Genomic DNA, 144,179 nt, shown 5'->3' with positions numbered 1-144,179 from the left:
TGGTAAGAGAGAAAGAGAGAGAGAGAGAGAGAGTTAGAGAGAAAGAAAGAACTACAGATAGATAGACAAATATCTGACTTCGATACGTCTTTCCTTCTTAGTCTCATCAACCAAGACACGGAAAATCTCTAATCAGTGGTTAATGTAGCTTTCTTGAAGCATTATCTAATGTATATATGAAGGTAATTTATGGAAGGCAATATAATTCATAGGTCTAACGGATCGACACAAGCTTAATCACATTAAAACATATAAAGGAGAAACAAGCTTTTATTCATATATGTACGTATTTTTATGCTGTTAACATTATGTGCTTACTTGCGTCAGTATGGTTTGATTTCCGTATCATAGGTCATTTTAGGAAAATTTCCCTTCCGCAGACATGTATTCGACTTTTGTCCAAACCTACATACGAAGTCTATTTTAAACGTGATGATTTTCACAGTAATTGAAATTGACTTGAAATTTATTTCATCTGGATATACCGGTTTCAATCCTACCCAAAGCAGGCGAGAGGTTTAGTTGGCCAAAACGTGGCGAAATAACAATAACTATGGAAGCCAGTAATTACTGGGAATACAGTTACGAGATTCAGCATTCCTATCCCATCGCAGTACACCACCTGAAGAAGGTCAAAGGATGAGTTAATCGAACCGTCGTGGAACAATAACAACCATAAAGACGGGGATAACAGTCTGCAAAGAAATAAATAATTTTACTTTGATTTTAAAATTTAGTGCATTTCTTTAAACTTAATAATATAGGGCTTGTGTTCTTGTAGTCACGTAGTTTCGGTAGCATGCGTTCTAAAGCCCCCGCTAACTTGAATATTACAAGGACTTTATTCATGCAACATTTATTTATTCATTTCCTTTTTAAATTGTTCTTTTATTTTCTTTCATTCTTATGTGGTATATTCGATCTATCTTCAGTTTTTGCTTTCATTTTTTTAATGATTTTTATTAAGTTTTGCATTAGCTATTCCGTCATTCATCCTTTCATGTGTTTTATGTGTTTTGACTTTCTTTCTGATTTATTTTAACTGTTTATTTCTTTTTGCATTCTCGTCTTCTTCCAAAATCATTTCTTTCTTAAAGAGTGAATCGACTATAAAATACCAAAATTCTAATCCCCATCATTGAGAATCTAGACTAGCCATACACAAACCTGCATCTGGCCTACATCTTTTTATCTATGAAAATTGAGTATACCATGTCGTATCCTAATATAATAAATAATAAATAAACTGATTTCTGAACTTAAAAGCCTAATCGAAACTTTAAAAACACACCAAGAACAGATTAATAAAAATCGAACAGCAACTTTTATTTATATTAAAATAAGTGAAAAAAATCCAGAACAAATCGTTGAGCAAGCGAAATCAATCCAAAAATGCAAATAAGTCAACTAATTCCTCATCATCCAGCTACAACAGGTTAGGAACGGAAGATCCTGAAGAACCAAGCACCGACTTTAATGCAAGTTTCTTAACCCACCATCAAAGTAAAAACGTATGAATATGTAATAACAACAAATACAAAAACAAAGATACCACAATTCATCGTCTGAACAAACAAAACAACAAACGAAAAGAATTCTCCAACAAAAGGTGAACCCCATACAAACCAAACCACAACCTGTCAAAATAGAGATGAATCAAGTACAAAATCAAGCATCAATTGAAATGAATAGTGCTTGTGGAGGCTCCATGTTTTAACAAGCTTTTGAGCTTATTCTTGGCTCCTGATCTGAGATGGAACACGTACATGTAACATGTACGTTGTCGCTGGAAAAATGGTGGGATCTTCTAGCGCTCCAGTAGATATCTCACTGCTGATACAATGCTCTACTTATATAAAAGCCAAGTACGTCCAAGGATGGAGTACTGTTGTCACATCTAGGCAGGAGCTGCTAGACGCAGCTTATCTTGCCTTGGCAGAGTTCAAAATAGACTTCATAGCTCAGTGGGGTCCCTTTTCTCTTCCCTGCATCATCTTTTCTACAAAAGAGACGTTGCGAGCCTTTCTCTGCTTTATTGATATTTCCATGGTATATGCTCGTTTGTAAGTCCAATCTATGGTCCCCTCTAGTCAAATTTTCAAGAAAAATACTCGTCTATCTGAAAACACTGTCAATAATTTTCTCTGCTATTTATCTGTGCCTAAACCAAAACGTATATTCCATGAACAATGCTTTTTTTTCTTAGAACTGCACGTTTGTTGAACTCTCTTCCGTCTGTTTGTTTTCCAGCTGATTTAATAGTCTTAAAGTCCAACGTAAACAAATTCTTGATGAACCGTCCCCTTAAGTAATCCAATTACTAAAATTTCCACTACTAATGATTATTAAGATATTATCCCATTGACTACAGTACACTCAATAACCCTTGTGCTCAAGTGGCTTCTGGGCCTTGATAAGTGGTGACACTTATTTTAAAAATCTAACAACAGAAGTGAAAGACATTGAATTAGAAACCAAACTTACCAGCGAACACAACCGAGCAATAATAAACCTAAAAAAAAAATAATAATCAAATTCTACCTAATTTTCACCACTAACGATCATTAAGCTGTTGTCTCAGTGGCATGTTACACTCATTAATCCTTAGCCTCGAGTGGCCTTGATGAATAGCAACTCCCTTGTGAATTGTAATTAGTTCTTACTTCTTTCCTTCATTTTTCTGTATTCTTATATCCGATTTTCATTCGCTCATTCCTGTTTTTTTATTCATTCCTTTCTTCCCTATTCTGCTTTTCTCCCTGTCTTAAATTACCCTTTAATCCTTAACTTCTATTTCTTAGAACATATAATCTTTTTTCTTGCATTTCATCAATAACGACGTGACCTTTTTGATAATTGTCCATATCAAATTAACCACATCCGGTGACTATTCATCCAATCAACGTCTTTCTACTTAAACTCACGTTTAACTTCAAAGCATTTTATTTTTGCCTCACAGAATTCATCGGCATCTATTTAATGCTTTTGCCCACACATATATTGGTAAGAAACCACTCCTATGAAACCTAGAAAATACACTGAAATCTCCGGAAAGGTTTGCCTATCTGCAAGGAAATTTAAATGGCACAGTAGGGCACATACCTCCGTCAAAATACACTACACACAATATCAACTTAATTATGCTTCTGATTTTTTTTAGATAAGGATTCATAATTCGTATTATTTGGATAATTTGGACTACTGTTCTCATCTTGAGTCTTATTCACACAACGTTTTCATCGATTTAACCGCCGATCTCCTTCAGATATATAATGTCTAACTCGAAAATCGACACATAATTTCGAACAGAGTCTTTTCTTTAATCTACATGGGTATCATTGTCTCATCCTGTCTGACTGGGTAGAAATCCCAAGTAATTGGCAGTCGTATTCTAGGTGTCGCTCGCAAAGAGGATTAAACATTTACCCTTCAGAAGAATGTAACTAACAACTGAATTTTACAAAGCATTATATCCACTATGCCACGGGTCTTTGCGCGGCGTTATGTATAAAGCACACTCAACATACAATTATGAATTATTTACGACTTCAACTTGGTTATGAAATGAGATCATGCAACCCTCGTGAATTAAACAAAAGGCTTTGTCTAAAATTCTATACAAATTCCCGATTATGTCACGATGGACCTGAAGAAGTTCAGAGGTTACATTGACCGAAATAGTGTGGCAATACCAATCAAAATGCAAATAATAGTCCGAATAATCAAAACAATACGAATTAGGTTAGTATTATTCCATCAAAAAGCATGTATAATTCTTCGAGAGATGAGCGTTAATATCTTAAACTGTTAAACATTTTCACTTCTCTGCAACGTCTTTAACACAGATTAGACGTTCCGAGTTTGTATCTGCTCTATCGTTATTTCCATGGCAAGTGTTCGATGAGCAATCCATGTTCCTCTCCCTCGCCAATCTTTCACAAAAAGCATAGGTCTAGCACAAATTACTATCAATAAATTTCCCCACTCATCGGTGCCTAAACCTAAACGTGGATTCCATCAACAAAGCTTCTTTCCTAGAACTTGTGGAACTCACTCCCATAGGTCTGCTTTCCAGCCGACTACAATATTGCTGTTTTCAAGCTCAACGTAAACAAGTACTTATTGGATCGTCCTTGTAAATAACCAGATTATACCAATTTTTCACCACAAGCAATTAGTACACTACTGACCCAATGACGACAATACACACGTTGACGTTATCCTCAAGTGGGTTCCGGGCCTTTGTATGTGGTGAAACCTTTATAAAAAAAATTGTATTTGTGAAAAGCGGCTGCATACACAATGAACGTTTTATATACATGCAGGACGCATTAAACATTTTACATACATACGAAAATAGAACATCTTATACCACTAGACGGTACACGAATTAAGACACGTAAATATACAAGACACATGTATACAACCACCGGCTACGTGACACTAGTTGTAGATACACTAACCCAGATGTGCCAACAAGATGCCAGGCATGGGCAAATTGCGTCGCGGATTTTTTAGTGGTGTTGAAATTGCTGTATTTGTGTTGAAAGCCCGTAGTGATAAAAGTCATGTCTTTGATTCAGTTCATTCAGTTTAAATAGAACAATATATATATTAATATGATAGCGTGTGTGTAATTTTCTGTGCCACGTTTACATCCAGGTCGTTTAATTGTTACGTACTGTCATTTAGACGATTTTCAACTACATTTGAGAGATTGAAAAGACAAAATAACTTGATAAATTGGTGCCTCGCGAATTGAATGACAACCAAAAGAAACGCTTCCCTTCTTTTACGCGACAAGAACGACCCATTCCTCGGCCGGGTTTGATTTGCCATGAAAATGGAACACATACACTAAAAAACGCAAAGAAAAAAGTAAGTCAAAAATGCAATCGGTTCTTCTCCCCCAGTTCATTCGTAGACAAATAAACTAATCCATGCTAGAAAATCGGCGCTATATTATCGTCAGATGTTTCTTTACAACATCGACCGGTGACGGGAAGAATCGATCAGAGAAAACAAAAAAAAAGCAGAAATAGGGTATGGTGACTTTATTATCGTATATATATATATATATATATATATATATATATATATATATATATATATATATATATATATATATATACGCACGTTAGAAGGATCATAACCACGTACATAGACATACATAGACACGTAATAAGAGACACACGCATTAAAAATAATAATGAGACATAATCACAAAATAAAAATGTTCTCTTCCCTCCGTAGCATTACAATAAGACAAAGAGAACATTTAATAATACAGCAATGGAAAAGCACTGTTTAACGTTATGACTGCAAGTGATTTTATACGGTTGCTTCGTTTTGTCTGCAATTTCAAAGAGATTAGTGCAATTTTGTTTTAGTTGAGTCCTTTATGGTGTTAACAAACGTTTAATAGTCGCATCGCTGATGCACTATCTTGGAAACCAAGTGTGCAAGTGAGTCTGTGCAGTTATCGGAGCATGTGAATGAATCCTCAGATTGAGATAGACAAGTATAACTTTATTGTACGGATGTTGGGACACGTTGTTCGAGTCGTTCGGTTCTGTTTTTGTTTTTGTGTTTTTCTTTTTCATTTTCTTAGTTAAAATGGAAAGTTCCCTTTTGTAAGTTTGGAAGGCTTTCCGTATAGAATTTAGGTCATTTAGTTCAGTCTTTGATTCTTGCAACTCGTTGTAAATCATCGATGTGGTCAGAGAAAAATAAAGTTTCGTGATGTTTTTTTTGTTTTACTTAACACACTGCTTACACATAAAAGGAAATTACGTCGTGTATTTTTGTTTGTTGCCTTTCTCTTTTCATTTAAAAAAATTGAGTTTTATTTTCATTTTTCTCATTTGAACGAAATTGTAACTTTGTCTCATGGGAATAACTTATGTACCACTACTACTTCGATATATTTATGAACCCAAAAAACAAAAATGCATGATATAAAAACAAAGTACCAACATGGAGACAATGTAGAATTCGAAAAAGCATATATTGTTCTGAGAACCGCGATTATAAATTTGTATCAGTGTGGATTTGTACAAAGAGAATCAGTAGACATTGTGTGTACGTAGAGAGGGAAATGCGAACTTAACGGGCCGTCATTTCTAATTGATTGTTTGGCATTTCATGTATACGACTGCACTAGCAATAAATTAGTGCTTTTAATGTTTTATTCTTTAAAGACGTTTTACTTTTTGAGTGAATTATTGTTTATTTTGCTTTGAAAGTTTACTCAAGTTGTGTAGGAGTAAGGTTGGAAACGCACTCGTTCTCCGTTTACACGTGACTCAAACAGACGGGACTCAAACAGACATGACTCAAACAGACGTGACTCAAACAGACGTGACTCAAACAGGCGTTAACGAATTTAGCTTCTCTTCTAATTGACATTTATTCGTATTCACCATAAGTGTATGTAACAAGAAATTCTTTTATACACCAAATAGATATTGTTTAAGTTAGCCACTATTTAAGAGCACGCTACCCTCGTGAAGTAAATAATGGGTTCCGCCCTTCAAAAGAGTTTCTCTTTCATTACATATCCTAGTTGACAATATAATGGAGATGTTGACCTTCTGTGTAGAAACTACATACTTCGCGATGGGATCTGATATATATCGTCAGCCAGAAAGTCTGGCGATGGAATCACCATTGTCCTCGGTACTGGTCAATGCATACATGGAATACTTTGAGGAAATGGAATTAGGATCAACACCACTAAAGCAAACAATGTGGTTGCGATATGCAGATGACATATTCATACTCTGGCCCCAACAGAAAGATGTCCAAACGTGATATTTTCCTGGAGGTTGAAGGTTCAATCCTCAGTGTGGGCGACCGAAAACTACAAGTGCAAATTACTTAGAACCTCTATCCAGTCATAGCTGACGGAACAAGACCACGCTACCCCCGTGAAGTAAATAAAGGGTTCCGCTCGAAATTTCGTCCAAATTCCCGAATTCGACAGAACTGTTCCCGAGTTCAACAATATACACCTGGAGAAGGTCGGGGTTATATCGACCGAAACGTTGTGAAAATCACACTCATAAGAACAATACTCCGATGAATTAAAAAAAAATACGAAGAAAGATGGGCTGAATCGTAAAATTGGGGGCAGATTTTTTCCAGTTTTCTAGGGTATATCATGACAACATGTAGGGGAATGACAAAAAATAGACATTTTATTTTTGTCTTGTTATCTAGAAAATTTACGGCCATTATGTGTCAAGGAAATTATTTTTCGGAAGAATACTCTCTTCGAGGTGTTATACTCTATAGTGTGCCAATGTGTCAATGACCCTCGCCAACGCCTCTTTCATCTCCTCAATTGTCCCATAAAAACAGCCTCTAATGTTTTCCTTGAGCTTATGGAATAACTAAAAGTTACAGGAAGCAAGGTCTGGAATATAGTAAGAAACTGTCTTGATGTCCATTTTTGCATGATAACATCTTTCTTTCTGATCTTTTCTGAGCACACTTAGGACAAAATTTGCGCAAATCGTCCGCATCCTCAGTTTCTCGCGAATAGTTGTTTGTACATTCTAACACTGACATCAAACTGTGGACTTATTGTCTCTATTGACACATGACGGTTCTTATCCATGAAATTGTTTATTTGCTTAATCAACTTTGGTGTGATCCCTCCCTACCTTTTCTGAATCTTTTATGAAACTCAAAAACTGATACTCAATTCATACAAGATGGTCCAAAAGCAGTCTAAAGTATTCCATATGTTTTGTGGCATTTTTTTTCAAGTTAAAACAGAATTTTATGGCACATCTTTTTTCTAAAGTGTCCTCACGCCCAAATTGCATTTTTGAAATTCACCAGCTGTGACAATTAGGCCTTGGTAGGGTGTATTCCAATTCCTGCTGTAGCCGTTTATTTGAACCTGAAATTATAAAAATTGTCTAATGATCTCACGAGATGTATAGCAATAACATACTGAATTTTAAAGAGTGTACGATAATTATAAATTCCAGTAAAAAAAGTCTGGAAAATTATTGAAGCACCTTGTAATACCGTGACCGGAAAAGCTGGAAGCTATAAAAGAGATTGATCGAAAATAAAGTGTATTTTACAGATGTTGTGCTATGGCTATATATTACTCATCGAAATACAAGAAACACGCATAGAGAAAGTTGTGTCGCCTCGACGTACATATCCCCGACAAACCTGCTTAGCAACAAAATCACACCCCTTCACTGTTGAGGTCACTAAATGCCAGAGAGTTTTCTACTCAAATAGCTTATACTCTCGAACAGCTAGACTTTGGAATTCCATTCCTGCTACCTGCTTCCCTAAGTGTACTGATATGCAGAAGTTCAAATGTAGCGTAAACCAACATCTTGTTAATATTTCTTAAGCATGGTCCCAATTAGTAGTCTCTTACGTACAAGTAATGATATGCCTTGGTTGCGGTGAATGTGAGTAAAAAACCATTATGAAACAACATGACTGTTTAGAGCATTAAAACAGATAAAAGTTATAGCCCTTTGACTTAAAATGGGTGCTTTATGGCAAATTGATTGTTAAATATGGTAAAATGTGTGCTCATTTTTCATTAAATCCAAACTAATATTAATCTCTATTAATTCTTAATTGTGCATCCAATGAATATTATAATATTTAGTTCGCAAAATTTACTCCAGATCGGCCCAGTAGATCGAGAAAAAGTTGAATGAAAAGACGGCAATCAAGCTACGCTGAAGAGGGGCAGGGCCCCGAAACATAGATTACTATTTTTTAAAAATAATAAATAAATAATACGCCCAAATAAAAAATGGGCGACTTTCTAAGAAAACACCGTAACTTTAAGGTGGAGACGATAACCTTAATGTCGTTTAAAAATCAATAATAAAACTACGTAAATAGATAAACGATAAAAACTAAGACTACTGTTTTAAAAAATAATAATAAATAAATATAGAATACGTTGATATTGCAAATTATATAAAGATAAATGATAAACAAAATTAAATTGCAAAAACTACATCTAAAATGAAGTAGAAAGAAAAATAATCAGAAAACGTTTGCACACATCAAATACTCTTATGCATTTATAAATGTTTGCAATAAAAACTTTATTTGGATTTTTTAGCCATGTGTTTTTATTTAGCTTATTGTTCTTCAACGTTCGATGAATGTTACTTTTTCTCATGTTCAGGTGAGTGTTGTCAAACGGGAATACATATATATATATATTTATAACTAACTCGAGAATTTGTCCACAAAGAACCATAGCGCAACGGATAAAAGTACCAATACCAGCTCTAAATAACAGTCATCTGAGGGTTGAAAATTAAATGCAAAATACTTAAGATGTCTACCTGGTCATTGTTAACAGAACGAGATCAAGCTATTCCCGCAGATTTAATAAAGGATTCCGTTTTAAATTCCCCACAAATCGCCGAATTTGACAAAATGCACCTAGAAAAGGTCAGATATTAGCGACAGAAACGTTGTGAAAATAACACTTAAGTCCGAATAATTCAAATAATAGAAATTACCAACCCTTATTTAAAAACAAAATCCGAAACACACCAAGGAAGCAGTTTATAAGTATTTTCGAAGATCACCATATTGTATGAATCCAAAGATTCTATTGTTGGCATTATTTGTTTTTAAAAAGACATAGAGTACTTTCGGGAGGGACCACGAAAAGATTGCCAACATCCTAAGCGAAAGTGATTTCCGTGGAATGAAATTGATTCGAACTTCAAACACCCAGGTCGTCAGTTCGTATCTTTAACCACTATAACTTCATCAACTTCCTTATCTAAGATGAATTTATATGATAATATATATGAGAGAGAGAGAGACAGACAGACAGACAGAGACAGAGAGATAGGGATAGGGAGAGACTTTAATAAACAAAACCTAAACAAGTATAATAAAATAAAGCAAAATATGCACGTTAATATATTTATTTCCAAGATATATGCTGGCAAAAAATACCAAGTGCTGCTTGTGGGCACATCTGTTGTTGCTACAGAGCTTAAAGTTGATTCGTGGAAGACACGTTGTAGTTTACTGAAAATTTCTGGGAAATCAAATTTGTTAAATCTTGTTAACAACTTTGGAATACGTTTGTCTTTTGCAACGCTGAAAGAACTTCATGTCAAATTCCAATTTTCTCATATTTTAAGCGTATTTCTTTTATATCGTATATATATACGGCACAATCACGTTGACATGTTGCCAAATCACCGAAGTTGAGCAACGATAAGCTTGTTCAGTACCATGTAGGTGACGATTTGGGAAGGCTAGGCGTTGTATTACCGCATCGAGTCGTAAGAATTCTAGGTTGATATCTGGGGGTGTATTTAACTCACTGCATGAGATACTACCACAAATTAAGACGGAAAGCAACGGGAAACTGCGTCTTTACTCGTCTTCCCGAAATTACTATGGCTCTACAATTAGGGGAGTTGTGGCTGCCGACGCTGTTATAAACAGCAAGACCGCTAATGATGATGATAATGTATGTTAGAACAAAATATTTGAATTCCCAGAGAAAAAAAAATAAAATTCCTATAGAACTAGCGTGTTACAAAGTTTTTGCTCGGCTTTATAAAGTTCTCGGCATTGGTTCTCTGATTATTTATGGAATAAAGTTCTTACACGAGCATTATCAAAATACGGTAGGTTAAAAATTTTTGTGGCAAGTGTTGCGCAATCTCCAATTACACCTCTCCTGGGTCAGCCTTGTTAAATACTAGTGGCGAGTGGGGGTTCAGGAAGACTGTAAACAAAGCCGAGATAAGCAGTGAGCATATACGGCGCCTAGAATTCCTAAACAGTCACCCATCTGGTAACTAGCCAGGCTCGTCGTTGCTTAACTTTGCTGACCTGATGTGAACCGGTGCGTCGACATGATTATGCGATATATATATATATATATATATATATATATATATATATAGTCATCAACATACAGTACTGTTTCGCTGTTTCACAGCTCATCATTGCGGCTAGACAGGCAACTACCTCAAGCCAGGATTGAAACCCGACATATGTATGTATGTATGTATATATATATATATATATATATATATATATATATATATATATATATATATATATGGGTATGTGGGTATGTGTGTATACATGTACATACATGCATGTATATGTGCATATATACATATATATACATATATATGCATACACACACATGCATATATATATATATATATATATATATATATATATATATATATATATATATATATATATATACAGTGATGATCATATTTATTGGCACGGTAAAATAAAAGTTAAATTTTGTCTAATAAATTCTAAAAAAGGGATTAAATTAAAGAAAATAACAAAGTATATTATGTATTTTTAACTGGCCTTTCCGATGCAGCAATCGGATTTTAGAAAAAATAAATAACGAAGGAACAACAAACATAATTGCAAAAAACCCTTGTTCAAAATTATTGGCACGATTTATTTAATAATCAATTGTATAGCCTTTGGCCTTGATTACCTTCCTCAGTAGCTTTTCATAGTTTACAACCAAGTTGTTGCACTCTTCAGTAGTAATTTTAGCCCACTCTTCCTGACAATAATCCTCCAATTGAATAAGATTCTTAGGCTTCCTTTGCATTACCCTCAATTTTAATGTTCTCCATAAATTTTCAATTGGATTAAGGTCTGGGCTTTGTAATGGCCACTCCAAAACATTAATATGATTGTCCTCAAGCCATTTCTTAGTCAGTTTAGCCGAATGCTTTGGGTCATTATCTTGCATGAACCACCAACGACGACCAAGTGAGAGCTCTTTAGCAGAGTCTTTCAGGTTTTCATCCAATATTTTAACATAATCTTCCTTTTTTATGCTACCTGTGACCTTAACAAGTCGCCCTGGTCCAGAGGCAGCAAAGGATCCCCAAAACATCAAACTGCCTCCACCGTGCTTCACTGTGGGTATGGTGTTCATAGGCAGGAAAGCTTCGCCAGATTTTCTGTAAATATAAGACACTTTATTATGGCCAAATAACTCTATTTTCGTTTCGTCAGTCCATAGAACACGTTTCCAGAATGCAACATCTTTATCAATATGACGTTTTGCAAAGGCTAGCCTTGCTTTCAGGTGCATAGGCTTCAATAAGGGAGTCTTTCTCGGACGACATGCTTTTAAACCAGCTCTCTTCAAAACTCTACCAACTGTATGTCGAGATACATTCACTCCAGAGGTGCTCTGTTCATCAACAATCTCCCCAACAGAGATCCTTGGGTTTTGTTTTACTTGTCGAACAATTTTCCGTTCATCTCTTGGGGAAAGAATCCTTTTTCTCCCTCTACCCTCTAAACTCATAACGTGGCCTTGCGATTTGAACTTGTTTATTATGGCTCTAACAGTGGATTTGGGAAGGTTTAGCTTCTTTGAAATCTTATCATAGCCCTCCCCATTGGTATGGCATGCTACAACAAGCTTCCTGACGTCTTCGCTGTGTTCCTTAGTTTTAACCATGGCGATTGAAAATTATAATTTAGTCACTTATAATAGTTTAAATAAATCGCTATCTAAAAATTATCTGAAAAAAATTATTCACTGAATTAGCGTTAAACAAGCATAATATGGCTATAAAAAAGTTCAGAAAGCACGTAAACCGGAAATTGATTGATATTATACTGATACTAAAAGAAAAACAAAGCCGTGCCAATAATTTTGAACAAGGGTTTTTTGCAATTATGTTTGTTGTTCCTTTGTTATTTATTTTTTCTAAAATCCGATTGCTGCATCGGAAAGGCCAGTTAAAAATACATAATATACTTTGTTATTTTCTTTAATTTAATCCGTTTTTTAGAATTTATTAGACAAAATTTAACTTTTATTTTACCGTGCCAATAAATATGATCATCACTGTATATATATATATACCTCCTCTACCACCAACGCAGTCATTATAAACTCGGCTGGGTGCCCTGCGTTGCCTGGGTGTTTGGAGGTGTGGGCTGAGTAAAAAAAAAATGTGTGTTAGGCAGGCTCGAACCCATACTGCGAAGGAGGAAAAGAAATTTAAACAAAACGTGACGTTTTTGTTATTGTGCCCATCGTCAAGCCGGGAGTGATGTAAATTTAAATTATAACTAGACCACCGATAAGAGGTGATGACTTTCGAAAATATCCGTGAAAAAGGTAGAAAAGTGCCCAGTTAGAGTGAAGGAATTAACGTTTTTGGCCATTTTTTCAGTATTTGTCGTCCGAAAGGTTGGCTTCAAAATGATACCGATCTCCTGAAATCTGTCGCCTTTGTTGAAAGTTTTAGGCAGACATACATACATACATACATACATACATATATGATGGCAGCAAATTCGTTTTCGAACATTGGCATTACTTCATATAGCACATATAAAAATATATATATACAGAAACATGGAAACAAATCAGTGATTGGGCCGCACGAAGATGGCTTTTAAGCCCTGCCAAACTCTGGCATTCTTTGGCACACATTGTGCAGACATGTGTGCCACTAGCAGCACGTTCTTGATGGTCAATTCTATGTATATTCAAATGCCGCTTCAAACCGCATGCTGTTTTGTACGTCCACTCACAGTTGACACAGGTTAGATCTGGCAACACAAGACTGTTTTGTGGCCCACTGCGCTGATGAGTAGTCTGGTGGCTTATCAGCCCAGCTCTGCTCAGACATAATCTCTCGCAGACCTCACACTCCAGACCAATTCAGCGCCCCAGCCTATCCACTGCTTCTTGCCCCTTCCCTTTCCGGATATCACGTTTCAGTCGCTCATACTGGGTTCGATCAACCTCTAACTTGCCCACACCTCCCTGCAAGGTCGTTCTCCACTCTCCACGATCAACGATCCAAAGCAAGACTCTCCCAGATTATCTCATCCATCTTACATTTTTTTTCAAGGTGGACCTCAAACAATCCTTGTATCTCATTTTAGGCTTTTGAGCCAGACGTCTTCCCTCGGCGAGCTTGCCATAAAGGAGTTGTTTGGGAAGTCGACTATCATCCTCACCTCATGACCACTCCATCTCAGTCTATGTTAGATAATGAGAGCTTCGATGCTTAGACATTGGGTCGGTTCAAGAACCTCATTATCACTGACATATATTTGCCAGCCCACACCTAAGATTCGCCGTAGGCACATCTGGTAAAACCGCTCGAGACGTCTCAAATGCATACATACATACACACATACATACACACATACACACATACATACATACATACACACATACATACACACATACATACATACATACATACATTTAAACAGACAGGTAAGATTTATATCATAGATGATATTAACTATGAATTAAATATTTAATGATTACACAAAATTTGACATGAGGCAACTTTTATGGAAATCGCACTAGACAATGCATGAAACCACTTGATCTAAGAAACTAATATAAACAAAATATGATTATCGCAAAGAAAGCTAATGTCTATTGGCCATTATCTTGAAAAGGCCAAGGCTGTAGGTCGTAGAAAAACATTCAAAAGAAGGGAGATTCACAACCCATTGCTTGAAAATAAGCTACAAAGCTCAATTACAATAAGGTACCAAATTTTTGCTCATGTTTAATTTGAATATAATCCCTATTAATCTCTATATTAATCTCTATTCGTGTGCTGAACAGATACCAAAATACTTAGTTCGCTGGCCCTTATCATCTGCCTGTTCTACAAGTACTTTAATGGTGAATGCGCTGACGAACTGCAGACACTTGTGCCCCCACGACGTAGACACCCTCGACAAACCCGACAGGCAGCTAAATCTCACCCCCACACAGTAGAGATTCCTAGGTTCAAAAGATCTTTCTACTCCAGTAGTTTCTTCCCCAGAACCGCTAGACTCTGGAATTCCATTCCAAGTTCCTGCTTCCCCAACTGTACTGACGTGCAGAAGTTCAAGAGCAACGCGAACCGACATCTTGCTGCCCGAATCCCAACATAGTGCCCCAGTAGTTGCTGCCCCTGATAGTACCTCCCTACACTAAAGTGGCAATGCGCCTTGTTTGGGGTGAAAATGTAATAAAAAAAAATAAAAATAAAAAAAAAATGATCCATTGAAAATGTGAGTCAGATCGGCCAGAAGTTTCTGAGAAACAGTGAAACTTCAATACTAATCTGTTAATCTTTATTGATCCCTAACTAGGAATCGAACGGATGTTATAATATTTTTATTGCACCTTAATATAACAAAGTCTTTACAAAATTTCAGCCAGATCAGCCCGGTAGTTTTCGATAAAAAGTAAAATAGGCAGAGAGACAAAGAGATAGACTTTCAGACTTAAATATAACAAACATCACTTCTTTTTCACAGAAAAATGACACGAATATATTTGACAAACTTTTTGCGACATTTTTCTGTTGATGTAAATGTGAAATGCTAAAGGAAAACTGCAAGACGGAATCACGTAATCTTTTTTCGCAAAAAAAACAAACTTTTTTATTGTATTCGTTTCCTTGCAACGGATTCAAATGATTCAAATGATTCAATTCAGAATTATTTAAGCTATTTACTGCTTCCTTTGTATCAGCTCTTTTACATCGCTAATCTAATGATTTCCATCCATTCGTTGTTTTGAAAACTCTTTGTTATTCCAGTAGTTCCTAAGAAGTGCAAGGTTGTGCACTTCTCTTCTGCTGATTGTTTTCCTCTTTCTTAGAACTGCACGCCAGTGGAACTCTATGCCGCTTGCCTGTTTCCCACCTGACTAAAATTTGGACGTCTTCAAGTCCAACATAAACAAACTCCTGACAAACTGCCCCCTTAAGTAAGACACTATATCAAACCACCAATACTAATGATTACTGTACACGCAATAACCCTTATCCCTGAGTGGCCTTCGGGCCTTGATAAGTGGTGACCCCCATGTAAAAAAAAAAATAGAACCTTGCTCTTTTCAAAACAGAGGCCAATAGGCATCTTCTCTCTTGGCGATAATTTCCGTCCTTGTTAGTTCCTTGCATCAAGTGACTACGTATTGTGTGGAACGATTTTCGTAGTATTATATATATATATATATATATATATATATATATATGGGGTATTTTTCTTACCATTTTTCTGGCTTGAGATAGGGAATAATACAAGATACTAGATATCTACCCGCTATATCATACATTAAAACCGACAAATCGTCTTATGGTCCTAACAGCCCCTTTAAGTGCACTTCTTTGTATCTATTTTCACCTAGTATATTTGCCTGGTGAGTTTCTTCCATATCGCGTATAAGGCATTGGTAATATATATATATATATATATATATATATATATATATACAGTTTTGAAAATAATAAGCGGAAGTTTCTCAAGAGCTCTTTCGGCTGTCATCTCATCAGGAGAAAATCGATAGCGTACAAAATAATATTATGTCGAAAATAGAGAGTTCTAATGGGGAACTTATTAAATGTGCCAAAAATACGGGGACACTAAAATGAATTTATTAACGTTTAAAAAACGATTAAAATATTGGCACAACGAGGGAAAAAAAAAGAAAAAAACGGGAGAAAAGATTCAAAGTTCCCCAAAGAGAACCAATGCGTTGGATGTTTCCTTTTGCCGGCACAAAGAAGGTTGACGCACCGCAATAGAGACAGACTCCAAAATCTTTTAATGGTTTTTGGAGTCCGCTCTATGTAGCACCTCGAACCATTCTATTTTATATCTATCGGCACAGCTGGGTTGTCAACCAAATGCTGGCCAATAGCAGAGTCCAAGGCTGCAGAAGGAGGGAGACCACCAGACCCCATCCTCCCTCGTCTGATCTTCGATGGAACATGCTGGTTTATACGAGTCAAAAGGTGCAAGGGATGTTCGCCCAACATAGCCAGCATCGTACTGGCATTTAAATTGATATACAATATTGCTATTTTGGATGTAAGGCAAACTATCCTTTCGAAAAGACGGAAAAGCAGGTCTCGTAGTATATACCAAACGCAAGGACACCGAATAAAAGCAGTCGTAAATACTTCTGCGAATCTGTTTGAGAAGTCTATTACTCTTTTCCCCAATCCACGGAAATTTTAAATAAACCGGGCATTTCAAGCGTCCAAACTTTTTAGGGGAAGATCAGACAAGGGAGGATGGGGTCTGGTTGTCTCCCTTCTTCTGCAGCCTTGGACTTTGCTATTGGCCAGTATTTGGTTGACAACCCGTGCTGTGCCGATAGATATAAAATAGAATGGTTCGAGGTGCTACATAGAGCGGACTCCAAAAACCATTAAAAGATTTTGGAGTCTGTCTCTATTGCGGTGCGTCAACCTTCTTTGTGCCGGCAAAAGGAAACATCCAACGCATTGGTTCTCTTTGGGGAACTTTGAATCTTTTCTCCCGTTTTTTTTTTCTCCCTGGTTGTGCTAATATTTTAATCGTTTTTTAAACGTTAATAAATTCATTTTAGAGTCCCCGTACTTTTGGCACATTAATAAGTTCCCCATTAGAACTCTATTTTCGACACAATATTATTTTGTACGCTATCGATTTTCTCCTGATGAGATGATAGCCGAAAGAGTTTTTGAGAAACTTCCGCATTATTTTACAAAACTGTATATAAATTCTGTACCTTTAAACATTTATATATATATATATATATATATATATATATATATAAAGCAAAGTCGTCTGCCTGTCTGCGTACATTTCTCTAGCAAATTACTCTTTCAAGTTCAGTTTACAGACTCGAGATTTGACATAAGAGGTATTGAGATTTGAGAAAATCTTTTTAATCGGTTTTCGACCAGAAATATGGCTGTAAAGGGGTCAAAGTTCAACGATTTGACCTTTGAAAACTCTACCAAACTCCTCCGCCAATTTTGGGTTTAACCGCGTGAAATTTTAGATGCACGTTCCTTGGACATAGGTTTCTAGCAAACTATTCAGCAAATTTTGGGATTAAACATTTGAAATATTACGTAAATTGTATTCAGACATGCAAGTTTTTTCATCAGTTTCTGAGCGAATATTTGTCTGTCCTGAGGTCAAAGTTGAAAGAGCCGACCTTTGCAAACTCTACCAAACTCCACTGCTAATTTTGGGTCTGAACATTTCAAATTTTAGATGTAGGTTACCTGAACAGGAGTCAAACATTTTAATATATATATATATGTTCCTTCTTATGAAACTGATTTTTAATTTAATTAAAATTTGATTTTTAAATTTAAAAGATTTTTTTTTAATTTTTAAATCATAAATCACATTACTTTATATATATATATATATATATATATTATATATATATAGTCTTGGGCAAAATGATAAGACCACTCAAGAAAGTAAGTGTTTACGCATATTATCGAATTTTTAATCAAACAAATGGATGAAACCATTGCCAAAAGGGAAATGTGATGGAAAAAATTAAATCTGCTTCATTCGAAACCTTAACTCTTATCTAATAATTATTTAAAAAAAAAAAAAAAAAAAAAAAAACATTTTCACCTGGTCAAAATGATAAGACCACTGATAATTTATGTAACAAAAGGCAATTATAAATTACTAAAAAGTGTCTCAGTATTTAGTATAGCCTCCATTATTACGAATTACTTCAAAAATTCTCTTCGGCATGCTTGAGACTAAGTGTTTTATCAGTTGCGAAGGAATTTTATTCCATGTACTGAAAACTGAATCCGAAAGTTCCTTTATCGAATCATACTGGGTTCCATCCTTGAACACTTCTTTTGCCATCCATCCTCAAAGATTTTCAATGGGATTGAGGTTCGGAGAACATGCTGGATGATCTAACAATTCTATATTATTTGAAGAAAAGTATTCTCGTGCTTGTCGATAAGTGTGTATCGCAGCGTTGTCTTGCTGGAAAATCCAATTTATCCCACTCAGACGTGGACCTTCAATCCTGATAGAAGCATTTTCAAGTATTGAAATGTACTTCAATGATGTTTGCCGGCCTTTCACTACTTGCAACTTTAGGGTCCCAGCTGACGAGGAAGCTCCCCAGATCATTAAAGACCCTCCTCCACTATGCCAAGTTGAAAAAGTCTTTTGGGGCAAATTTTTATCATGCCAATAGTGTTGAAATCCATCTGGATCATCTAGATCCAATTTTTTCTCATCGGAGATTATATTTTCCCACTTCTCTTCATCCAAAGCCTGGTATTTGGCGGCATATTTAAATCGGTTAGTTTTGCGCTGTTCAAGAAATGTGGTTTCTGCAGTCGCTTTAAATGATTGAACCCCTTCATTTTCAGATGCCTTCTGATGGTTTTAGGACTAAATTCTGCTGCTGTTTGGTTTTTCAATCGACTTGAGCTTATACTGGAGTTTTTTTTTTACTTTTTCTGATACGGCGATCCAGTGATGGGGTTATTTTTTTTTCTGTCGACCTGGACTCTTTTTTGTGCACATATTGATCTGAATTTCTTTTAAAAAATTGTGATGACCGTTTTGCTACGATTCACTTCGTTTGTAGTAGATCTATGGGAGATTCCACCCCTATTAAGCTCAAAGATCCATCCTCTCTCAAACTCTGATAATGGTTTCCTTTTTGCCATTTATAATTTAGTAAAATGGTTTTATCCACTAACAAGTTGCTTTTAGTAACATAGAAAGCTTTTCGTATTCATTTTTTCAAAACTAGCCGGTTTTATTAAAGTGGTCTTATCATTTTGACCAGGTGAAAATGTTTGTTTTTTAAAAAATAATTATTAGATCAGGGTTAAGGTTTCGAATGAAGCAGATTTCATTTTTTTCCATCATATTTCCCCTTTTGGCAATAATTTCAACCATTTGATTGATTACAAATTCGATATTATGCGTAAACGCTTACTTTCTTAAGTGGTCTTATCATTTTGTCCAGGACTGTATATATCATGCGTAGATACTTGACGCCTGTTGAGAGTAATTCTAAAATTAAATTTATTATCTACTACAAGAAGTTTAGAACACAAAACCTTGTGGTTAGAAACAACTACTTACCGGCTATAAAAACGTTGGAACAAACCAATGTAGTGTATAAATTTAAATACTCTATGAGATAATGTAAGTCCGAAAATAATGCATACATTGGGCATAAAACGACAACATTGTCCCGGCGAATAACCATACATCTGACTAGTTCTATATATAAACATTTGATAAAAGAACATAACTGTCCCCACCTCCAATCTTAGAACGGTCCTCGTTGACAACATAAAAATTATGCAACATGAAAATAATATTAAAAAATTAACAATTCTTGAAGCGTCATATATTAGAATCCTTCAACCCACTATAAATGATATCGCATTCGAGAAAAGAAGTAACGTTCTAAAATGTCTTGCGTAATTTGTATTCGACGGACTTTGTTTACAATGTCCACGAACTTGCTGGTTTTAATACTCGAATTTTTAATCGACCTATATTTTTAATCGACTTTTCATCGACTCTATATATTTTAACTTATCGCCATTTACTGTATATTTTAGTTTTCACTTTTAATTATCATTTAAAAAGAAAATACAACTTTGTTGTATATGCGCTGTGGAATCGCATTCACATGCAAAAGATCAAGCTTCAGTTTTAATTAATTCCTTATTAGTTATTTTCGGTTTTCTTATGGGATGATCATCTTTAGTTAACTATTACGTGCAATTATATTCATGCAGATATTCTACACGATTTATACTTGCGTAATATTTGTGTCAAAAGGTTATTGTAAGCATAAACTTTTGCTATATATACGTATGTATGTGTATATATATTTGTTTGAAAAATTTTGCCTACCAAACTACTCTGACAGTTTTTTGTCTACAGACATGAAACTTAATATATAGGGTAATTGAACCCATACGAAACTTTATATTTCAGTTTTAGCCGCGGAAAATCAGTGCAAAGGTGTGAAAATTTTAAAATGGTATTTATCAGGTGAAGATCGAACGATGGCATTACGAATATGCATGCGTAACGTAATAACTATTGGTTCATGCTTTAATGTTATGCCTTGCAGAAAACATGTTTTTAAAGCTTTGGAATGAACGTCTAAGGAAAAAGTAATTGTAAGGTAAACGTTTTGGCGCACGAGTCATTTTTTTTTTAATCCTTACTATATATTGGTTCCAATATAATCTTTACAGTTATATAAATGCAACTTTGTCCTTGTGTGAGTTCGTTCCTTATAGAATCCGAAATGGCTGAACAGATTTTTTTTTAAAATTACAGAACTTCTGTGTATAAGTCTGGGAATGATCTTAGTTAAGTTTTGTCTCAGAGTGCCAACGATAATTACCGATAATCGATAATCGAACGTTATATAAATTTATCATCGGTAAAGCCAGTTTTCTATGTCTTTGTTTAGCAATAATGATAGAACAACGGGCTTTGAAAAATCTACTGTGGATAAGTTGATAGCGTGTGTTTTTGTTTGTATTTTTTTGTTTGTTTTTTTCATGGCGTGGTCTGTAGGTTCAAACTCCGCACGTAAATTTCTTAATTTTTTCATTAACTCCAAAGACTTTTATAAGACTCGAAAATGTACGTGTTTTTAGCAGTGCAAACGTAAATTATGTTTCTATTTTTGAACGTCCATTGAAGAAACACCTGATCCTGAAGCAATTTCAAAACCGTCTACACACATATTTAGTGAAAATGTGATTTAGAAGTGTTTTTATATATAGGTTTAAAAAAAACATAGGCCCCAACAACCAAACACAAGTTGTATGCCGGCCAAAATAAGGTAAGGAATTTTTCGACACAATTGACTAATTGTAGAACTATACAGTGACAACCACATAAATTCTTACAACGAATAGATAGTCGATGTTGATCCTGTTTTCTTTCGCATACGGTTCATGAAATTATAGCCTCCAAAACCTCGCCAATGTAGTTGGTTTTGAGCTAAAATAATAGCTGCCAAGAGGACAAATCAGAGAAATTGGATTGTTGCTGGCACGTTGTATCCACTTTGCAGAGACTACGTTGAACAGAAAGGTATCAATATAATCGAAATTTACTAAAATAATTTTAGGATTACAAAAATAAATAAATAAATAAAGGAATTACCAAAGATACAAATCGAAATAAGCATAAAAAGGGTATCAAAACAAACCCCAAGCAAGGCCGGGTAATACTACTAGTATATATATAACTATATATAACTATATATATATATATATATATATATATATATATATATATATATATATATATATATGTATAGTTAAATACATTTATATACTTCTTTTTCATTTAAACAATTAAACTTGTAATGTTTTTCTTTTCTATATGAAATATTTTCTAAAAGGACCGTTAGATATATTATTCAATATACGTCAAATTTGACATTTCAGTTTTTCTTTGTTTGTTTTGTTTTTTTGTTTTGTTTTGTTTTGTTTTGTTTTCTTTGTTTGGTTTTCGCGTGTCTTTGAATTAATTATTATACCGTCAACGAAATTACTCAACTGAGTGACGAAGAGAGTCAACTTTTCGATTATAAAGTCGGTATTTCTAGGGCTAAAGGTAACCTACAATATGATTCAAAGGGCATTGGTCGTTTACATCAGAAAAGATGTATAAATGCTTTGCAGTATTTTTATCATGCGTTATATGCATATCATTCATTGACACTTGAATTCTATCAGCAATTTTATATGGCTATTAGTGTTATATAGTAGAAATGTTAATCAGAAATGTTTATAGGTCAGGATTAGAAAGCGGGTATAATACTATGAACAACTCTCCTAAAGTGTTGGGACGTAAAAAAGGGGAAAAAAACTATTAAAAAAATAAAAAGGTTGGGAAGTGAGGTAAGTAGAAGAAAATTTCATTAAGGAACACAAAAGCCATATGAAATAGGATGGTTAATCAAGATGTCGCTGTGACTAGAACCAAAGACCAGATATAGAGGTTAATAAATTTAGAGATAGTTTAAGGACAGTTTTGAGTTAGCGGCAGTTGATGATAGGTTGTGATTCGGAGCAGATGAGGAGATGAATTCTTCAATCAACTGACGAACATATCCTCCGTAGATAACTAAGATGTGAATGTTAACGTTTATCTCTCACACACACACATACACAAACACACACGCGCGTGCACGCACACAGAGTACAACTGATATCAACAAAGTGTTCCCAAGTTTTGTTATATTTTGTTATATCCATGAGCCACTGTGGGCACTCTCGACATTGCCAATGTGAGAAAAAAACGAGACGGCCAGTACGAGAGCCAGGAGATGATTGGTCTGTGGTTGGCGGTTGTCGAGGGAGAGAAAGCGTGTAGTTTCACAGGACAATGAACGGAAGTTACGTAAATTGCGTGATTTTCGGGCGAAATCTTTTTTTTTGTCTTGACCGGAGATACTTTAATGAGGATATTGCATATTCTCTCAAAAACCGAAGACGGCAAGTGAAGGGCGGCTAGATCTAATTGTATCTAATAACACATCTATATCATCTCTTTCCCACCCTTTCTTTCTCTTTTTCACACACACATGCGTGCGCGTACACACACAACTACACACACACACATGAACATGCGAAGGTTATGTTCTATTCTTTACAATAAAACTTTTAATAAATAAATCAACAAGGGTCGAAGTGGATTAATGGCCTGATTTCACAACGATGCTGGTGGCGATAAGGATGGCACGAGACGATCAACCTTTGTGCGTAAACGACTTTATATACCCATCGGTGTATATAAATAGTAGTGGACAATAAACTTTTGCCTGTAACTGTAGAATATTGAAAATCCCACAAAAAATTCTGAGTTCGACATAATAATATCCGAGACCGACAAGACACACCTGAAAGTCAGAGATTACATCGGACAAAATGCTGTGAGAATAACATGCAAGTATTCTTTTGAATAATCTAAATGATAAAAATTTTTTAACCCTCATATAAACAATTCCGAAACATACTAGTCGGAGTCTTGTTCAGAAAGAAAAATCCCCAAAGGGAAACAAGAACAAAATTCCATATACATCTCTATGGCATCAAAATACGATATACTGACAAATATAAATAGAACATGTAGTTATTTTGATATTCATTTGTGTAGTTTGTTTCTATTCAACCACTTTTAAACGATGTACTTGTATTTGAGCACGGGAAAAACGTGATGTCGAAAACAACACAAGCATAAGGAGTATGAAATGAACATGTGTACAAAAAAGATATCCTATACATATTCATAACTGATGAATTACGTAAGTAAGAAACAAAAGAATGTGTGCTCAAAGTTCATATCATGTTTGATAAACATCAGGGATTCATTAGTTGTAGAAAAGATTTTAGTCGATGAATCAAATGCTGTGAAATATCAAGAAGACAGAAAAGTCGTAAGCAAAATCGTTTGACTTTTACGTCTCCCAAGCCATCAAGGTGTTTCTTAAATGAAACTTATTCCTAAATGATTCAGCCTTGATTTCTGAATCACGCCATTGTTGGAAGACCAACCTGAGATATTCTGCAAAAAGAGCTGCATTAAACGTTCGGAGAAATAATATTATTATTATTATTATTATTATTATTATTATTATTATTATTATTATTATTATTGTTGTTGTTGTTGTTGTTGTTGTTGTTGTTATTGTTATTGTTATTGTTATTATTATTATTATTATTATTATTATTATTGTTGTTGTTGTTGTTGTTGTTATTGTTATTATTATTATTATTATTATTATTATTATTATTATTATTCTCCACAGTGTAGGGTGGGATTTTCTGCGTGTCGGGTTTGTTGAGGTAGTACTAGTGCCATTGTAAATACTTGTAAAACAGGACCAACGGTGCCATATTTCAGCGATGAGACAGAGGTTGGAGTTTAGTTGATAGTTCAGAACCTATTAGGTTGCCGACTCTTTTTTGAATCCTATCTGGGAGCGAGAAACTAGTAGCAGATGAATCAGCCAAGATAGAGAAAAACTAATAACTGATCAAACTTTCATTGTCCAACTGCTATCAGGGGAATTGTTTAGTGAACTTCTCTTGTATCTGCTGTATAAAAAAGTAGTAACCAAAATTTATCTCCCAACGACAAAATGATGTTTTAAATAGTTACATTTTCAGTTAACTGTATACAAAAAAAAATGTCATACGAGGTGCCTTTAATAAGTTTCCAGACTTTTTCGTATGGATACATTTATTGATAGTGCACAGACTTTTTCGTATGGACACATTTATTGATAGTGCACAGTCTTTCAATGTTTTATTTATTTCTATTTTACATTTTCATATACATGCCCGTATATATTCTTCATTTTCTTTCTTCCCTAAAACATAACATTTTTATCTAATTTATATTAAACCTACATGTGGTTTTTGGTCATTCTCAAAGATGCTGGCGTCGTCTAAAATGACCTTTGCCCAAATCAGAGACCACAGCATAAACTACTGGAAATATTATCAATATGATAATAATTGTGCTTAGCTATTCAACTTTGTAGAAACAGAATATGTTTGAACGATAATGTGGTGATTTTTAATCGATTTCAATTTGCTTAACATTTTTTTCTTGACATATTCCGCTTGAAAACGTTTATACCAAACAGATGCAATTTGACAACATGCACTATTGATAGCACATGCGTTTCCAAAAAAAAGACATATTGTCGAAAACGTGTATAACCCAACTGAAACCTGCTCAGTACTATGCCGTAAGTTGACCATTATTAATCGAAGGCATCATTGAAGCATAAGAATTGGCGTGGGAATAATGGCTATTTTAAGAAGAAACTGAACACATGCTAAAGTAGCAAATAAACATGGCGGAATAACGAAGTAAACGTTTTGTACTCAATAAGACTAGAAAGGGACTAGATACCACTTCAAGGAGTTTCGCTATCAAAGACGCCGTTAGGAAGAAAGCCTAGTTGAGTGTTTTTACAAACTTTACCATTAACTTTCACAAAGAAATCTACATACTAAACTTATAATTGTTATTTTTACTGACAACATTAGTTTTTCGGTTATAGACCATAAATATAAGAATATATGAATATTTCAAATCAAAAGGATATAATCTTAATCTATGTGTATGTATATAGATGTATAGATATATAATATTTTGAAATATATATTAACAATTATATACTAGTGTTTCATGCTTACGAAATAATCAGTGTAGAAGGTAACAATTAATACAAGTCGGGAGATTTGAACGCAGTCACAAAGTCACGCTTGAAACCGTAAGTTGGTATTCTACCTCCAGGCTCCCAGAAATTAGCACATGAATTGAGGGAAATTAAGGGCATATAAATGCGTTGTTATTGAGTGTGAACATGTGACATCCTTCGCAGGTCAGCAAGGTGTCTTAGTGTAGCAGAGGCCGTCAATCGATTTGGTTGGCCTTAATTTCGCGATTGGGTTGATATGTCACCACTTTGTCGATCTGTCGGCTAGGAGAAAAGCAATTTCATGCACACAAAAGAAAAACAACTCGGTGCTCTATTCTACTGTTTAAATTCAAGATAAGATATACAAATGTATAGTTATATACAATTGTCCATAGTTCAATGTTGATTTTGACAGACCTCGCTGAGTCAATGGGTGGATTTCTCTCGGTATTGCGATGGAGATGATGCGGGAAGCGAGGGGTGTGGCGAGTCCTACAAGTTGAGATACAGTCTCAGACTCAACAACTTGGTTTCAATTTCAACTCGAACTCTGCTCCAACTGACTGTTCATATACTCAGGGAAGGGGTGAGACCGGAGTGGTCCCTGGACCAATCGTATCCAGCTACGTCACCCCAGTAGAGGTCCTTTCCTCCTTGAGTGCACCTGTGGATCTGCAAGCGTTCTCATGCCCCGAAAGGTTACTCACTCGACCGCATTGTACTCAAACTATAAAAATCCTTGGTCTTGCACCTTGAGTCATTCCATTTTCGAGGTACAATTTACAAAGAAAAAATGATATTATCGTCGATTTTCGTAACAATGAAAATCACAGTCCAATCTTTCTCTCAGCAAGGTCTTTTGCCGTCACCCGGGCACACCAATGATAATTAAAGAATAAAACAAATCATATCGGCCCGGCTTCTCCAGCATTCCAGGAGGCTTGACCCCCTGTGGGCAGCCCAATAGCCCCCCTAGGACGGTCACGTCACAAACAGTAACTAGTTAGAGAATATTCAACGACATGCAGTTATAGTATTTCACTTACGGTTAGATTGTCAGTTTTTTTATTCCCTAAAGACGGTTAAACTTTATTTTCTGAAAGGCTTTTTTTATAAGATAATATTTACAAATGAACACTAGTGTATCATGCTTATACAATCATCAGTGTATGAATTAGTGCTGGGACGATTAATCGAAATTGAGAATCCGAAAAATCGAAACATTTAAGGTATCGGAATCGGAAAAATTTAACTTAATTTCCGATTCAAAAACGATTCTTTTTTTTTCTTAATAATAAAAAATTAACCAAACATAGATTTATTAAAATTACTTGTAATTCGATAATTACAAGTAATTTTAATAAATTTATGTTTGGTTAATTTTTTATTATTAAGAAAAAAAAAGAATCGTTTTTGAATCGGAAATTAAGTTATTGTTCTTATCTTGAGTGATATTTGTGAAATATTTCGGTCGGATTGTCCTTCGGCCATCTTCGGGCATGTTGGTTGTGTTCAGAAAAGAAAAGAGAAAAATTATTGGATTTTCTTTTCCAAATAAAACCAATAAAACTATGATGATGATGATGATGATGATGATGATGATGATGATGTGACTTTAGTTTTTCTCAAAATTAATTCCTCTATGCCGACTAATATACCTGGTTATCTGTGTATGTATGTTCCTTGAGTTGTTTGTTTGTATGTGTGTGTGTGTGTGTGTGTTGCCCTGGTTGTCTGTGTGTGTAAGAGAAAAATAAATACTTTACACTTTTGCTCTGAACAGAACTCATGATGGTAAGTTAATTAGTTTAGAGGTAAATCCGTAAACCAAATATGTAAAGATATAATTACGATGTACCTTAAAGAGGTTCCAGAATTTTTCATATGGACATTTTTATTGATACACACATAGAACTCTGGTCCTCTTCGGCGTAATCTCCTCTGACTGCAATGTAATTTTTATACCGTTCTAACAACTTCTGGAAGGCCCTATGGAAGTCCTTTTGTGTGATCGTGCCAATGGTCCTTATTCACCTCCTCAATTGTTTCATAACAACAGCCTCTAAGGAGTGTTTTAACTTGAAGGAAATAACTAAAAGCCACAGGAAGCAAGGTCTGGACTATAAGGAGGGCGAGGAACAATTTTGATACACATCCTGACCAACTTAGTCATTTTGGTCAAAATGGAGTTGTGGACTGATACATTCGTATAAATCTTCCACATCTTCACTTCCTCGTAAATAATTGTATGTACAGTTCCCACACTGACATCAAAATTTTCCCTTATTGTCTCTATAGACACACGTGGGTACCTATCTATGAAATTCTTTATTTGGCCAATCAACTCACTCTGGTTGTCTGACTTTATTACTCCTAACACACCTCTCATCATCTTTTACAGACTCCCTAATTTCCTTGAATCTTTTATACCACTCAAAACCTGATGCTTGATTCATGCAAGATGGTCCAAAAACAGTCTGAATCATTACATACGTTTCTGTGGCCGTTTTTTGAAGTTTGGAAACATTATTTTATTGCATATCGTTCTTCTTAAGGTTCCTGACGTCCAAATTACATTTTTGAAATTCACCAGCTGTGATAATCAGACTTAAGTAGGGACTGTTCTAATCCCTGCTGTAGTTGTTCATTTTAACCATTAAATCATAAAAATTGGTCGGTCAATTTATATGATAATATACTGAATTTTCAAGCATCTACAACAATTTTTAATGTCTGTACAAAACAAGTCTGAAAACTTATTGAATGCACCTGTTAGACCCAAATTTATAAGAATGAATGAGTTTGTTTGTTTTTTTAAGTATTCTCGGAGTTAGAATTGATTAAGATATCTTATTTGTGCCAAATGTTATCTGAAAATCAACGCGGGAAACAAATAAAAAATAAAATCTGTTGTTGGTTGTTTATTTTATATTTTCGTGCTTCCAATTATACTGAACGTTCCAATTATTTTTCAGCACGTACATCCATTGTGTAAAATACATTGATTTTACTGAGGCAAAAACACATTAAACTGAGTTTAAGATAATAGATTCGTGGATGGTTTCCTCGACATAAAAGGATCTTCCGAAAGCGCGGATCACTAAGTCATCTGTTTTACACAAAGTACTATGACGAAGCACGTATCTACAAAATAAAGAAAATAACATGATTTCAACATGGAGGTGTAAACTCCAGTGAAAATGGTTCCCGCTTGTTTTAAACCCAAAGTGTCACAAATGAAAAACAAGTATTATAAAACAGAAATGATTCTCTCATACGAGCCCATATGTGCCCTATAACATACCTTCTCTTCCGAAAGATGTTTTTGCAAGAATTTTTATTAAACTAGCCTAAGGTAATTAATGAAACAAAGAAAAGAAAACGCAAACATTCACACAATCAGACACGAGTAATTATATCCAAATAAAAATGTCTTAGTGCGTACTCTGGTCGATATTTTTATACTGTTTTTTGTTTTCGTTAGAAGATCCTTTATTTATTCTTTTTTATCTGTAAAAATAAGAGAATTCCAACGTATTTTTTCGAAATATTTTAAGGATCGTTTTAATAGGTTGAAAAGAGAAAAAATCTATTTAAATGTTTAAATGTATGTTTTGTATGTTTCGAAATTTCATAGAAGCAAAGTTTATGCTTGGTTATGGAAGAATACAGTTTCAAATGTTAAATATATTTTACAAAGCAAGTTAAACAAATTAAACTTTGGATAGTTTTTGATGATTGTTAGTCCTCAGTTTATAAATTTGCCAAACTGAAACAGCATATTTTTATTTTAATAATACATTTAGTTTATTCTTCTTGGCAGTCTTCATATCATATATGTTATACTGTTAATTGTGTTGCAACATACATTTATATACATTTTTTCTACCTTTTTCTTATTCTCTCTCAGTCATAACAATTAGATCTCTTCTTGCACGTTTGATAGATATTTCCGCCAACTATCTAAATGGTTTTCTTTTGGTTAAAACTTTCTCTTTGACTAAATTAATTAGCTAAGTCCTGTGATGCATTTTCTCTTTATTGCTCAGTTACTTTTAACGAGATTATTTGAGAAACCACAAGTTACCTAACTCTTTGTTTCGTCTTCGAAGCTTTTTATCTCTTAATAGCCCAGCCCTTGTTTAGCTAGATTATTCGAAACAATTTCAGCCTATTTTTGTCTCTTAAGTGCCACCTCCTTGTTGATGAGATTATTCGAGACAGCTGCCGTTGACACCTGACCCCGCAGATAAGAGGCATTATCTGTGTCTCAGACTTAATCGACTATCAATATCATGCGCAACAATTATCACATTTTCCATTTTTATCACAATACAATTCGACCTATCATTTAACATTGGCAGTTCTGCTATGTAACGCGAGCACCGTTTATTTACTTAATATTTCTCTAATTTCTGCTATCCTCTATACTATTTTTTTTTTGCAAACCGAATCCTCTGAACCTTCGTTATAAACTGCCATATCTCATAGCTGGATGTCGTCCTATCACTGGAATATCTGATTCGTTGTCCGAATTCTCTCGACAGCGTTCATATCGCTTACGGATAAAATCATCGTTATCGACCTCATCAATTTCTATATCCGAGGAGACCGATCTTACTGGGGCCGCTAACGTCGTCCTTCATATATTGAATCTCAGAGATGAAATCTACTTGTTCACATCAGCTGCAAGGAGATGCTCAGCATGAGCCTTTGTGATTATATTCGCAAGCTGATTCTTGATTTCATAAGTTACGGGGGTCGTTTTTTTCCAATACCACATAAAACGGCAGCCATCCCTTATCTAAACTGACGTTGGTAATTTTTTGTAAGATACAAAATCACCAACTTCAAATTCTCTCGACATTGTTTTACTTTCTTGTCTTTTTCTCGCTTTCTTCACGGTCTTTCTATCGGAAGTGAAAGTTCTATGTTGTTCCTGGAGATGTATTTCATGATAATCCATTCAATGGTACTTTCTGCGATACCTTAGTAAATTATCTAATGGGAAACTACATAATGATGGTAAAATAAAAAAAAGGGGCAGAACTTTATAGATTCACTACCGTTAAATATAATTTATATATAGATCACATTAATATTGGTTGTTATCTATTCTTTCCGCTGATTTATCATTCCCTGTTCTATGTAACCATTCTAACTTACTGTCGTAATTATATTACTATCTACTTGGCCTTTTGGTAGATGCTGCACTTCGATTTCTTGTTCTCTTTCGGTGGAGGAGAAATCCTTCACGACTGAGACAATTTTTATTTTTGTACCTTTTCTCCACGTTAAAAAACGACCCTGGTGTCTAACTTTGTCCCGTGGGGAGGCATAGTAAATAGGTACTGTCGTAAATGAAATAAAAAATAAAACAGGAAAGAAATCTGACTCAGCATGTTTTAAATAGCAAATGAAATAAATCTCACATGCAGATATAGTTCTGAGTAAAAATCTAGGGAGAGATTAGAATAAATTAATGCCTAAATTTCATTTTTATGCCAAACAAATGTATAACCTACAAAGCGAACATTCTGTTATATAGCTGGTTACTTCAGGACAAGTGACATGGAAATCAAGGTAATATGTGAATAGATAGCTTCAAAAGTTTAACCTAATTATTCAGCTTGTGAGTCAATATCAATGAATGAAAAACTACGAATATTGCACTAAGGTTTATCGCATGTGATGAGTTAAATGTAAGATACTTTCAATTTACGATAATTGTAGAATACAGAATTGCATACAGACGGACAAAATCTCATCTTTTCTATTTAACAAATAAATTTTGTGTTTTATTAAGTTTTACTTTCATTCAGAAAGATTTTGTTAAATAGCACGGAGTGTTTTTGCGTAATGATATTTCTTGTAATTTTTCAAATCGTCAATCTTATGTCTCAGTCGAATTTGTGTAGAAAAGTTCAGTAGTCGTTTTAGTCCATCTATTTTTGGGGGGTTTGTTTTTTTTTTTCAAATAATTTCAACTAATTTTCTTCAGTCGTCTTTAGACAGTTATTTTATTACTGTTTTGTTTAGATTATGGACGATTTTATATTCTTTAGTCCAAGTTACATTAAAATTACTTATATTTTCTACGGTCTACTGTATGTTCTGTCTTGTGCTAGTAATCTGCACCGACAATGGTTAGCAGTAATACAAAAAAGTGTGGTTGGTTCTTCACAACGCCTTCACAACTATAAAAAAATCATCATTATTATTTTATGCTTTTTTTTCTTTTTGCAAATTAGTCCATCGGACAAATTATTTCTCGTAATATATAATAATCCACAGAGGATTGCTTCTATAATACATACGCAATCCGCATAAAATAAGATATCATGTTTAAGCATATTGTACGACGGGGCAACGCCAGGCTTTCAGTTAGTGTTTTATAATTTTGTTTCAATCAAGACAGTAATGAACAACTCTTGTCCAGCATACACACACATACACACGCATCAAGGAAGATAATAGGTGTTTATGCAAATTAGAAATTCTTTCTGCAAAAACCTATTAAAAAAATCCTAATGATTTTTATCTCTACGACGATATCAGTTCATCGTATCACTATTCATAGTTCAGTAGATGTAGGCACTTGGAATGTGGCCAAGACTTCTGAAAAATCCTGTATATCGTAATTTATGTAGAGCATTACATGTAGATAGAAAATAAAACCTCACGTAAGAAATCCACTACCTAATAAGACAAGATAAATAAGTCAATCACCCCCTTTACTTAGATGTCTGATATATCCTCAGCATAAGTAGGATCACCACAATTTCTTTATAGTAGTAGTAGTAGTAGTAAATCGCATATAAGCAAACAATCATATAATCACAGCAAAAACTTAACATATTATTTCTGAGCATTCTATACACGTTCTATGCGATATTATTGTATCCCTTTTGCTTAAACTGTAAAAATATTTATCTAAGTAATCTGGTTAATATAGTGTCAGAATATATCTGGTTCTACGGTTTATCTCCAATATGCTTATAGAAGTATGTGACATATTTCCATTGTATGGACGTCCAGTGCGAACAGAAAGTCAACGATATCATTATATCATCTTTAGACAGAAGGCATACTACCTTTGGTTACTAGCCATAAAACCAATGAGGTATAATTTAGCTTAACATAAAGCCTCAAAGCAAAATCATTTAGTTTATTTATTTATTGAATCTACTCTGATCGGGAGATCCTATTTTTTTAAAAAGGAGAATACAGCGTGATATAATAGTACGAATATTAAATACTCGTGTATATATATATATATATATATATATATATATATATATATATATATATATATATATATATATATATTGATTCCAGTAAAGCAACTGGCCCTGATGGCATTCCAGTTATACTGCTGAAAAAGCTCCAACCAGAACTTTCCCCCATACTTAAGAAACTGTTTAAGCGTTGCCTTAAGAAGTAGTTCTTTCCAACACCCTGGAAAACCTCATCAGTATGCCCTGTATTTAAGAATTCAGGTGAAAAGTCATCTCCGTCTCAGTACAGACCAATAAGTCTCCTATGTATCATGAATAAGTTGTTGGAATCCATATTAAATAAAGAAGTAGTCAACCACCTCAACAGAAACAACCTTCTTAGTGACACGCAATATGGTTTCCGCTCTGCAAGATCTACTGCAGATGTGCTAACGGTTATATCACACAGGATTAGTGAATCTCTTGACAAAGGTTTACTTTCCAGGGCAATTGCTCTTGACATATCGAAGGCCTTCGATAAGGTATGGCATAAGGGCCTACTTCACAAGATTTTCAGCTACGGTATTACTGGAAATGTTTTCTCAATCATTAAATCATTTCTCTCCGATAGGTTCATAAGAGTAGTGGTTGATGGGCAGAAATCAGAGGCCCACAATATCAATGCTGGAGTATCTCAGGGGTCCATCCTGGGTCCAACTCTCTTCCTGATCTACACTAATGATCTACCAAAACATATACTGAAATCATTCGTTGACATCTATGCTGATGACACGACGATCTATGGCAACACATCAAAGGCCGTAAATGACAAAGTTCTCTCTAATTCTCTCTCCTCTGATCTTGAGCACATGGTACAGTGGGGGAAGAGGTGACTGGTCACTTTTAATGCATCCAAAACTTCTATCTTTACATCATCAACGCTCTGATCCCCATCTGGCATTAATGTAAATGGATGGCTCTCATCTTGGAGAGGCTCCATGTTTTGACAAGCTTCTGGGTTTGACCTTTACTCCTGATCTGAAATGGAACACGTACATCAAATCTGTTGCCAGGGTCGCTGGAAAGATGGTGGGATCCTTCTACCGCTCCAGAAGATATCTCACTACTGATGCAATTCTCTATCTTTATAAAAGCCAAGTACGTCCAAGGATGGAGTACTGCTGCCACATCTGGGCAGGAGCTGCTAAAAACAGCCTATCCTGCCTTGACAAAGTACAAAATAGACTTCGTGGCTAAGTGGGGGATGCCCTTTTCTTTACCCCGCAACCTCTCTCCCACAGAAGAGACGTTGGAAGCCTATCTTTGTTTTATCGCTATAACCATGGCAGGTGGTCCTCTAAACTCCAATTCCTCGTCCCCCTTCTGTCTAAATCCAAACGTAGATTCCATGAGCAAAGCTTCTTTCTTAGAACTGCACGCCAGTGGAACTCTCTGCCGCTTGCCTGTTTCCCACCTGACTAGAACTTGGACGTCTTCAAGTCCAACATAAACAAACTCCTGACAAACCGCCTCCTTAAGTAAGACACTCTATCAAAACCCCCAACACTAATTATTACTACAATACTATCTCATTGATTACTGTACACGCAATAACCCTTATCCTTGAGTGGCCTTCGGGCTTTGATAAGTGGTGACCCCCATGTAATATATATATATATATATATATATATATATATATATATATAATACTAATAATTTAATGTCTGTAGTAAGTTGTTGTCTTCGATCCTCCTAGTTACGTAATTGAATCTTCCGATGGAATAATTTATAATCTGGAAACCGTGACACACTTTTGTACGTACGTGCGTTAAAAATACTACAGTATTAATATATAGATACTTAATGTGACAAGATAAATACTTCAGTTTCCTTTCCTCTTAGATACCCGCAATATATTCAGCAATACCTACTAAACTTATCCTAATTATTTTAAATTCGAAAATTCTCACCGGAAGTTGTCAATTTTATATATATATATATATATATATATATATATATATATATATATATATATATGAGTGAAATTTCCTCTGCGTGTTTCTGTCTGTGTGTGTACATTTCCATACCAAATTACTTTGTCAATTTTCAGTCTACAGACTCGAGAATTGACATAGGGGTATTGAGATTTGGAAAAATCATTCAATTGATTTAACTGTCAACGATTTTGACCTTATAAACTCTAACAAACTCCTCCGTCGGTTTGGGTTTAAACACATGAGATTTTACATGTAAATTCCTTGGACATGGATCAAACCTTTTAACTTAATTTGAGCCCAAAACAATAAATGTTAAGGAGTCAAAATTAGGACCAAAGTTGAAAAAATTGACCTCTCAGCCAATTTTTAATCTAAATATGTAAAATTTTGCATAAAGTGCATTCAGACATAGGGCAAGCTTTTTAATCGTTTTTTGGCCGAAATTTTGGCTACCAAGAGGTCAAAGTTCAATAGATTTGACCTAGCAAACTATTCAGAAGATTTTGGGTTTAAACATTTGAAATTTTACATAAAGGGTATTTAGAACTACAGAATGCTTTTTAATCAGTTTTTGCGCAAAAATTTGGCTGCCAAGAGGAAAAACTTGAAAGGGTTTACCTTTGCAGACTCTATCAAACTCCTCCGCGAATTTTGCACTAAACACATGAAATTTTAGATGTAGATTACCTGGACATGGGTAAAACTTTTAATATATATATATATATATATATATATATATATATATATATATATATATATATATATACTAGCAAAAGTACCCGTCGTTTACTGGGTTCAAAAACAGCATACATAAAATGGACTCTGATTTATGAAAGTATGATAGGTTATGAAAAGGAAGGGTTGTAAAGAGATAGATTCGAATTTGGGAGTATCAAAACCAAAGCAAAATATGATGAAAGTAAAAATAAAATAGATAAAGACCATAATTTATTATACTATACCTAAACAATTATCACAACATTCTGTGGATCTATATTAAAAAAAACTTGTTAAACTTTGTGACATATTTCCATTCTATGGAGGTCAGGCGTCAACGAACACCCCATAATTTTATTATATCATATTTCTTCAAACTGAAACATAATTATCACAGTGTACTTACGCAGATAGATATGAAAAGTCTTTATAAATGTTTGTGCCTATTTCCATTCCATGGAGGCCAGGCGCGAAAGCAGACTCCACAATTTTCTTATATCATCCCTATTTAAGTTAAAACATGCTTATCAAAGTATTATGTACATCTATATCAAAAACACTTGTAAACGTTTTTGCTTTGAATTTTTTAATTGTTTATTTCCATACTTTGTGAACAAGGCACGAAGGCAGACCCCACAATTTTAATGAATCATTATTATGCCAGATCAAACATACCCATTTCTGTGTCTCGATACATCTTCTGTCAGTATATTTGATAAGTTTTCTATAATAGTCAACCATATAAGAGCCTATTCGTGACCAGACACACACAGACATCCAGCTATACATTATATTATATTATATATATATACATATATATATATGTGTGTGTGTGTGTGTGTGTGTGTGTGTGTGTGTGTGTGTGTGTGTGTGTGTGTGTGTGTGTGTGTGCACATAAAGTTATGAACAGTACATAGTTACTTTTCACCTGTCCGTACTTTTATTTTTTCCAGAATCATTAGAGATACTATTCCCAATCTAAACAATACTTTCTTTTGCTCGTTTGATATTTCCAGTTTACTTACTAACGTGCTTATTGATGAGACTATTACTATTTGCTACGATGCACTTTATCGTTGTGAACGTGTTCCTCCTTCTTTACAGGAAAAACTATTTTATTGAACTCCTTTCTCTTTGCACAAAATCCGCCGAGTTAATTTCGACAACATGATGTACCAACAAATTGATGAGGTGTCCATGGGCACCGCCTTAGGTCATATCGTTGCCGACGTTTTCGTTGTGTTTTATGAATTAAAACTTTTCAAACCACCACATAACACTCCTGCTTTATATTTTCGTTATATGTCTGATACTTTTGCGGCTTTTCCTTCTCAGGATCTGGCTTTAGAATTCTTCAAACGTCTTAATTCCTTACATCACGCTTTGTCTTTTACTATGGAGATAGAAAAGGATAACTCTCTCCCGTTTCTCAACGTGATGGTTACCTCTTAAATATAGAAAACCTACCTTTACCGGTCGATACACTAAATGGCGTTCTTTTGATTTATATGCTGCTGGTTATTTGTTCCCTCTGTCGGCAAGATATTGAAATTACTAAAATTAAGGAAATCCTGATCGAAAATTCTTAATTAATAAATGTATAAAATTCAAAATAAACCAATTTAATAACTTTTAGCCCTTCAAAAGTGTCCTGTATACCTTAAATTGCCATGGATTAAAGAAAAATAGGTCCCTATCATTAATTAAGTTAAAGAGACTATTAACAATCGTTTTCCGTCTGCTCTCCCTCGGTTTTTGTTTTCAATTCGATATCTGCATTTTCAAAACGGATGGTTTACCTCGCACTAAACTTAGCAATTGGACAAAATTTAATGGATATAAAGACGACTTCTTTTCAATTCTATTCTGAGGCCGAATAACAAGAAATATTACGTAGGCTTGACTTTCTTACATTTCAAAACCCGATACTATGACCACAAAAGTACATTCAAAAATAAAAAACACCGTATAAAAACAACACTAGCGAATAAATACTGGGAACTCAAAGAAAGCGGATATTCGCCGCTAGTCGAATGGAAAATAATAAGACAAGCTACCACGTGCAGACATTTAGATGACCCATGTAAATTATGCCTCCATGAAAAAATTGCTATCCTGTACTTTAAAGAACCCCAAAATCTATTAAACTGTAGACGAGAAATAGCAAACAATTGTGTTCACAAAATAAAACTTACTCTAGGATAGCGATACAAAATAGCTTTAAAACTAACAAAAACAATAGAAAACAAACAAATAAATAAATTAAATAAACATGAATATATATAAACGACCACACACACACATATATATATATATATGTATGTATGTGTGCATGTATGTGTGTACACATATGTATATTTATATATAAAAAAGAGCAGAAATGAGGAAAATCGTCTGCCTTAAACAACTAACCTAGTTCTAAAACAGATCCTTTGTTCGATAAAATGCATGCCCATTGGCTGGTAGGAAGGGGCGCGGTGGATACTAGAAAGCTGATTGGCTAACTAAAATCCTCAACATATATAAAAACGAGAAACAACCACAGAATTCGTGCATAAGCCTGACGAATCCTATAGTGGATGAAACGCCGAATATTCAGTGTAGCTTAATCGCCATATATATTTTATAAATTACTAACTAGCTCTACCTACGTATTGAGCACTTTTGAAGTAAATACTTAAAGTTTACGCATAAATCTATACTTTCGTATATTAATTTTATGTGAGTAAATGAAGTATATATATATATATATATATATATATATATATATATATATATATATATATATATATATATAAGCGAGATAAGACACTGACAAAATTCAGATGAACAATCCTGATAGATATTACTTAAAGTAATATTTTCAAGGAGATCCTAGCCAAAAAGGAAAAGTTCAATATTTAAAAATAGAACAATATATAAATTTCGTGGATCAATTTTAAATTCTTAAAAAACAACACATAGAGACATATATTCGATTTAAGAATTTATTGTTTGACAAAGGTATATATAGAAGATAACCCCTTCTATATATTCCTTTGTCAAACAATAAATTCTTAAATCGAATATATGTCTCTATATGTTGTTTTTACAGAACTTAAAATTGAACCACGAAATTTATATATATATATATATATAAATAAATATATATATATATATATATATATATATATATATATATATAATCCACATTTTGTTTTTTCTCTTCTCCCCTTCTTTCCTCCATGTACACATATTATACGATAATTGTAAATATGTCATTCTCATTTTATGCTTAATTTTTATTTCTTCCCCCTATTTTCTTTTTTAAATGATCAAAATGCAATCTTTTGCCCCTGACGAGGAAAGCGAAAGACGCCTAAGTTTCAAAAGAAACTCTCTTATGCGTCATATGTAAATGCTGTACTCTAAATAAACTTTTCATATATATATATATATATATATATATATATATATATATATATATATATATATATATATATACAAGGTAATTTAATAAGTTTCTAGACTTTTTTATACAAGATTTTAAAATTAGCGTGATTTTTTGAAAATTCAGTATTTTATTGCTATACATATGAGATGACTGAAGAATTTTTTATGATTTCAGTTTCAGCAACAATTGGGATACACTCTCCTAAAGCCTGATTGGTACAGATGGTGAATTTCAAAAATGCAATATGGCCGTGAGGAAACTTTAGAATAACGATATGCAATAAAATTCTGTTTTGAACTTGGAAAAATGCCACAGAAACGTATAGAATGCTTCAGACTGCTTTTGGACTATCTTTATATGAATCGAACGTCAGTTTTTGAGTGGCATGAGAGATCCAAGGAAAAATAAGGTCAAGGTATCTTAGAGGCTGTCGTTATGAGACAACTGAGGAGATGAATGAGGCTGTAACGAGGGTCATTGACACGCTCTTACAAAAATATTTCCCTGGGCTATCCAGAAGTTTTTGGACCGTTACAAGTGCATTGCAGCCGGGGGAGATTACTATAAAGTTGACTAGAGTTTCATGCGTGTACTATCAATAAAAGTGTTCACACAAAAAGTCTGGAAACATATTTACGATACATAGTGTATATATATATATATATATATATATATATATATATATATATATATATGTCAGGTCATGTCATATGCTTACTGGTACCATGTAACTCAGTACTACCTGCCTCATGGTCGGTTCACTGGCGACTAAACAGCAATTTCCTGTAAACATTTCCAAATACATTCACTGAAAAAATTATAAGAATATTAACGAATTAATCATACCATCGATTATATATTGTAATATGCTTTATTATTTATTTAAGGATTTTAAACGCTAAATCTTATTTACTTATTTATTTTAAACGCCAAATCTATTTTAAACGCTAAATTTATGTAAAAAGTGAAATTAATTTTTAACGAAGAATCTATTAATTTTATAAAAATAATTTTTAGTGAAATTTTTACCGTGAATAATATAATTAGACTTAGTTACTAATATTCTTCACCATATTATAAGAGTAATTTGTATATAAATAATTTTTCACGTTTGTTTGTATATATGTCGGTACTTTTGTATTATATAGAGAAATAGCGCTAAATTTATAATTTAGTAATATATGTATATTTTTATATCTCGATTTTAAGTGGAAAAAAAACTTAGTTAAATTTATTGATTGCTCTGATATTGGAGTAATAGTTCTAAAAATCCGTATTAACAAAATAAACGAAAAACAATTATAATTATAATGGTTGGAGCTAGAAAATTTTAAACTTATAATAAATCTGCTTCAGAATTATACCTTTAAAAACCTAACATTATTTTGTGAATAGGTTATATTTGTTTTGATATAGGTTTTTAGTACCCCCTCTTTCTTTTTAGAATGGTTCAACCCTATAAAGTTGACTTTAATATAAAGGGATGGTCTTTATTGAAAGTTTCGTGGATGGTTTCTGGCCTGATGAGGTGATTTTCCCTGCTAGGGGGTCATTGAAACACGTTTGCTAATGTGTAGCCAATAACTCTCCAACAATCAATATATTGCTCTGTTTCATGCATTTAGCACTCTTTGGAATGACAGATTGTGTTGTTATGAGTTACTGAAAAATTCTTACCAACAGTATAATAATATATATATATATATATATATATATATAAACATATATATATATATATATATATATATATATATATATATGCAAATCCATGCATATATATATATATATATATATATATATAAGAATAGAGATGGGATATATATATAAATAAATATAAGTAAATATAATTAACTAGACGGGTTTAGTTCCAAATGCAAGACATATACATCCATTGTAAACAGAAGCAAACATATATATATGCATGCGAACACACGTACACACACATGTATACACAAGCATATACACATACATACATATACGCATACATATACAAACATATACATGCACTTAGAGAAATATGAATACATGAATACGTTGTATAGCTATGTGGTTTATATTGGGGAGAGACAATGATGAGGGAGAGATAGAGAAGAGAGACATTTATATAGTTTTGGGATGTTTCTTCTTAGCACATATATAAGAGAGGAGAGATGGTGATCAGTTCTTATAACACAGAAGGGGAGAGGAGAGTTACATTTCTTGTTAGAGTTACATAAGATTCATAATAACGACGAGGGAGACAAAGTTAATTTTAAGGATGTTTCACACATTACCTTTTGCTGTTGAATGATGACACGACACAGTTTTACAAAAACATGATAACTTCTTTATTATCAGATCGACCGGTCGAATGATGATGACGTCAAGGAATTCAAAGTCGTTTCTATATGATTAAACGTTCTCCCTTCGCTTCTAAAGGGACCCTCTTCTGATCATGTCAGCTCTGTCCGACCGACTCTGCTTTCTGTTCGATCCGGACTCGATTGCCTCTCTGATCTTAGACTCTAGCTCCTATATTAAAAATTCATTTTTCTATGACGTCAGATGTGTGGTCTAAAATGTGATCGACTCACGTGGCTTAACCATACATTTCAAAAACACACTTCTGCAACAAAGAATTCTCACTAACCTATTTTTCAACCTAACTTATTTTTCAATATGTTTTTAAATTGTATTGTTCATTATTTTTTATCTGACCTTTTTAATTCACTTTCCATAAAAGAATGCACAATTAAATTCTTTTTACAATACAAAGATATCTAAACTATTTATATAAACTTTAACAATGCGAAGTTCTAATATTCCATTTTTTTAATCTATTCCTGAACCTTGCTTACAAAGTTCGAATCTCGGTCTATCCCAATCTCTTTTTCCACTTATCTAATGTTCCTCTTGCTTACAGGAAAAGGGGACAGCCCGCTTTCCTCTAACATACACAGATCTTAAAAAAGATATAAAAATATAGGGAAAAAAAATATATATATACATAAATATAGGAAAAAATAAAATAAAAATGAATAAATATATAATAATAATAATAATAATAATAATAATAATAAGGGTAAGATAAAAGTGAGATATATAAGTATGTATGAGTAATTAGGTGAGGTTAGTACCAAATATATCACATATATCCATGTGTACACAAGCACATATATGTACGTATACATAAATACACATCTGTACAGTGGTCAAGGTCTGGTGTGGACGTATGTTAAAAGCACACAGATGTCTTAGAGTAATACTTTCTGCCAGACAAATCAACCCCACGTGCACGTCGTGACCACTGCCACGCAGACGGGGCTCTGATGAACGGCGAGTATCATGCGCCGTATAACTGGGCCTCCACTGCCTTGTAGGCTAAGGGTGACGTAATCCTGACAGAAACCTCCAGAGGCCCTGTAAGCTGCGGCATACATGACCCCGGCGTGTGGAGTATGCTCTGGTGCTCAGCAATCTAAGTTCCAGTCATGGATCCAATGGCCTGGTGAGTGGAGAGGGTTCCCGTAAACCGTGGTGAAGGCAACCTTTCTAGGAGGAGGAAACCCCTGATATAAAACCTGCGGTGACTGCTTCTTCCAATGATGTTGACTTGCTCTTCTTTTTGGTTCAATGTGGCAGTTGTTTAGAGGGTGGGATTGTCTTAGTGCAAAGTCTTTCCTCGCTATAAAAAGCTTCAAACACAGGCATTACTTGAGATTCAAGCTGTGGTGCCCTGAACACCTATCAGCCCAGACCCTGTAATAAATAAATAGGTGAATTGGTAGTATAATTAATTTATGAATATTCATGAGTATTTTAGGCTATATTCCTAGCAAGTAGGGAGGGAGTGTTGGTTCTAGATGCTTATGTAGTTAATAGTTAGGTGGAATGGTGGTCCCGGGAATGTATGATTAGAAAGTTTGGAGAGAGGTCTATGGTAGTTTTATGGAGGTTAAATATTTCACTTATGGCTCTAGGTTCATGTATTTGATTTTAACTATACTATAAAATACATTATAAACTATTCCATGTTCGTACTTATATGGGGATATCTATATAAGATATATACACATGTATATAAATGCAATATTGTCCAACAAACTGGGGGAATTGTTTTTGGGAATATGTGTATAAATTTAACTCAAAGGGTAATGGACGTAGATTACTAGGTAATTGTATGGTAAAAAGTTAAGTGAGGTTTAAATTGATAATATTCGGAGGGATAGGTTATTTTGTTGGATTTAGGAGGGTAGGATGAAAGTGTAGCGTAGGATCTGTATATAGGTAGAATGGGGTAAGAGGGTTTAAGTGTGTAAATGTTACAGTAATTAGTTGTATGTGGTAGGTGGTTGTACCAGGTGTATGGTTTGGAAGATTAAAAACCTTGTCTGAGGGATGTGTCAGAAATGTGTAGAATTGCTAAGGAGGTGGGATTTGTAATGAGGACAGTTTATGGTAGTTTCGTGCTTCATATTAAGTAATTTATTTCTATTTTTAAAATTAGAGATAAAAGTTTTTTTCATTTGGGCAAAGGAGGCATGGAGAATTTAAGATTTACATATGCTAGATCTGTCTTTAAAAGAGATGCCGGCCAGGCCAATATAGTATTTTTGTCGTTTGGGTTTTCTATGGAAGCAATTTTAGTTTTATATACTACTTCTGTTAGTAAACATTTTTGATTAATTGGGCATTCCGAGTTGTTGGTGAAATTACAATTAGTATTGTTAGTGTTGTTTGTATTTTATCTATGTTAAGTATCTTCCTATTATGTTTCTTTCTTGATTATTTTTTTCAACTTATCAGTACAGCTGTAGCTAAGTTTAATTGTGCTTTTATTAAGGATGTTGTGTAGTGTGTGATTGGGTGGGAAGTTGGTGTTTATAAGTTGAAAAAATGTTTTGCCTGGTTTGGTTTTGACCATTATATTGAAAGGGGGTTGATCCAAATGACTTTTCTAGATCTATTTTTCTTTTTTAAGGTATTTGAGGAGTTCGGTTTAGTGTAATTAATATTGGGATTTTGGGTATCCACTTTTCCTAAGAGCATTTTCATAGAATAGTTTATGTTTGTAGAATATTTCAGGTTTAGAGGAATTGGTGCTAAGTCTTTTTTCAACAGAATTGGGGATATGTTTAATGATATGTTTTGGGTGGTTTGATAGTGGGTGTATATAAAGTGAATATGTATTATCTTTGGCGTATGGTTCGTATGAGTTATTTGAGAGGTTGAGAGTTACATAAATACATACATAAACAAATCTCTTTTATATAACATATAATTTGTAATAATACTCTTTTCCTGTGGTATTCGGCCATCTGTGGGCATTCCATGTGGACATTTTAGGACACCAACATTCACATGAGGTCTCAGTAAATAGGGGATTAAATTTTTCAAAATATAATTTTATCTTCGACAATTGGTGTTCTAATTTAAAAAGAACGGCGCGAAAAATGATAACCTACGTACGAACATGAAAGTTAACACAAAAGTCTTTGCTGAACAAACAATTACATTAATAGAATCGATTTAATTTTGTTTTTCATTGTTGTTATAAAAATAGAAAACTCGTGTAGATTTACTATTCAAGGTACTTTAGCAGTTGAATATCGATCTTCGATTTTATGGGCAATCAATTAGCATGACGTCACGTCTCGCACTGAATCGCTTTTGTTATTTTCGCTTGACCATTATTCGGAAAAGAATAAATGCAAAGCAGCCACATCATTGATATCAGTGGTTGGCCGGAGTATGGATATTGGGCAATTGGCCTTGGTTGATGGCTATTTCCAATGATGAGTCCATCCTTTTGTAAAGGACAACGACAGGCAGCCTGAACAATTGTATTTCATCTATTTCCTGGTTTGTCCACTTCCTATAATCACGACAGTGACACAGAGAGAAAATCTAATCTTTTGTTATGCCTTAGTATTCCGGAAATTATTGGGAGGAAGCAGACAACGAATGTAGTGTTCACTATTTCTTTTTTTTTTCTTTTTCCTCGCATACGCATAAGTACACATAACAGGTCGTTATATTTTTTGTAGATTAAAATATGTTGTTTTACGAGTGTATTTTTTTACACAGTGATCACCATTTATCAAGGCCCGGAAGCCACTCATGGATTAGGGTTATTGCAAGTACACTACGTTAGTGTGGAGATTTGATGAAGTGTTTACTTAAGGGGGCGGTTCATTAGGAATTTGTTAACATTGGACTTGAAGACATCCAAGTTGTAGTCCGGAGGGAAGCAGGCAGACGGAACAGAGTTCCACAGGCGTGCAGTTCTAAGAAAGAAGCTTTGTTCATGGAATCCGCGTTTTGATTTAGGCACAGATATAGAGTGGGGGAAATTTTTCACAGTGGATTCAGCTAGACGGGTGCTTTTCGTGAAAGATTGGCGAGGGGGGACCAGAGATTGGAGCTCAGACGAGTACCTGCCATGAAAATAACGATAAAACAAGGATAGGCTCGCAACGTCTCTTCTGTGGGAGAGAAAAGGGCATCCCCCACTAAACCACGAAGTCTATTTTGTACTCTGTCAAGGCATGATAGGCTGTTTTTGGAAGCTCCTGCCCAGATATGGCAACAGTATTCCATCCTTGGACGTACTTGGCTTTTATATAGATAGAGAATTGCATCAGTAGTGAGATATCTTCTGGAGCGGTAGAAGGATCCCACCATCTTTCCAGCGACCTTGGCAACAGACTTGATGTACGTGTTCCATTTCAGATCAGGAGTAAAGGTCAAACCCAGAAGCTTGTCAAAACACGGGGCCTCACCCAGACGAGAGCCATCCATCACAATTGATGCAAGCTGGGGATCAGAGCGATGATGATGGAAGGATAGGAGTTTGGTTTTGGATGCATTAAAGGTAACCAGCCACATCTTCCCCCACTGAACCACGCGCTCGAGATCAGAGGAGATCTACACAGCAATCAACCTCACACAACTAATGTCTCTCTCTCTCTTTTGATGAACAAGAAGCTTGTTGTAATATGCATTGCATGTGTTCGACGACAAAAATTAATGAAAATACATACTGAGGTAATTTATTTACAACCGTAGACTTTATTTTAAACAAGTAAAAAAATATTTATACATTTTTTATACACACAGTACATTTGGTGTAAAATGTATAAGACAATGTGTGTGTGCGTTGTTGATCTTTGCGATCATGAGTAAATTGAGGTCAACATGTATTGTTTAATGCGGTCACAAAGTTTATTCAGTGATTGTGTAGCAGCCGAAATTCGCTACAATAACCGGCAGGATTCGATACAATCACCGGCAGGAGCTAATTCTCGCGGCTCGACATTTGAAATCCATTTTCTCCCTGGCTTGTACAATCACAAGCCAGCTCTCAATCACGTGACCGAGTATATAAAAGGTGAAATCTGAAACTCTTAGCTCTTACTCCCTGGATTCAGCTGTACCCAAACGAACTTTATTTATTAAGCTAAGAATGGCTCTCTTCAAACTCACATTTATTTCCATGTGCGGTACCCTAACGAACTTCTATAGAACTGCTCTCGTCGATACACCGACACACACGCACACCCACGACAACACGTAACCACACAGAATAACTTTCTTTTTCTTTCTCCTTTAACCAGTCCTTTCCTCCCGATGACTGCTGACGGCACGTGTGGACTGAGCTGTTCTCTACTCAATAAGCCGGCAATATATTAAATCAAGGCGTGGATGTCGAGAAAAGTGTGAATAAACGAACGGACGAAAGATTTTGATGCAATATTACCCTATAATGGCTACTAGGGGGAGCAACCAGAGTTATCTCGAAAAATTTGTTCTGGCAAAAATTTACTTTCACCATGGCTACTGTTTGTGTAAAATTTTTTAAAAATCCAAGGCGCAGTTATTAAGAAAAGTGTGGACAGATAAACAGACGAACGGACGAACGGGGGTGAATTACTAGATCCAATCTATCCTTTGCCAGGGGACCAAAAAAGAGCCATTTTCAATATTCACCTGAAAAAAGGCAGAGGGTACATCAACTGCGATGTTGTGCGATTAACGTCGACGCTGAAAATAGTAGCCCGAATAATCGAAAACATACATAATATTACTCCTCATATTAAAAATTCTGTAACGCTTATTGTTATTGTAGATGTAAAGTTTAGAATTAAATAGTCGTGTTATATGCTATGAAATTCCATATCCCATTTTAGAAAGTTAGTTAAACTTACAGAAGATCTGAAAAACAAGCTTTTTGAATGGCAGCGTTTACAGTAAATGTTGGAGCTTGTCCAGAATTAACCCTATATTGAAAGACTAAAATAAAGAATGATCTTTATTGACGGACATTTACACTGACGAAGAGAAAATATTGTATTACAAAAATCACCTTAATAGATCAAATAGTTGTATTTTTAAACTCGCAGTTCAGCCCGGCTTTGCTCTCGCCCTATTTACTGTTCATAACTTTACGTGCATATGTATATATTTAAAGGTGTGCATATGTATATATTTAAAGGTGTTTATATGTACGGTAATGCCTTTCTATATCATACATTTCTTTAACTACTATAAAGAAAATTTAGTAGAAACTGCAGAGGTAAAATTTTTAAACTTTGACCCAATTTTGACCCCTTAACATTTATTGTTTGGGGCTCAAATTAAATTAAAATGTATGGCGTATGTCCAGGTAACCTACACCTAAAATTTCAAGTGTTAGACCGAAAATCGGTGGAGGAGTTGGTTAGAGTCTGCAAAGGTCAACTATTTCAACCATGACCTCTTGGCAACAAAACTTTTGTACAAAAACTAATTTTCAAATGTTTAGACCCAAAATTGGTTTAATAGTTTGCTAGAGACCGCACACGTAAAATCTTTTGAACTTTGACCCCTCTGGAAGTCAAATTTTCGGCCAAAAACTGAGTAATAAGCTTGCTCTTTGTCTGAATACATTGTATGTAAAATTTCAAATGTTTGGACTAAAAATTCGCTGAATAATTTGATAGAGACCGCAGAGGTCAATTTTTTTAAATTCGACCCCAATTATGACCCTTTAGCATTTCTTGTTTTGGGCTCAAATCAAATAAAGTTTTATCTATGTCCGAAGAACCTATATCTAAAATTTCAATTGTTTTGACCCAAAATTAGCGGAGGAATTTAGTAGAGTTCTCAAAGGTCAAATCGTTCAACTTTGACCCCTTAGCAAAATTTCTGGCCGAAACCCGATTAAAAAGATTTTTTCCAAATTTCAATATCCCTTATGTCAAATCTTGAGTCTGTAGACCTAAAATTGATAGAGTTATTGTGTAGGGAAATGTACACCCACAGACAGACAGACACACACACACACACACAGACATTTTCATTTTTATAGATATATAGATAAGAAAACCATTTGGGGGCGAAACAAACAGTATCGCGACGCCATATTGAAAATACTCTGAAGATAAAAGAGAGATAACTTCAAATATAGATTTTAGAAAGCCATTTTAACATGTACATTGGGAAAAACTCAAGTTCGCTTAGAAATGATTTTATTTATAGAAATAAAACTACTTTCGATTTACGTGATTGTTTTGGAATACGATATTATCTTTCGTCATGTGTAGGTACATTATACAGATTGTTCTTTATTTTTGTTTTATTTAATATAAGGGTAATTCTAGACAAACACCTAGGTTTTCGTCGGTAACTATTGACAGTGGGAAACATTCCAGTTGTCTGTTTAGTTAGATCATCGTTGGCTGTAACTGCATAGGTCGATGCGAAATTCACAGTCTCTGTGACAGAGGTATCATAGGGTTTTTTTTCTCTGTATAACTAGAGCCGTAACTTTAATTTCTTTGCACTCGCCTCTAGTTGGACTTGTAATACTAGCAGGAGCCGTTGACTGGCTTTGCCCGGTTGACGCAGCCCCCCCCTCTTCGTAAAAAAAATAAAGTACGGTTGTTGGTGGTGGCCAAACCCCAACCTTCCTATGTTAAGAACGGTTACTAAATTTAAATGAGAGTTTCGTAATCAAGCATAGTCAAAAACAAAATAGAAGTCGTTATGTGAAGGAACATTATGGAGGTGAAACTGATGTAAAAATTTACTCCCTCAAAAAAGAACAAAAAAACAAACAAAGGTATTATCTTCTGTATAGAGCTACGCTAATCGGTTAATAGGTTTAATTTTGTTTGTATGTTGCTTTTTTCAGAACGATTGTAATATGTAGAGTGTGACGACAATCGTTTATATGTTTAATTTTGTTTTAGTGGCGACAACTGCTTAATATGTTTTATTTTGTTTTTTTAGCACGAGTGTAATCTGTACAGCGCGACAACAATCGGTTAATATGTTTAATTTTGTTGTTGTTTTTTTTAGCGACGTCAATCTGTTAATATGTTTAATTTAGTTTTTTTTTTCAGCACGATTGAAATCTGTAGATATTTAATTTTTTTTAGTGCCGACAATCGGTTAATATGTTTACTTTTGTTGTTTTTTTTAGCGATGACAATCGGTTAATATGTTGTTTTTTTTTTCAGCATTGAATTGGTCAACTTTTCACTGTGTTACCGATTCATATATAATGGCTAAGACTATTCGTTCTGTATAAGCAACGCCTTCATAACAAGTAATTACAACATATAATATAGGTGCTATACTGCAGTGAACATCATAGTGAAACCGTCTGCATGCAGAGGGGACTGATGAACCATAATCATCGATGTGTGAGAAAAACAGATCTAATATATAAAGAAGAAACAGATTATGAGTGATTTGAAAAGAATTTCCGTTTGGTACTAGATACAGAGAGGAAGAAAAGAAAGTTCTTTGTATTGATGGTAAATACACGGCTACTTGCTTTGAAGGTATTACAGAATAGAAGCATATAGTGCAGTTCAGCAGAGCATCTACCTCTTCGATGTATTTTTGAAATGTATTATCTCTAAATAATGTCTAAATGAATTTATTAGGTTTCAATATAAAATTGCATCTTTTAAAAGATATATTTGATTTCGGCATTCAATTACTTCAAAGTTTGATAATAGACAATACCCTTTTTCTTTTATTTTTTTTCCATGAAATAAAAATATTATTTGATGAAAACACTCTTTAACACTCTAGAAAAGTTTATAGAGGGTAAAAACAAGTTCTTTTCAAGTTTTGAAGCCATGTGAGTGGATGATGGAAAATAAGTATGAATAGAAATATTTTTTCAATCAATTGAATAGATAATCGGATTGAATGAAGATGATAAAAATATGTGTACGTCTTTCTGTTTTCTTGCGCCAACTGCCGCTTGATAGAAATGAAGTGTTTGCTTTTGGATTATAACGCTTATACCATGATGTGGAGTCGATGTATTGGGGTCAGTGCTATTTCTGCTACTCATTAAGTCGGTTCTCCTAATCGACATAAACACTTTCTCACATGTTAAGCTATTCACTTCCAATATGTTATTAGCCCTGTATGGAGAGTTGTTGTAATTTTGGGTCTGGTAAATCCCTGGCCCATTTGAAAGGGTCTGATGAGGTAGAGAAACGTATCTGTGATTTGATTGGCTCCACTCTCTCACACATACACACACACACACACAAACACACACACACACACAAACACACACACATACTTCATGTTGCTAGTCTTAGTTTTTGTCTATAAATATAATTGAATTGTCTGGTCTATTTGCTGCTTACTTTGTTCCTGCTCATCTGACTGGATAGTTTAGTGGTTTTCATCAAATCGCTCTTTTGATAAAAGTCTAAAGTAATTTATAATTATATTTTAAGTGTCGCCTGCACTGAGGATTAAACCTTCAACCTCTAGAAAAGTGTAACTTACAACTGAATTTACCAAATACTTCATCCGCTACACCACGGACTCCTGTCATTCTTATCTGGTATTTCTATTACTGAACGTCGTTTGGAGTGTTTCAAATGAATGATTTCTTTATGCAAATCTTCATTTAGACATGTTTCCTTAAATAAGCAACGTGACACTATTTCTAATACCAATGGTTGTGTGGTTCCCCACTGCCATAACCGGGGTGTGAATTAGTCGCGCAGAGCGATACAGTTAAACGGGAACCACAATGCAATTCCCTTTCTGTTTTCGATTTTGACAGCCATGGCGTAAGGACACATATTTTTGGCTCTCTGTAAATAAGAGGAGGGCGCCACGCCCTCCTTCAGCACTAGTTAGGACTTAGTTACTTTCGATTGTTTTTTTAAAAACATTGTAAAATATTTTTATATATTTATGTATAAAAATAAAATAGTTAAGGTTTCTCATATATATTACAATTGTGTTGCGCGTTGTTTTGTTCTGTCTTAAATCTCGAAATGGTACCTGAAGACAATTCCAGTCAAAGGAACTCCAACCTGTAGAAAACCACCAGAATGAGACATCATCCTGAGAGAAGGAAGGAGCCAGCCACGCCCCAAATCCTAACGTATGCCTTTACTTTCAACTCTGATAAAAGACGTCTAACCGACTGATCCTCATATCCTTAATCCTATTGACCGAGCCATCGTGTTGGAATCTGATACCATTTCCAGGACATTTACGTAACACGCGGGTCGGCCATGCCATTGACCGGCCAGTAAGGTTAGAGCAGTACTAGAATTAATTTAACGCAAACGTTAGAATGACTTCTATTACTGTTGCTATTGTTATTGTAGTTATTGAAAATTGCTATTAAGCTATTATTTCTTGGAAATTGTACGAGAAATATCCGAAAGCGCTATGACAAATTGAAATTAAAATATTGAAACATTTAATAGATGTTGTTTCACGAGAGCAAATGAAAACCTGTTGAAAAAAAATCAAGGGTCCTAAAATACATATTTTCTCTCTCGTCAAGAGAAGCTGTCGACACCTAACTTTAAATGTTATGTGTTATTTTTTTCATCGATTTCTGGTTTCATTGAATACTTTGTAATTCTTAGAATTACATATGGTTTTGTCATGACGAAGTCACAGAAGAACCGACGTAATAAAATATTATGAAGTTAATTTAATATAATGCCAATTAACGCTGACAATTCAAACAAGAGTAATATTTAGAACACTAATAATATTTGCTACTTGGCCAATATGAAATATGTTTTGCTATTTAACTGCGTGTAGGCCTGAAGTCTTTTCATAAATCACATTGTTAGACGAAAAAATATGTTCCATGAAAAAGCGTTCTATGGACAGTTAAATCCAATAAACTTACGTCGTTTTGACTTCCATTTTCTGTTTAGCGGAAGTCGTGTCGGTGTATCCCAATTAAATGTTCCTGGTGATTAATATTTATGTAATGGTCTCCAATTTTGTTATAAATAAAAATTTAACAACGTTAATTGGTTATTACTTTTTTTTATTCAATTTTCACCCCAAACAAGGCACAGTGCCACTTTGAAGCAGGGGGCTACTATTAGGGACTTAATTAGCGGGGTCATTATGAAGGGAGATGCTATGAAGACATTTTGACTTCCATTTTCTATTTGGCGGAAGTCGTGCCAGTGTATACCAATGAAATGTTCCTTCTGATAATGGTCTTCAATTTCCTTATATTTGAGAATTACAACAACATTAATTGGTCAATTCGACCAGATTATTTACTGAAATATAGCAGTTTAGATGTGAAATATTTTATAAAGTTCATTTTATTTTACAAATACACTGTCGTATCGGGGTTCAGAATTGTTTTCAATTGTCAAGCAAAGCAATGGAAACTTTCGTAATAATCTGCAGGAATTTCTATAGCATCAACGAATAAAATCATTTTTTTTCTACAATATTCTTTATCAGACTCATTTTATACGATGTGCAATAAAAACATTTAAAAGTAAAGACTAAAAAATAGTTTGGGTTATAACGTTTTATTTTTTAAATCCGCAAAAACAACATTCCCTAGTAAAACTGAGTTTTTATAAAAAGTTTAAAAATATAAAACTCACGTAAACATTAATCAGAAGGAATTTTTCTAGTATATATATATATATATATATATATATATATATATATATATATATATATATATATATATATATATATATTGTGGCGAAAATTGAGGGAATTCAGGCTTAACTCTTGAACGGCCTCGGTGTGCGCTTTGCCGACGCAGTGTCATGATGCTGAAAAGGGTCTAAAATGGCGCCTACGGCCTTATAAACAATTCAGTCTCGCAGAATCTTGTATGCTCTCACGAACATATACAAATTTGGAGGACTCTGTCTTTTATAAAAACAGGCCACTGAAGCAGATGGGGACAGACGTGAAAAGGAGTCTACGGAAAGTACCTGGACGTACAATGTGAGTGATAAAGACAGGCTTAGTTTAGATGAAGATAAAATCTGGAAATTATAAGGATACTTCAGTTGTATAGATAGTATAGCGATGTTGAAAGAATCAGCGAGTTTTTACTTCGATAGATTTAGAAGAGTTAAGGTGGCAGATCCAGATACAAAGAAAAACATTAGGGAAAGTGAAAAATGACTTGAGAGAAATAGTGATAAATAAAGACCTGGGTAGAGATAGGTTAATTTGAAAGTTAATTTCTTAATGATATCCAAGACATACCAGCTTGTAAAACGAATGCTGAATTGATGATTATGATGATGCTGATACTGCTGCTGTTGATGATAAGTTTATGTGATGAGCCATTAAACATTGAATAATCTTTTGCCATTCAAATGGTGGTCATATAATTTTCCTTAATAGCTGCATTCTCAATATGCACGCTCTTGTAGCGAGTATAAAATTTATTAGATCTTGAACTATCAGTTAAACTCCAACCACTGCCCCATCGCCGTAGTTGGCTCATTGTGCCTGTTTTACAAGTACTTTAATAGAATGTGCTCTTATGAACTCATAGTACGTGCCTCCCTCGAGGTAAATACTCCTGATTATCCCCACAAGTAGCATAATTCCATCCTTTTACTGTTGAGGTCCTTAGATGCCGGAAAATCTTCTACTCTATTAGTTTCCTTCCTTCAGATTGCTGGACTTTGAAATTCCATCCCTGTTTCCTGCTTCCTCTGTATTAAGATACAGAAGTTTAAATGTAATGTGAGCAGATATTCCGTTGCTCAAATCCCCACATTTCCCTGTTATATACAATCCCAAATAATAGTTGCTTGTGTTCCAAATGTCAATATGACTTGTTTAGTATAAAAAAGAGTAAAAAACACTTAGTAAGATAACGTATCAACTACTTAAAATAAAAAACCTTTTTTTTTCTTTGCAATGTTACTTGTCATCAGATTTTGTTTTCGTCAGTATCACAGAGTATATGTTAAATTATCGTACTTCCAGCCTTTCTTCGTTCTGGACTAAGTTCAGCTTATAGCTAGAAGACGGATTGGAGACTTTAAAACGAAACAAAATTAAAATTTCAAAATAGCTTTAACATAAAATCGAAATAACTTTGGCAAAAAAATTAAATATTTCTAAGTCACCAAAATATATCTTGTTATACACAGACACATATATCCAAACTCGTTTTTTTTGTGTATTGATATTCATAGTACAAACTCATTTTTTCTATTGATTTAAAATATATATATATATATATATATATATATATATATATATATAACTTTGTTATATATGATCGTGGAATTGCATTCATCTACAAAAGATCAAGCTAATTTGCATATTATTTTAAACGTCCATTTTAATTAATTCCCTATGTTTTCCTCCGTTTTCTTATGGGACGATCATCTTTACTTAACTATTTATTACATGTAATTATATTCATGCAGATATTCTCCATGATTTATACTTGTGTAATATTTGCGTAAAAAAGTTTATAGTCAACACAAACCTCTTTCTATATATATTTATGTATGCGTATATATATATATTTATTTTCAAAATTTTGCCTACCAAACTCCTCTGTCGGTTTTTGGTCTACAGATAGGAAAATTAACATGTAGGGTATTTGAACCAATGCGAAACTTTATATTTGGGGTTTAGCCGGGGGGGGCGGACCGGTGCAAAAGTGTGAAAATTAAAGGAATAGAATTTGCCAGGTGAAGATTGAACGACGGCATTAAAAATATGCATGCGTAACGTAATAGCTATTTTTCATGCTTTAATTTTTAGCCTTGCAGCAAACATGTTTTCATAGGTCAGGTATTAACCTCAAAGGAAAAAGTAAATTGTAAACTAAACGTTTTGGCTTCGATTCTCGGTGGTGGCGCACGAGTCATTTTTTTTTTAACTTTTTAAATCATTGCCATATATTGGGTCCAATATAATATGATAATAAATACGAAATCTGCATTAATCAAAATATCATATTTAAGCGTATTTTACGACCGGGCAATGCCAGGCGAGCTGCTAGTATATATACACAGACACACACACAGACACAGACACACACACACATACATATATATATATATATATATATATATATATATATATATATACACACACACACACACACACTTTCTAATACAGAGACTTAAGCCATCAATGGCTCAAAAGTCTAATCATCTATGACGGTGAGATATATTTTCTTTAACATATCTATCTTTGCAGTTGTCATGAATTGAGGATCAAATTTATCGACCGTTCAGCTGAGAGTAGGCAAAAAGGAGAGATGAGTTCATATATTTCCAATAATATCAATGAATTCGTACAAAATCTCCGCTAGGAATTGAAAAAGCTGAGATACTTTTGAACGTTTTTAGCATTCAAAATAATTTTAACCTAATAATCAAGTAATTTTGGCAAAAGTTAAAATGCCTTTGATTCACGAAAATGTGATTTTTTTTGTCATCAAGCTAGGTCGCAGGTGGCGACTGCCGTCTTAACTAAGTCGGTCACTCTTCTGGTGCTTCCTCAAATATAGGTCGATCACTTCTTAGTTTCTTGGACAACATGAAAGGTTTCAACTGAGTTTTCTCAAAATCTTATTATCCCGAAGAATTTCCACAGGATCTTTCTCAGGACCTACTTTATTCTTAATGCAATCTTAGACAATCAATAAATATAAGTGAATTACACTTCAGTATTTCCTCTATGTATTATAGGCTCCAAAACTGTTCGACAAAATTGAAAAATATCTATGTGACAATCCTTTAGAGTATGTGAAACATGATAAAAAGGTAGACATTTGCTGCTGCTGCTGCTACTACTACTACTACTACTACTACTACTACTACTACTACTGCTGCTGCTATATATCTATAGGTTCCAAACGATCAGAAATAACCAAGTTAAGGATGAAACATCATGATGTGCAATAGAGAGGTATAATTATAAGACTGTTTGCATTACATCAAACATTTCTTCTGATCTTCTAACTAGTACTATTACTAATAATAATAATGATGTTGCAACTAATGATAATAAATATTTGCGTGTTTCTAGAGATTTCTAATTGTTGAGGAGTGTTCGTGAAATGACGGACCTGTCACTTTTACCTACTACTACTACTACTACTACTACTACTACTGCTGCTGCTACTGTTTCTATAATAATAATAATAATAATAATAATAATAATAATAATAATAATAATAAATAAATAAATAAATAAATATACCGGCTTGTTGGTTGCCATATTGCTGGGTGTGAAAGTGCTATTACTTGGGAATATTTTACAGAATCTGTAAAGTATCTCCAACGCATGCTCAAAATTATAGCCTCTGACATTTTATGCTTTCTCCTGGCCTACTCGTGTAGCTTCGTCATTAAACCAGGCGAACCTGTTTTACTGGCAGAATGGGGTGCATCAAGCGAGAAACTGGCGCCTTAAAACCAGTAGCTCTGAATAGGTGATGTTCGAAAGTCCTTCTGGAAGAAGGAAAACTCCGATTTCAAACCACTAAAGATAGTTACTAGAAAAATATCTAAAATTCACTAAACTAATGAAATATCGAATCAAGGTATTGCGCATAACAGTGAAACTAAAACTGAAGAACCTACGTTTGACATGTGTATGTTAGATCAGCAGTGAGAACCTGGTCGTTATCCTGCAACTTCTAGGAGGAAGTAGAGTAAAAAGCTTAAGAAGATAATCATGGAGTGTTTCCTTATGATGAAAATCGAAAGGGAGTGTACAGAAAGCGTATGTTTAGAGAATGGGGATGACAGGAAAAGTTTGAATCAATAGAACAACGTGTGTGTCATCAGACAAGAGTCAGTGAACACAGAAGAAATGAGGGATCGTACGAGAACAGAAAGAGATGTGCAAATTGATGAGGAAAAGACAGAGAATGAAGTGGAAGATGTGGATGAAGCGGTAAAAATAGAGAAGAAACAAGGGACAATATAATTGGTAATAATAGGGAAACTGATGTTAAAGTGCTTGAAGAAACTGAAGAAGTGGAAGGAAGAAATGATGGAATTATGTTAAAGAAACTAGATAGAAAACTCTGAAGATGAAGGTAGACAGAGCAAAAAAAGCAATTAAAGACACAAAAACAAATAATTTGATCGTAATAGAAAATGGTTGGGTTGCAGAAAATTTCAGATTGAAAAGAAGTGGACGCCTAAATAGAAATGAACCAAGGTGGAAAAGAAGAATAAAAGATTACACAAAAACATTAAGAAAGGATGGAATTTGCTTGAAAGAGGGTTGAGAGGACAATTGGATATGGAGAAAACAGAGAAATGCAAACAACTGAATGAAAAGCACAGAGTGAAAAATGGAATTAAAACTAGAGGAAATCAAACAAATAATGCGAAAGAAAGGCGAAGAGAGAAGTAAACAGTTCAAAGTTTGTTTAATCTACACTAGAAGTTCTGCAAAGGACTTAATAGACAATCAAATCCAAAATCAGAAGAATGCGCAAAATTTTGGAATATAAAAAAGTAAAATAATGAAAATGTTTTGTGGATGAATGAAGAATGAAATATAAAATAAAGGAGTAAACAGCAAGTGAGACGACAATGTAGGATAATTAGTCTCCCGGCCCAAATGATGTACAGCAGTATTAGTTTAAAAACTTACTAACTTGCATGGAAGGATTGCATCTCCAGCTGACATAATGTTAACAGGAGATATACGTCTTGTATGGAGCACGTGTGGACGAAAGGTGCTCTGCGAGAAGAATACATCCAAGAGCATTTTGGTTGATAACTATCGGCCCATCACCTGCTTTCTAGTGATGTGAAAACTGCAAGCATTTGGACAGATGAGATTTAAAAATATTTGGAACAGCAACAGATCTTACTAGAGGAACAAAATGGTAAACAAAGTAGTAGAAGGACCAATGATCGATTGCTTATTAATAGGAGAATAATTCAGGATTGTAAGAGAATAGCCACAAATCTACACTTTTCGTGTATGAGATTTCCTGGGAAGATGTATGAAACTATAAAAAATGTCATCAGAGAAGATCTGTGGAAAGTTCATGTGAAGCAAGGGATTTTTCAGAGGGACAGCTAGTAACCATTATTGTTTGTTTTGAGTATAGTACTCTTGTCGTTTATATTATGAAAGGTAAATACATGTTACGAGTGGAGAAGGAAAGAATACTGAGTACTCATGCTGGGTATATTTCCTGATGGCATCACGCTATATAACAGGCTTGAGAGGAAACAAATGAGCACACATATCTAAGGAAATAACTAAAAACTTAGAGGGAGATCTCTAGTCTGTAGTTGAATGGGGCCATAAATAGATGGTAACATTCAATACTGCCAAGACTAAGCTTATTTCCTTTAATAATTACAAGAAACTTTCTCAACCACTCGTAGCTATCTGGTTAATGATATACGAGATTCTCGGCTTAATATTAACATAGAACATGAATTTGAACAAATACACTGAGGTCATTGGCAAGGCTGCTGCAAAGAAAGTGGGCTCTGTCTGAAGGTTACTGACACCTGAGAGTATTCAGTACCTCTAGAAAGCCACTATTCGCCCATGCATGGAGTTTGTTGCCACATCTGGACTGGTGCACTTGTTACGAGTTTCTGACTCTTTAAAAAATCTAATAGGTCCCATACTAGCAACTGAGCTCCAACCGCTGTCCCATCGCTGAAATGTTGCATATCAATGCATTTTTACAAGTACTTTAATGGAATGTGCTCTGACAAACTCAAAACACTTTTACCCCCTCGACGTAGATATTTCTGACTAACCCAACAAGCAGCAAAATCCCACTTCAACATTGTAGAGATCCCCAGATGCCGGAAAAGCTTCTATGCAAATAGTTTCTTTCTTCTCTCGAACTGCTAGACTTTGGAATCCCCTCCTGCATTCCTAATACTCTTATTGTACTGACATGCAGAAATTCAAGTGTTATATGAACAAATATCCTGCTGCTCAACTTCCTACATAATATCTCCTGTAAATTTGTCAAATTTGTCAGGGGTACCCTGTTTGGGGTTAAATAGCAGCAAAAATATTATTATGGATGACTTAAAGTTGTACGCAAAGAACGAAGAAAAAAGGAACAAAAGTTGAAAGTAAAAGAGTAAAACTTTTGAATGGGGAAATGATAAAATGGGTTGGAGAAGAAGGATACAACTACTAAGATATTAGATAAAAGAAGGGAAAATATGAAAAGAATACAAGAGAACCCTACGAATGGGTGTTAAGTCGACATTGTATGGGAAAAACAAAATATCCGCAATTAAACACATGGGACTTAGTATTTCGACACAGGGAAGAGTATTACAAGCTGAAAGATATGGACAGGAAGACAAGGAAAACGACGAACATGATTGGAACTCATCATCCTTTAGTGATGTCGATATATGTTATATGTGAAAATTAAAGAATGAGCACGAAGACTAATAGTTGTACAACGATGCGTGAAAGAAGAAAATAGTTTGAAAGTTTACATCTCTGACTGTAAGGAAAAGCTAATAAAAAAGTCAAGGGTGAGAACTAGTACAAAGCAAGGAATTTAAAGCAAAAAATGAACGAAAAGCAAAAGACAAATGGATTGATAAGAAAATGCATGTTCAATCCAATAGAGCTAATCTACTAGAGACAGTGAACAAGCAAAACACCTGGCAATCTTTGTTACAATGAAAATTGGGACAGAACCTCTAATACAGAGTACACGGAAGCACTCAGAACCAATTATGTAAAATATCACATTGATAAAACGGCTGAAAGTCATCTGTGTCAATTGTGTGGACAGAAAGGTGAGAATGAACAAGACTTTGTCACTAGTTGTGAAAAGTCAGCTTAAAAGGAGTACAAGAGGTGGCATAACAATATTACAAGAAAAGGGTTGGAATGCAGTGAAAAATGGTATGAGCATGTTCTAGAAGAGGTGGTGGAGAGTTTCAATGTGAAATTATTGTGGGATATGCATATCCAATGTGATAATGTGATTGAAGCAAGGAGACCAGAGTTAGTCTTGTTGTAAAAAAAAGAACACAAGGCCATAGTCATTGATATAGCAGTGCCAGTTGATGTGAATGTGAGGGGCAAAGGAAAGAAGAAGGTCAAAAAGTAGCAACACTTGAAAAGGGAGATAAAAAGATTGTAGGAGGTGAAAAAGTAGAAGTTATACCTATTGTGAAGGGAGCTCTTGGGAGTGTAACAAAAGGATCTGACAAGTGGATTTAGAAAATTGGGATCCATGCAATGTTGGAGTACTTCAAAAGACTGCCTTGTAGGGAACCGCCAGAATCTTGCGGAAAGTGCTGAAAGACTAAGACAGAAAATTCTAATAGCCTATGGTCATTTAATCTGATCCGCCTATCAGCATATCCGCCTATCAGCATATAATCGGCAATAACAACAGCCGGACACAAAATGTGATGAGAGAAATGATACCAATAATAATAACCTATATCATATTTCTCTTAGATTGTTTGTCTGTCTGTCTGTTCCACTTTTTTCGGAAATTACTCAGTCAATCTGACTGAAATTTTGTATGGACTTTTGATATGATAAGGTGCAGTAAACTATTATAGTATCCGTTTGATGCACAGTTAGGGATTAATACGGATTAATATGCGATACAAAATTAGCACAAATCTAATCACATTCCATCATCAATTTGGCATAAAACATAATTCTAAGTCAACGCGATACAACTTAAAATAAGAAAAAATGATGAAGAAAATAACAATTGAATAAATTACAGTAATTATTATTCCATCATGAATTCAAATAAGGATTTAAAGAAAGTCTTTAATGCATGGATTTGGATAAACTATTTTCATCAGAGAATTAATATTCTTACGCCGATTAGCATAATTTGGAAAACAAAACTAAACTGAACTAAAAGGTGTTTTCAATAGAACAGAAAAATGAAAAATGAAATAGTTAATCAATTAAATTAAGAAAGTAGCAGGGAGACCCGGCGTTGCCTAGGGTTGAATTAGGATTGCCGAATATTCCACATTTTGAATACTTTTATTGCCATCAAAATCAGTGAAATTATCTATTTGTCAACGAAATCAATTGATTGCCTGTTCTAGTTTAGGTCCCACCATGGCGTATCGAGAGGAAGTTTCCATGCCTCTCGTAGTGACTTAGTCCACGATACATTGTAGCCTACGTTGCACTGTTCTGAACCAACAGTTGATTTTGTTAGATTATTTTTCTATAATGGCTTGAATTAAAGTTTAAAATGAAAAGTAAATTATTATGGTTTCATTGTGTTCTAAACTGAAATATTTATTTCGAATGCATCCATGTTTTATGAAAGAACCATACTGTTGATTTAATACGCCGAGCTCTTTTGCTTATGCGGTGATAAAACTTCTCAAATGCTTTCGTGGTCTTAGGCTGTACTAGATTGTTAACTTTAGTCAAAATCGAACTGTTTTTCTTTAATTCTCTGGGGTACCAGTCTTCAAGAATTCTGGTGAAAGAACTGACCCACTAAATTATCGCCCCATTAGCCTCCTCCCGCTTTTCGCCAAAATATTTGAGTCCTTAGTTAATCAAGCCCTAGTCCAGCACCTAACAGCTGCTAAACTCCTGACTGACAAACAATATGGATTCAGGCAAGCCCGTTCAACAGCAGATATCTTAACTGTAGTTTCTGAACGTATATACCGTTCATTGGATAAAACAGGGGAGGGTAGAGCGGTGGCCCTTGATATATCTAAGGCTTTTGACAGGGTATGGCACGATGGTCTTCTAAGGAAAATTAGATCATATGGAATCACTGGAAGAATTCATAATGTAATTAAATCCTTCTTAAGTAATAGAAAAATCAAAGTTGTCCTCGACGGACATACATCCAAACAATATGACATAAATGCGGGAGTACCTCAGGGGTCTATCCTTGGACCTCTATTATTCCTGATATTCATAAACGACCTCCCTGATAATATTGTTTCGGAGATGGGTATATTTGCCGATGACACCACTCTCTATAACAGATATGAGGGGAAAACAAATGAACACATATCCAAGGAAATGGCAGAAACACTAGAGGACGACCTCCAATCCGTAGTGGAATGGGGACAAAAATGGTTGGTCACATTCAATGCTGCTAAGACTAAGCTTGTTTCCTTCAATAACTACAAGAAACCTTCTCTACCACCAATAGCAATGGCCAAGAACACATTGCCTGAAAGTACTTCTTTTAAACTCCTCGGCCTAACGTTTACAGGGAATATGAACTGGAATAGATACATTGAGAGCATTGCCAAGGCTGCTGCAAGGAAGGTTGGCTCCCTCTACCGTGCTAGAAAACTACTTACGCCTGCCAGTATCCTATACCTCTATAAGGCAACCATTCGCCCATGTATGGAGTACTGTTGTCACATCTGGGCTGGTGCATCTGCTGCTTGTCTCTCGCTCCTGGACAGGGTTCAAAAGAGAGTCGCCAACCTGATAGGTCCTGAACTGTCATCTAAGCTTCAGCCTCTGTCCCATCGATGAGATGTTGCATCCCTCTGCCTGTTCTACAAATACTTTAATGGTGAATGCTCTGACGAACTGCAAACACTTGTACCTCCCCGACGTAACTACCCCCGACAAACCCGACAAGCTACTAAGTCTCATCCCTTTACAGTAGAGATCCCTAGGTGCAAGAAAGCCTTTTACTCCAATAGTTTCTTCCGGGATTCTGCTTTCCCAACTGCAATGATATGCAGAAGTTCAAGTGTAATGTTAACAAACATCTTTCTACTCTTCTCCCCTCATAATGACCCCGCTAATTAATTCCCTAATAGTAGGCCCCTGCTTCAAAGTGGCACTGTGCCTTGTTTGGGGTGAAAATTGAATAATAAAAAAAAAAAAAATTGAATTTTTTCTAGAATTGATTTTGGTACTTATCGGGACATTTTGATGCAAAGTCTATCTAAGAACACTGCCAGACACATAAAGAAGATTTGTGTAAAATGTAAAAATATCAGCCCAGCCGTTGCAAAGTTTATAGGAAACGAACTCACATACACAGAAACAGACATACACACAAACACACATACAAACAAGCATATATACACACAAACATACATACACACAAACACACAAGCAATCATACACACAAACACACATACACACAAGCAATCATACACACAAACACACATACACACAAGCAATCATACACACAAACACACATACACACAAGCAATCATACAAGCATATATACACACAAACATACATACACCAAACACACATACACACAAGCAATCATACACACAAACACACAAAAACACAAGCAATCATACACACAAACACACATACACACAAGCACACATACACACAAGCATATATACACACAAACATACATACACACAAACACACATATACACAAACACACAAGCAATCATACACACAAACACACATACACACAAGCAATCATACACACAAACACACATACACACAAACACACATACACACAAAGTTCACTTTATGTACAAGTAGGGATATACTTTTAATTCATCCCAAACAATGTGGCCAGTGAGACGTAATTGGCTACTGTGATGAAGAGCCAGATTTATTGGGGTATTCTCAGTAGAGAGTTCTGACGCAATATATTTGTGAACATTACATTTAAATTTCTGTATTTTAGTCCACGGAGCAGGAAAGGAATACCAAAGATAAGAAGTTCGATGGAATAAGTCATTGGTGTAGAAATTTTTCCAACATTTGGAGACTTCTACAGTGAAACGGTGGAATTTTGCTGATATAGTCTGGTATGTCGATGGTATTTACGTTAAGTGAAAGTACCAGGAAAAACATATCTTCCTTTCGTTTCTTTTTTCCAGGTTTTACTTGGTTATTGTTGTTAGATATATTGTATTTCTATCATATTCTGTTTTATTTCAGATTTCGTATATCTGTGTCCGCTTCCGCCCCATAATTATTAAAACTATAGCAAAAGAAAAAAGCAGCAGCGGTTGTCGATTATTCTCGTCTGGTCTTGCAATTCTATCAATTGGTACATCTTATTTGCATGCCAACGCACTGTTCTCTTAATCGACTGATTAAATTTTGATGAATTATCATAGAAACGAAGCTGACTTTTTCGTCGAGATCTTCCCTCTCTCTCTATTTCAGAAGACGGATTGGAATTTTTACCATCTTCTTTTACATTTTCTTTATTTTTTCTTTTCATCTTTCTGTAGAAACTTTTATATATAGAAATATATATGAATATGTTTTGACTTTCATATACACATGTTTTAACTTTCATATATATATATATATATATATATATATATATATATATATATATTAATTTATTCTTATTTCGGACTACTAGTCTCATCTTCATTAGTTGTTGTTTTTTATCTTTTATTGGATTGTTTATTCACAACGTTTCGGCCAACTAATTCCTCTGGCCTTCGTCATATATATGGTTTAACTTTCATATATATATATATATATATATATATATATATATATATATATATATATGTTTTAAGTTTCACATATATATATATGTTTTAACTTTCAGATATATATATATATATATATATATATATATGTGTGTGTGTGTGTGTGTGTGTGTGTTTTACCTTTCAGCATTGCCATCCGTAGTTGTTGTCGTCACACCACATTTTTGGCCAATTAACCTCTGGCACGCTTTGGGTGGGATTGAAACCGCTATCTTCAGACAATGCTCATCTGGAACTGTAGAGATTCAACGTCTCTATCAACTGCGCCACGGGCCCCGAAGGGCGATCAAGCTTGGATTCTTTGATCTTATGAACCCACGTTTATTTATTATCTGATCTTCCATAGTCGGGTCCGTACCGATTGGTGTATATATATTATTCCTTAATTGGAATTCATTTTTGAGATGAGCATTATGTATATAAATTTATTTTTATTTCGGACTACTAATGGTGGCTGAGAATGCAGTTAGGAGATTCGAAGTTCCTATCTGTCGCGGTTACCACCTGACGAAGGCCAGAGGAATTAGTTGGCCGAAACGTTGTGGATAAACAATCCAATAAAAGATGAAAAACAACAACTAATGAAGATGAGACTTGTAGTCCGAAATAAAAATAAATTAATATATATATATATATATATATATATATATATATATATATATATATATATGAAAGGTAAAACATATATATATACAATTAAGGAATAATATATATATATATATATACATATATATATACCATATATATATATGTTTAAACTTTCATACATATATATGTATGTTTTAACTTTCATTTATATATATATATATATATATATATATATGTTTTTACGTTCATATACATATATTTATGTTTTAACTTTAATATATATATGTTTTAACTTTTATATATATATAGGTTTTAACTTTCATATATATATATATATATGTTTTAACTTTCATATATATATATATGTTTTAACTTTCATATATATATATATATATATATATATGTTTTAACTTTCATATATATATATATGTGTGTGTGTTTTAACTTTCATATATGTTTTAACTAACATATATATTTTAACTTTCATATATGTTTTAACTTTCATATATGTTTTAACTTACATATACATTTTAACTTTCATATATGTTCTAACTTTCATATATGTTTTAACTTACATATATATTTAAACTTTCATATATGTTTTAATTTTCATATATGTTTTAACTTTCATATATGTTTTAACTTCCATATATGTTTTAACTTTCATATATGTTTAACTTACATATATATTTTAACTTTCATATATGTTTAAACTTTAATATATGTTTTAACATTAATGTATTTTTTAACTTCCATGTATGTTTTAACTTTCATATATGTTTTAACTTTAATGTATTTTTTAACTTTTATGTATTTTTAACTTTCATATATGTTTTTACTTTCATGTATTTTTTAACTTTAATGTATTTTTTAACTTTAATGTATTTTTTAACTTTCATATATGTTTTAACATTAATATATGTTTTAAAATTAATGTATTTTTTAACTTCCATATATGTTTTAACTTTCATATATGTTTTAACTTTAATGTATTTTTTAACTTTTATGTATTTTTAACTTTCATATATGTTTTTACTTTCATGTATTTTTTAACTTTCATATATGTTTCAACTTTAATGTATTTTTTAACTTTAATATATGTTTTAACTTTAATGTATTTTTTAACTTTCATATATGTTTTAACTTTCATGTATTTTTTTAACTTTAATATATGTTTTTACTTTCATGTATTTTTAACTTTAATGTATTTTTTAACTTTAATGTATTTTTTAACTTTAATGTATTTTTTAACTTTAATATATGTTTTAACTTTAATGTATTTTTTAACTTTCATATATGTTTTAACTTTCATGTATTTTTTTGCTTTAATATGTTTTTACTTTAATGTATTTTTTAACTTTCATATATGTTTTAACTTTAATGTATTTTTTAACTTTCATATATGTTTTAACTTTAATGTATTTTTAAACTTTAATATATGTTTTAACTTTAATGTATTTTTTAACTTTCATATATGTTTTAACTTTCATGTCTTTTTTAACTTTAATATGTTTTAACTTTAATGTATTTTTTAACTTTAATGTATTTTTTAACTTTAATGTATTTTCTAACTTTAATGTATTTTTTAACTTTACTATATGTTTTAACTTTAATGTATTTTTTAACTTTCATATATGTTTTAACTTTAATGTATTTTTTAACTTTAATATGTTTTAACTTTAATGTATTTTTTAACTTTCATATATGTTTTTACTTTCATGTATTTTTTAACTTTAATATATGTTTTTACTTTCATGTATTTTTTAACTTTCATATATGTTTTTACTTTCATGTATTTTTTAACTTTAATGTATTTTTTAACTTTCATATATGTTTTAACTGTAATGTATTTTTTAACTTTAATGTATTTTTTAACTTTAATATATGTTGTAACTTTCATGTATGTTTTAACTTTAATATATGTTTTAACTTTCATGTATTTTTTAAATGTAATGTATTTTTTAACTTTAATGTATTTTTTAACTTTCATATATGTTTAACTTTCATATATGTTTTTACTTTCATGTATTTTTAAACTTTCATATATGTTTTAACTTTAATGTATTTTTTAACTTTAATGTATTTTTTAACTTTCATGTATTTTTTAACTATCATATATGTTTTAACTTTCATATATGTTTTAACTCTAATGTATTTTTTAACTTTAATATATGTTTTAACTTTCATGTATTTTTTAACTATCATATATTTTTTAACTTTAATATATGTTTTAACTTTCATGTATTTTTTAACTTTCATATATGTTTTAACTTTAATGTATTTTTTAACTTTCATATATGTTTTAACTTTAATGTATTTTTTAACTTTCATATATGTTTTAACTTTAATGTATTTTTAAACTTGAATGTATTTTTTAACTTTAATGTATTGTTTAACTTTCATATATTTTTTAACTTTCATATATGTTTTAACTTTAATGTATTTTTTAACTTTCATATATGTTTTAACTTTAATGTATTTTTCACCTTTCATATATGTTTTTACTTTCATGTATTTTTTAACTTTCATATATGTTTTAACTTTAATGTATTTTTTAACTTTCATATATGTTTTAACTTTAATGTATTTTTTAACTTTAATATATGTTTTAACTTTCATGTATTTTTAAACTTTAATGTATTTTTTAACTTTAATGTATTTTTTAACTTTCATATATTTTTTAACTTTCATATATGTTTTAACTTTAATGTATTTTTTAACTTTCATATATGTTTTAACTTTAATGTATTTTTTAACTTTCATGTATGATTTAACTTTAATGTATTTTTTAACTTTCATATATGTTTTAACTTTCATGTATGTTTTAACTTTAATATGTTTTAACTTTCATGTATTTTTTAACTTTCATATATTGTTTAACTTTAATGTATTTTTTAACTTTAATGTATTTTTTAACTTTCATATATGTTTTAACTTTCATATATGTTTTAACTTTAATGTATTTTTTAACTTTCATGTATTTTTTAACTTTAATATATGTTTTAACTTTCATGTATTTTTTAACTTTCATATATGTTTTAACTTTAATGTATTTTTTAACTTTCATATATGTTTTAACTTTCATGTATTTTTAACTTTAATATATGTTTTAACTTTCATGTATTTTTAAACTTTAATGTATTTTTTAACTTTAATGTATTTTTTAACTTTCATATATTTTTTAACTTACGTATATGTTTTAACTTTAATGTATTTTTTAACTTTCATATATGTTTTAACTTTAACGTATTTTAAACTTTCATATAGGGTTTAACTTTCATGTATTTTCTAACTTTAATATATGTTTTAACTTTCATGTATTTTTTAACTTACATATATGTTTTAACTTTCATGTATTTTTAAACTTTAATGTATTTTTTAACTTTAATTTATTTTTTAACTTTCATATATGTTTTAACTTTCATATATGTTTTAACTCTAATGTATTTTTAACTTTAATGTATTTTTTAACTTTAATGTATTTTTTAACTTTCATATATGTTTTAACTTTCATATATGTTTTAACTTTAATGTATTTTTTAACTTTAATATATGTTTTAACTTTAATGTATTTTTTTACTTTCATATATGTTTTAACTTTCATGTATGTTTTTACTTTTATATATGTTTTAACTTTAATGTATGTTTTAACTTTAATATGTTTTAACTTTAATGTATTTTTTAACTTTCATATATGTTTTAACTTTAATGTATGTTTTAACTTTCATATATGTTTTAACTTTCATGTATTTTTTAACTTTCATATATGTTTTAACTTTCATGTATTTTTTAACTTTCATATATGTTTTAACTTTCATGTATTTTTATACTTTAATGTATTTTTTAACTTTAATGTATTTTTTAACTTTCATATATGTTTTAACTTAAATATATGTTTTAACTTTCATGTATTTTTTAACTTTAATGTATTTTTTAACTTTAATGTATTTTTTAACTTTCATATATGTTTTAACTTTCATATATGTTTTAACTTTAATGTATTTTTTAACTTTAATATATGTTTTAACTTTCATGTCTTTTTTAACTTTCATATATGTTTTAACTTTCATGTATTTTTCAACTTTAATGTATTTTTTAACTTTAATGTATTTTTTAACTTTCATATATTTTTTAACTTTCATATATGTTTTAACTTTAATGTATTTTTTAACTTTCATATATGTTTTAACTTTAATGTATTTTTTAACTTTCATATATGTTTTAACTTTCATGTATTTTTCAACTTTCATGTATTTTTTAACTTTAATGTATTTTTTAACTTTCATATATTTTTTAACTTTCATATATGTTTTAACTTTAATGTATTTTTTAACTTTAATATATGTTTTAACTTTAATGTATTTTTTTACTTTCATATATGTTTTAACTTTAATGTATATTTTTACTTTAATATATGTTTTAACTTTAATGTATTTTTTTACTTTCATATATGTTTTAACTTTAATGTATTTTTTTACTTTCATATATGTTTTAACTTTCATGTATTTTTCAACTTTCATGTATTTTTTAACTTTAATGTATTTTTTAACTTTCATATATTTTTTAACTTTCATATATGTTTTAACTTTAATGTATTTTTTAACTTTAATATATGTTTTAACTTTAATGTATTTTCTAACTTTAATATATGTTTTAACTTTAATGTATTTTTTAACTTTAATATATGTTTTAACTTTAATGTATTTTTTTACTTTCATATATGTTTTTACTTTCATGTATTTTTTAACTTTCATATATGTTTTAACTTTAATGTATTTTTTAACTTTAATGTATTTTTTAACTGTAATGTATTTTTTAACTTTCATATATGTTTTAACTTTCATATATGTTTTAACTCTAATATATTTTTTAACTTTCATGTATTTTTTAACTTTCATATATGTTTTAACTTTTATATATGTTTTAACTTTAATGTATTTTTTAACTTTAATATATGTTTTTACTTTAATGTATTTTTAACTTTAATATATGTTTTTACTTTCATGTATTTTTAAACTTTCATATATGTTTTAACTTTCATGTATTTTTAAACTTTAATGTATTTTTTAACTTTAATGTATTTTTTAACTTTCATATATGTTTTAACTTTCATATATGTTTTAACTCTAATGTATTTTTTAACTTTAATGTATTTTTAACTTTAATGTATTTTTTAACTTTAATGTATTTTTTAACTTTAATATATGTTTTAACTTTCATATATGTTTTAACTTTAATGTATTTTTTAACTTTAATATATGTTTTAACTTTAATGTATTTTTTACTTTCATATATGTTTTAACTTTCATGTATTTTTTTACTTTCATATATGTTTTAACTTTCATGTATTTTTAACTTTAATGTATGTTTTAACTTTCATATATGTTTTAACTTTTATGAATTTTTTAACTTTCATATATGTTTTTACTTTCATGTATTTTTTAACTTTCATATATGTTTTAACTTTAATGTATTTTTTTACTTTAATGTATTTTTTAACTTTCATATATGTTTTAACTTTCATATATGTTTTAACTTTAATGTATTTTTTAACTTTAATGTATTTTTTAACTTTCATATATGTTTTAACTTTAATGTATTTTTTAACTTTCATATATGTTTTAACTTTCATGTATTTTTTAACTTTCATATATGTTTTTACTTTCATGTATTTTTTAACTTTTATATATGTTTTAACTTTAATGTATTTTTTAACTTTAATGTATTTTTTAACTTTCATATATGTTTTAACTTTAATGTATTTTTTAACTTAAATGTATTTTTTAACTTTAATATATGTTGTAACTTTAATGTATTTTTTAACTTTCATATATGTTTTAACTTTCATGTATTTTTTAACTTTCATATATGTTTTAACTTTCATGTATTTTTAACGTTAATGTATTTTTTAACTTTAATATATGTTTTAACTTTCATATATGTTTTAACTTTAATGTATTTTTTTACTTTAATGTATTTTTTAACTTTCGTATATGTTTTAACTTTCATATATGTTTTCACTGTAATGTATTTTTTAACTTTAATGTATTGTTTAACTTTCATATATGTTTTGCCTTTCATGTATGTTTTAACTTTAATATATGTTTTAACTTTCATGTATTTTTAAACTTTAATGTATTTTTTAACTTTAATGTTTTTTTTAACTTTCATATATGTTTAACTTTCATATATGTTTTAACTTTCATATATGTTTTCACTGTAATGTATTTTTTTACTTTCATGTATTTTTTAACTTTAATATATGTTTTTACTTTCATGTATTTTTTAACTTTCATAAATTTTTTAACTTTCATGTATTTTTTAACTTTCATATATGTTTTAACTTTCATGTATTTTTAACTTTTATGTATTTTTTAACTTTAATGTATTTTTTAACTTTCATATATGTTTTAACTTTAATGTATTTTTTAACTTTAATGTATTTTTTAACTTTCATATATGTTTTAACTTTCATGTATTTTTTAACTTTAATATATGTTTTAACTTTAAGGTATTTTTTAACTTTAATATATGTTTTAACTTTAAGGTATTTTTTAACTTTCATATATGTTTTAACTTTAAGGTATTTTTTAACTTTAATATATGTTTTAACTTTAAGGTATTTTTTAACTTTCATATATGTTTAACTTTCATGTATTTTTTAACTTTAATATATGTTTTAACTTTAATGTATTGTTTAACTTTCATATATGTTTAAACTTTCATGTATTTTTAACTTTAATGTATTTTTTAACTTTCATATATGTTTTAACTTTCATATATGTTTTAACTTTGATGTATTTTTTCACTTTCATATATGTTTTTACTTTCATATATGTTTTAACTGTAATGTATTTTTTAACTTTAATGTATTTTTTAACTTTCATATATATTTTAACTTTCATGTATTTTTTAACTTTAATGTATTTTTTAACTTTCATATTTTTTAACTTTCATGTATGTTTTAACTTTAATATATGTTTTAACTATCATGTATTTGTTAACTTTCATGTATTTTTTAACTTTAATGTATTTTTTAACTTTCATATATGATTTAACTTTAATGTATTTTTTAACTTTCATATATGATTAACTTTCATGTATGTTTTTACTTTAATATATGTTTTAACTATCATGTATTTGTTAACTTTCATGTATTTTTTAACTTTAATGTATTTTTTAACTTTAATGTATTTTTTAACTTTCATATATATTTTAACTTTCATGTATTTTTTAACTTTAATGTATTTTTTAACTTTCATATTTTTTAACTTTCATGTATGTTTTAACTTTAATATATGTTTTAACTATCATGTATTTGTTAACTTTCATGTATTTTTTAACTTTAATGTATTTTTTAACTTTCATATATATTTTAACTTTCATGTATGTTTTAACTTTAATATATGTTTTAACTATCATGTATTTGTTAACTTTCATGTATTTTTTAACTTTAATGTATTTTTTAACTTTCATATATGATTAACTTTCATATATGTTTTTACTTTCATGTATTTGTTAACTTTCATATATTTTTTAACTTTCACATATGTTATAACTTGGATGTATTTTTTAACTTTAATATATGTTTTAACTTTAATGTATTTTTTAACTTTCATAAATTTTTTAACTTTCATGTATTTTTTAACTTCCATATATGTTTAACTTTCATGTATTTTTAACTTTAATGTATTTTTAACTTTAATATATGTTTTAACTTTCATGTATTTTTAACTTTCATATATGTTTTAACTTTCATGTATTTTTTAACTTTAATGTATTTTTTTACTTTAATGTATTTTTTAACTTTCATATATGTTTTAACTTTCATATATGTTTTAACTTTCATGTATTTTTTAACTTCCATATATGTTTTAACTTTAATGTATTTTTTAACTTTAATGTATGTTTTAACTTTCATATATGTTTTAACTTTGGTGTATTTTTAACTTTCATGTATATATATATATATATATATATATATATATATTTATATGTATATTAAGTTTCATGTATATGTATGTTTTAACTTTCATATATATATATATATTAACTGTCATGTGTATATATATATATTTAACTCATACATATATATATATTTATATATATATCATAACTTTCATATGTATATGTTTTAATTTATATATGTATATATATATATATATATATATAAATATATATATATATATATATATATTGAGGAAGATGATTGATCATTTATAATTAGTCATTCATCCAAATGAATGCGTTGACCGTGATATTTAGACTTTTAGAAGGCGGACCATTAAAGATTCATTTATCTTACCTAAAAATGCTAGTTTTATTTTTGGTGTTTTTAAAAAAAAACACCCAATATTTTTGCTGATGAGGAGACTTCGTTTCAAAAAACTTTATGATAAAATTATCGTCCAAGATTTATTGTCTATCTCAATAAAAACATCGTTTCCGAAACGATTGTTTAATTTATTGATTTTGTTTGTTCTTTCTTGTGAAACCAATTTTTAATTTTTAATTTTAATTATAAATTCTCAATTATCTTACTCAATATTAAAATATCTCTAGATTATATATACCTAACGAGCTTGTTATATGTCTGCATTGTAACGAGCACTTTTTTATTTTATTTTAATTGTATTATTTTACTGATGCATCAAAATATACTCTGCTCTTCGGACTATTGTTCTAATCCCCTTAAAATATTATATATATTGTCTATCTCAATAAAAACATCGTTTCCGAAACGATCGTACAATATATATACGAGGATCTTTCAATAAGTTTCTAGACATTTTTCGTATGTGTACTTTTATTGATAGTCCACGCATGAAACTCTCATATCCTCCCAAGTAATCTCCTCCGGTTGCAATGCACTTTTTGTATTGTTCCAACAACTTTTTTGTGTCAGCCTCTTTCATCTTCTCAATTGTTTCATAACGATAGCCTCTAAAGTTTTCCTTGAGCTTAGAGAATAACCAAATGTTACAGGGAGCAAGGTCTGGACTATAGAGAAAGTAAGGAACTGTATTGATGTGCATTTTGGTCAAATATTCTGTGACAAAGATGGAGTTGTGGACAGGTGCATTGTCCTGGTGAAAATGCCACTGACTCGATTTAAAGAATGCTGGCCTCTTCCGACAAAATCTCTTCATGAACTCCCTTAAAACCTCAACATAGTATTCCTTGTTGACTGCTTATCCAATGGGAAACCAGTACATGTAGATCATGTCTGTGCTGTCACAAAAAGAGATCATCATAGCTTTCTGGGTGGATTTGTTCTGTCTGGTCTTGGATATGGTAGAGCCAACATTCTTCCACTAGAAACTCTTGGCCTCTATGTCATAGCAGTAAATCCAGCTTTTATCACAGGTCATGAGAGCGTCAAGAACAGCGGGATCTGAAGTGATCAGCTCGACCATCTCCCTGCTGTCATGATAACGTCTTTCTTTCTGATCATCTCTAAACACCCTTGGGACAAGCTTCACGCAAATCTTCCATATCTTTAGTTCCTCGTGATTAATTGTATGTACAGTTCCCACACTGACATCAAACTGTGCTTTTAATGGGTCTATAGACACACGACGGTCCTTATCTATGAAATTTTTATTTGGTCAATCAACTCTGGTGTTCTGAATCATTAGTCCTCCCCTACCTCATCATCCCTCACAGTGTCCCTACGTTCCTTGAATCTTTTATACCACTTATGCCAGATGATCAAAAAGCAGCCTGAAGCATTCCATACGTTTCTGGTATTTATTCCAAGTTTAAAATAGAATTTAGTTGCATATTGTTCTTATGTCCAGATTTCTTTTTTGAAATTCACCAGCTGTGACAATCATATTTTAGTAGGCTATATTCTAATTACTGCTGTAGCTGTTCATTTGAATATGAAATCATAAAAATCGGCCAGTCATTTTATAAGACGTATAGCCAGGACATACTGAATTTTCAAGAGAGTGTAAGAAAATTTTAAATGTCTGTACAAAAACGTCTGGAAACGTATTGAAGGCACCTCGTATATATATATATATATATATATATATATATATATATATATATATATATATATATATATATTTATATATATATATATATATGTATGTATACTTGCATGAGAGACATGACGTTAGTCGGAATTGAATGATGAATAACGAATGTTTCACACTCCCATATTTTTATTTTCATTGAAATCGATGAAATCGCCCATTTTCAATTAAATCGATTGCTCACCTGCTCTAGTTGGGGACCCATCATGGTGCATCGAGAGGAAGCTTTACATGTCTCTCTGCAGTGATAGTCCACCATACATTGTAGTTTACATTGCACTGTAGAGACCCTACTGATGATTTTATAAAATTATTTTTATATATAATGATTTGCATTAAAGTTTAAAATGCAAATGTCTAATATCATGCTTCAGTTGTGCTTAAAACAGAAACCTTTATGTCAAACGCACCTCTGTCATATCAATGAACCTACTGGTGGTTATATATGGCTAGCTTTACTGCTTGTGCGGTAATAATGGCTTGAATTTAAGCTTAAAATGAAAATGGCAAGTATCATAATACAATTGTGCTTTTAACAGAAAAGTTCATTTCGAACGTGTCCCTGTCATATCAAAGGGTCTACTGTTAATTTTATATGTCATGTCTTTCGGTTTGTGTGGTCATAAAACTAATCAAAGGCACGTGATGTTAGGCTGTGTAAGGTGTTAACTTTGGTCAAAATCGCCTGTTCTTTCTTACATCAGATTATTTTGATTATCGATTACTGATACTTATCGAAGTCATTTTCATACAAAACCTATCTAAGAATACTGTCAGGTATATAAAGTAGCTTCACGTGAAGTCTATAGGGAAAGAACTCACACATACACACATACACACATACACACATACACACATACATAATTTTTTTTTATATAATAGCAGAAATATGTGTATGTGTATACAAGCTGAAACGATGAAATTGTCACCATTTTGTTACATGGGGGTTACGTCACAAATGAACAAACAAATAAAACAAATAAATAAAATATCCGAGTCAGCATTTTTTCTTTTAAGACGGGAATGTTTTATTTGCGTTATTTTCGGCACCAATTAAAAAAAGTCTCTCTTCGCCACCTGCCATTTTAGCCAAACAAGCGGTGCTCTGTTTCTCCTTGAGCACATATTGCATTTTTTTCTCTTTTTCCCCCTCTTCTCGTGCACTTTTCCTAATTTGCAAATGCACGATTTTCTGCTGCTGCTGCTGCTGCTACTAATCTCTTCACACAATGGGCATCGTTTGCTGCTGCTAATACTTTCTACGCGCTCATATGCACTATGTCACAATAGCAAAAATGATATGATTCCATTTCCGTTTGATAAAAACCGGTTTTCTTTTTTTGTTGCAGACTATTTATTAGTAGGCCTTTGACTGTACAGAGTGAAACAATAAAACTGTCACCTTAGAAAAGACATGATTCCATTTCCGTTTGATAAAAACCGGTTGTCCTTTTTTGTTGCAGACCATTTATTAGTAGGCCATTGACTATACAGAGTGGAGAATAAAACTGTCACCTTAGAAAAGACATGATTCCATTTCCGTTTGATAAAAACCGGGTTTCTTTTCTTGTTGCTGACGATTTACTCATTGGCCGGTAATGTATGAATTTCAAGAGCGATAGGAGCCTTCGATTATGTCTGAATGTGACAAAATGTTCAACATGTAAAATGGGAGTGTGCTGCTGTACAACTCCTTTCTCTTTTCTGATCCAAGTTATGACAACAGGACCATTGACAGCACCCTCAAAATCCTTCACTGGCTGGCTACAACTAACAAGGAGGTGCCTAGAGTGATGAAAACAAAGTTTCAAGTGAGAGCCACATCCTGTCACCTCACATTTTCGAAGGCAGGTAAGAAGTCAACACCAAAGTGTGCCTGAATGTGCTGAAGAGTGGGGTGATACCCTGGCGCAATAAGCTGACCGCTGCAAGACCCTGGGTGTAGTAGCAAGCTTGGTGCCAGCTTACAAATATAAAGAGAGGTAGGCTTAGCTTCAGATGTAGGCTTGGCTTCAGACACGTGTCGTGGCAGTAATATAGACTGATCGCGATTAAATTGAATAAGTGTCAACTCTACTACATAATAAAGATACCTGGATTGATTTTTTCAATAAAAGTTTTACAATAAAGTTGTAATGCTGTATCTTTTAGAGCGACACTTTTATCATTCAACGGTCAGTCTGTTGGTCAACGGTCAGTCGGTCGGTCTGTCCGTAACTCTTTTGTACTTGGCATTTTTGGTTAAGATTAAAGGTCTGTTCTTAATAATAGCTCTTCTTAGCTTAAGCTTTTCTTGGCCTTTTGGTCAAGATGAAAGTGTAGTATCTGCTGGAACAGATACTGTAGGCAAAGACCATGTGTGGGGGCGACCCGACATAAAAGACCTTGGTCAATGTAGGGGCAACCCTTCATACAAATTGTCACTATCCAGCTCCCCTACCCCGCCCCCGGGGAGCTGGTCCCGATTTCCCCTTCACTCCTTACATTAAAAATCGGCCTTGTGCCTAATTTGCTCGGTGGGGGAGCAAATAAATACAAACACACATATGAGACCCTGATCAATGTAGGGGCATCCCTTCATACCAATTGTCACTATCCAGCTCCCCTACTCCCCGGGGAGTTGGTCCCCATTACCCCTTCACTCCTCACATTAAAAATCGGCCTTCTGCCTAATTTGCTCGCCAAACAGGATGGAACAGCGACATGGGGCCCACAGAACCAGGAGCAAATGACAGGAGTACAGGGAGCTCTTTAACTCAACTTACAAGACCGTTACAGATGAGATAAACATCAAACCCCTTCCGAGACAAATTGAAGAGCTGGAGAAGAGAGTTCTCTCCCTGGTCACCTCCGACCTTAAGACCAGGAGCTTAACAGGTGTCAACACAGACACCATGGTAGAACTCTCATCAGACTGAACATACTGGTCAGCTACATATGCAGGAGAAGTTTCGTCATGTGGGACATCCTGCTCCCCAGTCAAGAAGAGGCAAAAAGACTGGCCGAGACTGACCATATAATTAGAAATATTTGGCTCCAAATTAAATAGAAGAATCGCTTCGGTCTCAGTCTTAAATCTCCCGTGCTACATGACCGGAAGGGAGCTCGGGGCCATAATGAGCCAGTACGGCGACATGTAAGCTGTCGTCTCATCCCGCGGTCAATGCAAGGTGATGAACGGGGACTACAAAGTCCAAATGGTCCTGGACAAGGTCGAATTCGACACCCTTCCGACCATGCTCAAGTTTGAGGACTGGACCATGACACTGATCGTGCAGGGGAGAAGGCTGCACTCCTGGCACTGTCAGCAAATGGGACACATGGCAAAGGACTGTCCCAAAAACACTCAGCCAGAGCCCCGAGAAAAGCCTCCACCAAAGCACCGGCCAAACCTCCAGCAGAAGCCCAAGCCTCAACACAAGGCACAACCTCAACCGCAGTAAACACCGGCCCAATAGCAAAAGCAGGTTGGGTGATGGTCACTAAGAAAGGCAGAGCCAACAAAAACCTGCCCAAGCCAATAGTGACCAAAACCCAACCTGACATCACACTGATGGACATGCAGGCATCCTCTTCCTAAAACAAAAAGAAGCTCCAAGTCTCCGAGGAAGAGATTGTGTTGGACGGAGTAGAGGTGACCACAGACGCAGAGGAAACAGCCACAGCAACAGTCACCAAAAAGATAAGCAAGAGAAGGAAGAGCAGGAAGACTAAAGGAAACAGAAGCCGAACTCCCCCCACCCCCACCCACCCCCAATCAGCCAGTAGAACCAACCTCCTCCCGCCCAAGCTCCCCCAGAACAGTTTCACGTAACCCATCCCCGGATAGGGTAGACACCAACCCCCAAAAACCTATACCCCCAACTCCCGTCACTCCTACTCCCACTCCTCCTCCTTCTCCTCCCCTCCCCTCCAAGGAAAAACCTACGCCACCAGTCCGCACGTAGCGGACGAAAAAACTCCCTTTCCTACTAGGGGAAAGGATTTGCGAACTGGACCCTCTGCAACCAATACCTGACCTCAAAGGCCAGCAGAAGGTCTGGTACAACAAATTGAGGAACTTTGTGTATGTCGGTGGCGACAATGTCAACGACTCAACCAAATTCAAGAACGTTCTCTTGTTGACCACTTTCATTAGGGTCAACAAGGATGCTAGGACTGAAGCCCTCTGGGCCATGATAGATGCAGCAAAGGATGCTATCCCAGGCCAGCAGCTGGTTGATAGGGAGCATACCTCACTGAACAATATCATATACAAATGCAAGGGAAGAATCCCTGTTTATGCTCACCCTTCCCTTTACAGGGCACTCAAACTCACTTTCCCTCTGGACGTGGGAAGCGTGGCCAAGGATGGATTACCCTCGGCGGACTTACTCACTGGAACCCTTGGACAGGCCTCACGTCTTCACCACCGAGGATTTCAAGCCTGTTTAACACTGAATAAGGTAGGTGACTTGCTTTAAACTTGGCTACTTATAATGTGAGGGGCCTCAGATGTTGAAGCAAGGCCGCGCGCGTGCTGAGAGATCTGGTGTCCCTCTAGGTAGATATTGCCACTATACAGGAAACCCACTTTATTTGTGACGGGGATTGTAAGGTGCTGGTGAGCGACTACGATGTTTACTAAGCATATGGCAATACCTATAGTCGTGGGATCTCCTTGCTAGTAAATCGCACCCTATCAGCGTCAGTGAATGTTGTTCATGCAGATGAGGACGGGCGGGCGATTGTCGTCGATGTTGCTGTCAATAGCAGGGCGTTTCGGATAGTCGCAATTTATGTGCCTAATTCCACTGTGCAGAGGGCTTCCTTCTTTCGACAGGTGGAGGGCTTTATAGATGATCCAGAGAGGGCAGTCCTAATGGGTGATTGGAATGCCATCCTTGATCCCAAAACAAGATAAATAAGGTTGGGGGGACTAGCAGGTCGGTGTGGTGTGACAGCAGTCTGTCTGACCTGATGGCTTCGTGCAACCTGGTCGACAGATTTCGCCTGGATCACCCGGGGTGGGAGATGTGGACGTGGCATCCTAATACGCCTTCCCATCCAAGTACTTACTTGATTGGATGTTAGTTAGAAGAGGCGATGTAGATTTCCTATCTTGCCCCATATTCCACCTTTTAGGACACTCGGACCATAAACTAGTTATGGCCCGTCTGAACTTGAGCTCTAGGCCTAAATTAGCTGGATACTGGAAGTTTAACAGCACCTTGTTGGAGCTGGAGGACTACCGGTTGAAGGTTACAGAGATAATCCAAGGGGCATTAGTGGGGGCGGTTACCGGGAGTAAGTGGTGGGTTAGTCTCAAGGCTAAGATTAGACGCTTCTCGGTCTAGTACAGCCAACGCCTCGCACTAGATAAGGCTAAGGCCAAGAAGCAGATAGAGAATAGGATGACCCGGGTGGTGGAGGTGGGGGCCCTAGAGATAGCATTAGCTAAACAAGACCTCAACCACTTGGCTAGCGAGAGGTACAAGGGCCAGATAGTTAGGGATAGGCTAATGAAAGTCTCGAACGAGGCTGTTAATGTAGATGCTGCTGCTCTAAGATGTGGCTCGAACAGGTACATTCGAAAAGTAAATGACCTGGAAGGGCATGCCCTCGTGTCAATGCGGGAGATTTGCGAGGGGTTTCGAAAGCATCTATCAAAGCGCTTCACCCAACTACCCATGTTCGTGTCTTGCCCCACAGACATTCAAGCAGTCACCGAGGCGCTCGCTCGATACGAAGAAGTTATGGGGGCCGTCTTCAATCGCAGTAAGTCAGTGGGTTGCAGTTGGGTGCCTGGACCGGAGTAAATTCGCTTCCGAGCATCTTCAGTTGGACCGATGGCTCAGTTTGGATCATCGGTGTGTGGTTCGGACTGGTTTCCAGCTGAAGAAAACTGGTCGGAAGTAGAGACTAAGGTTGAATCCTGCGTCAAAACTTGGGTTCGAAGGAAATTGTCCTTGAAGGGTCGGGCAGAGGCGTGTGCTACATACGTCTTTCTGCTCATCCTTTACCGTCTGTCTGTACTTCCCCTTCCTGCAAAACGATGAACCAGCTTACAGGAGCACCTCGACACACTCTTGTGGAATGAGGGTGAGCATTATGTTGTAATGTTCGAAATTCGAGCAAGGGAGGCTTGGGACTGCCCAATCTCCTGTGTCACAAGCACGCAGAGAGGTTAGCCTTCCTGAGCCGTTCGTTGTACGTAGACATTCCATGGGTCACTGCAGTTGGAAGCTCGTTTTCCAATCATACACTCACTGGTCCCCGGCAACACTCTAAGTGCGGACCGGCATTCGGCGTAGAATGTTTGTTCCCCCCTCGGTCTTCGTCGAGCTTCAACCGAGGGGGGAACAAACATTCTACGCCGAATGCCAGTCTGCACTTAGAACGTTGCCGGGTACCAGTGTCCTCGAACAGCCTAGGAACAGGCTTTATCGGGAGCTAGTGGGGCATAGCCCAAAGGAACCGCTAGTGAAACGGACGGGGATGTCGTTAGTGGAGGTCTACTCCCAGTGGACTTGGGCGCCGGGACGGGACTTTCTTACAAACTCGGAATTTTCCCTTACCTGGCGACTTTTCTGGAACGCACTGCCCCTCCTTGAGGAACTCAACCTGTACACTAAAGAAATCCGGGTCTACTGCCTGCGATGCGACGAGGACATGAGCTACAGCAGGCTCAAGACCCTCCTAGGGTACGTCAACGAGGTAACGGCTCGCATCGATGCCAAGCGCTGGCTTGAACTCGACGAGTCATATTTTGTGGAGAACATTGATCCGCCGCTGCCTAGGGAGAAAAGAATGGTTTTTCTAGCGATACTAGCAGTAGCGAGGATGGTCATATGGATCACATGCCTCAAGCGAGCCTGCAAAGAGATATCTGTTCCGGATCGGGATCTAATCGTCTACTTTAAACATCTGCTTAAAGTAAAGATCAGATGCGATTGGAAGAGGTTGCCTCGAGTGGGCTTTGACAAGAGGTGAGTACATGACGCTAGCTTGTGCATCTGACAAGGCGCCAAGTTTGAATTCGTGTTACCACCATAAGCATGGCACATGCAGTACTGGGTCCTACAAGCTCATCCCGTTAGGTTAGACAAATAAAAAGTAAAGAGACTCTTGACTGGTGGTACAAATGAGATCCTGTCCACCGATTGTTTTTTTTTTGTTTTGTTTTTTGTTTTTTTTTTTGGCACTAGAGAACCTTCCGAGGCTACCCTACCACTAATCCCCCCCGCACTATCTTCTTGTTTTATCACCTCCTGGTCAACCCCTACTCGAAGGTCGCCGCCTGACCCCCCTCCCCCATCTTCCCCTTTTTTTGTTTTTGACAATTATTTCTTTTTCCTCCCTACACCCAATAAGAATTCTTTGCAATTCTCACTAGGGATCTTCCCGCTTGTTTTCAGTGCCCCGGAAAACAGTAGGTGATCTAACTTTCTAGATTAACGCAGGGAGGGACCTTACTAACAATACACTAATTTTATTTTTTGCGTATTTTTCTAGATTTCCCACTCCCCAACACGAACTGTTTCTCTTCCAAATTCAAGAACTTTTTATTTTCCAATGAATTGAACTTTTTTCACATGCACACACACACACATTTTAATAATTATTAAAAAAAAAAAAAGAAAAAATTTTGCACACACACACATACAGAAATTGTATATATATCCTTTTTGCAAAAATGCTGGGGTTTTTATTAGTTAGTTTAGAGTCCACAGAGTGAATGAGGTATTGTGGTAAATGTTGCCAGTCAAGAGTAAAGTCGCCAAAGACTCCATTTTCACTTTAGTAACAAAGACCCTGCAACACTCCCCACCCCATATCTTATAAGGTCTAATTAGTGCCTAAATTTGTTTTGTAAATTGGAAGTTTACTTTTAATTTATTTTAATTTTACATTGAATCATTTTGATTGTAATTTTCATTTTCACGAAATAAATTATATATGAAGATCAAAGTGTATCTGTTCCGGCAGATACTGCAAGCAAAGACTATACGTGGGGGCACCTTCACATATAAGACCTTGATCAATGTAGGGGCAACCCTTCATACCAATTGTCACTATCCAGCTCCCCTACTCCCCGGGGAGTTGGTCCCTATTTCCCCTTCACTCCTCACATTAAAAATCGGCCTGGTGACTAATTTGCTCGGTGGGTGAGCAAATAAATACAGCTTTTCTTGGCCTTTTGGCCAAGATCAAATTGTAGTATCTGTTCTTACTATATGCTGTACTTATTGTGATATAAAGTAGGGATCACTTTTCTGTATTAATTTTATGTAAAATGATCACCCACTTTACAACCAGTCAGTCTCAAAGCCATTCAAGTCATTCTCCAGATCATTCAAGTTGTTTTTGAAAGATTCCAGTTATTTTTTAAGCATGCAAGCCATTTTTAAGGTCATTCAATTCATCCTTAAGTTAATTTAAAGTCATTCTAAGTCATTTACTTTTTATTTATTTAAGTCATTTCAGCCCATTTTTCGGTCATTTTAGTTTATCTTTTAGAATTTCATGTCAATCTTACATTCACGCATTCATTCATTCATTACACAAGAGCACGCGACTAATGGCTATCGGCCTTGTTTTTTTATTATATTAACTATTATTGAACCACACACTTGACGAGTAACGTCGTCGAATCGTAAGTTAATCTGCGTAAGGATTGTTCTGATCTTTATGTAAATTTACATCAATATCTGTGTCTGGGTGAGATAAAGATTAGATAGGTTTTCCAACGGTGCTATCTCCTATTCATTGTGGCGTCATATATATATATATATATATATATATATATATATATATAGATTGATAGATAGATAGATAGATAGATAGTGTATATATATATATATATATATATATATATATATATATATATATATATATATATATATATAGTGTATGTATACATTCATTAACGTTTCTTATGTCATTATATTGTTAATTGTTGATTTGTTTCTTTCCATGCTGTTCTTTTCTTGTCTGCTTTTTTGTTTGTGCGTTTTTCTATATTATTTCAGTTTTAATATTGTTCATTGAATTTACTTCGCCATTCTTTCTGTTCCTTTCTTTCATCGCAAATCGCAATTCCCCAGTTTTTTTTTTAATTACCGTCGTTATTATTGTGTGTGCATTGGCATTTATAAAGATGCATCAAATTCTTCGACTGTTACAAACGAATTCAATGCATCTTAGAATTCTTGCTGAATAAAGCCGGCCGATGCTCGAATAAAGAAGTTCAGAAAACGATCATAATATTTTATCATTTCGAATATAGCAATTTTCTCGTAAACTTGCGTGGGGAGAAGGTCGGGCGCAAAATTATGTCAAACGAAATATTTAAAAAAAAAAACATAATTTATGATGAATCTATTTGAAAATCGAACGTATTTTTGAAAAGAGAAAATTTGCAATTTTGTCGAGATTTTCTTCGATTAAAGGCAAATAAAAATATTGAAATACGATTAGATTGTAACTGTTAGTATAAATTTAAGTGATTTCTCGGAGTTAATTTTATTAAAATTACAACTGACAACTTTTTTAAACGCGAAAATAAATATCCCTTGTATCAACGATAATATGGTTATTAGCGTCTCCAACTAGGACACATTTTTCCTTAGAAGATCGGGTTAGGGTTTTGTTTACGTAAACAAATAAAAAACAACATTTATTTGTTATTTTACTTCCAAACAAGTGTTTTCCTTTTCTGTTCCTTTTAATTCCTCCTCGTTATCCTGTTAAGTCTTCACGTTCTCTTTCCCGCTATCGCTTTCTCTGTTTTGAGTCTAAAATGTCACTTAACCTACCACCCCTCCCGCTTAGATGCCATATAACTCCTCCCTCTCCCCTTAAATGTTAACATATTTTATTTTTTAAACAAAGAGTTTTCTCATCTTGCATTTAAGAGTCGGATTTCTTCAGTGAAAGACAAACTTTATTTAGTCACCTGACGCGAGGACTTGTGGTCTGGACAAAAACATTAGCATGTCTAGTGTTGCGATCATGTAAATTTATCGACATCAAAAAAAGTATGTCTGGCTCTTGTTATTGAGCACTCTTAATAACCTCGTTAAATTCACAAGCTTTCTCTCTTGAATACCTTTAGAGAGAGAGAGAGAGAGAGAGAGAGAGAGAGAGAGAGAGAAAGAGAGAGAGAGAGAGAAATAAAAAGGAACAAACCGTATTATGTGTTCATCCACGTTTCGTCTTTATTTCGAGACTTCCTCTGGATGAAACAATGTGATGTGCTATATATATATATATATATATATATATATATATATATATATAGCAAATAAGGTGTAAACCATTATATCTATTTGCTAATGTTTTCTCCTCTGAAGAGATGGTAGACATCGAAATCCTATAGGATAAGTAGTTATAATATTTCAACTGTATTCTTTGTCTTACATAGAATAATCAAAATCTTTTGATTTGAAATTCAAACATTTCACGTTATAATTTTTTAAATTCATTGAATGACTAAAAATTTATTTAATTGCGCTATCTTGTATATCGAGCAATTCTTATTTAGGTGGGTTAGTACTTATAGAATACTAGCAAGGCCACCCAGCGTTGCTTGGGACCGTATAAGACAATGAGAAAAATTTTGAACATGCCTGTTGTTCTTAGGATAGAGGATTTTTTATGTCTATGTATCATTTGCCATCTTGAGCAAAGAAATATTTTACCTACCCTAGGATGGGTATTACACACCATATGTATGAAATAATTATACCTTCATTGGACAGAGAATTTACAGCATCTATGTGAAAAAAAATGCCTAAACTAGGGCGGGTTATGTATTACACATATTTAAAATTATTTAAATAAGTTTATGTTGTGCTAAAATTTCGGCATGTCACAGGTAAGAGTGTGTTTGTTTTTACATCAGAGTGCTGTAGTGAAGAAGCACCGGATTTTTATATAAATGTTATACTACTCGAATATATTACATGATTTTCGATTTTGATAACTTATGTACGTCACAAATAAGAATTTTTTTGTTTTTCATATGGATACTTCACTGTATAAGTACCTTATTTCCTGGGTAGGATACTGTAGAAGTACAATTTTATTAATTGAAAAAATGAAAGAACTCGATACTTGGAAGTAATTTTCTGTTGTGCTAAATTTTCTGTGCGTCTAAAGTAAGAATTTGTTATTCCATCTATTGCTATAGTGAAGAAGCATTCAAAAGTCATACTATTCGATTATATAACGTGATTTTCTGTTTTAATGATTTTTATGCTCGTCACAGGTAGGATTCGATTTGTTCTTCATATGAGTACTATACAACACAAGTACCTTATTTCTTGGGTGGGATAATATACAAGTACCTTGTTTTAATATATAGATGAAACTACTCGATGATTTTACATAATTTTCTGTTGTGCGAACTTTTCCGTATGTCGGTTTGTTTTTATAATAGAGTGCTATAATAAAGAATCACCTTATTTCTTATATAAATGTCATACTACTCGAATATATTATATAATTTTCGGTTTAGACAACTTTTATGTACGCCACGGGTAAAATTTTCTTTGTTTTTCATATGGGTACTATACTGTACAAGTACCTTATTTCTTGGGTAGGATACTTTACAAATACCTTTTTCTCATGTAAAAATGAAAAAACTCGATACGTTTATGTAATTTTCTGCTGTGTTACATTTTCTGTACGCCAGGGGTAAGGATTTGTTTGTTTTGTGATCTGGGTGCTATAGTGAAGAAGCACCTTATTTCTCATATGTAAGTCATACTACTCGAATATTAAACGTGATTTTCGGTTATAATAACTTTCATTTATGTCACAGGTAAGATTTTCTTTGTTTTTTCATGAGTACTATACTAAACAAGTACCTTACTACTTTGATAGAATTTCTTTTTGGAATATGACTATACAAATATGCAAACATATAATACATAAAATTTTTATTGATCAGTTAATTAGTATAGGAGTGAATCCAATACATACAAATATATAAGTATATACGTATGCTAATCATTCATAGTGATCGGTTAACAAGATTAGGAGTGATTCCAATATATAAAAATATATAAACATATACACATAATTAAAATTCATAATGATCGATTAATTAGTTTAGGAGCGAATCCAATACATACAAATATATAAGCATATACATATAATTAAAATTCATAATGATCGGTTAACTAGTTTAAGAGTGAATTCAATGCATACAAATATATAAACATATGCACATAATTAAAATTCATAATCATCGGTTCATTAGTTTAGGAGCGAATCTAATACATAAAATATATAAGCATATAAACATAATTAAAATTCATAATGATCGGTTAACTAGTTTAGGAATGATTCCGATACATAAAAACATATAATCATATACACATAATTAAACTTCATAATGATCGGTTAATTAGTTTGGGGATGAATCCAAGGCGTAGAAATATATGAACATATACACATAATTATAATTCATAATGATCGGTTAATTAGTTTGAACCCTTTTTTGAAGCCCTTAGCAATTATTTTTATCGATTAAAAGTCCCCTAATAAAATTCTGCACCAAAAATGCAATCTTTTGAGTTATCGCACGTTTTCCAACGATCATCTGTCTAGGAGGAGTAACCACTTATCAAGGCCCGAAGGCCACTCGAGAATAAGGGTTAATGAGTGTATGGTAGTTGCTGAGATAATAGCGCATTAATGATTAGTGCTGAAAATGTGGTAGAAATGAATTTTTTTAGAGGAGCGGCTCAAAAAGAATTTATTTACCTTAGACTTGAAGACTATATTGTAGTCAGCTAGAAAGTGGAACAGAATTCTACAGGCGGACAGTTCTAGGAAAGAAGCTTTGTTCATGGAAGTTGCGTTTAGACTTACGCACAGATAGCGAATGGGGGCAGTTGTTGATTGTTGCTGGAGCTAGAAAAGTGTTTGTTTGTGAAGGTTTGACAAGGGAGGATCACAGATTGACGTTCAGACGAGTACTTGCCATGAAAATAGATGTTTCTAAAGCAGAGACAGGTTCGCAACGTCTCTTCTACGGAAATAATACTACAAGGAAGAAAATAATAATAATAAAATAATAAATAATAATGGCAATGCCATTCATCACATTCCATTTGTATTTGCTTACAATATCACGTCCGCTGATATTTGGGCTTCATGATGAATGCCCTGGAAAAGTCATTTCTGATTAATGTTTAGTTTTAAAATATGGAAACGAGGAAATGATTTGGGACGATTTTTTATAGTACTTCTTCTTTTATCATAAATTGAGCTCATTAATAAGAAAAAATTGAAATAAAATGGTGAGGTACATTCGGGCTTGAACACGGGATCACCCGATCTGTAGGCGAAGGCTCTATCATTAAGGTACATCTCCAGATGACAATAAATCGGCTTTTTTTTTTCAAGAAGAAATTTATTGAAATTTTATTATCTCCCTTGTTGGCGTAATGTAAAATAGGGCACTCAGAAAAAAGGACATTCAGATTATTTTCAGTCTTTGGAGGAAATTCATGTAGTAGGAGACTCTGATCTCATTGGGTTATGTTTGCTGCAAAGTTCTTGTCAAGAATTTGGCTTTGTCAGACGCTGACGAAATCACCTCAAGTGATGATGGTCAAAATAGATGACACGCGTCTGTTTATGACCTTGTTTTCTATTTGCCAAAACTCATGGGAACCGAGCCCCTGTTCTTCTACTTTGAACTTGATGGAATGAACATACAACACTCTCGCATTTTCTATAATCCTCTTGCAGTGATTGCTGGCAATTCTCTAGGTAGTATTTTTTAAACATCTATTATGTTTAAAGCAATTGAAGTAGTGGTTTCCCTGTGCAATGGCGGCAGCACATTTAGGAGAGTACCAAGGCTGGTTGTTTGGTTTCTGTTGGAATTTTTGGAAGGTATGTAACTGTCTATGTCGATAGTTAACTAACACGTTAAGATGGGTGCTATATAAGACCAATTCTTTTAAAACATAGAGTGTAAGGGTAGTTCTGATATGAACGTTTGGAAACCATCCCAAGCAACCATATAAACTAAGACATGCTCAAAGTTAATATTTATTTTGTTTTACTTCACTATATTTTATCGTAAGAATTTATTTGTTATTTACAATTACTCGCTGGTGTTCCCTTGAATCTGAGTAAAAACATGCCTCCCCAGATTTCCAGTATTCTACACCCATTTCGAATGCCTTTACGTTATCGCAACAGTCGTTTACTATTGATTTTACACTTGTAAATATCATTGGTCTTTACTGAAATTTGTATGGCAACTAGTTTCCCCAAGGGATCAGCGCCCTTCGCACTCATCCAGTGAATGTCTGGATAGTATTTTCCTCCTTGATTCTTCCACTCTCCTTAAACTTTCACGGCTATTCTGTAGTTTACCAACTAAGATTGATGCCATACTTTTGAGCAAACAGGGCAGTGTGACCCGTAACCTATAATGGTCGGGTTTTACAGTAATAACGGTTATAATAGAACTGAGTTAAAGTTTTTATTATGTGAACAATCCCGGGTAAATCCCATTTGCCTCGCTGACTCCATTTGTTTGGTTAATGATTCAAACCAAAACAAGGAAAAATAACTTGAGCTGAGCGTATTTGAGATTGATGATAATATTTTGATACTAATATTATTCCGCTAATCAAACCATGTAATTCGAGAAAATGGTAGTGAGTATTGTTTTGGATTCACTGAAAATGGGATGACCTTTGAGGTCAGGGACCAGAATTGGCTTGGCGTGAGAACTTGTCATTGGGAAATTGCATAATTACGTAATGTGGCAGTGACAAATCAATGAAGAATGGATTATTACGTAGTGATTATTGATTGGTGGATAGAAAAACATCCTGGTTCGCCTGACCCACACCGGCACCCGATACAAAAACACCGGGACAAGCAAATTTTGGCAGTCTGAACTAGCTTCTAGCTGCCGATGCCTCCTCCCCCACGTCACCCGCTAACCCTCACTCTTACTGACCACCAGGCGATGGGAACACTAAAAGAGAGGGGGGGGGAGTGTGTAAAAAAGAAAGAAATCATGTATTGCAGATAGATTGTTCTTTTATTTTTACTAATTGTTACATTCAACTGTAAATATTTACGTTGTTAAAAATGTATTTGGAATTTAATTTCACTCTATAATACCAAACATTGTATTTAGAAGTTTTATTTGATAATATAATTCTAGTAAAAACAAGAACTGACAACTCGAGTTTTTTATTGATTGTCTACGGGATTTATAACTTAACTATCAAGCTGAACCGTCCACTTAAGTTATTTTCTTTCAGGAGACAGCGAGCGAAAAGGGCACCTACCCTAGCGCCAGGAACAGGTTGTGGCCTGAGAAGCTAAGAGAAACACAACATGGGGTGTGCTCCATATTATTTCTCTTGGGAATTGAATTATTTTCCTTTGTTTTTTGTTGTTGTTGTTGTTGTTTTTTTTATTTTGTTTTTTTTTGTTTTTTGTCTTTTGCTTGCAGACTCCTTGTGGAAAAGAAAAAACTAGAATCGCGCATCATACTCTGTCATCGTATAGACGATTAATGCCAAGCTGCTGGACTTTCTTGGGTGTTCCAAAATCGAAACCACCTAGAACTGCACTTACGGATTGGTGAACACTCCTTGGAGTCTTCGTTGGATAACAGCAGTATATAAGGTTTGTTACAGTGGTTTCTACACCGGGAATCGAATCAGGATCACCTGTGGGAGATGCTGGTATCCTAAGCACCAATATTGTAATTACTATTGTTATTATTATTTTTGCTGTTATTATTGTACTCACACAGGCTATCATACGAGATTGCTCACTGATAACAGTCGATTATATTACTAGCACTCTTATCGTAACAGTGATATGCCATTGACGTCTCGTGTCAATGACTGTCGATCTTCGTTGGAATTTGGATGATAATAAGCCTCATCAAAGTCCCAGTCTCCTTCGCACCAATCCAGTGGAAGTTGAGATTCTTGAAGCCTTGAAGTAGGAACTTGTAGCCAGACATAAGTGGGCTCTGGAACAGGTAACTGGGCGTCAGTGAGCACTGGTAGGGGTACCTGGACGTCAGTGGGCACTATTACGAGTAGCTGGACGTCAGTGGACACTGGAAGAGGTAGCTCGACGTCTGTGGGCTCTGGAATCGGTATCAGAACGTCAGTGAGCACTGGTAGGGTAGCTGGCCGTCAGTGAGCACTGGAATGGGTAGTTGGACGTCAGTGGGCACTGAAAGAAGTAGCTCGACGTCAGTGGGCTCTGGAACTGGTATCAGAACGTCAGTGAGCACTGGTAGCGTAGCTGGCCGCCAGTGGCCACTGGAATGGGTAATTGGACGTCAGTGGGCACTGGAACAGATAGCTGGACGTCAGTGAACCGCAGCAACTGGTGGCTGGAAGCGTTAGAGCTGCAAGAGTGAGCTGCAGAGCTGCTTGTGTGAGCTGGACTCGCTGCAGGGGTAAGCTGGAGTCACTGGAGCTGCAAGAGATAGATGAATCGCTACAGGAGTAAAATGGAGTCACTGGAAGCTGCAGACTGAGCTGGAATCGCGAAAAGCGAGCCGGGATTGAAACAACTTCAGAACCGGAGTGTCAGGCTGTATATGAGAGGAGTCCCAGCAAACAGGCAGCAGTAGAGAGTGGAGTGTGAATCGCACTCTACCGCCTCTGGTTCCCATGGCAACTAGGAACGCTGACTTGACGAAATATATATATAGTCATCAACATGCAGTAAGGTTTAGTTGTATCGCAGCTCATCAGTGTAGCTAGACCAGCAAGCCAAGATTGAAACTCAATAGTCATCGCTTCTCACCATTACGCTATTTGGCTTCTGGTGTGATGGATATATGAAAGTACAGTGTTTTAAACATTGCTCAAACGCCTGAGCTCTATTTGTTTACACAAAAATCATTGCTTTTTACCCTAGTGACGGTTTGTTATTTCGGTCCCCAATATGCTCAATCCAAGATAGGGAGCATTTATAATCATCCACATACAGACCTGTTTTGCTGAATCACAGCTTATCAGTGCGGCTAGACCAGCAATTACCTCGAGCCAGGATTGGAACTCGATCGTCTAGGCGGCAATCACTGTCATATATATATATATATATATATATATATATATATATATATATATATATATATATATATATATATATATAAATATATATACTAGCAAAAGTAGCCGTGACTGGGTTCAAAAACAGCCTAGAGAAAATGGACTCTGATTTATGAAAGTATGATAAGTTATGAAATGGAAGGGTTGTAAAGAGATAGCTTCGAATTTGGGGGTAGCAAAACCAAAGCAAAATATGATGAAAGTAAAAATAAAATAGATAAACCCCATAATTTATCATACCATACCTGTTCACACTGAAACACTTATCGCAATATTCTGTGGATCTATATTAAAAAACCTTGTTAAACTTTGTGACATATTTCCATTCTATGGAGGTCATGCGCGAACGAACACCCCATAATTTTATTATACCATATTTCTTCAAATTGAAACATAATTATCAAAGTATACTTACGCAGATAGATATAAAAAGTCTTTATTAAAGTTTGTGCCTATTTCCATTCTATGGAGGCCAGGCACGAACGCAGACCCCACAATTTTATTATACCATCCCTATTTAAGTTAAAACATACTTATCAAAGTTTTATTATGTAAATCTATATCAAAAACACTTGTAAGCGTTTTTTTTTATTTTTTATTTTTTATTTCCATACTTTGTGGGCCTGGCCCGTACGCAGACCCCACAATTTTAATGAATCATCATTATGCCAGATCAAACATACCCATTCCTGTGTCTCGACACATCTTCTATCATTATATATGATCAGTTGTCTATAATAGTCATCCATATAGGAGCCTATTCGTGACCAGACACACACACAGACGTTCAGCTTTATATATATATATATATATATATATATATATATATATATATATATATATATATATAAGTTCAAGGCTCTAATATTGGGAGCACTCTGAGGTTACATTAGATGTATGTTATATCACATTTCCCCAAAGTCGAGCAAGTAAAGAAAGACATTACTACTTTATATAACGAAAGCTGACGTTCGCTATTTATACATACGCTGGTTCTCTGTTCACCATCAAGTTTAATTTTGTTCAAGTCGATGGCATTTTTTTTTTTTTTTTTTTTTGCAATATATTTTTGTTGTTAACATAACATACGGAATATATTTTTTTAGTAAAGTAAAAGCAAAAAACTCGCGCTTTTTTTTTTTTTTTTTTTTTTTTTTTGTATTTTCATGTTTCCAGCTGTTAAAAGACTATGACTAATGCATATTCGCTGCAATTCTATTTTCTATTGTTTTTTTTTTTTTTCCTTTGGTTTTGTTTTTAACGAAACCCGAAATATTAGAGACAAAAAAAAACTATTTCAAACACTTCCAACAACACGATCGACAAAGGTCTTACTGAACAAAGGAAAGAACGAAAACAACTAGAAAACGAGTCTTTTCACATTCAAGAGTCTGCTGATTGGGTTTGTCGGTTTTTCTGCCATCAAATATTTCTCTTCCTCGTCTTTTTCTTCAAAACCTCTCTCTCTCTCTCTCTCTCTCTTTCTCTCTCTCTCTCTCTCTCTCTCTTTCAATTTCGGTTTCTTTATGGAAAGATATATGAGAAGTTTCTTCCAGTTACGGTGTAGAATTGAATTGAGGGGCGTTCGATAATTATTGACTCCTATTTTTATTCCGCCTGAATGGATCAGGGTGGATTGCAAATTGCATTGTTATGATGACTGAACTTATGCATTCATGCCCGGAAAAAATTATTTTCTGGAGCACAAAAGGTCACTCTTTTTACTGGTATCACTCCCGTCTTCGTAGCTCTTCAACTTTTTGAGTGGAAAAAAGGAAACTTTAATTTTGGAACCACCCTCGTAATTATTATCATTATCATAATCATTATCATTATTATTATTATTAGTAGTATTAGTAGTAGTAGTAGTAGTAGTAGTAGTCACTAGGAATTCTCATAAAGGTCATCATCAGAGGTTGCTAACTGAAAACAACCGGTGGTGTTAGCTGGAGTCTGTGTGACAACATGTCTTCTCATATTTCCTGTATTCTTTCGATAATCTTTGCAAATAAATTCGCATCATGGCAACAGCCGCTTGCCAGTGACTTCTCGCTGACAATGACCATTGGTCATCACTAGGATTTGGGTGGCCCTAAGCCTTTCCAAGATCCAAGTCCTCTTCACACTAATTCAGGGGGGGGGGGTCTGGTTAGTGCTTTCTCTCCTCGGTACTATCATCCTCCTCGGCTCTTCACGAATATTTGGTGTAGTGCCAGTTGATGTTGGCACCATAATTTTGGGGGAGAAGAGTTCAGTTACGAGTATACTGTTTTCTTTGTTTTGCTTAATGTGCGATTCCACAATCTTTTTGTTTTACTTCCCTTGCAGTTGCTATATGGCTAGTTATCGTTCACAGCTCATATATATATATGAACTGTGAACCAGCAAAACAGTACTGTATGTGGATGACTATATATATATATATATATATATATATATATATATATATAGTCATCTATTATATTATTCAATATTCACCACAAACAAGGTACAGTGCCACTTTGAAGTAGGGGGCTACATTCGGGGACATAAATTGCAGGGATATCATGAAGAAAGATGAGTAGCAAGATGTCTGTTCAAATTACACTTGAACTTCTGCATGTCAGTACAGTTGGGAAAGCAGAATCCCGGAAGGGAGTTCCAAAACCTAGCAGTTCTGGGGATGAAACTATTTGAGTAGAAGGCTTTCTTACACCTAAGGATCTCTACTGTGTAGGGGTGGGGTTTAGCTGCTTGTCGGCTTTGTCCGGGGTATTTTCATCGAGGGTACAAGTTCTTGTAATCCGTCAGAGCATCCACCATTCAAATACTTGTAAACCAGGCAGAGGGATGCAATATTTCGTCAATGGGACAGAGGCTGAAGCCTAGATAATAGTTCAGGACTTATCAGGTTGGCGACTCTCTTTTGAACCCTATCAAGGAGCGAGAGACAAGTAGCAGATGCACCAGCCCAAATGTGACAACAGTACTCCATACATGGGAGAATGGTGTCCTTATAGAGGTACAGGATACTTTAAGGTATAAGTAGCTTTCTAGCACGGTACAGAGAGCCCACCTTCTTTGCAGCAGACTTGGCAATGCTCTCAATGTATCTATTCCAGTTCATGTTCCCTGTGAACATTAAGCCGAAGAGTTTAAAGGAAGTACTTTCAGGTAACGTGTTTGTGGCCATTGCTATTGGTGGTAGAGAAGGTTTCTTGTAATTATTGAAGGAAAGATCCCTAATTTCTGTGCTTCGATATCTTAGCTATCGCTATTTCCCTCTTACAATTACTTCTAGCTTCTATAACCTTCTGTCTGTTTGAACTGGACTTATGTCAGTTAAATCTGCTGTACGAATGCTGCCCTTGAGCAATGGGAGCTTCACAAGTAGAAGTAGTAGTGTGGGAAACGTGTCGGAAATGTAACCGTCTGTGATAGGGAATGAGATATAGAGAAACTATGTGTTGTGCTACCAGCTGCGTCTGTGTAAGTAGAGAATCAAAGCCAGTTGCTGTGGTGGACATTGAAGTCACCAAATACATGTACTTGTGTGCTAGTATTTCGGGAGAGTGCTATATCTATGCTGTCAGAGACTTTATTTATTAGGATACAGTTTTTGGTCAAGGGAGAGTGGTAGAGAAAATACAAGTAGCTAAGATTATGTTGCACGTTAAGTCAGAAGCGCATAAAGGCCTGGTCGTCTGATTCTAGTTTGTTTCTCTACTAAAGGGGAGGGTGTTACGAATATAGACTCCAAGCCCGTGCATATGTCTGTCTGAGTCCTTATGGCAGAGTGAGAGATAACCAGGCATGTTAAAGTGGTTAGAGGGAATGGACGGCGTAGGTTAGTTTCACTTAGTGCTAAGATATCCGGGGTGTTTACTAGGAGAAATGATTCAACATCTAAATTAGTTCTAAGCCCGTGGATATTCATAAATGCAAGCCTCAACAGATGAGGCAGGTTGGTTTTCTTTGAGTTTGCGCCTGAATTAAACGTAATTTTTGCTTGAGCTGTCATTTCATTTTATTTAATATAAAAGTTTCAGTTAAGGTAAGTGAGGAGCGCTGGACAAGTGGTTGTGCAGAATATCAGACATGCAATAAAAGTAAACCATCAGCTGACTCCTCATCTACAGGATTATGGCCTCAGAAAAGCCCACCAGGGATGAGTGCAGAGTCCCTTTCCATGAATGACATGGAACTACAATCCGATATTATATACCTGTTGATGGAGCAGCCGCTCTAAGCGCTACCAAAAAGTTAGGGTCCTGTACTATCAGTCAGAAACAGCAGCCGGGAACTATCAATCCGGTACGCTCAAGCCATCAGACAAAAGTCATCCAAATCCAACTGCACCGGCATATATGGCACTCAAACACCCCCATAGTGTCCAGTTTAGGGGGATGGGATGTGGCGGGAGCAGGGAAAACGGCGTTCATTGACCTAGTCAGGAAATAAGGTCGACCACTGGGTGATTCTGTCGAGTCCCTGCACCTGGTTAATAGGCAAAGAATAAGTATGAAAGCCGCGTGATGCTCCTATTATTATTGGTGTTATCTTGATTTTCTTAATCTTCCATATTCATTTCAGTTCTGTGTATTTACTTCGCTTCTCAATCTCCTTGATTTTCACATTGTGGCCTGCTGGAATGGCGAAATGTATGATTTGGCAAGAATTTTCTTCTTGTTAATTATTATGAACTTTCTTATTATGAACTCATTGATTTCATGTTTTGTTTGTATACACGTGCCTCATTAGATTTTATAATTTTCGTTTTCAAGTACTGCTACTGGTTTGTGCTTGTTATTATTATTATTATTATTATTATTATTATTATTATTATTATTATCACAAGTATTATTATTCTTTTGTTATTAATATTATTTTATGAATGTGTTATTATTATTATTATAAATTTTATTATTATTATTATTATTATTATTATTATGATTTTTATTATTGTTATTAATAATAGTATTATTATTTTTATCATTATTATTATTATTATCATTATCATTATTTTTATTATTATTATTATTATTAATATTATTGTTAATATCATTATTATTCTTTTTAGTTTATTATTGATATTATTATTTATATTATTATTGTTGCTATTATTATTATTATTTAAATATAATAATTTTTGATATTATTATTATTATTATTAATATTATTTTGGTATTATTATTAATATTTTCATTATTATTATTATTATTATTATTATTATTATTATTATTATTATTATTAATAATAATAATAATTTTAATATTGTTTTTTATTATCATTATTATTATTAGCTCACAAGGAGCTTCCACACAGGTCATCAAAGATCTCTCTTCGAAAACAACCTGTGGCATTTCCTGGAAGTTGAGTGACAATAAGTGTCCTCAGATTCCCAGTACTCTCCTAGAGAACTTATAGTTATGCAACTTCAATTTTCTTGATCTCATATAAGGCTTCTTCATGTTTTGCCTCTGCAGCAGTTCGTCTGGCCCGCTCATGTGGTTCATGTGTGTTAGTCTCCGCATTCAACGGTTTTCTTAGTATTTCAGCTGCGTTCATTATTGTTATTCATTGTAGCTTTCCAGCCATTCCCCTGATTCCAATTTCTCCCATTCTTTTCTCCAAGCTTTGCAGAATTGTTCCTAGTGCTCCTATTATTATAGGTATTATCCTGATTTTCTGCATCCCTTTCAGCTCTCTGGCTAGCTCTGCATATTAGCTTCATTTTTCCTTTTCTTTGATATTCACCCTGTGGTGAGCTGGAGAAACAAAATTTACGATTTGACAGGACTTTTCTTTCTTGTTAATCATTACGACATCTTGTTTGAATGGGTTTATCAGTTTGTATGTCCATGTCACCTAGGGTTTTGTCATTCTCGTTTTCAAGTAGTGTTGCCAGCTTCTGCTTGTATCATTTGTCTGTGCGTTCGAGATGCAGTTGTTTGCATAATTCCCGGTGTAGTGCCCTTCCCACTTGGTAATTCCTGTACTTGTATTCCTTTGGTTTCCAATGCTCTCCACATCTTTCGGTAACATTTGCAAATGAATTTGCTTTATCGCAACAGCCGCTTACCATTGATTTGTTGCTGGCTGCAAAATCCCAACTCTGCACTGTAGAGATCCTAAGATGCCAGAAAGCCTTGTACTCTAATTGTTTCTTTGCCCAAACTGCTAGACTTTGTAATGTCCTTGAAGGTCCCTGCTTCCCTCACTGTACTGACATGCAGAAGTTCAAGTGCAGTGTGAACAGACATCACATGGCTCAATTCCCTACATAATATCGCTGTAAATTTGTTCTGAAATATTAACCTCTTATGTCCAAGTAAGGCTGTGCCTTGTTTGGGTTGAAATAAACTGAAATACATTTTTTTCTCATATTTTTATTACTATTAGATCCTAGCAGGAAGACCCAGCGTTGCTTAGAAATGAATTTGGAACACTATGTACCTTTTTAGCTCAATTAGTTAAATTTCGTTAAAATTTAATATCAATATTTGAAGTTTTAAGGGAGATCTTCCCCCAAGGATCAATGAATCACTTAGAGGTGGGCACACATAGATATTCGGCACAAGGAGATAACACAGAGATTTTGGAACACCTCCATTGTCTTTCTCGAAGAATGTCATACCTAACATAAATTTCATCAAAAGGTATATTATTATTTTTAAGGATTAGGAGGTTATCTAGAGATTTGGCACCATTTCCATATATTTTTCATGATTTTGATTTCATGAAAAATGTGATATAATTCTTATAGTGTCATGGGGGGTGCACTTAGAGGTACTGAAAAAGTTCGGTTGCCTTTTTGGGTAACTTTTACATAAGAAAACACTTTTAGATTTTATGTAGATTCTCACAGACATCATGCGCACATAAACATCACATACACACACATACTTCACACAAACACAAACACACACACACATACACATACATGCACACACACATTAATTTTGATATTGCAAGATTACTGAGATGGAAGCATTCCTTTTTTCTCATAAATTTTAATTTGCTGACGTCATTATTTCTCCTTTTCTTGTTATTATTATCACTAACAAGGAAACCCGGTGTTACCCAGTAACCTAGTATTGAATGAGGATCAATGAATTTCCATCACTTCCAAAACTTTTCTAGTTATCGAATTTGGTGCAATCGTCAATTTTTCAATCAAATCGATTGATTACCTACTCTAGTCGGGGACCCACCATGATGCACCGAGAGGAACGTTTACAAGCCTCCCCATGATCTGCTTATGTAGGGATAAAAATTCTCAAATGCACGTGATGTTAGGCTATATAAGGACGTTAACTTTGGTCAGAGTCTGACTGTTCCTTCGTTAATTAGCCTTTTTTGAGTTTCGATACTTACTGGGGGTCTTCCACTACAAAACATATGAGAACACTCCCAAACACATGAAGTGCATCTGTGTGAAATTTTAAAAAGATCACCGTTTTGGAGTGCATAGGGAACAAACACAGACACGCAAACAAAAAGTGCATTTTATGTTTAATATGTGAAAGTAGAGATTTATCATATAGATTAACCCTTTCTTTTTTGTTCATAAATTAAAATTTGCGTATGTGATTATTTTTCCTTTCTTTTCATTATTATCAGTTATTATTATGATTAAGCCTTTATTTGCATGCTCACAAACATTACATTTCCACACATTATTGAGGATAATCGTACATAAGTACGCTCACCTTTACTGACATTACTCCGGATTGAATGAGGATCAATGAATGTTCCATACTTCCAATAAATTCGTCAACTAAATCAATCGATTGCCTGTTCTTGACAGAAGGTAACGCGGTGCACTGGGAGGAAAATTAACATGATTCTCTGCAGTTACGTAGTCCATGATTCATTATAGTTTATATTGCACTGTAGAGAAACTACTGTTGATTTTATGGAATTTTTTTATGTAATGACTTGAATTAAAATTCAAAATGCAAAAGCCAAGTACAATTGTTTAATAATGCTCTAACCAGAAACATTCATTTTGAGTGCGATCCTGTCTTATCTAACAACCTACTGTTAATCTTATATACCGGGCCTTTCTGCTTGTGCGGTAATACAACTTTTCAAATGCACTTGTGATGTTATGTTGTGTAAGGTGTTAACTTTGGTCAAAATTGGACTGTCCTTACTTTAATCGGATTTTTTCGATTATTGGATTTTGATACTTAAGGGAGGTATTCCAATACATAACCTATCTAAGAACACTCCCAGACACATAAAATACATATGTATGATTTTTGTTAATCGACCTAGCCTTGTTGGAGTCTATAACGCACGAATTAACACAAATAAAGTGCCTTTTATATACAGATAGATAAAAGCACATGAATTTGGCTTAGTAAACTTATATTGTTCACATCACATAATGTGATATCATTACTCCCTCCACGCCACCCCGTTTAATCAGTTATTTTCAACTCAGACAATACATTCCTATTTAGTGAGGAGAAGCACGAACGAGTAAAGCCAACAGGCATAACATTTTTACTCAGCAAACGAGAGAATAACAAAAAATGTCTTATTCTGTGATCATGATAAAAATAGCTTTATCTATAGAGCAACCAATATTTATGCTTGGTCGAATTTCCATTATGCATGCAGGGAAAAACACTTACCTGGTATGAGGCTCACAGCATCACTTACGAATTGATTCCTCAATTTTAAGTAAATAATAATCTATTGTTACCGACCAATTTATAGTGTCATGTTTTGAGATCGAATTTTTGCATGTATATCCTATATAATTTGTTCTGCAACTTTTTCTTTTTTTTTTACATAGAAGTCACCACTTCTCAAGGCATGGAAGCCACTCGAGAATAAGGGTTATAGAGTCAATGAGATAATATCGTATTTATCGTTTGTAATAGAAATTTGGTAAATTGAATTACTTAAGGGGGCATGTCATCAAGAATTTGTCTATGTAAGACTTGAAGACAATACAAGTTTTAGTCAGCTGGGAAGCAGGCAAATGGAAGAGAGTTCCATTGGCGTGCAGTTCTAAGAAAAAAGCTTTATTCATGGAATCTACGTTTTGATTTAGGCACAGATAAAGAGTCCTCGACGGTCGAACATCTAAACAGTTGTGATATAAATGCAGGAGTGTCTCAGGGGTCTATTCTTGGACATCTATTGTTTCTGATGTTTATTAATGACCTCCCCGACAAAACTGCCTCTGAGATGGGTATATATGCTGATAACACTACACTCTATAACAGGCATGACAGGAAAACAAATGAACACATATCTAAAGAAATGGCAGAAACACTAGAGGATGACCTCCAATCTGTAGTGGAATGGGGACAAAAATGGATGGTCACATTCAATGCTGCCAAGACTAAACTGGTTTCCTTCAATAATTACAAGAAACCTTCTCTGCCACCAATAGCAATGGCCAGTGACTCCCTGTCTGAGAGTACATCTTTCAAACTGCTTGGCCTAACGTTCACAGGAGACATGAGTTGGAACAATTATATTGAAAACATTGCCAGGGCCGCTGCAAAGAAGGTAGGCTCTCTCTGCCGTGCTGGAAAACTACTGACACCTTAAAGTATCCTGTATCTCTATAAGGCCACCATTCGCCCATGTATGGAGTATTGTTGTCACATCTGGGCTGGTGCGTCTACTACTAGTCTCTCGCTCCTAGACAAGGTTCAAAAAAGAGTCGCCAATCTGATAGGCCCTGAACTGGCATCTAAGTTTCAACCTCTGTCCCATCGACGAAACGTTGCATCCCTCTGCTTGTTCTACAAGTATTTTAATGGTGAATGCTCTGACGAACTGCAGACACTTATGCCCCCACGACGCAGACACCCTCGACAAACCGGACAGGCAGCAAAATCCCACCTCGACACAGTAGAGATCCCTAGATGTAAAAGATCTTTCTACTCCAGTAGTTTCTTCCCCAGAACCGCTAGACTCTGGAATTCCATTCCAGGATCCTGCTTCCCTAACTGTACTGACATGCAGAAGTTCAAGTGCAACGTAAACCAACATCTTGCTGCCCAAATCCCTACATAGTGCCCCAGTAGTTGCTGACCCTGATAGTAGCCCCCTACACCAAAGTGGCAATGTGCCTTGTTTGGGGTGAAAATGTAATAAAAAGAAAAAAAAATTTTAAAGTGGGGAAAATTATTGACGGTGGTTTAAGCTAAACGGGTGTTTTTCATAAAAGATTGACGTGGTGGGACCAGAGATTGGAGTTCAGACGAGCACTTGCTATGGAAGTAAAAGACAGGCTCGCAACGTCTCTTCTGTGGGAAAGAAGTGGCAAGGAAGAGAAAAGGGCATCCATCACTAAACTACGAAGTCTATTTTGAACTCTGTCATGTGGCAACAGTACTTCATCCTTGGACGTACTTGGCTTTTATATAGATAGAGAATTGCATCAGGCGTGCTTGCTTAATTGGTGTCTAATCACTATGCATCAAATTAAATGCAAATCTGAAATATTTCAATCCTCAAATAGAAGATTGTTCCGATATCATCGCTCCTAAATCCTTTGAAATGCTCAAAAGAAACTGAAATATTTATTGAAATCTAATATTGAAATCTAATACTTATTGTTGAAATCTCAAAACAATAGAAATTTAAATTTTCATGGAATGCTTCCACCTCTTCTTTGCCCATGGGACTAAATACGACTAAATGTGGCTTATATTGCCACTGTTATGCCTAGCAACACATTATATTGACTGATAGATTTTCATAATGGTAAAGATCTATTTGCATAAGGGTGTTTTTTAATGTGTAGAAAGACGGTCAATTAATACCAAAGACTAAACAAAATTTGAGTTATGCACTCTTGCTAAAAATTTAGCAGTGTTAGGTGAGGATTAAATGAAAGTATAGTAATCCTGAGACAGAAGGTACACCCTCTCCTACATTTTTGTGTAGTAACTAAATAAAAAGGAGCCTTCGAGTCGCTTTTGACTATGGTCAACCACTTTACTTAGCTTGGCACCGTGTTTCAATATTCATAATAATCATTTAATTAGTTTAGGAGTGAATCTTATACATTACATACAAATATCTAAATATATATGCATGCTTAATATTGCATATATGTATATATATATATATATATGTGTATACATACATATGCTTAATATTGCATATATATACATATATATATATATATATATATATATATATATATATATATATATATATACTGGAGAGCAGAGACAATTCTTGTTTGTTTCTCTTACAATCCATTTTTTTTTTGACAGACTAGTTTCTGAACATTCTGTTCGAGTGTAAAAAGAAAATTTCCGTATTCGCAAAGTTTTCGACCTCCATAGGTCGTCCTCAGGCGAGTGATAAAAAATAATAACAAAAAAAATGAAATAACGAGTTGAATGGAAAGAAAATTAAAATCGTTTACAATACTTAAAATACTTAAAAGCATTTAGGCGTCTCTAAAAATAGAACGCATGACTCGAATGAGCATCTCCCGTCGATTAACATGTCACCTAACTTCCCCGAATAGCTCCATTTATCAGCACCTCACAGCACCCGACACCCCCAAAACCGAATTTAGAGACATTCTAATAAAGAACACGGCCATTTTAGCTGTCTCACACTGTGATATACGCCTCCTGATTATTGAAGCCTTGTTAATCCGTATTACAAAAAAAAACAACCATTAACCAAGCTCAGTCTGAAACGGATGGTACGCTTAAATGCTTTTAAGTATCATATTCCTTTATTTTCTTTTAAAGTTAATAAGTTCCTTTTCTTCTGATGAATTAAGAGTGGAATATATTCAAAATCTGATATAATAGATGCATGAATGATTCTGCGCTAAGAAACAGGTGTTGTCAAGAATTGAGCATTTCAACATCCTTAAAGAAATAAATGGCATGATCGTCAACATCTTGAGATTTGGAATGGAGAGATTTGTCATTTATATATAAATTAAAGTTACATAAAATATTATTAATTACATATATATGTATGTGTACATGTGTGTCTGTCTGTGTGCGTGTGTGTGTGTGTGTGTAAATTCACCTGTCATTGCTTTTTTAAAAGATGGAATCGCCCTGCTCATCAACCACTACCCTTACGAACCTATCAGAGAGAAATGATTTAATATTTAAGAAGTCATTTTCAGCTATACCGTACCTGAAAATCTTGTGAAATAGGCCTTTATGCTATACCCTATCAAAGGCTTTCGATATGTCAAGAGCAATTGCCTTAGAAAGGAAGCCTCTGTCAAGAGATTCGCTAATCCTATGAGATATAATCGTAAGCACATCTGCAGAACGGAAGCCATATTGCATGTTCACTAAGATTATTTTTACTGAAGTGGTTGACGTCTTCTCTATTTAACACACATTCCAGCAACTTACTCATGACGCACAGGATACTTATTGGTCTATACTGAGAGATAGATGACCGATCATCTGAATTCTTAAATACGGGGCTCACTGATAAGATTTTCCAGAGTGTTGGGAAGCAATTTTCCATAAGACAATGCTTAAACAGCATGGGAGCTAGTTCTAATTGAAGCTTTTTGAGAACTACAATTGGAATGCCGTTAGGGCCAGTTGCTTTACTGGAATCCAAGTTTTTGATCAGCTTGGCAACATCACACACAGATATTTGTATGTTGCATAGCATGTTTTCTGATATAGTCGAAAATATGGGTAGTTGACGGCCTTGGTCGTATAGGGTAGAATTAGCTGTAAAGTCCTTGGCAAAGGGTTTGGCTTTGTGTGATGCTGACGAGATTACCTAATCATTTGATAGTTAAGATATTTATAATCGTACCCTATTTCCAAAAGAGGAGAGATCTAACATATGAGAAATATTTGGAATCAAGTCTCCTCTTGCTGTCATTTCAGATCATTTGAAACCATAGCAGCAAGTTGTTGTCTCCCCTCCATCAAGGCCACAAGTCTTGCAGCAATATATATATATATATATAAATATATATATATATATATATATATATATAATAAGTTTGCGAATATATATGGCAATTAAACCACACATAATTTTTCAGAGTTTAGAATTGATGTCGCTTCATGTTTTTATATATCCCGTGGTTTTGGGTTTGTCAGTCAGCAGTTAGCCAACCAGATTCTTAGTTATTCATACACACATTTATTTAAGTCAATGAGCGCAAGCGCACCTATTTCTTTGTTGTTTTTGTGAAAAAATATTTATCTTCTTTTGTGATCAGAGATGACCTAGTTTTAATTTGAAATTTTATTTACATTTGATTTTATAGTATATTTGTTTTCGCATTTGTTTATTTATTAATTACTAGCGGGGGTACCCGGCGTTGCCCGGGTGTTTGTAGGTGTGTGTATGGGGGGAATAAGTAATAATCCTGAAACGATGTTTAAAAAATCGGACCCCCCCCAAAAAAAAACAGCGAAAAAAAAACGCTGTATATAGGGGGGGAAGTAAACTAAAGAATAAGCGAAGTAAAAAAAATAAAGAAACGTTTCCCGCGTGTCTAAAGATGTAAAAGAAAAAAAAAAGTTTTGGTCGTGAGGCTGGATTGAACCCGGGAGCCTTGACACGGAGGTGAAACAAACTCCAACCACTTTACTGTCTAGGCCAAGAGTAAGAGGAATTGATTATAGTGTTAAAATAAGGCTTATAAAGCGAGTGAAAGAGGTTTGATTGACAAATAGCAACTAAATGAAGTCATCGCGGGAGCGTTACGAGGTGACGTAGCAGTATTTTAGTTTTTTTGTTTTACATGACATTAGCGTTTATTAAATTACGTATTTCGTTTCCTGTCTAGACATCTCTCTCTCTCTCTCTCTCTCTATCTCTCTCTGTTTGCGTTTGTGTATGTGTTTCTCTCTCTCTCTCTCTCTCTCTCTCTCACACACACACACACACACACACACATTTCGTCTTCCTTACTCTAAAGACTGTTACTAAAAAAGAAAATGGCGTCTGGCTGTTTTTTTTTGTAAAAACTTCGATCGTTAATATCTTTTGTAAACGTATTTTTTTTACTTCACATTTTTGGCTTGTTATTTTTCGTTTAACTATTGTATCTAACTATTTTTAATGTGCTAATGACTTTGGTAACGTTGTCATAGCGTAGAAGTTCATAGTTTAGCTTGTGTGAGGGTTAAAAAATTTTTACCGATAACAACATTTTTAAATTTTAAATTCAGACTGCCATTAGAGCTTGCTGACGTCAAGATCCCGTGACATGACTCAGCGGGGTTTAAATACAAGTTGACCCAAAATAAACGGCCCCGTGTATACTTTATGTAGAAGAGTTGGCGCCCGTATTTTTTTGGGCAGTTATAAATCGATTTAAAAATATATAATGTTTAACATTAAAATGTCACTTTTTGGGCCCCCCCTTGCAGAAAATCGATCGGTTGACGCACTTCTGATGGTCCTTTTGAGCTAATTTTTCGATATTTGTCGTCCGGGGGCGGGGCTTTAATATCATACCAAGTTTGTGAATATTTGTTTCGTCGGTCAAAAATTTTTAGCAGACACACAAACATACATACATATATACATTTTCGCTTTTATATATATAGATTATAATTATGATTATCATTTTTGTCATTATTTTTGTTATTATAATTGATACGCATAAATAAACAGAAGGGAAGAAAGAAGAGCAATATCACACACACATATACACACACACACACAAACATATCTATCTATCTCTCTCTCTCTTTATATATATATATATATATATATATATATATATATATATATATATATATATATATATATATATATATTAGTTTTGGTACGATTAATTGGAATCGGAATTGGGAAAAGCAGAATCGGGAATCGGAAAAATCGGAACTTTTATGGGTATCAGAATCGGTATTGAAATCGGAAAAATTATAGTCTAATTTCCGATGCCAAACCAATTCTTTAAAATTTTGAAATAAAAAATGAAACAAACAAAAATTGCTTTTTTTTATTAGAAGTTGTTCCTTTACAACATAAGACTGAGCAGGCCACATAATTAATATAAGTTATAAATCTCATTTACAGATTTAACATTGATTGGCAGAGTTTGATTTATTTTATTTATTGGTCATTTATAACTTGCCTATTGCCTTTGTAATTGTTTTGCATCTGTTCGCTAAAATGTTTATGTGCCCTTATCCGACGGAGTTCATACGATTATTAACAAGTTTTAAATGCTCTGGGAGGGGAGTAAATTTCGTTTGATCCACCTATTGGGGTGTTTGTCATTGGCTTCTTCTGAAATAATTAAAGTTTTATGGCACCTTTTGGGACACAAGAAAATCCTCAGACGCTCCAAACCTAAATTAAATTGTTTTTATTAGTTTTTATTGTAAGCAAAATAAATATTTTAGAGTTCACTCGCCTATTTAATATCACAGATTTGAAAAAGATTTTCGCACCTATTTGATAAATAGCCATATGGCATCTATTAAAGACTTGGGACGTTAATATCAAAGATTTAACATGCTTGGAATTTTTTTTCTGATGCTGGTTTTGTATGATCACCATATCCTTTGAAATATTTCATGTTTCCTTATATTTTGTTTTGGTTTTGGCACAAGTGAAAATATAGATGAAATCTCACAAGTTTATCAAAACTTTGAAAGAGCAAACATTGAGAAGTTTGTTAACTTAAAAAATTTGTCATTTACATTTAAAATACCAAAACATATGAGATTTTAATTTTTTAGTTGATTATGTGTGAACACACTGAAACGTTATTTTAGTATTTAGAATGGGGGGGGGGTTCAGTTGTGCATATAAATATAATGTAAATTGATCCCATTTCGGTGCATTATAACTTTTTAAGCAGTTAAGTAATTTTTACCACTAATTTTAATGCCGATCAGCAAAATCATAAAATCACATGTAATTCCTATATTTTTACGTATTGCCACCTGTACTTAGCGTTAGTACTAGGAAAGGAGCGTGGTTTTTATGACTTTTCACAATACTATATATTAATATGATAGCGTCTGTGTTATTTATTTTGTGTGTCACGATTACACCCGAGTGACTATTGTTCAATTATGGATTCTCATTTCTTATAATAAATAATTTTACCAAGAATTCTTTCTAAGTTTTGGTTTTGGTTTCGATTATAGCTGATGGCACTCAAGTCATTTTTTTTTCTTATAAATAATTTTACCAAGAATTATTCATAAGTTTTGTTTTCGATTTCGATTATAGCTGATGGAACTCCAGTGATCCATTCTTTTTTAAATAAATAATTTTATCAAGAATTCTTCATAAATTTTGGTTTTGGTTTCGATTATAACTGAAGGAACTCAAGCTGATGCACCAAAGTCATCATGGATGTATTTATTTAATTTTTTAAATCGCAACTTGATAATATATAAAAATCGACAGAACATTATCTCTATAATAATATATACGAAATCTGCAAGAATTAAAATATCATATTGAAGCGTACTTAACAACTTGGCTACGCCGGGAGTACTTGCCAGCTTAGATAAATACTTTTGCCATTTTAACAAGAGTTGCAATAATATTAGAGCATCTCTATTTACCCCATCAATACCAACATAAATATATTACATATGAATGAGTCCCCTGTGGAATTTCCACAGGTCCTGTTAGTTGTTATTATTTGTATCTTGTTTTTGTTTTTGTTTTTTTTACAGCAAAGCAAATCAATTTAATAACTCTCCAAATCTATATAATTAAAATAAAATATAAACATTCATAGAAGGAAGGTACATAATAGTCAACGAAGCCCAACGCCCTCTCCATGTTAAAAATGGTTTTCCAAATAGTAACATTATTATTTAGAAATTCGCTCGTAACAATGGGGGGGGGGGCATTGGTAATATTTTGTTCTTACGTCGTTTTCTCATCTTATCTACCAATCATCGACTGTTTTCAACTGTTTATGAAAACTTTCAAGTAGTATGTTGTATACTAACGACGAACTGATACAAATTGGCTTTGTTTAAAATCAAAATAAACTTTTTGTTATCTTTTAATTTGAAATACATTACAAGGAAAACATTTGAGAAAATATATACCCGGAAATTACCCAAAGATTTATGTAATAATTTGAAAATTTACGAAAAAAAAAACAAAAAAACAAACAAGTCTCGAATTAAACATTTGTAAATATGAACAGACTTTTTCCTGTCTTTTTCTATAAATAAATATTAACAAAATATTATTAGAATTTTCCTGTCTTTTTCTCTCTTACTTTCCCTCTCTGTACTGCTCTAACCAAGTATGCAGACCTATTCCACAAATCCCAAAACCTCAACATGAAATATCTCCAGAATAAAAACTCGATTAAACTTAGAACCCCATCTTCCAACGTAGACCCCTACTACCAGGTCTCCTTCTCTAACATCAGGGGTCTACGTTTCAACCTTCCAGAGGTTGAAACCCAATTACAGAAGACGAAACCGAACATATTATTTCTAAGTGAAACTGGAATAGGGCCGACCACTTCCCTAGATGAGTTCATAATTAACGGATACTCTAACTTAACAGCTAAATCTGACCCCCAAGATCGCCATGGGCATAGAATGTGTGCCTACATTAAGGATGGCTTCCCATGTGGCAGGGATATCTCTAGAGAAGATCCTAATTTACCCTATATGTGCTTCAGGGTTGCACTTGCTAACACCACTGCATTTATATTTGCCCTCTATAGGCCCCACAACAGCGGAGTTACTATCTTTAAGAGCATATCTGAGAAAATAGACCACATACTGTCTGGACATCCCTCGGCTAACATCCACATCTGTGGTGACTTAAACGTCCATAATGTGGAATGGCTGACCCATTCAAATAAGACAGACGATGAGGGGAGGTTTTGTCATGATTTTGCCATTGCTTATGACCTCACTCAGATTGTTCGCGAACCCACCCGTGTGCCCGATACACCCGGTCAATATGCAAGCCTCCTAGACCCTTTTCTATCAACTTCCTCTGAGCTATGGTCATGTTCCATTCATTCTCCTCTAGGATCCTCCGACCACTCCGTCATATCAGTTAAGATAAAAACGAAATGTAAGAAGTCCCCAGACGTACCCCTCCACTGTACTGTATACCAATACTCTATGGCTGACTGGGATAGCTTCCGTACATTCATATCTGATTTACCTCTGCACTCCATGTTTAAAAAGGAAGTGTCCTCTATAGTATCAGATCTGACCGAATGGTTAATTGTAGGCATAGACCAATTCATACCATCTAAAAAATTCCAACAAAAACCTAACAGCCAGCCATGGTTCTTCCCAGAATGTGCTGCTGCTATCGCGCACAGAAATCACTTTTTCCATAGCTACCAACGTAATAGATGCAGTGAGACTAAAGCTGCTTTCAGGACTGCCAGTAACCACTGTAAAAGAGTAATAAAAAATGCTAGAGAGCTATATGCCCAGTATGTTAAATCCAAGGTAGCTCATCAGCGGCTTGGTTCCCACCAGTTTTGGCAAATAAAAAATAGGATCCTGAAGAGAAGTGTGCGTTCTATCCCAACCATTATCAATGGACCAGAGGTCATCACGTCAGCGTCAGACAAGACCAAACTATTTGCAAAGAACTTTGCAGCTAATTCTACCCTATTCGACGAAGGCCATCAACTCCCCATATTTCCTCCTATAACACAGAACAAGCTAGGTAACATACAAATATCCGTGCATGAGGTCGCCAAGCAAATCAAGAACCTAGATTCCAGTAAAGCAACTGGCCCTGATGGCATCCCAATTATAGTGTTAAAAAAGCTTCAACCAGAACTTGCTCCTATACTTACGAAACTATTTAAGCGCTGCCTTAAGGAGAAGTGCTTTCCGACTCCCTGAAAGACCTCATCAGTTTGCCCTGTATTTAAGAATTCAGGTGATAAGTCATCTCCCTCTCAATACAGACCAATAAGTCTCCTGTGTGTTATGAGTAAGTTGCTGGAATCCATATTAAATAGAGAAATAGTCAACCACCTCAGCAGGAACAACCTTCTTAGTGACACACAATATGGTTTCCGCTCTGCAAGATCTACCACAGATGTTCTGACGGTTATATCCCACAGGATTAGCGAATCTCTTGACAAAGGCTTCCTTTCTAGGGCAATTGCTCTTGACATATCAAAGGCCTTTGACAAGGTATAGCATAAGGGTCTACTTCACAAGATTTCCAGCTACAGTATAACTGGAAATGTTTTCTCAATCATTAAATCATTTCTCTCCGATAGGCTAATAAGAGTAGTGGTAGATGGACAAAAATCGGAGGCCTGCAATATAAATGCTGGAGTCCCTCAGGGGTCAATCCTGAGCCCAATTCTCTTCCTGATCTACATCAATGACCTCCCTAAACACATACTTAAATAATTCGTTGACATCTATGCTGATGACACGACCATCTGCGGCAGCACATCAAAGGCTATAAATGACAAAGTTCTCTCTGATTCTCTCTCCTCTGGTCTCGAGTGCGTGGTTCAGTGGGGGAAGACGTGGCTGGTTACCTTTAATGCATCCAAAACCAAACTCCTATCCTTACATCATCAACGCTCTGATCCCCATCTGGCATCAATTGAAATGGATGGCTCTCGCCTGGGTGAGGCCCCATGTTTTTACAAGCTTCTGGGTTTGACCTTTACTCCTGATCTGAAATGGAACACGTACATCAAGTCTGTTGCCAAGGTCACTGGAAAGATGGTGGGATCCTTCTACCGCTCCAGAAGATATCTCACTACTGATGCAATTCTCTATCTATATAAAAGCCAAGTACGTCCAAGGATGGAATACTGTTGCCATATCTGGGTAGGAGCTGCTAAAAACAGCCTATCCTGCCTTGTCAGAGTACAAAATAGACTTTGTGGCTTAGTGGGGGATGCCCTTTTCTCTACCCTGCAACCTCTCTCCCACAGAAGAGACGTTGCGAGTCTATCCTTGTTTTATCGTTATTTCCATGGCAGGTGCTCGTCTGAACTCACATCTCTGGTCCCCCCTCACCAATCTTTCACGAAAAACACCCGTCTAGCTGAATCCACTGTGAAAAATTTCCCCCACTCTATATCTGTGCCTTAATCAAAACGTGGATTCCATGAACAAAGCTTCTTTCTTAGAATTGCACGCCTGTAAAACTCTGTTCCGTCTGCCTGCTTCTCACCAGACTACAACTTGGATGTGTTCAAGTCCAACGTTAACAAATTCCTAATGAACCGCCCCCTTAAGTAAACACTTCATCAAATCTCCACACTAACGTAATGTACTTTCAATAACCCTTATACCTGAGTGGCTTCCGGGCCTTGATAAGTGGTGATGTCTGTGTAAAAAAAAAAAGAAAAAAAAAATCGGAATAGAAATCGGAAATTTAGAACGGAATCGGTAATTGGATCGGAATTGGGAAAAATTTTGGAATCGTCCCACCATCAATATACAGGGTGTCCAGAAAGTCTGGCTACATTATGTAGCCAGACTTTGTGGAAGCATCCTCTAGAGTATGTAGCCAGACTTTGTGGGCACCCTGTATATATATATATATATATATATATATATATATATATATATATATATATATATATATAGGGTGCCCACAAAGTCTGGCTACATAATCTACAGGATGCTTTCGCAAAGTCTGGCTACATAATGTAGCCAGACTTTGTAGACACCCTGTATATATATATATATATATATATATATATATATATATATATATATATATATATATATATATATATATATATATATGCAAGGATGCATATTAACATCTATATTCGTAAGTGCATACACCTCTCGTGCTAATACCCGAGGCTTACTATAGTCTTTTTTTATATTTTCACACTGATGTCCTATTAATAACAATAAAGTCTGTCCTTAGAATTTCTGCCTGTTTTTCGCCTTTGTTCTGTCACGTTTTCTATTTTCCTGAAAAGCTTTACTAGAAAAAAAAAAAAACATTCAAGAAAGAAAATTTGCAAAAAAAAGTATTTACTAATAGTTTTGTCTACTTGTTTTTTTTTCTTCTTCTTTGCGGCCATTATGAAATCACAAAAAGAAAATTATTACTCTTCCCTTTTTTTATTTATTTTTAGCAGCATCGAAATTGTATTTGTGAAACGGTTCATCAATTTCGTATAAATACTCTGAAGCGAATAAGGATGGTGCAAAAAAATAAAACAGTGCCAATAACATACGGGCGTCGTCCCAAAAGAAAAGAATTCTACTTTATTATTATTATTTAAAAGTTGATGAGTTACGACTACAGGAATAGCACCATTAAAACGAACGATGTTTAGTGACTCAGCATTTATTTTTATTATTATTATTTAAAAGTTGATGAGTTACGACTACAGGAATAGCACCATTAAAACGAACGATGTTTAGTGACTCAGCATTTATTTTTATTATTATTATTTAAAAGTTGATGAGTTACGACTACAGGAATAGCACCATTAAAACGAACGATGTTTAGTGACTCAGCATTTATTTTTATTATTATTATTTAAAAGTTGATGAGTTACGACTACAGGAATAGCACCATTAAAACGAACGATGTTTAGTGACTCAGCATTTATTTTTATTATTATTATTTAAAAGTTGATGAGTTACGACTACAGGAATAGCACCATTAAAACGAACGATGTTTAGTGACTCAGCATTTATTTTTATTATTATTATTTAAAAGTTGATGAGTTACGACTACAGGAATAGCACCATTAAAACGAACGATGTTTAGTGACTCAGCATTTATTTTTATTATTATTATTTAAAAGTTGATGAGTTACGACTACAGGAATAGCACCATTAAAACGAACGATGTTTAGTGACTCAGCATTTATTTTTATTATTATTATTTAAAAGTTGATGAGTTACGACTACAGGAATAGCACCATTAAAACGAACGATGTTTAGTGACTCAGCATTTATTTTTATTATTATTATTTAAAAGTTGATGAGTTACGACTACAGGAATAGCACCATTAAAACGAACGATGTTTAGTGACTCAGCATTTATTTTTATTATTATTATTTAAAAGTTGATGAGTTACGACTACAGGAATAGCACCATTAAAACGAACGATGTTTAGTGACTCAGCATTTATTTTTATTATTATTATTTAAAAGTTGATGAGTTACGACTACAGAAATAGCACCATTAAAACGAACGATGTTTAGTGACTCAGCATTTATTTTTATTATTATTATTTAAAAGTTGATGAGTTACGACTACAGGAATAGCACCATTAAAACGAACGATGTTTAGTGACTCAGCATTTATTTTTATTATTATTATTTAAAAGTTGATGAGTTACGACTACAGGAATAGCACCATTAAAACGAACGATGTTTAGTGACTCAGCATTTATTTTTATTATTATTATTTAAAAGTTGATGAGTTACGACTACAGGAATAGCACCATTAAAACGAACGATGTTTAGTGACTCAGCATTTATTTTTATTATTATTATTTAAAAGTTGATGAGTTACGACTACAGGAATAGCACCATTAAAACGAACGATGTTTAGTGACTCAGCATTTATTTTTATTATTATTATTTAAAAGTTGATGAGTTACGACTACAGGAATAGCACCATTAAAACGAACGATGTTTAGTGACTCAGCATTTATTTTTATTATTATTATTTAAAAGTTGATGAGTTACGACTACAGGAATAGCACCATTAAAACGAACGATGTTTAGTGACTCAGCATTTATTTTTATTATTATTATTTAAAAGTTGATGAGTTACGACTACAGGAATAGCACCATTAAAACGAACGATGTTTAGTGACTCAGCATTTATTTTTATTATTATTATTTAAAAGTTGATGAGTTACGACTACAGGAATAGCACCATTAAAACGAACGATGTTTAGTGACTCAGCATTTATTTTTATTATTATTATTTAAAAGTTGATGAGTTACGACTACAGGAATAGCACCATTAAAACGAACGATGTTTAGTGACTCAGCATTTATTTTTCTACATAATCACCATGATATTCAATGTACTTTCGTCAGCGGTAGACCATGCTGCACATGGGCGTACGAGGTGCGCTTAGTCATACTGTAATAATGGAGGGTATATATATATATATATATATATATATATATATATATTATGGCACCAGAATAAATATGTAATACTCGTCTGTATAACATGGAGGGGTTTATATTATATAGATGTGTCTAAACTAGTGCATCGTCTAGTGGTATAAAAACGCACGACAACAGACACATTCTAACAACGGATATGTAACAAAATAGTTCTCTAGGGTTGTAATATCTGGACAATCAGAGAAAAATACCTGGTCCGTCACGAAATCTTGTTCGACGGATCCTCGGGAAAAGGCTAAAAATAAGATTCATCCCAATATATCAACAAATCTCAGGTTGTCTTTTCAGCAACTTTATTTACCGATGTTTCCCAATTAGAAAGCTGCCGCTGGTCCTAGACTAATACATTCTGGTTCTCTCTACTGGGAACCATCACTCGATCCGCTCTCTCGCTTACTGCCGATTCTTAACTGCTCAAATCGTCGTATCTTTTCCTAAAACTTTACCTAAAGTCCATGTCACTTTAAAATGACTTCTACGTAAAAGTACGTTAAACTCTACCGATCAATGTATTTTAAATTATTGTTTATGTTCTACATTCTTTCTATTAAACCATCTTAACATAAATAATTTTCTCTGCATATATTTATTTTGCTATAGTAACATTCTATTTATACAAATATGACAACGATCATAACAATCGTCTAGCAATAACTTCGGCATTGCCCTATTAACATTTAACAATATGAAAGCCTCCTATTCTTTTAACTCAAAACGTTGAACAGATACAAAGACGGGAGTAGTACCATTAAAACGAGCGGCCTTTTGCGTTCCAGAATTTATTTATGTATGTACTCCCCTACGATTCTCAATGCCTTTTTACAATGAATTCAAGGGCGCAGCTCTGCTTCTGCTGCACGTCTATAACAAGGGTTTCTTTCTTAGAGAATCACACCGTCGATATCTGCAACAGACAGATGACACTTTTATATTACAGATTTATAAATTCAATCATTATAACAATGCAATTTGCACTCTCTTGCGATCCGTTCGGGCGGAATAAAAATAGGAGCCACTACTTTGGAAACACTCCTCATATATATTTTCATGTACTTGCGTGGGTAAAATAATTTTAGATGCACTCGGCGTCTGCGAAGTGTATGTCTTGTTTTAAAAAATCTTGGGAAGTCGATTAATTTTTCGCATAAAACCCCATCTTACACCCCACAAACTACTCCCTCCCAAATTTTTCTTTGCAGACAGAAGCCACACTCGTAGAACTGAAAATCACCTCTTCTCATGTCCGTGATATAATAAAATACTTAGACAACTGTGGGTCCGATATCATCCCTCCTATGCTACATGAGAAATGTTCTGATGATCTAGCATCTATCCTCTACAATCTCTTCAACAAATGTCTGCGTTTTGTTTTTCTGGTAGCAGAAAAATTGCGTCCGTGGTACCGGTATTCACGAGTTCTGACGAAAGAACTGACCCATTAGTCCTTCCCCTTTCTTCGTAAAACCGTTGTGTAATTATTCAAGCAAGGGAACATGTAAATGCTAAGCATATTTCAAACCAACAGTATAGGCAAGCCCGTTCTACTGTGGATATTTCGTGAGAAATAAAAATATATTTATAGTCATATATTAGGTTGAGAAGAAATTTTTTTTCGGAATTTTTAATTTTGATTTCAAATGATTTATTTTCAAATAACAGTTTTAATAGCTTTACTTAATACATCATTTTTATAAGCGTGCTTTTTTTTCTCTATATAATCGTTTAAATCACAATCGTTTTAAGACAATAATGTTTTCTTTTCAGAACGTTAAATACAAGATGGAAAAATAGTAAATTCAAGCAATTTTCTTATTTCAATTCAAGCTAGGCCGAAAAGCCGCTGAAACAGCTCGCAATATCAATATTAACCATTATTGAACGCACAGCACAATTATGGTTGGTAGCGGGGACGAGTGTCTTGAAGATGACAAGCGTATTGGTCGGCCATCATATGGTGAAAATGATCCATTAGGAGGCTAAATCGAAGCCAATCGAAGCCAATCATTGCACAACTGTTCGAGAACTTGCTTAAATGGTTCTTAAAAAATATCGGGCGAAAAAATGCGAATTCTGTAACAGTGAAAATTTGAAAATATTTTAAATTTTGACGAAAGTAACGGAGATCCTCATTGTAGTTATGGTTATATCGAATTGGACAGTCATCATAATATATTGCTAACATAAGATGCAAAATTAATGCTAAAATTAGATTCTTCGCATCTTTTTTTCTCAGTAGAAAATTTGTTTACTCTTTGTATAGGGATTTGTTTTTAATTACATCCATGGATATAAAACATGTACTTTCTAGATTGTAACGATTGGCCCAAGTACAGTAATTAAAAAACAAACTTTTAAACTACGAGAAAAATAAAATCATTACATGAGCATATTTTTTTCTATGGTTGCCTGTCTAAAGAAAAAATACCACGGGGCTGCTTCTCAGCTGAATATAACATGTTCGTTTTCAAGTCCAACGTTAAAATCTCCTTGATGAGCCGTCCTCTGAAATAAATGATTAATTTCCACCGTCACCAACCAGAGCGGTATCCATTAACCATTATCCTTGAATGGCTTTCGGGCCCTGATAATCGATGACTACAGGGTGGAACGATAAATTCGTTGCCACAAAGAAAACAATACTACAGTTTTATTTTAAAACTTTTATTGAAATAATCAATTCAAGTAACTTAAGTATGTAAAAGAGCTGACATCTATTCAATGTAGCCGTCTTCGGCCTCAATCACCGCCTCGATACGGGTCAGGAACTGGAAGCATGTCTTTTACACAAGTGCCGGCAGAAGCTCGACGAATACTTGGCGGATTGCGGTGATGAGACTGGCTTTGATATTGGTGGAGGTCATGTTGGTGATGTTCTCGATATATGATTAAACGAAGAAGTCCAGCAGTTTCAGATTGGTGTGGGGGGGGGTCAGCGAGAAAACAGTACAAAGTCATAGCACCTCTTCTGAAGCCAAGCTTGGGTCTCTTTGGACTTGTGGGCCGGCGTTAAGTCCTGCTGCCACACCCAAGGTCTGATTGTACCAGAGGATCAGCACATTTCAGCGCATCCAGGTACACTTTGGTGTTCAAGCCGACTTCGAAGATGTGAGGCGGCATGATGTAGCCCTTACTTGAAACCACTCCAAAGACGATAATCGTGACCGGAACTTCGTTGAGCTGTGTCCTCAATTGTTGAACCGTCCGGATTTGCATTTTGAGGGTGCTGGCAATGGCCTTGTTGCCATAACTTGGATCGGTAGTTGTACAACGGCGCATCTACGATCTTGTTCGTTGAACATTGTGTCACTTTCAGACATGATAGAAGGCTCCTGTCGCTCTTGCGATTTGTACAAAACTAAGCAACTAGTAGATGTTCTGCAACAAAAATGAAAACCGGTTTTTATCAAACAGAAATGAAATCATGTCGTCTTTTCTAGGGCGATAATTTTATCGTTCCATCTTATATATGTTAAAAACACTGATGGCAAACATGGCGTACCTACGAAAAATAATTAACAAAAAATTATAAATCAAAACTTGAAAATGACAAATAAAGATTTCGCCATTTTATTCAAACTTAACTTTTCCCGTTTTAATTCAATTGTACGAAAATGGCCGAATCGAGTGAAACAATTTAAATAATAAATTGAAAATCAAAACTTATTTTCAATTTCCAGTTAATAAACATATTGCGTCAGACGTATATTTCAGTTAATTAGAGATAACAATGAAACGTCAATGGCTTCACTAATTGGGGAGATGCTCTCGGTCCTACTGCTCTCCCTCACACGATAATTTTCTGGAAACTAACATTATAACGTTCATTTATGGACAACGAAGCCATTTGCTATATTAATATATAGCTAATCGAGACAAGCAAAAACTATATACGACTTAAAACTGCTCTGTTTCTTTCTTTGTTCGTTTAGTTTAATATTTCTGTGCCGAATGGAAATGAGGTGCACCCGAATTAATTTTTTCATGTCCGCACAATACAAAGTCTTAAAAAAATACCTCACACGCATGCGTGAACTCGAGAATTTTTAACCAAAGAGAGATACGGCATATTTTGTAGCTTCTATCTTATCTTAAATTAAACAGTTAATCAATAATAAACCACAGATAAAAAATATAAACACATGCAATATAAAATGAAAACATTTAAAATAAAAACTTAACTTCATTCCTCGTAATAATAAACCATTTTATCGTTGAATTGTACTTTTAAGTCGTCTTTCAAAAAACACCTGCATAGAAAATATTTTTTACTCTTATGGCTTGTCAGCCCATCTGGTTTTCAAAGTACAGATCTATGCATGGTTCAACAAGTGAATGAGGGTTTGTTTATGCTCATGCGTCAGTTACGTGTGGGTGTACCAGCTTGGTGAGATTTTTTCCCCTTTATCCCCTTCCCGTGCATTTAGAAGAACATAAATTCATGATTAAAAATTTTATTTATTGCATAAAATGTTCTGGCGATAACGGGTTAAACTAAGCAATAATAAATACACACACACACACACACATACACACACATATATATATATATATATATATATATATATATATATATATATATATATATATATATATATATATAAGTTTACAATACAAATTTGAAACTGTCAGTTTTTGTATTTCTAGCTTCCAAATGGTAATCAAATTTTTTCTAAACATAGAAATTGTATTCAAACTAAGATAGGAACAGTGGGAAAAATAAAAAATAACAATTTAACACAACACGAAAATAAAACTCAGTAATCAGCAACGCAAAAGTTTACAACGCATATAAAACTCATTAGATTTTTCAATAATTTTATGACGGTTTATCATGGTAAAATGTTTAGAAGCTTCTAGAATGTTCAGGAATATGCAATAGTGTTGTGAGGCCGGATCTCACCCATAATAGACTCATCCAGATCCTATATAATTAACTTCTAAGGCTGGAACGGTGGAGCGAGATCTGAACGGATATTGTACCTTGGGGAGCGAGTTCTTACTGATACCTGCAACTACTACTATTCTCTTTATCTTTGTCTGTATTCTTGTATCTTTCCTTAATACACTTGTAAACCACCTACTACGTGTTTTCCCGTGTCGTTCTTGTGGACCCAACTGAGCCCCACAACAAATATACATCGAAGTAAGCAATTAGTAAAAGTATTGCGTCATTCTTTATCTAATAACCGCATTGTAAGCAACCACATCATGGGAAAGAATAAACAGATTGGTCAAGAGCTCAGAAAAAAAATTGTAAGTCTTCATCAAAGGGTATTGGGTATAGAACAATATCCAAACAGTTGATGGTTCCATTGAATTCTGTTGGAACAATAATTCAGCACTGGAAGTCTCACAAATCAATCCTTCCTTTGGCCAGATCAGGTTGTCCTCGAAATATAACCAAACATGCTGAAAGGTTATTAACAAGGAGGGTTATGAATTCGCTTAGAATACTCTTGGAGAGCTGCAAAAGGACTTTGAAAACAGTGAAATTAAAGTTAGCAAGAACACAAACAGTAAACCCCCTCACCTTAAAGACATCTTCCATAGATCAGCAAGGAAACCCCCCCTTCTTAAGCCAAAGTATGTTCGTTCTAGGCTTGATTTTGCAAATGAGTATGGAAGCAAGCCTCTAGAGTTTTGGCATAACGTGCTTTGGTCAGATGAGACCAAAATTGACTTGTTTGGCACTCCAAAAACACTGAAAGTTTAGAGAAACAAAAAGGTACTGAATACTAGTAAAAAACATCATTCCAACAGTAAAATTTGGAGGAGAATCCATTATGATCTGGGGTTGTTTTTATGCAGGGGGTGTAGGAAAAGTGAAAATAATAAAAGGAAAAATGAATGGAGCACTTTATAGGAGTATCTTGGAGAAAAACTTAAAGAAAGTGTGAAGTTGCTCAAATTGAAATCAGACTGGATTTTTCAACATGATAAAGATCCAAAAAACACTGGGAAACTCACAAAAACTTGGTTTAATTCAAATAAAGTGAATGTTTTAAAGTTGCCTTGTTAATCCTCCGATTTTACCCCTATAGAGAATTAATGGGGAGAATTGAAATTACGGATCCATAGAAGAGAACGTTCATATCTGCGAAAATTGGAGAGAATTGATGTGGAAGAATGGAATAACACAAGACACATGTAAGATGTTCGTAGGAAATTACTCCAAACGTCTGCATGCTGTAACCAACAGTAATGGTTATGTTACAAAATACTAGATATTATTTTGTAAATGTGTTGTAAACTTTTGCGTTGATAATTATTGAGTTTTCCTTTCGTGTTGTGTTAAATTATTATTTTTTATTTTTTCCCAATGTTCCTATCCTAGTCGAGTGCAAAAATGCGTGCGGATATAAATGTATCGTTTATTAACCTATTTTTACAAAAAATAGTTGGCACGCTGTTCATACAAAAACTTCGTTTATTTCACACAATGACTGGGCGTATAGAGAGAGGGGGGTGGTGGTGGAAGTGGCTTGCTGACGACGATGACAACTCGGTCAGCTCTTTGTTTGTTTTACCTTCTTACCCTGGTTAGCATCTGCTTATATTGACAATTTCCCAGTCAGGAATTTGTTTGATATTTCCAACCGAGACCAAAATATTCCAATTGTTGATTGTTCAATATCTGCTTCAGTATTAAGAATGTTGTTTTACAATGCTTGCACACTCTTTCTGCATTTTAATTCCGCTTGAAATATGTGCACAACTAGCGATAAATCTGGTGTTGCCAGCTCAGTATGCAACAGTATGACAAATCGCGCTCTAGACATACATGTACAGAACTGCATAGAGAATGAAGGTGACTATGTAGAAAAATAAATTAAGCAAAAAAGGGCGCTCGTTTTAATAGTGCCACTATCTTTAACGTTTTGAGTGAACAAATAAGAGGATTTACTTTTGGAATATCCCTTTTTATATTTTTAAATTTTTTTTTTATTTCTAAAAGGTTAATAAAGTGTCAAAAATAGGCTCTTAATGATGGATGATCCCGTTAATGTGCGACCTTAAGAGCATATATCACATAAGGCACTTCACAATTCTTTCCAACGAGCCTTCATTTGTTAAATTCTGACGAATGGTCGCTGAGATTGTTAAGCAAAAAAAAGGCGCTCGTTTTAATAGTGCCACTATCTTTAACGTTTTGCGTGAACAAATAAGAAGATTTACTTTTGGAATAGCCCTTTTTATATTGTATTAATTAAAGGTGATTCTAAATAGCTTGTCCCACAGTTATATATCTTAGTTTCAGTTTTGTCGATCTGTTCGATTTCTGCATTGTATTGCCTTCTAGAAATGACCTTTATATACGTTTTGCATTCTTCAAGCAAACTACATTAACTTCCTAAGTTCTTTTATGTGACACTCTGCACAGATGAGGACAATAACAACAACTATAACACATCCGACACAAAGAAATAACGAAAGGAAAACCATTTTTTTTTTCATAAACAAACCACGAAATGTATCTATTTTAGTTACACTTAGAGGTTGAAGAAAATTAGAAAGCATTCGAGTAAAGCAAGGAATTTTCCTGCCGAAATTCTACGAGAGATTCATCTTTAGGCGAAGATAGACAAAGATAAACGGTGCTTGGGAACAAGTCTCAACACAAGAAAATAACTGCGACAAAACTACAATGGAGTTTATCACAGGATTGACAAGCTTCTTGATCTGACATTTACTCCTTATCTGAAATGGAACATGTACAGGGTGGAATGATAAAAGTGTCGTCCTAAAGAAAACAAAACTACAACTTTATTTTTAAACTTTTATTGAAATACTCGGCGAATGGCGGCGATGAGGCTGGTTTTGGTGTTGTGGGAGGTCATGATTAAAAAAAAAGGAAGTCGTGTACTACTCTTCGCAACTGTTAGGCAAATATCAAATCTTAAGTTGGATGCGAGGCAAGCATAATTAAATAAAGGTTTATTTTCTCTCTTGGAGAAATGTCCCTGCTAGGTGATTTGGTTACAATCTGACGATTCATCTTGCAGAAAAATGCGTTCTGATATATGTGGCTGTATCACGTTCAGATTCGCGGATTAGAAAATATTGAAAATTTCTAGTTAATTATTATTAAATCAATCGTCCATTGTACCTCAATGTAATCATTCGTTTCACAATTAAATTCAATAAACTTATGTCATTTTAACCCTAACCGCTCTCTGTTCAGCCGAGTCATGTTGTTAACGAGAAAAGTCCATTTTGATTAATGTTTATATAATGGTTTCCAATTTCCATATAATTGAAAATTTAACAACATTAATTAGCCGTTTTCTTCAAATTTTTGCTAAAATAAAATATTTTAGATCTGATATATTTTATATGTTTATTTTATATTACAAATTCTCTAGTGAATCGGAATACAAAAATTTTGAATTCTTTTAAAGCCAGGTTTATTGTTAGGGCAAATGGGGAAAACTTTCATAGTCATCCGCAAAAGTTTATGTGGCACCGGCAAATTAAAATCATTTTCTTACTAGTTTTAGGGTGTGACAAAAAGTCGAATCAAAAAAAAAAAGGAGAAAGAGAGTAGCAATTAGGACCATTTCTTTTTTAGCGTTTGTTTGAATGAAGTCTAAATCTCACTATGATTTCAAAGCAAAAAGAAAAAAAAACACTTATGCCCACTTCAAAAATATAGTCCAGAAGACTGTATTCATGCGCCATGCAATCGATAGGCTAGTTACACAGCAAAACTGTTATTTACATAAAAATAAGTTCAGAATATGTTCGAATTACAAAACGAAAAAACAACGAGGATATTTCATTTCAAATTGTATACAACGAGTTTGGAAGTTCTATGACAGAACCCGAGGATTATGTTTTATACATGTAAAGCAGATACTTTGTGAATAGGTTTCTTTTGTAAGTATAACTCAAAAAGGAAGGGGGAAAATAATTTTTAAAAAAGGCAAGGCAGCAGAGTGACTCAATAACATGTAAGAAGAGTCTCCAAAGATTCTCCTACAAAAGCCTCCAAAGTAACCGCCTGCGTTCTCCCGGCGGCCTCCTTTTATGCAGTTGAGCAGGGAGATTTTGCACGCGATCAGCGAGATTTTACGTCACTTTGCGAGATTGCTAGTTATAAATGTTGTGGGCACTGCTATCTTGATTATTCCTCCCACTCGACAGCATGTTCCACATTACACACATACGCGGACGATTTAACGCTAAGTCATTTTCTTGGTTTCCACAAGTTTCCCTACAGTAAAATCACTTTATTATTAGTCGAATTTCTATTATGGTCTATTACTTTTTTGTATGTATTTGCTTTATGCTGATTATTTTTATTTACCTGCATTTGTTTTATTCTATTATCTGACATCAAAAGGGACAACAGGCGCAGATGTCGACCGTGCCCCCCCCCCTCCAATGTTGGTTATCCCAGACCATGTTGACACTGTTGAGACTGTTGGTCAGATATTTCTTCTAAGGCATATACAAGCTGTATCAGTTTGCGATCATGTTGCCATGGTTTTGTTAATGCATGTGGAAACACCAGGCCCAGACTTATTTACCTGTGACATAGATAATATTTAACTCTGGCTAATGTAGAAATAATAATGCACAGTTTCATAGATCGTACGGGTTATTTGTTGACGATTAAAATCAGTATTTTTTTTCGATGTCTAATAACTCGGTAGTTAAGCTTTTCGATATATATATATATATATATATATATATATATATATATATATATATATATATATATTATGAATGAGATGAGTATTGGCTGAAGTGAACTTCATATGCGTATCTAAAACGGGCCTTATTATCGAACTTGAAACCGTGAAACCGGTGAAACCGACGGTACCAATGACTTGTCTCATCTAACAACTTTCTGTACACAAAATATAAATACGCTCTTAATTTTCGGATTTACCTTATAATTGAGCACTCTGCTGGATTTCATAAAAAAACAACTAATTATATATATATATATATATATATATATATATATATATATATATATATATATATACGTACGTGTGTGTGTGTGCATTTGTGTGTATATGTGGAAGAACTTGACAACCAAGTTATAAGCCATGGAAAAAATTACTTTCCTAATCGTCAACAAATAGCAAATACGATATATATATATATATATATGGCAAAAATGGTAATTAGTAAAACCTGAAGAGAATGCTCAATACTATTGCAGAGCAAATGTGCGTTTTATTTTTTATTACTGTTTTATCTGTTCAGTTACATATGTTTCGGTTGCCGGACCATATTTACGATCCAGCAGCCTCATCAGACCTTACAGAAATGGCTATTATTATTTGGAAGAACGAACATATGAAACATATGTAACTGAACAGATAAAACGGCAATAAAAAATAAAATGCCCACATACAGTACTGTTTCGCTGTATAACAGCTCAGCAGTGCAGCTAAACTAGAAACTACCTCAAGGATTGGACTTCGACTACTTGGGCAACAGTCAGCGTTTCACACACGTTACACTATTTGGCTGCTGCTAAGATAGGTTTGCGAAATTACAATGCTTAAAAATTGTCATATATATATATCTATATATATATATATATATATATATATATATATATATATATATATATATATATGGTAACAGGACCCGTTAGCCGGCGTTGTCCGGTGGAAGCATGCCTTCCTCCTAAAATATTAAACTACGGTTGTTCTTGTTGTTGTTGGTAGCCAATCTCCAACGGTCCTAATGTTTAAAACAGCTTTCGTAGTAGACACTCCCAACCTTCTCATGTTAAGAACTTCGTAATGAATAGACACGCACAACCTTGCCATGGTAAGAACGACTTTCGGAATAGACGCCCCATTTTATGAGGGGGATTTTACAAAGTATTTGCCCCAAGTTTAACCTTGATATATATTGTTAGCATACCTACTCGCAAAGACTATAAATCAAAAAGAAATTGGAGCAGTGTCGTATGAAGAGAAGTAAGACTTGTTTATCACGTGTGTGTAGAACAGTGAATTACAGTCCATAATGCATGTCATTATATTTCGAAAACTATTTGTGCCTGGCAAAGTTAAAAATATTGTCTTATTCAGTATAGTCTAAAATATATAGAAGTCATCTGTGGAAAGGAAATTTTGTAGGTGGAGATAAGGTAAAAAATTATCAACCAAAAATAAAAGAAAACAAAGAAAATTTAATGTATGAGCAGTGTCGAGAATGAGTTCTGATCTATTCGTAGGCAATGTAATGAAAGGGGAAATTTGCACCTTAGCAGCGTAAATTATTTGACTGACAAAAATTTTTTAAAAAAACTAACGTAAATGTAGTCAGATGTAAACGGAATCAAAATTAATGAAAATTAGATTTTTTTTCTGGGTGTAATTCAGGCTTTGAGTGTAAAAATGAGTGTATATAAAAAATAGTTTTATGATTTGTTAGTCTATCAACAAAGGAAGTGCCCACAGTAGTATTAAATAATATAAAAAGGCAGAAAAATAGAATCCAAAACGCCCCTCCCTGAAAAACAAAGGAAAACAAAACAAAAAAAGAAATTAGTATCGTGTAAGGGTTTAGAAAACGCTTCATAATCGAAAAATAATTATTGGTTTATTTGTCTAATCACACGAAATTTATGATGTAGCGGGCTATTACAACTCTCTTTTATTAAGAGATTCGTTCATATTTTCATGTCATAAGTTTGGATGCTCGATCAAACGCTATTTTTATTAAATCAAAACATTAAAGGAAGAAGCTGTTACAATTTTTAATGTTAAAGACAGATGTTTTACAACGCTACCATAACATGTACTGTTTAATAAATAAATAAATAGTTGCCGCAGCCTATCTGTAAATGTTTTCATCTAATGGAAATATTGTTGGTTCGTATTTTTTTAAGAACTGTCTCATAAACTAGCTGTTAAATCAAAGCAAAAGGTGCTACCGCTTTTTTTTCATGTAATGAAAGTATCGTTGTTTCGGTGGTTTTCTGTAAATACTCGGGTACAGACAACAGCTTGTATTCGTTTACTAAGAGATCAGTTCATGTTATCATCGCATAATTTAGGATGCTGAAATGAACATGATAAAAAGAAAGCTGCGACGAATGGAATAATTTACAACGCAGAAACCAACAAAGCAACGACATTTGCAAAAGATGTAAACATTACTAGAAGAAGCTGCGTTAATTGATTTGTACCAAAGTTATGAGTATGTATTAGTGTAACTTAAAAGTAAATGGAAAGTTTTTATAAAGGTAGCACAATTACAAGAGCCTATTATGCTTCACTTTTGAGGAAATTAAGGGAAGCTATCAAAATTAAGAGGCGGGACAAGATCAGCAAAGGTACCCTCCTCCTGCAGGACAACGCTCCGGTCCACAACTCGCATGTCGCCAGATCAGAAGCACGGGCGTGTGGTTATGAAATCCTTCCAGTTGTTTTTGAAAGGAAAGCGTTTCCCAGATGATGCAGCCTTGATTTCTGAAGATACGTCGTGGTTGGAGGACCAACCTGGGGTGTTCTACAAAAACGATCTCCAGAGCTGCATCAAACTATGGGAGAAATGCATAACTCTGGGTGGATCCTATGTAGAGAAAGACTAATAACTGTACCAAGTTTCGTTGCTGTACTCCTACGGAAAGTGGGTCAGGGGCATTACTTATTGCACGACCCTCGTAGCCCTCAAAGCTTGTGGATATATGACATTAATCTAGAGGTTAAATTTTCACAAACTCTGTGCATTAAATTAGGCTGTATTTCAACAATAGTGCATCGAAATTTTCTTGCAAGTGTCCTATCGTGTTTATCAGTGTATACATTAGACTTTACAAAGTTCAAAGAAAATAATCTCATGGGGTTAAATCGCACGAACGACGCGATTAGTTGACAAGTCCATTTCGGGAAATAACTAATTCAATAAATGATTCAAAATGATTTTCAAACTAAATTCGCACAGTTTGCAAATGTTGCTTGGATGTCAGTCTCTTAGTGATTAATTTCTAAACAAAAATGAACTCGAAACAACTGATTGTAGCCAAATCTTCAATAAAAGAAAATAAAGTTCTTAATTTAAAGTTTAATTATATATGAATTTGTTACTATGGACACATGATCCGCCGTGTTTATGTAGCTGATAAGCCATGGATATGGAAAAACACGTGAATTACTATTTTATAACTAAGTAAAAAAATAAAAAATAAACAACGAACGTCTATTTATGTGTATATATTTACATGTATTTGTACACGCCAAAATTATAGGACAACTACTCAGATATAACGGGAGGCGAAGCTTCTTAACTGCCATTAGAAGATAAATTATACTGAACCCAATATATAGTAATGATTTTAAAGTTTAAAAAAAAATGACTCGTGCGCCATCACTGAGAATCGAAGCCAAAATGTTTAGCTTACATTTCATTTTTTTTCTTATGACGTTGATGCCTGACCTATGAAGATATGTTTTCTGCAAGGCTAAAAATAAACAAATAAAGCAATCGCTATTACATTACATATGCATATTTGTAATGCCGTCGTTCGACCTTGATCTGGTAAATTCTATTTTTTAATTTTCACACTATTAGACCGATAAAAAAAATGGTTAAAACCTCAATATAAAGATTCGCATTGGTTCAAGTACCCTATGTATTAAGTTCTATCTCTGTAGAGACAAAACTGACAGAGGAGTTTGGTAGGCAAAATTCTTGATAGCGAGATATTTTGTTGATGAATGCAATTCCACGACCCATATATAACAAAGTTATATTTCCTTTTTAAATAAACAGAAAAAAGGATTTTAATATGAATATAATACTCAAATTAATAAACAAATTTATAAGAGTACATATATATATGCATTTTATTTATTTCCACATATATATATATGCATTTTATTTATTTCCACACACACACACACACACACACACACATATATATATATATATATATATATATATATATATATGCATTTTATTTATTTCCACAGCCAAACAACTTCGCAGCTCATACAAATCATGAAAGCCAACAAATCTAGGGTTCAAGACTCAAGTTTCGCCCTCATTTGTGCTAATTAGTTGAACGCACCCGAACTCAGAATTCAAAACCTGAACCTCTTGCATGCGGAGCGAGTACTTTGCCACTTCAGCAACCGCATCACACACAAGAAAATCTATTAACTAACGTAGATCAAGAAAACTGCGGCGAAATCCAACAGGAAAAGTGTGGAGGAGCTCCATCCGACAGAAAAATGAAATCTTCAATATTGCCCCAAATTGGCTAAATTTCATCTCTCACCATAATGAGGTACCTCCACACTTTGCTATTTTATTCGTGATTCATTGGAAGATAGATGAATCGTCGTGATCTGCACGAATCACTGGCTAGTAGTCCTGACTTAACGCCCTACGATTTTTTTCTCTGACATTGGCTGAAAGAGAAAGTCTACTCAACAAAACCGATAAATTTGAGAGAACTTGAAGGGCGAATACGTGAAGTTATGACTACCGTTCCGCAAGTGTTTCTTGTAAAATCAATTGATGCAATTCCTGGTAGACGCGAAAAACTGGTGAAAGTGCTTATATTGAATTTGAATTAAAGTCTATGCATTCTACTTTCTTCTTATATTTTTAATTGTATTAATTATAGTTTTGAAAAATGGAAGTAAAAATAGGGAGTTACTTTTTTAATCTCTCTCTCTCTCTCTCTCTCTCTCTCTATATATATATATATATATATATATATATATATAATTAAGTGATGTATATATATATATATAAATAAGTGATGTATATATATACATAATTAAGTGATGCATATATATATAATTAAGTGATGTATATATATATATAATTAAGTGATGTATATATATATATATATATATAATTAAGTGATGTATATATATATATAATTAAGTGATGTATATATATATATATAATTAAGTGATGTATATCTATGTATATAAAAATGTAACTGTTGGTTTGTTCTAAAAGAATAAAACCATATTTCTACGTTACCAATTTATTTGAAATTTTCAGACAACCCATTTTTAGAGTCGAGGTATGTTTTTATGTTATTAAAATAAATTTACCTAATTAAAATTAAAATATTAAATAAAATAAATATATTTTTTTAACCGTTACTGCGAATCTGTACTGTTGATAAAACTGAACTTCCGGTTCGATTCATTTCACAGCCACGAATTGACGAAAGATTTCATGTTCTGTTAACTCGATAAGTAAAAAAAAAAAAACAAAAAAAACATATTTCATTTGTTTACCTTCCAAATTTTTTAATTTACACATCTTTTCTTTATTATATAAGGCCCCCAAAAAAAGTTTGTTGCTTGCTTTTGAGTTTTTTGTTTGTGTTTTTCGATATAAGATTACTCATGCAGAGAGTGATCCGTGCTGAAATAATGTTATTATTTAAAAAGTCATTCTTAACATGGGGAGGGAAGGATGTTTTGTACCTATTCTGTACTTTAACCTTACAATTGAATAAATAAAAATAAAAAAAACATATCGTAAAACGTTATTTAAACGTGGAAATATGATTTAAAAAATAGCGCGGATCGCTCTCTGCATTAGCACCATTTTTATTTATTGCGGACTATTATTCTCATCTTTATTAGTTGTTGTTTCACGACTTTTCGGCCAACTATTCCTCTGGCCTTCATGAAAAGAAGTAAGTCCTTTTATAAATGGTCAGTAACTTTTTCCTTTTATTATTCTTAAAGAGTAAAACTTTTCTTATTCATGAAAAGAGTTAAGCCTACGTAAATAAATAAATGTTTGTACACGTGACAAATTATAAATAAATGGTTTAGTTACTTTTTTTAAAAAAATGTTTGTAAAAGTGCGAAAGGCGACGTTGTTGTACAACCATTACTCCCATGCTTAATTTCTATACTTATAGGTTTTTGGAATTTTTTTCACTGGATTATTATTGGTTGGACACTAATTAAACAGATTATTAAAAAAAAATGTAAAAAAGAAATTATTTCGACATTTGAAAGTGGTGCTCACTTTTTAGTTACAACGTTTTGATTTTGTAAGCAATAAAAACGCGGTATATCAAAACCATAGAAAGTAAAAATAATGAGTCTCTACCGCATTTGTAAGTCAGAAATATATTTGTTTCTCAAAGAAAAAAAAATAGAGAGAACACAGGACTTTTTTTTATTGTTTTCATGAAAATAAAGTTTCGAGATTTTTAATTATTTATTTTTTTTTACTTATTTAGTCAGTTTGTGAGTTTTTTTTAAAATTGTTTTTGTGAAAGGTGAGTTTTTTTTCAAAACTTTTGTTTTGTTTCTTTTTAATTTTTTTAAAGTATTATAAATTTCACTAACATGCTGGAGAAATGTTTAATAATTTGGTATTTTTTTAGATTAGGTCCACCTCCACAATTTTCCTTTCAATGACGACATTTATAGGTTTCCGAGTATGATGAACACGCAAATTGCATTGAAATTTTGCGGAAATAAATAGTTGTATTATGCATTGTATTCTTCGGCGGCCATCTTTTTACGTGCACACGCGCCATAAACAAATACACACACGTAAAAAAGATGGCCGCCAAAGATTACAATGCATAATACAACTTTTTATATCTTGATAACTACTTATTTCTGCAAAATTTCGATGCGATTTTCGTATTCAGCATAGTCGTTCAAGTCGTCATTTAAAAGAAAATTGAGGAGGTGGACCTAATCTAAAAATTTACCAATAATTTTTAATCCCGTACGCCTCCCGATACATTGCTTCGTCAACATGCGACCATTTTATATCTCCCGAAGACACTTTCGTATTTAGAAAAAAATGAATAAATAAAAAGTGACCGATTTACCAGAACGTAGTAACTAAAAAGTGAGTACCCCTTTCAAATGTTGAAATGATTTTTTTTTTCAATTTTTTTTCATAATCTGGTTAGTGTTCAATCAATAATAATCCAGTGAAAAAATTTCAAAAAACCTATCAGTATAGAAACTCCACCACGTAAGTAAATAAATAAAAAATGTTACGGGCGCATGCGTTAGCCTTGACTAGGGGGGTACTAAGGGAACGACCATTAAATAATTCTGCGGGTCGCCATAGAACTCAACGCCCAAGGAGTACCAAAATAGTTTTCATGATCTGCAGAAATTTTTTTTTCGAAAAGTGGCTGATCACTTTTCCATGTAAATTTAACTTAAAATGAGCACCCACTTTCTGGCCACTTGAGGAAGGGGCATTTATTTTCGTGTTTATTGGCTTAAAGGTTTTTTTGACAAGGCAGTTTGGTACGCGAATGCATATTTAACAGTTTTCGTTTATGCTCACGCATAGCATAAACAAAAGCTACGTCTGTGAAATGGAAAATAGTTCCAGAGTTCAGGGGTTATTACCATGCAAAAGAAATCAAACAAAAAGACTTTTTAGCCAAGAAACACACAGAAAGAAAAAAAAATAGCATCCATTTTTTTTCTATCGAATTCATTTGCTGTTTTTATTGAAAACTATTTTCCCCCAGATTTTTGATATAATTTCCCATTAAGGGCCGTGCGTCTCACGTTCGTAAATAACAATTTTTTTTGTAGATTTTGGTGTGCTAAAAACGAATCTGCAAACCGTTTCCGTCGCAAAAAGATAGTTTCTATGATATGAAGAAATTACTTTTTCGAAAAAGTGGCGATCACTTTTCCATGTAAATTTAACTTAAAATGAGCACCCACTTTCTAGCCACCTGAGAGAGAGGGGATTTTTTCCCATGTTTATTGGCTAAACATCTTTCGTTTATGCTTACGCATAGCGTAAACGAAGGCTACGGCTGTTAAATGGAAAATAGTCCCAGAGTTCAGGGGTTATTACCATGCAAAAGAAATCAAACAAAAAACTTTTTAGCCAAGAAACAGAAAAATGCCCCTCTCTCAGGTGGCCAGAAAGTGGGTTCTCATTCTAAGTTAAATTTACATTGAAAAGTGATCACCCACTTTTCGAAAAAGTAATTTCATGAATATCATGAAAACTTTTTTTTTGCTACGTAAACGGTTTGCAGATTCGTTTTTAGCACACCGAAATCTACAATAAGATATTTCGTTATATATGAACGTGAAACGGGCCTTAAAGTAAAATAATACTGGATTTTTTTGAGCAGATTTGCCGTTTAGTTGTACAAATATCCTCAAACCAGGTAATCACTAAAAGGGACTTTTAAAAGTCGTCACCTGTATCGAGCAAAAGTTTAAAACCACCGATTATATGCCAGCCTACATCATGGTAACATATATTGAGTGAGTTCCTAACAGTATTTTGTATAGTTTTTTTTAGTTTAAACTCATTTTCCCAAAATTTCCCCAAACTTAACGTGTTCGATACAGCCTGCCGCCATTTGTATTTTTCAGATATACCGATAAACATTGAATGTTTTTGAACCGATTATACATTACATAAAAACACTAAAATCTTATCCAGTAGGTAGAACACTTACTTTTCTTGCCTTTGATAACATTTATTTGTTATATATTTATTTTTTGACAACTTCTTTGTATCTGTGTTTAGTAATACAAACCCTTTTCATTTAATGTAACGTTTAGTCGGCTCGAAAAACAGTGTTTATTGGTGTATTTGAAAGCTACAGATGGTGGTGGACACTGTTGATTACTTTAAGTTAGAGAAAGTGAGTTAAAACTAAAAAAAACTATACAAAATACTGTCAGAAACCTACCGATTATGCCAGCCTATGTCATGGTAACATATATTCGGTGAGTTTCAGACACTGTTTTGTATAGTTTTTAGTTTTCAACTTACTTTCCCAAACTTAACGTATTCAACAGAATCCGCGACCATTTCTGTTTTTTGAGCCAATTAAACATTTTACATTACATAAAACCACTAAACAATTATCCAATAAGGTAGAAATGTAAATTACCTTACCTTTGCTGTCATTTATTTGTTTTTGGACAACTTTTTCGAATCTGCGTATAGTAACCCCCCTCCCCCCACCATCAACCAAATATTAATTACTCACATTTTTTAAAACAACAACAAAAAAAAAAACATTTAGCGTTTCAACATTTTTGCTACGTTCGGCTCCATCCACTGATTGTTGGTCAAGTCCAAAACATGAATGATTGACAGAAACTCTCGAGGATCCAGATCAAATTCTGCAAGAGTACCATTTTTTTTCAGTTTCGCCTTCTTTTTCACTTTTTACAGTGGATTGCTGTACTAATATAAGAAACATGCATTTTCTCTTTTATTAAATTTTTCCATTACACCAAATTGAGCCACTGCAACGCGTGGCAGGGTACAGCTGGTATATATAATATATATATATATATATATATATATATATATATAATTAAGTGATGTATGTATATATATATATAATTAAGTGATGTATGTATATATATATATATATATATATATATAATTAAGTGATGTATGTATATATATATATAATTAAGTGATGTATGTATATATATATATATATATATATATATAATTAAGTGATGTATGTATATATATATAATTAAGTGATGTATGTATATATATATATATGTATATATAATTAAGTGATGTATGTATATATATATAATTAAGTGATGTATCTATATATATATAATTAAGTGATGTATCTATATATATATATATAATTAAGTGATGTATGTATATATATATATATATAATTAAGTGATGTATGTATATATATATATAATTAAGTGATGTATGTATGTATATATATATATATAATTAAGTGATGTATGTATATATATATATATAATTAAGTGATGTATGTATATATATATATATATATATATATAATTAAGTGATGTATGTGTATATATATATATATATAATTAAGTGATGTATGTATATATATATATATATATATATATATATATATATATATATATATATATATATATATATATGCTAGCATTTCAGTCCGGCGTTACCCAAGTGTTTGGAGGTGTATGGTGAGCAAAAAAAAAAATAAAAACAAAAGCGGTCAATTCTTTAAATTTGACCCCTATTATGACCCCTTAAAATTTTTTGTTTTGGACTCAAATCAAATTATTAAGTTAGATCCATGTCCAAGGAACCTAAATCTAAAATCTCAAGTGTTTAGAGGGAAAATTGTCGCAAGCTGAACGTTTTGGTTTCGATTCTCGGTGGTGGCACATGAGTCTTTTTTTTTTTAAATCATTACTGTATATTGCATCCAATATATATATATATATATATATATATATATATATATATATATATATATAAGTGAAAGTATCTGTGTGTCTGTGTACATTTCCCTACACATTAACTCTGTCTATTTTTACTTTACAGACTTGAAATTTGAAATTTTACATAAAACGTATTCAGAGATAGGGCAAGCTTTTTCATCAGTTTGGGTCGAAAATTTTTAGTTACCAATATGTAAATGTATGTATGTATGTCTGTTTGCATGTCTGCCTTAAACTTTCAATAGAGGCGACGGATTTTACCAAGATCAGTATCGTTTTAAAATTCGATATTTTATACGACAAATCTTTTAAAGTTATCCTCTCCTTTAGATTGTGTAGTCTTAATTTTTAAAAATGTCGCTTCCTGTTTGGCGGTGGTCGTAACAGCATAAACGTCAGGTTTTTTCCCGTTCTTTTCCTCCTTTACGGTACGAGTTCAAGCCTGCCTTCCTACTACCACTTTTTTTTTTGCTCAACATACACATCCAAACACCGGGGCAACGCCGGGCGCCCATGCTAGTATGTATATATATATATATATATATATATATATATATATATATATATATATATATATATAGAGAGAGAGAGAGATAATTAAAGTGAAAATGACTGTCTGTGTGTCTGTTAATTTCCCTTCCAAATTACTCCGTCAATTTTCAGTCTACATACTCAAGATTTGACATAAAGGGTATTGAGATTTGGGAATATCTTTTTAATTGATTTTCGGCCAAAAATTTAGCTGACAAGTGATCAAAGTTCAACGATTTGAGCTTTGAAAACTCTACCTTACTCCTCCGCCAAACGCTTGAAATTTTATATATAGGTTACTTGGACATGGATCAAACTTTTTAATTCGATTTGAGCCCGAATCAATAAACGTTAAGGGATCCAAATTGGGGTCAAAGTTAAAAAAAATTGAGCTCTGCTGTCTCTACCCAATTATTCAGCTAATTTATACTCTAAACATTTGAAATTTTACATAAAGTATATTACGACATAAGGCAAACTTTTAAATCGGTTTTTGTCGACAATTTGAGCTGCCATTTGTCAAAGTTCGACAGATTTTACCTTTGCGGTCTCTAGCAAACTACTCAGCCAATTTTGGGTGTAAACATTTGAACTTTTACATGACGGGTATTCAAACATGCAGTAAGCATTTTTAATAATGTTTGGGGCGAAAATTTGGCTGCGAAAAGGTCAAAGTTAAAAGAGCTGACGTTTGCAGACTTTACCAAACTCCTCCGCCAATTTTGGGTTTAAACACTTTTTAGATGTAGGTAACTTGGACATGGATCAAGCATTTTATTTTGATTTGAAACCAAAACAATAAATGTTAATTGGTCAAAATTGGGGTCAAAGGTTTAAAAAAAATTACCCCTGCAGTCTCTACCAAATTACTCAAACAATTTTTACCTTAAACATTTGAAATTTTAAAGTTATCCTCTCCTTTAGATTGTCTAGCCTTAATTTTAAAAAAAAGTCGCTTCCTGTTTGGCGGTGATCGTAACAGCATAAATGTTAGTTTTTAGCACGTTCTTTTCCTCTTTTGCGGTACGGGTTCGAGCCTGCCTTCCTACTACCACTTTTTTTTTTTTTGCTCAACATACACACCCAAACACCCGGGCAACGCCGGGCTAAAATGCTAGTATATATCTTCTATATATCTATAAAAGTGAAACTGTCTGTGTGTCTGTGTACATTTTCATTCGCAATAATTCTGTTAATTTTCAGTCTACAGACTCAAAATTTGATGTAAAGGGTACTAAGATTTGGGAAAATCGATGTGACCGGTTTTGGGCCAGAAATATGGCTGTTAAAGCGTCAAAATTCAACGATTTGACCTTTGAGAACTCTGCCAAACTCCTCCGCCAATTTTGGGTCTAAACAATTGAAATTTTAGATATAGGTTCTTTGGACAGGGATCTAACTTAATAACTTGATTTGAGCCCAAAACAATCAATTTTAAGGGGCCATAATAGGGGTCAAAGTTAAAAAAAATGACATTTTTTTTAATCAGCATACACCTCCAAATACCCACGCAACGCCGGGCACCCATGCTAGTATATATATATATATATATATATATATATATATATATATATATATATATATATATATATATAAGTGAACTTGTCTGTGCGCGTGTGTGTGTGTGTGTGTGTGTGTGTGTGTGTGTGTGTCTGTACATTTTCCAACGCAATAACACTGTCAATTTTCAGTCTACAGACTCGAAATTTTATATACATGGTACTGAGATTTGGGAAAATCTTTGTAATCGGTTTTCTGCCAGAAATTTGGCTGTTAAAGGGTCAAAGTTCAACGATTTGAACTTTGAGAACTCTATCAAACTCCTCTGCCTATTTTGGGTTTAAACACTGGAAATTTTAGATACAGGTTCGCTGGGCGTGGATCTAACTTAATAACAAGATTTGAGCCCAAAACAATAAATGTTTAGGGGTCATAATAGGGGTCAAAGTTTCAAAAATTAACCGTTTCGGGGGGGGGGGTTGCTCAACATACACCTCCAAACACCCGGGTAACGCCGGGCTGAAAAGCTAGTATATGAACGTGTCTGTGCGTGTGTGTGTGTGTGTTTGTCTGTGTACATTTTCTAACGCAATAACTCTGTTAATTTTCAGACTCCAAATTTGATATAGAGGGTACTGAAATTTGGGAAAATCTTTGTAATTCGTTTTCCGCCAAAAATTGGTCTGTTAAAGAGTCCAAATTCAACGATTTGACCTCTGAAAACTCTACCAAACTCCTCCGCTAATTTTGGGTCTAAACACTTGAAATTTTAGATATAGGTTCTTTGTACATGGACCTAATTTACTAACCTGATTTGGGCCCAAAATAATAAATGTTAAGGGGTTATAACAGGGGTCAAAGTTTAAAAAATTGACCGCTTTTTTTTTTTTTTTTTTGCTCAACATACACCTCCAAACACCCGAGCAACGCCGGGCTGAAATGCTAGTATATGTATAAAAGTGAAAGTGTGTGTGTGTCTGTCTGTCTGTGTACATTTCCCAAGGAAATAATTCCATTAATTTTTATTCTACAGACTCGAAATTTGATATACAGGGTACTGAGATTTGGGAACATCTTTGTCATCCGTTTTCGGCCAGAAATTTGGCTGTTAAGGCGTCAAAGTTCAACCATTTGACCTTTGAGAACTCTACCAAACTTCTCCGACAATTTTTGGTCTAGAGACTTGAAATTTTAGGTATAGGTTCCTTTGACATGGCTCTAACTTAATAACAAGATTTGAGTCCAAAATAATAAATGCTAAGTGGTCATAATAGGAGTCAAATTTTAAAAAAATTGACCGCTTTTTTTTTTTTTTTTTGCTCAACATAAACTTCCAAACACCCGGGCAACGCCGGGCTGAAATGCTAGTAGTAAATAAGTTTTGAGTTGAGAATAAAATAGCAAATTAGTAGCAAATAATTTTGGGTTTGAGATTAATAGTGCATTATTCGTAAATAAGTTTGAAATTGAAGACAATAGTAATTTAATAGCAAATAAGTTTGGGTTTGAGATTAATAGTGAATTAATAGTACATAAGTATGGAGTCGAGAGTAATAGTAAATTAATAGAAAATAATTTTGGGTTTGAGATTAATAGTGAATTAATCTATCTATTATATCTATAAAAGTGAAATTGTCTGTGTGTGTGTACATTTCCCTAACAAACTAATCTTTAAATTTTTAGTCTACAGACTCGAGATTTTACATAAGGGGTATTGAGATTTAAGAAAATCTTTTTAATCGGTTTCGGCCAAAACTTTGGCTATCAAGTGGTCAAAGTTCAACGATTTGAGCTCTAAAAACTCTACCTTACTCCTCCGACAATTTTGAGTCTAAGCACTTGAAATTTTATATGTAGGTTACTTGGGCATGGATCAAACTTTTTAATTCGATTTGAGCCAAAAACAATAAATGTTAAGGGGTTAAAATTGGAGTCAAAGTTTAAAAAAATGACTTCTGTGGTTTCTTCCAAATTACTCAGCCAATTTCTGGCCTAAACATTTGAAATTTTATATAAACGGTATTCAGACATGGGGCAAGCTTTTAATCGGTTTGGGTCAAAAATTTAAGATGTAAAGGTGTCAAAGTTCAAAAGAGTTGACCTTTGCAGTGTTTAGCAAACTACTCAGCCAATTTTGGGTCTAAACATTTGAAATTTATACATAACGAGTATTCAGACATGCATCAAGCATTTTAATCAGTTTTTTGGGGGGGAGGGGGGAGATTTTGCTTCCAAAAAGTCAAAGTTTAAAAAGTTGACCTTTGCAAATTTTAGAAAATTCCTTTGCCAATTTTGGGTGCAAACACTTGAAATTTTAGATGTAGGTTACTTGGACATGGATCAAACTTTTTAATTTGATTTGATCCCAAATCAATAAATGTTAAGGGGTAAAAATTCATGTCAAAGTTTAAAAAATTTTACCTCCGCAGTCTCTACCAAATTACTCAGCCAACTTTTAGTCTAAACATTTGAAATTTTACATAAGGTGCATTCAGATATAGGGCAAGCTTCTTAATCAGTGTTTGGCCGAAAAGTTATATGCGAAGGAGTCAAAGTTTAACAGATTTTACCTTTGCGGTCTCTAGCAAACTACTCAGACAATTTTGGGTCTAAACATTTGAAATTTAGCATAAAGAGTATTCAGATATGCAGCAAGCCTATTAATTAGTTTTGGGGTGAAGATTTCGCGGCCGAGAGGTCAAAGTTGAATGAGTTGACCTTTGTAGACTCTACCAAACTCCTCCGCCAATTTTGGGTCTAAACACTTACAATTTTAGATGTAGGTTACCTGGACATGAGTCAAACATTTTAATATATATGCATATGTACATGAAGTTATGAACAGTACATAAGGCCCTAGCAAAGCCGGGCTGAATGCTAGTATATATATATATATATATATATATATATATATATATATATATATACGTTTTATTTTTTATTACCGTATCTTTCTGTTAAGTTATATTATTGTTTCAGCAACCCGGCCGTTTTTTTTTTTGCCGTCTGTAGCTTCTTCAGACTTTTACAGAAATGTTCGTTATGAAAGAGTGAATGATGTCAGGGGAGGGGTGCGAGAAGAGCGGAAAAAAGAGGAAGGGAATAAGGGGGAAAGGTGGGAGTGGGGTGCTTGGTATGTCGGTAATGTTTTAGTTTTGGAGTTTAATGACCTTGTGGGGGAGGGTCTGGGAAGTTCATTTTTAGTGTGGCTGAGGGCATAGGGATACATGGAGGGGGAAGGGGATATGTGGGGGTAGGTGGAGGGGGTTACTTTAAAATTCGAGTCTTAATGTTAAGGGTTTTGGCGTCTCGTTGATGAGATGATTTCTTGATATATATATATATATATATACTAGCAGGCCACCCGGCGTTGCCCGGTCGTAAAATACACATAAATATTATATTTTAATTAATGAAGAAAACTTATTCATTATAAACAGAAATATCGTAGGTATTAAACGTAACGTTTAATTGCTTTTAAAAACTGAAATGTAAAAAGGAAACTGAAACGTGTGCATGCGAATATTATGTTTTCATTTTTCTAGACCCTCCATTTCGTGTAAGTAAAAAGAAAAAATACGGAGACCGAAACCAAAATCTAAAGACAGTGAGTCAAGTGCAATTCCCATTAAGCCAGGTCGACGTATTGTCAAACCTACTTATTCTTAGTATAAGTAATCTGTCATGTGAACGGTTCACACATGCGCGTCTATGAAACAGTTAGCAAACAGATAAAAATCCGATGACCCCCACGGACCCATTGTTTTTTAATGTTGGCTCCTTAGCAGCCTTTTTTTCGATAAAACTCGATTAAAAAGTTTTCCACATGTCTGAATATCTTATATTCCAAATCTCAAGTCTGTCGATCCAAAATTCATCTAGTATATAGGTTGAAAAGTGTCCTCACACACATTCTCACATTTATATATAGATAATCGATTATCGTATTTCCACACACTCTGCATAACAACTATATTTCCGTAACATCTGTTATTATATCTGTTGCGAAATAATTGAAATTCTTCTCATTTCGTTGTAAATATTAGCTTTTCGTGTTCTTTTTGTTTAAATTGCTGACAAGATATAATGATATTTCTATGAATCACGATGCAATTTCCGTAAAAATATCTTCTTTTATATTTTGGCGACTGATTAATGTTAGATTATTTTCGTTGCTCAGCTATTTTTAAAAGAATGCTTATTTACAATGCTTGTTTAATTGTTACAGCTGCAACTAAGAGAATCAGACGCAACTAAGAAAATAGGATTGTTAATCAATGTGTGGTCGTTACTGAAATAAATGATCGAACATTAAGGTCAATATTTGTAAAGTTAGTTTTACGACATTTTACGACAGTAAGGGACAGTCTTGAGATTTACAACAGTTAAGGATAATTTTCTGTGAGTAACAGATGAAGGCATTTTGTAGCTCGTGACAGATGAGATGATGAATTGATTAACAAACAACCGAGTGACGAACCGGCAGACGATTAATATGACGACTTCTGCATTTAGCGGGTCAATGGTGTCACACACGCATCCAGAGTAAAATTCATATTTGCTAAATATTTTCTTGAATCACGATGCAATTTCCGTAAAACTATTACCAACCTTGATCTAAAAAATAAAAAAAAACTGTTTCAATACCGGACTTAAGTCGATGTAATACCAGAGGAAATAAGCTGATCAGCAGCACAAAGGTATAAAAAGTGAGTGATAAGACAATGGCGTGGAAGCTGTTCATCAAAGCACACAAAGGCAGCTGGTGTTTTCTGGTCATAAAATATAAACGCAATTTGATTTATGCGGATGTAATTATTATTGGTCATTTCTCTATTAATTAATATATTGTACCAAATGTGTAGTAGTGAATTCAAAAGTTTTAAAAAATGATTTGGGTGCCGTCAGTTAGAATCGAAACCAAAACATTTAGCTCTTCAGCATATAACACTACCATCTATCTAAAGACAGATGGATAAAAAAAAACAAAGAAAAGACATCACATACTCATGACGGATGCCAAAATAAGATGGGAACAATTTTTAACAAGCCTCATGATGCCTTTTAACAAAAACGTATTAGCATTTTGACATTCATTGTGTTCAGATTGGTGATTATATTATTTGATTTTAAAATATACGTGTAGATTAAATGATATAAAATTAATTTTATCTCAACTTTTTTTCTTTATTTCATACCAAAGTTTTACTGCTCCCAATTATATTCCGATTATTTGATCATTCAGATTTCCAGAGATATTTAATCATATCGAATGCCATTACAGGAAAAACCCAGAAATAATCATCATCATCATCACCATCATCATCACCGTCGTTGTCGTCGTTGTCGTCGTCATCATCATCACACAGTAGGAATTTTCAAGCAAGTAAATATCACAAATTACTCATTGATAATAGCCAGTAGTGTTCCCTGGAATCTGGGTGATAACAAGTATCATCAGATTTCCAGCATTCTCCACTTCTTTCGATACCTATTGCAAATGAATTTTCATCATCACAACAGTCACTTACCATCAATTTCTTGTTTGCAACAACCATAGGTCTTCATTAAAATTTAAGTAGCAATAAGCCTCTTCAGAGTCCCAATACTCTTCACCCTCATCCAGTAGAGGTCTGGTTAGTGCCTTCCTTTCTCGATTCTTCCATCCTTTTTTAACTTTTCATGGTTATATCATGTGGTATCAACCGCAAGTGTCTTTTATTAGGAGGAACAAAATTTATAAGATTTCTTGCAGTTTCAAATTATTATTATTTACTCACTAGGAGTAATCACAGAAGTTATCATCAAAAATTTCTCTTTGATAATATGGTGTTCTCTGGAGTATGAGTGACAATGTCTCCTCAGATTTCCAATACTCTCCACCTCTTTCCATAAGCTTTGCAAAAGAATTAGCATTATCGCAACAGTCACTTACCATTGATTTATCGTTGGCAGTGACCATCGGTCTTCACTGGAATTTTGGTGGCAAAAAACCTCTCCAAGGTCAAAATTCTCTTTACTT

General features: G+C 33.8%; 1 pseudogene; it reads left to right on the top strand.

Moving 5' to 3' along the window:
• The first annotated feature begins 83,935 nt into the window (after positions 1 to 83,935).
• LOC145297161 (U2 spliceosomal RNA) lies at positions 83,936 to 84,060 on the top strand (annotated as a pseudogene).
• The last annotated feature ends 60,119 nt before the right edge of the window (positions 84,061 to 144,179 follow it).

Source organism: Euprymna scolopes, chromosome 17 (assembly GCF_053919585.1).
Source record: "Euprymna scolopes isolate OS-2025 chromosome 17, ASM5391958v1, whole genome shotgun sequence".
In the NCBI taxonomy this organism is placed as follows: Eukaryota; Metazoa; Mollusca; class Cephalopoda; order Sepiida; family Sepiolidae; genus Euprymna; species Euprymna scolopes.
Note: the sequence above shows the minus strand (reverse complement) of the source record. Positions and strands in the feature narration are given on the sequence as shown.